The following is a 139,778-nucleotide window of genomic DNA, read 5'->3' on the forward strand; positions in this document are numbered from 1 at the left end:
TTTACAACACCTGCGGGTGAGGTGGCGCAGTGGCTCCTCAGTCTTACTTGTGGCTGAAGCACCAAAATTGTGGATGTCACCTGTCAACGTGACCCTCAGGCAGAGTACGCAAAAACAAGGCTTTGAGAAGCTGAAGCCTCAACCCCCAGTGAGGGAGGCAAGGGCGCCAGCAGGGGAATGAAAGAAAAAGATGGTGTTTGCAGACAGCTGGCCAGGAGTTGAGCTGCTCCCCCTCCTGCGAGGGTGTGTGTGTGTGTGTGTGTGTGTGTGTGTGTGCTGGGGGGGGGGCTACCTAATTGTCACCTTAAACCTAGGGAGAGGGGCTTGAAAGGGACCTGTTAGAGAGGCTGGGGATCACAGTAGACTCCTGCCTGAGTGATCAAAAAAGTGTGGCGGCCCTGGCGGGTTGGCTCAGTGGTAGAGCGTCGGCCTGGCGTGCAGGAGACCCGGGTTCGATTTCCGGCCAGGGCACACAGGAGAAGCGCCCATTTGCTTCTCCACCCCTCCCCCTCTCCTTCCTCTCTGTCTCTCTCTTCCCCTCCCGCAGCCGAGGCTCCATTGGAGCAAAGATGGCCCAGGCGCTGGGGATGGCTCCTTGGCCTCTGCCCCAGGCGCTAGAGTGGCTCTGGTCGCAACAGAGCAACACCCCAGATGGGCAGAGCATCGCCCCCTGGTGGGCGTGCCGGGTGGATCCCGGTCGGGCGCATGCGGGAGTCTGTCTGACTGTCTCTCCCCGTTTCCAGCTTCAGAAAAAAAAAAAAAAAAAAGAATTGATGCTTCTCATCTCCCTTCCTATCTGTCTGGCCCTATCTATCCCTTAGAAAAAAAGTGTGGCACTGCGGCTGACTAGCTGTTCTGACTGAGGAGCAAACCGACATCACCACACCGAGGCAGTCTTGTCCCCATGGCTTGTGAGGACAAAGCATGGTTTGCATCTCCAGGGGACAAGATGTGGATCACCTGCCGGAGAGAACTGGGGTCCGCCTGTCTCAGGGCCTGTCCCAGGAGGCCTCCGGGCGGGACAAGGAGACCTCAGCAGGAAGAATAACAACGTCAGGGTTTAGTCCTTCCTACCTGCCTGCCTGCCGGGGGCCCCTCCGCTCCCACCTCCTGGTACCCACTGCCCCAAAGTGGGTTTAAAGAACAGGGCAGCAGGAAATAGGGGGGAAGTATTTTCTCATCCAGTTGTTTTCAACTGAGGGCAATTTTGTTCCCTAGGGACATCGCGCAACATCTGGAGATGTTTTTGGTTGTCACAACTGGGGGCTGGGGTGTGGCACAGGCACCTAGCGGGATGCAGGCCAGGGGTACCGCTCATGGCGCCCAGGACTGCCGCCTGCAGCACCTAGGCCAGCAGTGCCGAGCTGGAGGAGCCCTGGCCTCGACACTGCCCCACAGGTGCGCCCAAGCGCCTCTAAAGTGCCCGCGCGGGGACAGCCCCAAGGGCACATCAGGGCCTGAAGACCCGGAGCCTTCCAAAGGAGGGGACGTGTCCGTCATTTTCTGGGTAGCGTGCCTGTCACAGGGACACAGAAAAGGGCATTTCCACCGGGGGCTTTAAAACCTGGAATGTCAGAAGCGAGAACAGTGCCGTTTAGCAAGCACACTCTATGGGCAGAGCACTGGGCTGAGACACTGTGTCAGATTGTTTGCATTGGACTCTCCTGCAACCCTGAGAGGTAGATATTATTGTCCCCATTGTAGGCTCAGAGAGGTGAAGTAATTTGCCAAAAGCCAGAGGGAGGGAATCGGTATGTAAACCCAGACACCTGCCAGACTCCGAAATGATTGCTTCTACCATCAAATCATACACCGACTTGTCATCAAATTCCCCCCACCCCCAAACGCAATGATGACCTGGCTAAAGCAGAGATCCACTTTATTATTTATTTATTTGTATTTTTCTGAAGTTAGAAGCAGGGAGGCAGTCAGAAGGACTCCCGCATGCACCCGACCAGAATCTACCCAGCATGTCCACCAGGGGGCAATGCTCTGGGGTGTTGCTCTATTGCAACCAGAGCCATTCTAGAGCCTGAGGCGAAGGCCATGGAGCCGTGTTCAGCTCCTGGGGCCAATTTTGCTCCAATGGAGCCTTGGCTGCGGGAGGGGAAGAGAGAGAGACAGAGAGGAAGGAGAGGGGGAAACGTGGAGAAGCAGATGGGCGCTTCTCCTGTGTGCCCTGGCCTGGAATCGAACCCGGGACTTCCATACTCCAGGTTGACGCTCTACTGCTGAGCCAACCGGCCAGGGCCCCACTTTATTTTCTTAAATGTTTATTTTATTGATTTTAGAAAGAGAGGAAAAGAGAGAGAGAGAGAGAGAGGAACATTGATCTGTTCCTGTATGTGCTCTGACTAGGAATTGAACCAGCAACCTCTGTGCTTCAGGATGATGCTCTAACCAACTGAGCTATCTGGCCAGGGTCAAAGATCCACTTTAAAAATAATGCTTGGCCCTGGCCAGTTTGCTCAGTGGATAGATCATCGGCCTGGTGTATGGATATCCTGGGTTTGATCCTCAGTCAGAGCATACAGGAGAAGTGACCATCTGTTTCTCCACCCCTTCCCCTACTCTCTCTTACTCTCTCTCTTCCCCTCTCACAACCACCTCTCAAGCAAAGTTGGTCCCAGGCATTGAGGAGGGCTCCATAGCCTTGGCCTCAGGTGCTAAAATAGTTTGGTTGCCGAGCAACGAAGCAGTAGCCCAAACGTTCAGAGCATCACCTGGTAGGAGGCTTGCTGGGTGGATCCCAGTCGGGGCGCATGTGGGAATCTGTCTTTCTGCCTCCCCACTTCTCACTTAATTAAAAAAAGAAGAAGAAGAAGAGAGAGACTGGTTGTCTTATACAATTGAAAAATTCAGAATAACAGCTCCAGGACTGGCTGAAGCAGGGTGTGACAACAAACACAAAAATCCTTCAGACCAGCGGTTCTCACTGTGTTTTGGTCGGTCAACCCCCGCCGGGGTCGTGACCCACAGGTTGAGAACCGCTGGTTCAGACCCTTTTCTCCTCTGTCAAATGCTCATGCAGATGTTACTGAGTTCCACTGTTGACTCTTTTTTTTTTTTTAGTTTTCTGTGCCATTTGTTTCTTTTAAATATTTAAAATCCTAGCGTGCGGAGGACCCGGGTTCGATTCCCGGCCAGGGCACACAGGAGAAGCGCCCATCTGCTTCTCCACCCCTCCGCCGCGCTTTCCTCTCTGTCTCTCTCTTCCCCTCCCGCAGCCAAGGCTCATTGGAGCAAAGATGGCCCGGGCGCTGGGGATGGCTCTGTGGCCTCTGCCTCAGGCGCTAGAGTGGCTCTGGTCGCAACATGGCGACACCCAGGATGGGCAGAGCATCGCCCCCTGGTGGGCAGAGCGTCGCCCCTGGTGGGCGTGCCGGGTGGATCCCGGTCGGGCGCATGCAGGAGTCTGTCTGACTGTCTTTCCCTGTTTCCAGCTTCAGAAAAATGAAAGGAAAAAAATATATATATATTTAAAATCATGGAAGATCAAAGTTGAAAAAGTTATCTCTGGGATGAATAGTCAGAGCACAGGAGATTTTTAGGGTGTGCTGTATGCCCCACTCAGTAGGAGACAGCAGGGGTGCATCCATGACAACATGCATTCGTCAAAACCCAGAGAACACACAACCCCAAGATCAAAGCCTAATGTAAATTATGAACTTCAGTTAATCATAACATAGTAATATTGGTTGATGAATTGTAACAAAGGAAAGAAATGTAATTAGCAAACCTTTGAAGGAGGAAGAAGGTTATGGGAACTCTCTGTCCTATCTGCTCAACGTACTGTGAACCTGAAACCCCCCTCTATAGAAATAAAGGCTATTTTGAAATACAGAATTATTTCCTTTCCCACACTGGAATCTGTCCCTGAATGTTTCAGTCAGGCCGCTATGAAATCATAAGGTTTCAGATAGGAGAGGTTCTTGAATTTTATCTTATCCCAACCCTGTACTTTATAGATAAGGACACTGAAGTCCAGGGAGCAGAAGTGGTTTCCCAAAGAAAAGCACGCAGCGATTTCATTGCTGACCGGGGATGGGAAGGTTTCTCTTCCCAGCATGGGGTTCCTGGAGCCACTCCACGCTGCCAGGAATATTTATTTTCAATCTTAAAATTTTCTTCTATTTCTTAAAACTTCCTTAAAATTTCTCAATGTTTTTCTTAAGAAGAGGCTGACCAAACTCAGTGTTAGAATACAGGGGCGTGTTTCGCCTTAAAAAAACTCCCTGACTGGCTTCTGCCCTTTCCCCAGACACTCTCCTTTTAAAAGTCGGAGCCAGCCTATGCCCCTTGCTGATTGGGGCAGGCTGTCTGTTTGACCTGGAGTGACCTGCGTGGCTAATGAAAAATTCTGGCTCGGTAACTGATTTGGCCAAACTGCAGCCGTGACCTGTGGAGAAAGCCCAGGCGCTGTCATCCTAAGATGCTATGAGGCTGATAATCAGGCCAGTGGGAACATATGGAATGTGTCACGCCCATTTTTCTTCCTTGTCCAAAACGATTATCCCATTAGACAAGGGCGAAGCTAACAAAACAGATGCCTAAGAGATGAGATTTCAGGGTTCCCATACTGACCAACCCGTTTATTCAAATGACTTTATTGCTTTACGTAGAATTGTCCCCTGTCCTTAAAGGAGCCTGACCTGTGGTGGCCTGACCTGTGGTGGCGCAATGGATCAAGTGTTGACCTGGAATGCTGAGGATGCCCAGACTTGCCAGATCAAGGCGCATACTAGAAGCAACTGCGAGTTGAAGCTTCCCACTCCTTCCCCTGCCCCGCCCCACCCCCTGACTTTCTTTCCCTCTCTCCTTGCTCTAAAATCAATAAATAAAATCTTTTAAAAAGATTACAATTTAAAATCAGGTTCCTAACTATGATACTTACTTTTGTATTGATACATATGTGAAAACTCCCTACCCCAATTATGAAGACAAGTGTATTTTGATCACAAAAGAGTAAACTACTAAACTGGGTTACTTCAGAGGTGAGGATTGCTGGTGCCAAGAGACCTTGTCCTTGTCACACTTCGGTACTATTTGTATTTTTACAAACTGGGCTTTTATGGTAAAGACACAGTTTATAAAGTGTTTTAAGTGGGAAACTAGAATCTGGAGGTGAGAAGTGACCTTCCTGCTAAGTAATGATTTTAGAGGTGAAGGGAATTATGATCATTATAAAGGCTGAGGACTATTCAATTTCTTGTTTTGCAGTTAACTTATTTCTTGTTTACCTGATAATCGTCTGTCTTTCCCATAAGAGTGGAAGCTCTGTGACAGCGGACACCTAAGTGCCTACAGGGTCACGGTCCCAGCCTCCGTCCTCACTCCCTTAAACTAACATAGCAGCCTCCTGGGGCCTCTGCTACTCCCTCTGCGTTGTTTGCAGGAGCCACTGTAACCGAAGACCGCAAACTGGGTGGCTTAACATCACACAGATTTGTGGTCTCGGAGTCCTGGAGGCTGGACATCCACAGTCAAGGTGTTGGCGAGGTTGATTCTGGCTGAGGCTGTGAGAGTCTGTCCCACGCCTCTGCCCCAGCTCCCCCCCCCCCCCATGGTTTGCTGCCAAATCCTTGGAGTTCAGGATGGCAAGTGCTACACTCCCCACTCTGTCTCTGAGGTCACATGGCACTTTCCCCTGCGGTGTCTGTCTCTCTTCTCTTCTTATAAGGACACCAATCACTTTGGATCGAGGACCCCACTGTACTCTGGTGATTATATCTGCAATGGCCCTATTTCCAAACGAGGTCACATTCTGAGGTGCTGGGGTTCAGGACTACAACATTTCTTTTGGAGGGGGACACAATCCAACCCACAAAGGCTTCCTACAGTAAGGTGACCAACTTTTTTACAATGAAAAGGAGGACAAAAATAAATGGAAGAAAAAATATTGTAAATAAAAGAAATAGGCCCTGGCCGGTTGGCTCAGTGGTAGAGCATTGGCCTGGCATGCTGAAGTCCCGGGTTTGATTCCCGGCCAGGGCACACAGGAGAAGCGCCCATCTGCTTCTCCACCCCTCCCCCTCTCCTTCCTCTCTGTCTCTCTCTTCCCCTCCCGCAGCCGAGGCTCCATTGGAGCAAAGATGGCCCCGGGCGCTGGGGATGGCTCCTTGGCCTCTGCCCCAGGCGCTAGAGTGGCTCTGGTCGCAACAGAGCGACGCCCCAGAGGGGCAGAGCATCACCCCCTGGTGGGCGTGCCGGGTGGATCCCGGTCGGGCGCATGCAGGAGTCTGTCTGGCTGTCTCTCCCCGTTTCCAGCTTCAGAAAAATACAAAAAAATAATAATAATAACAAGAATAATAAAAGAAATATTTTATTCGTTGCAACAATAATACACTATAATATGATAAATGCATAATAAAAGCATTTGCAATATTTTATGTTGTAATTATGCTTACATGCCTATTAATTTTTAATAATTTTAAGAAAAAAGTACTCATTTAGATACGAATACGTCACATCACACGCAATGGATCGACTCTGCATCGATCAAATATGGACATTTACAGATTAGTCTTCTGATATCAAAAAGGAGGACCTGTAGGAGGACACTTTTTGAGGGAGGACGGAACTTACAAAAGAAGGACTGTTCTCCCTAAAGGAGGATGATTGGTCATCTTACTACAGCCAATTCTTCACAGAGCTACCAGAGTACACTTTTAAAATATGTAAATTGTTTCACTCTCCTGGCTCCCTGTGACAGCAAGAATAGAATCAAACCAGAGCCATGTGACTTCCTCTTTGCTCCATCCTCATCCCTTCCCACGTTGCCTTATTCCTCCGAGGGAGGCCCATTGGCCACTCCCATCCCTAGGGCGCTCCAATGCTCGGTTCCCCTTGGGGTCTTTGCTCTTCCTCCTGTCTGGGAGGCGCTCCCTCTAGATGCGTGCCTGGCTCTCCTTGCTTCTTCCCAAACCAGGGCCACTTGACGAAGAGGTCTAACTAGAACAGTGACCACTCCTGTCTCCTGTCGCTCAGTTTTCTTTATAAAGCTCAGTGCTACCTGGCAGTCTAGCTGACATTTATTCGTTTATTATATTACATGTCTCCTCATTAGAATGTAGGCTCCATGAGGGCAGGAATTTTTTTTTTTTTAATGTGAGAGCCTTGCAGGTATTTTTATTGATTTTTAAATTCAGTTAAACTTTTGAACGGGCAATCATTTACATGGTTCAAAGTCAAAATGATATTAGAGAAAGGTATCTAGAGACGGCTCATTCCCATTCCTGCCTCCGGCCATCCAGTTTTCCCCATCCCGTAAGAAACCATTGCTATTAGTCTCCCAGTGTTTCTTGATGTTTGCATCTGTTTACACATACTGTATATTCTTATTTTCCCCGCTTACACCAAAAAGATCATTTTATACATAGGTTGCACCTTGCATCTATTCCTTGCAAATATTTCCTGGACATCATTCCCTGTGAGTTTATTTATTTATTTATCTATTTTGGTATTTTTCTGAAGTTGGAAACGGGAAGGCAGTCAGACAGACTCCTGCATGCGCCGACCAGGATCCACCCGGCATGCCCACCAGGGGGCGTCGCTCTGTTGCAACCAGAGCCATCCTAGCACCTGGGGCAGAGGCCATTCAGCCATCCTCAGCGCCCGGGCCATCTCCGCTCCAATGGAGCCTGGGCTGCGGAAGAGGAAGAGAGAGACAGAGAGGAAGGAAGGGGGAGGGGTGGAGAAGCAGATGGGCTCTTCTCCTGTGTGCCCTGGCCAGGAATCGAACCCAGGACTTCCGCACGCCAGGCCAACCGGCCAGGGCCCATTCCCTGTGAGTTTATAGAGAACGTCCTCATCTTTTTTTACAGCTGCGTCATGTTCCCTTTCTGAGACACACCACAGTTGATTTAATCAGTTCCCTGCTGACAAACACTTGTGGCTTGCGTCTTTCTCTATTACCACACATGCAGGACCGGGGTTTTTATGCTGAGCCCCCGCCCCCCAGTCTTGAAGTCCTTCTGCACGGAGTAGACTGTCATTAAGCAATGCTGGAAAGAATGAATTAACCGAGATAAGGAGCAAAGGAGGGCATGGTAGAAAGGAGCAGAGGGGTGGCCCCCACCTCCCCAGCACGCGGTTCCGCACGGAGGCGCCACCAGGTGGCGCTGCAGGCGGCGGATGCGCCTGGCCGGCTGGGGCCTGGCCGCTCTTGCCGTGCGCGCCGACGCCGGTGCGGAGACAAGCGTGGGGGGGAGGACGAGTCATATGACCCGCGGGGCTTCCTGGCTCCAGCCGCCGCCGCCGCAGCCGCCGCCACCGCCCGAGCCCGCGGGAGTCGCGCCGGGCTCGAGGAGCCGTTGGGGGGTTCCGGGCCGAGGCCCGCTCGCGTGGAAGCCGCCGCCGCCCGCCCGCGCGTCCGCCCGCGCCCCGTGCCCCGCGCCCGGCCGCCATCATGCTGGCGCTCATCTCCCGCCTGCTGGACTGGTTCCGCTCGCTCTTCTGGAAGGAGGAGATGGAGCTGACGCTCGTGGGGCTGCAGTACTCGGGCAAGACCACCTTCGTCAATGTCATCGCGGTGAGCGGGCCGGGCGGCGGCGGGGTCACGTCCCCCGGGCCGGCGGGGACGCGGCCGGGGCCCGGGGAGGGCGAGCCTGGGCTGGCTGCGTAGCGCCGGGGGCCGCCGGGGGGCTGCGGGGTGTCCTGGGGCTCGCTCCGCGGGGGGCCGCCGAGGGCCACCTCCGGCCTGTCCCTCTCCCGGACGGTGGGACTTGGGCCAGCAGCCCGTGCGTGGGTCCTGCGAGAAAGGAGAATGAAGAGGGACCCCGAGTCCCCCGTGCGGGCTCCTTCCTCAAGGGTGCGCGCAGCGTGTCCCCTGGGGCTCAGGTGCAGGTGTCGCTCGTGCCCCGGGGACCGCGATGAGTTGGTGGCTGCCGCGCTGCCCGGTGGCAGCTGGGGACGGAGGTCCAGCACTGCCCCGCGTCTGTTAAGCTAGGCAGGGAGGGAAGGTCTGCTCCAACCCGATCGGCTCGTGTCCCGATCGGGGGGACAGGACGCAGGACGGATCTGCAGTCCGCGGGAAGTTCGCTGCCTGGACAGACAGGGTTGGGGGGGAGGTCTTACCAGGGGAGGGAAGGGAAGGGACTGAGTAGGGACACGGCTTGTTGCAGACCCAGGACGTGGGTGACTGGGAGGGAGATCGCCCCGGCACCCGTGAACAGCGCGGTGTTTATGCAGCCGTGGCTGAGCGCGAGGACGGTTATTAAATTATGGCTGTTCGGTCGGTTGTGGAACAAACAGGGATTCTCATCCGTCTCTGCTTAGAGCCCAGGAGTTGCCGTGACTCAGTCTTAGCTGGTAGAGGCTCGTCCTTCTCAGGATGAGTTTGAAACTATTTTATAGGTAGGTAGCAGCAACTATTTTATAGGGAGGTGGCAGCGCTTCTTCCACCTTGGAGGCCAAGGCTGGAATCCTTATGTAGCAAGAGGCTAGCTGTCCAACTGGTTTGGTTGCAGAACGATTCAAACCCAGCTCCTGTATTGGAGAAAACAGGCGTCATGTGACTCTTCGCCCTGCACTCATGGAGCAGCAGGAGTGAGTAAGACTTGGAAAAAAAGAGCAGCAGACCTCCAAACTTCCTTTGAAGAATGTTGTTATGTATAAGTAGAAACAGATTTACCTGTTTGTTTGGCTCTTTTTGTAATAGGATCTTTTTTTTTTTTCTTGAAATGACTGTTTCAACAGGTATAGTAGGGTGGAATGTGTATCTAATACCACTAAAATTAATGAAGGAAAAACTTTGGACTAATTATCCATGTTAGAACTTTAATATCATGAGGCAAAAGACTGTCTGGGTGTCTGAGCTCAGTTTAACTATATTTTCTGGTATTCCCCTTGGTTGAAGACTTGGAGTCGCCTTGTAAGGCAATCTTAACCTTTAGGTAAGACTGAGTTAATATCTAGTGTAGATAGGTATATTACTACAATCAGTCGTATCCGTTGTAGAGTAGTTATGCTTGGGACACCTGAACAAAACTTGGGTAAATCTTTGAGAAACTCAAAACAGTGTAGCTTAATAGAATGAGCATGAACTTTGACGTCAGGCAACCATGGGTTTACCCTCTGCCTCGGCCACCTTGCATCCTTGTGTCCTCATTCACTGTTTGCTTTCTCATGAGTTAAGTGGAGATAATATGTTTCTCGCAGAGTTGCTCTGAGAAGTGAAATGACATGTGTGAAGTGAGTAGCATTGTGCCTGCCCATAGCAGGGGCTAGGTAAGTGGTAGCTGTTGGTATTATACGTAGTGGGTACCAGCCTTTCATGCAGAAACGCTGAGAAGGGAATTAATTAACTGGGGTCCTTTTTTTTCTTTGAACCGAGTCTGTAATGTATCTTAACTGTGAGCTGCAGTAGTGGATTTATGGATTGAGGCAAGTAATCACATTACATCACACATACAGACCCATTTTAAGAATTTAGATTATTTTTAACAACAAAACTTCTGGAAAGCTGTTGAACTCAAAAGTGAACCAGTGGTTCCACTATTTTTTTTTTATTATTATTACTATTGATTTTAGTGAGAGAGGAAGAGAGACAGAGAAAGACAGAAACATCAATCTGTTTTTGTAGGTGCCCTGACCAGGTACTAAACTGGTTACCTCTGTGGTTTGGAATATGCTGTAACCAACCAAGCTATCCAGCCAGGGCATCCACTGTTATTTTAACATTAGACTGTTCTGTTTGAATTATAATGATATGCATAGGTTCCATTAAGAAAAAGATCTGGGCTGTAATTGATGATGTATTAAGGTGCAGAAAATAAGGCCCTAGCCTGTTGGCTCAATGGTAGAGCGTCGGCCTGGCGTGCAGGAGTCCCGGGTTCGATTCCCAGCCAGGGCACACAGGAGAGGCTCCCATCTGCTTCTCCACCCCTCCCCCTCTCCTTCTTCTCTGTCTCTCTCTTCCCCTCCCACAGCCAAGGCTCCATTGGAGCAAAGTTGGCCCCGGGAGCTGAGGATGGCTCTGTGGCCTCTGCCTCAGGCACTAGAATGGCTCTGGTTGCAACAGAGCAACACCCCAGATGGGCAGAGCATCGCCCCCTGGTGGGTGTGCCGGGTGGATCCCGGTCAGGCGCATGCGGGAGTCTGTCTGACTGCCTCCCCATTTCTGGCTTCGGAAAAATACCAAAAAAAAAAGGTGCAGAAAATAAGATACCTCAGTAAATCTCATTCTTTTTTCTTTTGAAACCTCAGGCTCTAAGTCTAATCAGTGATTCTCATAGACTATATTGAGGGTGAGGAAGAGTTTAGTAATTAAAGGTGATTTTACAGAGTTTTAGATAGAAACAGTGTGTACAAAATAGTAAATTTAGCATTATCTTTTTTAGAAATCAACTGTACTGGTCTCTGTCTTTTGTATAAAGTGTTTGTTTTATAAGTGTGTTGAGCACCAGGAGTCACTTTTCTCAGATTCAACAAGTAACTTCCCAAGTATGAAAGGCTTCAGATGAAGCCAGTTGTTTGGGGTTTTTTTTTAGTAAAAATCAACTTTTTTTTTGTAAATATCAAATTAAAATGTGGCTATATCTTCTTCCTGAAAAGTTTAAAAGTAGGCAGTAGATGTTATTCAACTTACTCAAGTGGTTTCTGAAGCTGAAGTACTCATTTGTAGGGTTTGGTCCATTCTGAAATTAGGCAGTTTACTGACAGTTTCCCTCCTAAAATTCCTATTCTTATGGTTTTAAAACTGAAATGATGCTTCATTTTACCTAATACTTTTTGTAGGGACCCTTGATGTGAATAGTGTTCTCTTTGTTTTAGACATTAAGAAGAGTAACACCTCTCGTTCCATAGCGTGGTGAGTCAGGGTCAGGAGGGGTGTTGTGCCGTTGCTAAGTATCCGGGCAGTTGTTGCACAACGAATCATGTGCCCTATATGTGTAATGTATGTTGAGCAATCATTTATTTTTAACTGAGGCTTTAGATGGGCTATAGGATAGTTACTAAGAAATGTTTAGCCCCGGCTGATTGGCTCAGTGATAGAGCGTCAGCCGGGCGTGTGAATGTCCCGGGTTCGATTCCCCATCAGGGCACACAGGAGGTGCACCTGTCAGCTTCTCCACCGCTCCCCTTTATCCCTTTCTTTCTCTTTCTTCCCCTCCCACAGCCATGGCTCAGTTGGTTCAAGTGAGTTGGCCTAAGGCGCTAAAAAAAAAAATACATACATATATGTACGGCTCCATTGCTGAGCAACGGAGCAGCGGCCTCAGATGGTCAGAGCGTCGCCCCCTAGTGGGCTTGCCTGGTGGATCGTGGGGGTGCACGCGGGAGTCTGTCTCTCTGCCTCCCCTCCTCTCACTAAAGGAAAAGAAAATGTATAATAGAATCTACTAAAATGTTACAGGATAAGTTTTACAGACAGCGTGTATTTTCTAAAGGAGTGGTAGTATAAATGTTTGTTTACATTTTTGTGAAGTGTTGATACTGTAAAGGTTAATCCAAGGAAAAGTTTATTACTGCTGAAAATTAATGAAAGGAGATATTTGGGAAGATTGTGGAAATCTGAACCTAGAATTATTTTTTTAGGAGTTTGTGGAAACCTTAATTAAATGGTAAAATTTTATCCTCATTTTATAGATGTAGCTTGGAGATCCAGAAAGGTTAAGGGAAATTCCTGCAACCACAAAGCCAATTAGTAGCAGAGAGAAAATTAGAACCTAGGTCCAGTGCACAACGTACTTTTAAGTGAAAGGAGGGGAGATAGACTCCCGCATGCACCCTGACTGGGATCCTCCCAGCAACCTCCGTCTGGGACCGATGCTTGAATCACCCAGCTATCCTCGGCACCTGAGGCCTACACTCAAACCAGTTGAGCCACTGGCTGTGGAAGATGGGGGGGGGGGGTGTGGAGAGTGAAGGGAAAAGAAGCAGATGGTCGTTTCTCATGTGTGCCCTGACCGGGGATCGAACCCATGATGTCCACATGCCAGGCCAACACTCGATCCACCGAGCCAACGGCCAGGGCCTCTTTGTGTATTTAATTTGCATTTCCTTAATGACTAGTGATGTTAAGCAGTTTTTCATGTGTCTGTTGGCCTTTCATATGTCTTCTTTGGAGAAATGCCTAGTCATGTCTTTTGCCTGTTTCTTATTGGTTTTAGAGAGAGAGAAGAGAGAGAGAGAAACATTGATTTGTTATTCCCCTTGTTTGTGGATTCATTGGTCCCTTCCCATATGTGCCCTGACCAAGGATTGAACCCACAACCTTGCTGTATTAGGGTGATGCTGTAACCAGCTGAGCTAATTGGCCAGGGTTTGCCTTTTTTTATTGTTTTTTTTTTGCTATTGAGTTGTATGGGTTCTTTTAATATTTTGGATCTCAATCCCTTATCGGATAGATGGTTTGTAAATATTTTTTGCCATTCTATAGGTTGTCTTTTCACTTTGTTGACAGTTTCTTGTGCTGTGCAGAAGCTTTTTAGATTGATTTTGCTGCCCTTTGGTAATTTTTTAGTTTGTTGCTGATACTTCAGGTATCATATCCAAAAAATTGTTACCAAGACCTATATCAATGAGCTTTTTTTTCTATGTTCTCTTATAGAAATTTTATGGTTTCAAGCTTACATATAAAGTTTTAATCCATTTTAAGTTAATTTTTGTGAGTGATATAAAATATGGGTCCAGTTTTATCCTTTTACATGTGACTATACAGTTATCCCAGCATCATTTATTGAAGAGCCTGTATTCTTGGCTCCCTTGTCAAATATTAGTTGACCATGTATACTTGGGTTTATTTCTGGGCTCTTGATTCTGTCCCATTGGTCTGTTTTTATGCCAGTTTATACTGTTTTGATGACTAAAGCTTCATAATATAGTTTGAAATCAGGAAATGTGGTGCCTTCTTTGTTCTTTTTATTCAGAATTTCCTTGACTATTTGGGTCTTTTGTAGTTCCCTATTAATTTTAGGAGAGAGTAAAACAGTTTTTAATGCCTTCATAATTTATTCTGTTACGGCATGTCTTGTGGGTATGTTTGTATACTTGGTCACTTCCTCATTGTTGGACATTGAATGATATCCAGGGTTTTGCTGTTGTACGTCAGTTTGATCCACATTTCCTGAGGATTGGCTCCAGAGTGGACATACTGCGGTCAAAGGATGTGAATGCATTTTCTATCAGATGGTCAAATTATTTTCCAGAAAATGTGTATTTCCACTGAGAAGTTCTTCTGAACAGATTTTATATATAAAGTTGGACATGAGTTAAACACTTTGTCCTTTGATATTTTTAGGATAAAATATTTTTAGTTTTGTTGATAAGGTAAAATACAGCAGCAGTATCTTCAAACCGTCTTACTAGATAATTGCTCTGTTTCTGTGTTTAATGTTTTAAGAAGTTCCCATTCATGTGTCAGCAGCTGCTAAGACTGAGACTATAGAGAACAGAATTTCTTTTTAGTTCTTTTTTATGCAACTTTGCAGGCAAGCTGTATAAATACAGCTCATTTCCTTTAGCTATCACAGTCTAGTTGGTTTTAAACTTATTGGTGTATTGTGTTATTATGTATTCCAGAATTCTGGCGTATTTCCACGTGGTCTTTACCATGTGGAATGCTGCTTTATTCTTTTCTAAATCAGAGACTATAAGAAAATCTGCCAAGAGACCATTTTTGAGGCTATAGCATATGAATTTTTAAAATTTTATAATTTTTCTTATTTTAAGTGAGAGGAGGAGAGATAGATTCCCGCATGTGCCCCTACTGGGATCCACCAGGCACCCCCGTCTGGGGCCAATGCTCAGACTAACTGAGCTATCCTCAGTGCCTGAAGCCAACGCTGGAACCAATCTAGCCACCGGCTGTGAGGGGAAAAGAGAGAAAAGGGGAGAGGGGAAGGGAATAGAAACAGAATATTGCTTCTCATGTGTGCCCCGACCAGGGATCGAACTCATGATGATGATGTCCATATGCCAGGCTAACGCTTTATCTGCAGAGCCAACCAGCCAGGGCCTTAAAATTTTATAACTTGTTCATATTTATAAAAGTTGACTCATGTCCTTTGAGCTCATATGTGAGAAAAACATATTAACCTATTTGTTGAATAGGTCAAGATTAAATGATAATTTGAGGCATTTAGTTTTTTTAAGATGTAACAAACCAAAAATGAAATCTCTAATAGAGTCATTTGAGTTAATTTTTTTCCTCAAAGTTAAAAGCACAGACTGGACATTCTGTTGTGCATTTCTTCTAGGTTGTGCTGTTTCTTAGGCAGCTGATCTTTATCGGGGTCTGCTCTTAGTTTGCCCAGTTCTGTTCACTAGAATAACATTCTTATTTCATTTCCTGAAAGGAACTTGTCTTTTTTAGTTTAAAAAGTCTGTAGTGCTTTTTAAACTAGTCTATAGTGAGGGTTCATTTAATAATCATCTCTAAGAATTCTGTATTTTTTTAAAATTACATTACTGGCAAAATAATTATAGATTGCAGGTATCTAAATAGTGATATTTCTTCTTGAAAATTGAGGCGTTTCCTTCTAAACTGGATTAGAAAAGTAACTGTTGTATAAAAAAGAAAGAATTTAGATGATAATTGGGAAAATGATGCTAAAAATGTCTTGTGTGTACTGACTTAATAACAGTTACTTTAGTATCTACCAGAGTAGTAGTAGTATAAGAAAAAATAATCTTTAATAGCATTAAGATTTAATCACTTAATGTTATGCTATATGTCCTTTCAATCTTTTCTTGTCCCTTTGTGTATACAAATATACACTTTTTATTGAGATATCATTGACGTAGAACGTTATGTTGATTTCAGATGTACAGCATAATGATCCAGTATTTGTATACATTGCTGAAACATCACTGCAATAAGTCTACTTACCGTTGTCACCACACAGATTATTTTCTCATGATAAGAACTTTTAAATCTCTCTTAGCAATGTTTAAATACACAATATAATAGTATTAACTATTTGCAATGTAATTATTAATATCACCATACTATACATTGTATTCCATGACTTACTCATTTTATAATTGGAAGTTTGTATTTTTTGACGCCTTCACCTGTTTTTCCCAATCCTCACTTCTGGCAGTTGCCAGCTCTTTTCTTTTTTTTTCTTTTCTTTTTTGTATTTCTCTGAAGTGAGAAGTGGAGACAGACAGACTCCCACATGCGCCTGACCGGAATCCACCAGACATGCCCACCAGGGTTCAATGCTCTGCCCATCTTGGAGCTTCGCTCTGCCGCAATCAGAGCCATTCTAGCGTCTGAGGCAGAGGCCATGGAGCCATCCTCAGCACCGGGCCATCTCTGCTCCAATAGAGCCTTGGCTGCGGGAGGGGAAGAGAGAGACAGAGAGGAAGGAGAGGGGGAGGGGTGGAGAAGCAGATTGGCGCTTCTCCTGTGTGCCCTGGCCGGGAATCGAACCCGGGACTCCTGCACGCCAGGCCGAAGCTCTACCACTGAGCCAACCGGCCAGGGCTGCCAGCTCTTTTCTTGTCTGTTAGTTTGGAGATATTTTGGTTTTGGTTTTTAGTGTTTGTTGTCGTTTTTAGATTCTATGTGTCAATCAGTTTTGACTATGAACTGCAAGGCAGATAGAATCTTTATTTGGGGTCTTTTAAGGAATCGCAAAGCTGAGAGACAGACTTGGGTAGAAACTTCAATTATGTTCTGACAGGGCAAGAAAAAGACAGAGTTTATAAAGACAAAAAGGGGGGCTTCCAAAGGGATCACACAAGTTGCTTTGAAAGAGCTGTGATGGATGCTGGCGAGCCAATTTCTATTAACGCTATGTATCATGGGTTGTTTATGTATTTTGTTCGGTGAAAATTTCATTGTTTTAATGGAGAGTTCAGTGATGCGGACCCCGTTCTAGAAGCTGTATCAGATGTAGCCATTTCAAAAGTTCAAAAAGTTTGGTTTCAGATAGATGGACGGGAGGTTGTATTAGCTCAGCTCCCAGGAGACTTTCAGCTCCGTTTTAGATGGTGGTCCTGGTGACACCAGCTCCATCATGCGGCTCTTCCCCCCCCTCTCTCTTTTTCTCTCTCTTTCTCTCTCTCTCTCTTTCTCTCTCTCTCTCTCTCTCTCTCTCTCTCTCACACACACACACACACACACACACACACACGTAGGTGAGGACATAAAGTATTTGTCTTTCTCTGCCTGAGTTACAGCACTTACCAGTGTAGTTTCTTGGTATCAGTGAGAGGGTCGTGCTGCATGGACCGAGTGGTCCGTGTGATCGACTCAGTTTACCTGCTTTGATCAGCGCAAGTGCAGACGGTGGGAGATGGAACTCTTGATCCCTTCCTCCCTCCATCCAAAGAACCAGCATCTGACCGTTTGTAAAACTATTCAACCAGATGGCTGTTACAGACTTGAAATGACCCCGTGTATATTTTGGTTACAGGCATCATTTTTCACTGCTGAATGATTGAAATGTTTGTTCCTAAAACTTTGGATTTTATAGTTTTCTTTAGAGTTCCAGAAGCTGGGCCAAAGAGTTGGACCGGTTTTCACCTTCAGTTTCCTCTCGCCCTCGCTGGGGTGGGCGTCCTCCGCGTCAGGGTTCCGGTGTCTCCTCCACCGTTGTTTTCACCTCACTCACCGCCGTCAGCAGTCACGCCATTTACTGTCTTGGTCTCTATGAATTCTGTTGGGGCAGGGCTTTGCCCTTTCTTTTTCAGTGCTGTGTTCCAGTGGAAAGAACAGGGCTTGGCACGTAATAAGCTTTCTAAACACTAAATGAATATGACGGCGAGGTATATCAATTCTTTGTATATTTAAACTGTGTGCAAGGCATTGTGATAGGAGGTGATTCACAAATGCAGCAAACGAGGTTATTTGTGGTAAAGTGTGTGCCTCATAGTAACCGTGTGTCGGATAGTAACCATGTGTGTTAAGATTGGCACAGAATGCTTTAGAACCTCTCCACCTCCCCGCACTAGGATGTCAGGAGTTTTAGAAAGGCGCTATGCTGACTTTTGGTGGGACCGTGGTGGGAATGACCGTTGAGCTGGTTGTTTTGCCAGTGTTTTGTACACGAGGACCAGGCAGAGTGTTCTCCACCCCCCGGAACTTTGGCTGTGCTCTCCTGATCTGTGAATCTGTGCGGGCCGCAGACTGCCCTGCTGGGGCAGCCCGTAGCGCAGGCCCCTCGGGAGCTGGCTGGAGGGGCGGCTCCGTGTTTGCAGGGGCTCAGACTCTCGCAGCCTTGGAAGCCTTTGCTCTCTAATTTGAAGGAGAATGTTTCTGTTTAAAGTGGTTCAGGTTTGGCCAGACCTGTGGTGGCGCAGTGGATAAAGCGTCAACCCGGAATGCTGAGGTTGCCGGTTCAGAACCCTGCACTTGCCTGGTCAAGGCACATATGGGAGTTGATGCTTCCTGCTCCTCCCCCCTTCTCTCTCTCTCTCTCTCTCTCTCTCTCCTCTCTATAATGAATAAATAAAAAAATAATAATAATAAAAACATAAAGTGGTTCAGGTTTGTATTGTGTGTTTTTACTGAAGGTAAAAGTTGGTGCGTGTTTTAAAACTTGTGTGTTTAGGCCTGACCTGTGGTGGCGCAGTGGATAAAGCGTCAACCTGAAACACTGAGGTTGCTGGTTCAAAACCCTGGGCTTGCCTGGTCAAGGCACATATGGGAGTTGATGCTTCCTGCTCCTCCCTCCTTCTCTCTCTCTCTCTCCCTTCTCTATAATGAATAAATAAAATCTTTAAAAATAATTTAAAAAAAAACTTGTGTGTTTAAACACAAAGGATATCTGATCCCTTGGGATTTAAGTCCACAATTTTCTGAGGTGCTGGGTAGACTTGTAGATAGTATTAGGCTCAGAATATCATTTTTCTTTCATGTCAGGGTACATTACTGATAATTTTACTGTGTGGTTGAAAAGACAGAGTGATTCTCAGCCCTCAGATTCCAGTTAGGCTGTTTGATACTTGCTTAGAGACCCACTAAGTGCGGTCTGTTGTGGATTTATAGTGCTCAGAGACACCAGTTCATCTTTCTTTCTATCTATCTATTTATTTATTTATTTATTTATTTATTTTGAGAGAGAGAAATGAGAAGCTTCAACTTGTAGTTACATCAATTTAGTTGTTCATTGATTTTTTTTTTTTTTTTTTTTTTGTATTTTTCTGAAGCTAGAAATGGGGAGAGACAGTCAGACAGACTCCCGCATGCGCCCGACCGGGATCCACCCAGCACGCCCACCAGGGGGCGACGCTCTGCCGCGACCAGAGCCACTCTAGCGCCTGGGGCAGAGGCCAAGGAGCCATCCCCAGCGCCTGGGCCATCTTCTGCTCCAATGGAGCCTCGGATGCGGGAGGGGAAGAGAGAGACAGAGAGGAAGGGGGGGTGGAGAAGCAGATGGGCACTTCTCCTGTGTGCCCTGGCCGGGAATCAAACCCAGGACTTCTGCACGCCAGGCCGACGCTCTACCACTGAGCCAACCGGCCAGGGCCTGTTCATTGATTCTTAAATGTGCCTTGACGTGCTGGGTAGGGGACACTTAAGTGGATCCAGTGACCCCATGCTTAAGCCAGCGACCATGGGGTCGTGTTGATGGCCCCGTGCTCAAGCTGGTGACCTCATGCTCAAGTCAGCAGCAACCTTGGGGTTTTGAACCTGGGACCTCTGTGTCCAGGTCGACACTGTCCACTGCACCACCACGGGTCAGGCAAAGACACCAGTAAATCTTAGAATATGTGGATGTTAACACTGAAACAAGACCATAAATAGCGGTAACACCTACACTGTTGTAGTTAAGAATAGTGAACGCGAAGATCATTTCTAGACATCCTCCTATTTCTTTTCCTTTTTTTAGCGTGAGGAAGGGACAGAGACAGGAAGGGAGAGAGATGAGGTGCATCAACTTCTGGTTGCAGCGCTTTCGTTCATTGCTGCTCATACATGCTGTGGTTGGGGCAGAGGGTGGGGCTCCAGCTGAGCTAGTGACCCCTTGTTCAAGCCAGTGACCTTTGGGCTTAAGCCAGTGACCATGAGATCATGTTGATGATCTTGTACTCAAGCCAGCAAGCCTACATTCAAGCTGGATGAGCCCATGCTCTAGTAGTGACCTTGGGGTTTCAAACATGGGACCTCTGTGTCCCAGGTCAGTGCTCTGTCCACTGTGCCACCCCCGGTCAGGCATCTACAAGACATTTTTTTATCTCCTGGTGTTTCTCTTCCCTTAGCTGACACTGTCACACATTGTTTAGGTTCCAGATCTGTGGAATCTTGTCCCAGCTCTTCCATGCAAAGCTAGTTGTCCCTTGCTGTGTTTATATAGCATTTTGTTTAAAAATTGTATTTATTTGTTTCATTTATTTATCATTATTTATCTGTCTCTACTTCTTGACTGCAAACATCCTTATTATTTATGCCCCTGAGTGTAGCTCTGGGCCGGACTCCGCCGGTGCTCTGGAAATGTGGCTGGTAGAGTAAGGCAGTGCAGGGTTTGACTTCAGTATGTTGGGTCAGACAGGCCTGAAGGTGAATGTTAGATGGCCAGAGCTCTGTGACCGTCAGAGCCTCAGTCTTCATTGGCGACGTGGGGATGAGAAGATTGCCCGGAGGCTGGTAGTGTGAGGTGAGGTGGTGAGCACCGTGCGGGCGCCCAGTGAGTGGTCCGTAGTTGGTGGTTACTATGGTGGTTGCTGTGATATTTGGGGATTAGGGCAGGAGAGTGTGCACCAGTTAGATGGTCCATGAAATGGACCCTACTCACCCTCAAGTGAGCCCCATGTAGGGATTCGATTTCAGAGGGAGATGGAAGGTTCCTGAGGTGTGCGGGCACTAAGGACCAGTTTCTGATTCTTGATGAAGTGTTTCTGTCATGAGAAAGAAACTAAATAACAGTCCTTTGCCGTAATCCTGCAGATGTGCTAGGATGTATGGGCAGCTTACTGAAAAATACGCCAGTTTGGTGTGTTTTCCTGGAGGTAGATTGGTTGTAGTTGCTAGTTTGGGCTTGAATAAACGAGACTGTGAATGCTCTAAGTTGGCATTTTACTACATATACTAGTAGAATGCCAGCCTGGTATTATGTGCGACCACTCGTTGACCATTGAGTTGGTATTTTGTTGCTGCTGTTGAGCAGCCTAACATTCACTTCAAGCTTCTGTACAAATAAAGATCTTTGCTATCACCAAATAATCTTTAAGTGCCTGAAGCATTATACTTGAGAAGAAAGTAACATTAGGACTTTGAAGTTCAGGCCTGGGTTCAGATCCCAATTTGTCCGCTGTTTAGCTGTGGTTGTGACTTTGTGACCTTGACTTCAAGCTTTCTTTTCTGTAAAATGAGGCCAGCGAAGTAAATGGTGTCATGCAGCTATCGTCATCACCATTATTATTAATGGTGTAAGTCAGCGACATGTATCCCAGCTAATAACAATGACATCTTCTTGATGCTCTAATTGCATGTAACTGGAAAACACTCTTGTCGCTCCAACCTCTTCCTGGACTCCTAATTCTCTGCCAAGCCTCCCGCCAGGGTGGTAATGAGTGGGGTTGTAGACAGTATTGAATAAATAATGATATTAACATCTAGAAGGCCCTGTAATTTGGAACCTGAGCAGCGTACAGTGACTCAGGATTTATGACTGCCCGTCATTGAAGAGCTGAGTTTCAGTGTGAAGCAGTGCTGATAACACTGAGTAGAGTGTGGAGTGTTCCTTCCCAGACACCCAGAGAAAGCCAAACAGTGGGCAGTGGCCACTGAAAGAGAATGAGTCAGACCACAGCGTTTTCTGCACCCAGCTCTCTACTCCCAGAGACACTGTTAAGCGTAGAAGCAGGGATGTCTCTACTGTTATATAAATAGATAGCTAAAAGATTGGATAAAAATGGCCCTGGCCAGTTGGCTCAGCGGTAGAGCATTGGCCCGGCATGTGCAAGTCCCGGGTTTGATTCCCAGCCAGGGCACACAGGAGAAGCGCCCATCTGCTTCTCCACCCCTCCCCCTCTCCTTCCTCTCTGTCTCTCTCTTCGCCTCCCACAGCCACGGCTCCACTGGAACAGAGTTGGCCCAGGCGCTGAGGATGGCTCCATGGCCTCCACCTCAGGTGCTAGAATGGCTCAGGTTGCAGCGGAGCAACACCCCACACAGGCAGAGCATCGCCCCCTGGTGGGCATGCTGGGTGGATTCCAGTCGGGCACATGCGGGGGTCTGTCTAACTGCCTCCCTGTTTCTCATTTTATAAAAATACAAAAAATAAAAAAGATTGGATAAATTCTAGTTTTAAATGTATTTAGGGAATTAGTAACTTTAATATTTTAAAAGTAAACAATGTTACTAAACATTTCACAATGTGGGGGGACACAGAGCAATCCACATGATGTCATCAGTGGAGTAGATAAGGTTGCAAATCAGACAGAAAAATGTTCCAAGTAGACAGTGAAGGACTATAAATGACACGCAGGTGTCAGTGTACCCTGATGCCAGGTCCCGCAGTTTGCTTCCTCCAGTCTGGCATCCAAATTGTGTCTATAAACCTTTTTTTTTTCTCTCACGCCTGCTTTCAAGGATTCCTGGATTAGTCTCTAAAAGTAAGGAAGGGAGGGTTGCCTGTCTGTTTCATGGCAAAGCTGTGGAACAGGGTTTTAGGAACTTCACTTGTCCTCCAGATAGAAAAGAAAACTGACGCGATCATGCACGTGCTGTCATCTGACATAATATGCTGTCATCCTTGGTTTCTTTGGAGGATTTTTCACTTCTGACATTTATGGGTTCTGATTAGCAGTAGGAGTCAAGGGTTAAATTCTAACTAGGAGACAGTTTCTGGGTAACTTCTCAGTAATGTCTCTGACATTTTAATTGCAGCTCTAAATAGCTCCTAATGGATGTTACAGTTTCAGGGAGCAGGAAGTTTATTTCCCTGGAAGTAGGTGAGGCAGACTCAGAAAATTGTGTAAGATGTTCATCACCAGTTAGATTTCTTCATAGCCCAGAAAAACCTGTATAACTTCCCGTAAAGAAAGAAGCTGAACGAGAAGCAGTAGTTAACAGATCAAATTGGACCTGGGAACTCTGAATGAGTCAGTTCAGTTCCTACAGGGTGTCCTGTCTCCTAGAAATTAGGGCAAGCATGTGGTACCAAGCTCACAGGACTCCCACTGGGCTTCCTGGTCATGTTCTTTCAGAGGTAGCAGTGGTCATGGCATTGTGGCATCTTCTTTCTTTTTTTAAAAATAAATTTTTATTTTAATGGGGTGACATCAATAAATCAGGGTACATATATTCAAAGAAAACATGTCCAGGTTATCTTTTCATTCAATTCTATTGCATACCCATCACCCAAAGAGAGATTATCCTCCGTCACCTTCTATCTAGTTTTCTTTGTAACCCTCCCCCTCCCCTTCCCCCTCTCCCTCCTTCCCTCCCCCTGCCCCCCATAACCACCACACTCTTGTCCATGTCTCTTAGTCTCGTTTTTATGTCCCCCCAATGTATGGAATCCTGCAGTTCTTGTTTTTTTCTGATTTACTTATTTCACTCCGTATAATGTTATCAAGATCCCACCATTTTGTTGTAAGTGATCCGATGTCATCATTTCTTATGGCTGAATAGTATACCATGGTGTATATGTGCCACATCTTCTTTATCTAGTCTTCTATTTTTTTTTTTTTACAGTGATTAAAGCCTTTAAGCAAACTCTTGGCCAATACAGCAAGAATCTATAAAAGAGTAGTGTCCTTAACATGTTTACCAAGTCCAAGTTGGCCCCAACACCATGCCAAATCCCTGGAAAATGCCACCCAACCCCAGTTCAGTCTGTTAGGAGCAGTCACAAGGGGCATCTTTTTTCTATGCAAGGTGCAGTGAGCTTGTGTTCTTCACTTTGGGGACCATACATGATGGTTTTCAAAATAATGCTGTCCTGATGGTTCATCAGGAATGAAGCCTCCTGGCTAAATTCCAACAGATTATTCTTGCCTTTTATTCTGTATCTGGTGGATGTTGGTCAGTTTTCCAGGCTACTTAGAATTGAATCAGAGCACAACTAGAAGAGAAAAGACACCCTGCAGGAAGCAGCTGTATGTGTGGAACTGTGATTTATTATAGTCTGAAATTTTAGACTACAATAAATGGTCCTAGGACACCAGGAAACATTGATGGGTTACCACCAGGAGTAACCTGATGGGAGGTTGGTATACCTTGACACCTCTACCCTGCACTCATCAGCATTTCGTTGAACAAAAGTAACAGTCTATTCTAGACCAGTGGTTTTCAACCTTTTTACACTTGGGGACAAGTGAAAATAGAATATTTTTGGGGATTGCTAAGGCAGAAGTCATCCTGAGTGTAAGTGAATTTGAGATCATGGGGTCTGTAATCTTCATACATCAGGTGGTTAACTCTTTCACAGACTGGCACGGAATTTCTGGCAGACCATTGGTTGAAAAACACTGTTCTAGATCAGTGGTCCCCAACCTTTTCTGGGCCACAGACCGGTTTAATGTCAGAAAATATTTTCACGGACCGGCCTTTAGGGTGGGACAGATAAATGTATCATGTGACCGAGACAAGCGTCAAGAGTGAGTCTTAGACAATGTAACAGGAATTTGGCCATTTTTAAAAAATAAAACATCGTTCAGACTTAAATATAAATAAAACGGAAATAATGTAAATTATTTATTCTTTCTCTGCGGGCCAGTACCAAATGGCCCACGGACCGGTACCGGTCCGCGGCCTGGGGTTTGGGGACCACTGTTCTAGATGATTCAACAAATGATAGATGTTCCTTAGGCAGGGACTATTGTTCCCACATCACAGACACACACATAAAAAAATCCACTGGTTTATAGAACTTTACTGTAGATTAGCTTCCATTTTCTACCCAGTGATTTATTCCTCTTCCTTCCTATAGCTGTCTCCTATCATTCTACTTGTTTTATGATAGTGTCAACCTTTTGAATATTGTAAACTATTTTTTGGTACCAAAATGTACTGGACTCATAAAACAATTTGAGAAGTGTTTCTGTTTGGGGGAAGAGATCTATAGAATTGTTGTTAATTTTTTAACTATCTGGACCTAGAGTTTTCTTCTTAAGATTTAAAATTACTGATTCCATTTTTCCCTAGTCTTTTTATTAAATTGTGGTTTAATTGACATATAACATTATCTTAGTTTCAGGTGTACAACCTAATGATTTTATATTTGTATATATTGTAAAATGATCATAGTAAGTCTAGTTATTATTTGTCACCACATGTAGTTACAATTTTTTTTTCTGTGATGAGAACTTTTAAAATATACTTTCTTGACAACTTTCAAGTATGCAACACAATATTTGTAATGGGAAGTTTGTACCTCCTCACCCCTTTTACCCATTTCTCCAACCCCTTACCCCTCACTTCTGGCAACAGCCAATCTGTTCTCTGTAGTTATGAGTTCAGTGTTTAATTTTTAAAACAGAGCCCACATATGAGTGACATCATACAGTATTTGTCTTTTTGTGACTCATTTCATTCAGCACGAGGCCCTCAAGGTCCATCCATATTGACCCAAATAACAAGATTTCGTGCATTTTTATGGCTGAATGGTATTCTGTGTGTGTTTGCGTGTGTCTGGGTGTACGTGTCCCATTCTTCTTTATCCATCCATCCATCAGTGAACACTTAGCTTGGGTTCCATCTTGCCTGTCGAAAATGATTCTGCAATGAACCGAGGGGTGCATATACCTTTTTGCATTAATGTTTTGGATTTCTTCCTATAAATACCCAGAAGTGGAATTGCAGGATCACACGATAGTTCCATTTTTAAGTTTTTGAGGAACTTCCGTACTGTTTCCCATAGTGGCTGTACCAGTCTACATCCCCACCAACAGTGCACAAAGGTTCTCTTTTCTCCACGTCTCCACCAACACTTGTTATTTCTTTTCTTTTTGACAATAGCCATTTTAACAGGTGTGGGGTGATATTTCACTGTGGTTTGATTTTCATTTCCGGAGTAACTAGTGAAGTTGAGCATGTTTTCGTGTACCTGTTGGCCATCTATCTGTATGTCTTCTTTGGGAAAATATCTATTTAGATCCTCTGACCTTTTCTTAATTAGATTTTATTTGCTATTGAACTATTAGGTTGTATGAGTTCTTTGTATATTTTGGATACTGGCCCCATATCAGATACAGTAGTACCTTGACACACGAGCTCTTGAAATCACGAGCAATTTGAGAGACGAGCAGTCACTGGTGGGATTTTTTGCTCTAAGTCACAAGTGGATATTTGAATCACGAGCTTCCGCCACCCTCCACTAGATGGCCTGCAGAACGTTCTGAAAGGGAGGAAGAAACAGTTCCACGGAAAGGTTTTTGTTGAAACAGCCTCTAAGTGAAAACCAAAAGTCAGTGAAGAAAATGATGATTGTTGGGCAAATGAGTTTGTAAAGTTTATATTTTCTGAGTTTGCTCACTTTTATTGTTAAAAATAGTGCTGGGCAGCTGTCTATGAAATTGCTAATTACCTTCCTACTTGGGAAGGGCCATGGTTATATATACTAATATTGCTGGAGGAGGGGTTTTTGTGCCAAAAAGTTTTGAAAAGCAGAGAAAGAGAAAGGGAAGGAGAAGGAAGCCATACAATGATGATTAAGAAAAGCAAAAAAACTGCCTGACCTGTGATGGCGCAGTGGATAAAGCGTCGACCTGGAAATGCTGAGGTTGCCAGTTCAAAACCCTGGGCTTGCCTGGTCAAGGCACATATGGGAGTTGATGCTTCCTGCTCCTCCCCCTTCTCTCTCTCTGCCTCTCTCTTCTCTCCCTCTCTCTCTCCTTTCTAAAATGAATAAATAAATAAAATTATAAAAAAAAAAAAGAAAAGCAAAAAAATAACAATTAAGCCTGACCAGGTGGTGGCGCAGTGGATAGAGTGTCGGACTGGGATGCAGAGGACCCAGGTTCAAGACCCCAAGGTCACCAACTTGAGCGCAGGCTCATCTGGTTTGAGCAAAAGCTCACCAGCTTCAACCCAAAGTTGCTGGCTCGAGCAAGGGGTTACTCGGTCTGCTGAAGGCCCGCGGTCAAGGCACATATGAGAAAGCAATCAATGAACAACTAAGATGTTGCAACACGCAACAAAAAGCTAATGATTGATGCTTCTCATTTCTCCATTCCTGTCTGTCTGTCCCTGTCTATCCCTCTCTCTTGACTCTCTCTGTCTCTGTAAAAAAAAAAAAAAAATAGCAATTAACTTTAGCGATCAAGTTACATATCATACATAGTGTGTAAGTTTAATTTTGCAATTAAATGTAGCATTAAGTGTATAGAGAGTAAGTTATGCTTAAGTGATAGGGCACGAAATAAAAACCTCCTCTGCCATCTCCTCCCCCTCCACCAGCATCTTCACCTGACCCTGAAGGTAAATACACTTCATAAACCAGTTTACTTCTTTACATTCTCTCTTATTATGTATATATGTGTGAGTATTTGTTATTTATAAAGTATATTTTCTTATTTAAAAGCATATAAGGCCCTGGCCAGTTGGCTCAGTGGTAGAGCGTCGGCCTGGCGTGCGGAGGACCCGGGTTCGATTCCCAGCCAGGGCACACAGGAGAAGCGCCCATTTGCTTCTCCACCCCCCCCCTCCTTCCTCTCTGTCTCTCTCTTCCCCTCCCGCAGCGAAGCTCCATTGGAGCAACGATGGCCCGGATGCTGGGGATGGCTCCTTGGCCTCTGCCCCAGGCGCTGGAGTGGCTCTGGTCACGGCAGGGCGACTCCCTGGAGGGGCAGAGCTTCGCCCCTGGTGGGCGTGCCGGGTGGATCCCGGTCGGGTGCATGCGGGAGTCTGTCTGACTGTCTCTCCCCGTTTCCAGCTTCAGAAAAATACAATAAATAAATAAATAAATAAATATAAATAAATAAATTTTTAAAAGCATATACAACAAAAATTTCATGTGGTTTTTGGGGGCCGGAACAGATTAATTGCATTCCCATTAATTTAAATGGAGAAATTCGATTTGATACACGAGTAAATTGAGTCACGAGCTCAGCCATGAAACAAATTAAACTCGTGTGTCAAGGTGCCGCTGTATATGATTTCAAGTATTTTCTGCCATTTTTAGAGACAGAGAGAGGGATAGACAGACAGGAATGGAGAAATGAGAAGCATCAATCATTAATTTTTTGTTGCGCTTTGTGACACCTTAATTGTTCATTGATTGCTTTCTTTTTTTTGTTTGTTTTTTTTGATTTTGGGGTTTTTTCTGTTTTTTATAGGGACAGAGAGAGAGTCAGAGAGAGGGATAGATAGGGACAGACAGACAGGAATGGAGAAAGATGAGAAGCATCAATCATCAGTTTTTCGTTGCGACACCTTAGTTGTTCATTGATTGCTTTCTCATATGTGCCGTGACCGGGGGCTTTCAGCAGACTGAATAACTCCTTGCTGGAGCCAGCGACCTTGGGTCCAAGCTGGTGAGCTTTTTGCTCAAGCCAGATGAGCCCGCGCTCAAGCTGGCGACCTCAAGGTCTCGAACCTGGGTCCTTCCACATCCCAGTTCGATGCTCTATCCACTGCGCCACCACCTAGTCAGGCCCAACACCTTTATTAAAGAGTCTGTCCTTTCCCCCATTTTATATTCTTGGATCTTTGTCCTAAAGTCATTGACCATATGGGTGGGGCAAAGGTAGGTTTACAGTTGTGAGTATGCAAAATAGTTTATTCTTATAATTTTTTTTTTTTTTTTTTACAGAGAGAGAGAGAGAGAGGGATAGATAGGGACAGACAGACAGGAACACAGAGAGATGAGAAGCATCAATCATCAGCTTTTCGTTGCAACACCTTAGTTGTTTATTGATTGCTTTCTGATATGTGCCTTGACCACAGACCTTCAGCAGACCGAGTAACCCCTTGCTCAAGCCAGCGACCTTGGGTCCAAGCTGGTGAGTTTTGCTCAAACCAGATGAGCCCACACCAAGCTGGCAACCTCGGAATCTCGAACCTGGGTCCTTCGCATCCCAAGGTAGCACGGGCGCATTTGCTGGGGCTCCAGCATGGATGTGGGAGGCTCATCTTTACGTTGCTCTTGCCTCCTCTCAAGTTCTGAATATCGGCAAAGGTGCTGCCCCGTGTGTGATATGCAGCCCCTGAGCCGTTGACTAGGGTGCGCACTAGCACTTGGTTTCCCGGACAAGCAAGCTGAATTTTCCCTCAGATTCTTTGGTTGTAGAATTAGTAAAATCATTAATGAGAGTTGGTAATGAAAGGTGTAGCGAGCACAGAACAGTCATTAGAGACTGCTTGAAGTGAATTTTCTTCAGGAATAGAGGTTAGCGGGAGTGAGAGTTTTTGGTCCTAATTGGAATTGTGGGCTTGAGAATATTTAATCCTCAGGAGCTGTCTCTGCAAAGGAGGTGGCTGCAAAGCAACCCTGGGTATTAGCAGGCAGTTGGGATTCATTAGTTGCTACAAATGAATTGAATTATATAGAATGACAGTCAAGCATTTAATTAGTAAAGAGTTACCTTTGCCATTATGCTTTATATTCTATAAAAAGTTCTATCTAGAGAATTTTTTCGGTTACATTCAGTTTTCATAGCCTAATGTCAAAGAAAACATAATGAGTCTTTCACTATTAATGTTGCCAACCCAAAAATAACTATTAAAGTCCATGTTTCTACTACTGCTTGGGGTGTTGTATATCCTGACAGTATAAATAAAACCAGCAGCTTGAAAAGGAAACTGTCTACTGCCCACTCCCCCAAAATAAACCTGATTCCTTGTCAAATTACTATAAATTTAAGACAACAAAAAAGACAAAACAAAAAAACCCTAGCAGTTTTAACACTAGAACCTAGAGAATTGCTTTGTTGGACCGTGACGTTCAGGAGTGTTCGTCAGCCCTGAGGTATATTAACCCTCTGAGCAGTACGAACGTTCATGTACGTCCTCGTGCCTCCTGCCCGTCCAGAGTACGATCTGGATGTGCGTGTACGCCTTTAAACTTTGACCTGGAACGGAACTTTGAAAGGAACTATTTTTAATTGTTTTCTTCTTGTTTCCATAAATTATCAAACATCATTTTAAGTTAATAAAATTGTAACTGGAACTAATTTCATTTAAAAAAACAACTCACTTCCAGGGGTCAGCAAGCATGAAAAACACTCACTACTCAAAGGGTTAAGAGCCTCTGAGAGCAGGGCGGCCATGCTTGAGGGCCTTTTGAGGACCAGGCCGCAATTAAAAGAGTTAAATAGTCCAGCTTAGGTGTTGGAGTGGGTCTTTTTCCTCCTAGATGAAAGGAGTGCCGTGTTTACTAAAGGCCTGCTGTGCGGGAACAGAAACTCCTGTGGGCAGTAGCATTTGAGGCTCAAGAAGGAAGAGAAGCAGAGGGCGGGTGGCAAACACTCCAGGCGATGGAGAAAGTGAACTCAGGCACTTGGGAGAAGCAGCTGCAAGGAGGCAGGAGCGGGGAACCTGAAATTAGACACTTTTTCATGTTACTTACTTCTGTATAGTAAGTACTGAGGAGAATCACTTCCTCCCCATACAAACCACTGGACTTTTGAGAGATGTTTTCTTTGATTAATAAGATTTCATTGCCCAAATGAATCTTTTAACATTTGCTTTTAAACTGACTTTTTGTGGGAAGGAATTTTGTCTGTAGTTAAAAGTCCAGATTTGAACATAAAATTAAACAAATCATTTTCTTTTGAGAATTATTTAAGGAAAGATTGTTCAAAGTGTTCTAAAATTGGCAGAAAATGAACATTATATGATCCTTGAAATACTAATGGCCTTGGCCGGTGGCTTAGTGGATAGAGCGTCACCCCAGCATATGGAAGCCCCGGGTTCGATTCCTGGTCAGGGCACACACAGGAGAAGCAACTATCTTTCTCTCTCCTTCCCTCTCTCTTTTCTCTCCCTCTTCCCCTCCCGCAGCCAGTGGCTTGATTCCGGCATGGCCCTGGGCACTGAGGATAGCTAGGTTGGTCTGAGCTGTGGCCTCAGACACTGAAAATGGCTCGGTACTCAAGCATTACCCCAAGTGGATCCCGGTTGGTGCACATGCAGGAGTCTGCCTCACTATCTCCCTTTCTCTCACATAAAAAAAAATTTATTTTATATTTTTAAAAAAGGAAATAGTTGCCTGACCTGTGGTGGCGCAGTGGATAAAGCGTTGACCTGGAAATGCTGAGGTCGCCGGTTCAAAACCCTGGGCTTGCCTGGTCAGGGCACATATGGGAGTTGATGCTTCCAGCTCCTCCCCTCTTCTCTCTCTCTCTCTCTCTCTGTCTCTCCCTCTCCTCTCTAAAATGAATAAATAAAAAATAAAAAGTATAAAAAGGAAATAGTACTCTAGTTTTTACTGGACTGAGGGGGTTCATTTTCCTGCACACATTAAAGCCCAATAAGACATGAACAGCAGTTTGCAGCAAAGAAAGTAAGGGTTTATTACTTGAGCAAATGGCCCACACCCAGAGTCACAGGTGAACTAATGCTTAAAGACCCAGTTCCCGATGGCTTCCAGGGGGTGAGTTATACAGGGGAAAATCACTATTCGTGGTGACTAAGGGAGTCAGGGTCATGGTCCCCACTGAGACCACTCTAGGGTGAGGGGCCGTCTGATCAGCGAGTCTGGTCCTGATGTGGGCCTTGGTATCGCCTCATCTGGTGTTCTCTGCTTTTCTGGGCCTGGAGCTGAGACGGCTGAGGCCTGATGCCAGACTCTGTCTCTGGAGTCAGCAGACCCGGGGCTTCTTTCCTGAGATGACAGTATTTGATCCTGACCAGAACCTCATTGTCCTGAGGGCCTAATGATGTAAGGGAGTGGTCGTGCGAGGGAAAGGGAGGCTTTCTTCCTATGCCCAAACTACAAAACGCATATTTCTATTAGGAGACATTTGAAATTTAGCATTTTTTTTCCAGATTTTACTTACTGATTTTGGAGAGAGGAGAGAGAGAGAGAGAGAGAGGGTGGGGAGGTGCAGGAAGCATCAACTCGTAGTAGCTGTTTTTCATATGTGCCTCGACTGCGCAAGCTTGGCGTCCCGAGCTGGGAGCCTCAGCATTTCAGGTCAACACTTTATCCACTGCACCACCAGAGGTCAGGCTGAAAGTTAGTACGGGGGTCCTCGGGTTACAACACAGTTCCCTCCGTTCCTACAGAAGTGACGTAACCTGAATTTTGCTGTAAGTCAAAACACACCCTAGCCTAAGTCACTTACCTATCCTAACACAGCTCTAAAATCATAGTCTAGAACATAGAAACACAACTAAGCCACAGGAAAAGGACCCTGTACTGTACACAGTACTGCGTTTTCTTCCGCCTCTGCAGCCAAACTAGTTTGCCACGCAGTCCATAAGTACAGTGATGGTGTAAGGCGAAACACATCTCAAGTTTTTAAAGTTTTTATGGGAGTGAGAGTCATAAACTCAAAACGTTGTATGTTGAAATTGTCGGCCCTGGTCGGTTGGCTCAGTGGTAGAGCGTCGGCCTGGCGTGCAGGAGTCCCAGGTTCGATTCCCAGCCAGGGCACACAGGAGAAGCACCCATCTGCTTCTCCACCCCCACCCCTCTCCTTCCTCTCTGTCTCTCTCTTCCCCTCCCGCAGCCGAGGCTCCATTGGAGCAAAAAGATGGCCTGGGCACTGGGGATGGCTCCTTAGCCTCTGCCCCAGGCGCTAGAGTGGCTCTGGTCACGACAGAGCGACGCCCCGGATGGGCAGAGCATCCCCCCCGGTGGACGTGCCGGGTGGATCCCGGTCGGGCACATGCGGGAGTCTGACTGCCTCCCCGTTTCCAGCTTCAGAAAAATAAAAAAATAATAATTTAAAAAAAAAAGAAAGAAATTGTCACAACCCAAGGACCCCTGTATTCTTTTAGAATATTAATTGTTGACCACTCATGAGTTACCGCGTTTTCATGCCCCAGCGATGTTGACCGCTCACGAGTTAACTCTTGTTTGCCACTTGCATTAGCTATTTCAGTTTCTGAAACTCAGGGTAACATAGGATTATTGTATTTGTGACTCTTAGCCCTCAGGGTCGAAGTTCGAAAGACAGCACACTGTTTCATATTCTCATGCGGACTCCCTTTCTTCCCACTCCTCCAGGCGTGAGACCACACATTGAAGGTGCGGGTAAGCAAACACAATCACAGTGCCGCCGTCTAACCTGGAGTCTAACCTAGAGCTCGCAGCGTGAACACACATATCAAGGATATTGTGAGATCTTTCTTCGTTGTGTTCAGTCATGTTCACTTTATTATTAAAAAAAAGTGGCTTTTCTTGATATTTAGGTTTTTATCACAGTTATAGCATTATAAAAGTTTCAACCACGATGGATCGTGAAGGTGAAGAACTTTTCAATGAATTATGTGCAGACACTATCTGATGGCCCGAGTGATTTTGAAATATATATAAAATATAATATGTAGCAGATATGTACAAAGTTTCATTTAAATTCATTATGTATAAATAAAGTATACTGAAGTTTATTTAGATTGTTTCACTTTCATGCTCAGTTACAAAAAATAGCCGGTGACATGAGACAACCTCTGTGTAAAATCGCCGGCCAACGATGCGTCAGGGGCAGAACAGGATTAGCAAGGACTTGTTCTTGGACTGTTGGGATTCCTTGTGATTGTTTGTACGCATGAGTTTCACTGTTATGATGGTAACAGGTGGTGGCGCTGGCCTGGCTGGTGTATTTAATTCTGCATGCCTTCTGTGTAGTACAGGCCAGCACTTTCTAACCGCCGGCCCACCAGAAACTTGGTGCTGGTCCATGAAAGAGTTAACCACCTGATATTATGTGAAGATGACTGGTACCAATCCATGGACTGGCAGTTGAAAACCACTGATATCGGCTAAGGTGATGTTGGATTATGGCTCCTTTAAAAAGTCATCATTTAAAAATGACATATTAGAAATGATTTAAAATTTATAGAAGAGTCGCAGGATTAAAAGCATTGCAAAGAACATCATATACCCTTTACCGGGATCACACTTGTGCTAACATTTTATTTACCCTGTTTGCTTTGTCGTTCACATACCTCGTGTGTGACCTTACACAGGATGGGTGCACCATGACCCTTTATTCCCAGACACTTAAACTGGTATTTTCTGTAGGGATATCTTTTTGCTTGACTGGTATAGTGACTGACTGTATAACATTAGAAAATGGTAATAATATCAGATTTTATCTATTCCTTTGTTGTCAGTTCACCCAATAATGGCATGTGTAGCATTGTTAGTTATCACGTCTTTTTAGCCCCCTCTGGTCTAAACCATATCTGTACCCTTTCTTTGTTTTTTTGGAAAATACCCCCCCTTTTTGTGACAGAGATGGAGGGGGGTCAGATAGGGACAGACAGACAGGAAGGGAAAGAGATGAGAATCATCAGTTCTTTGTTGCGACACCTTAGTTGTTCATTGATTGCTTTCTCGTGTGCCTTGACCCGGGGTGGGGAGGGGCGCTGCAGAGCGAGTGACCCGTTGCCAGCGACCTTGGGCTCAAGCCAACGACCTCGGGGTTTCGAACCTGGGTCCTTTGCATCCCAGTCTGACACTCTATCCACTGTACCACCTCCTGGTCAGGCTACTCCCCCCCCCCCTTTTTTTTAATAGAATGATCCTCGTTTTGGGTTTATCTGATGTTTCCTCATGATTAGATTCAATTTATGCATTTTCAGTGACATACTGTCTGTACATGTCCATATGGTATCACTTCTGTAGGCTGTAACGTCCCCTGAGCCTCCTGCTGGTGTGCATTTGATACTGGGGTGCTGTAGGGGTCACTGTTGGCACCTGCCAGCAGTGAGGACTGGGGAAGAGGAGAGTGGACATGTAAGGAAGGAGATGTCCCCAGTGACCTGCAGCTCCCGGCGGCATCGTACCAGGAAGCGTTTCTCCTCCCCTACCGGGTGGTTTGTGGGGAGACACTGGAACGCCTGGAAATACCCTCTCCTCAGCATTTCCCCCGAGATCTAGCACCGGCTTACCTTTTGTTTAAGTGCTTCACCAGCAAAAACATAACTGGTCGTTGTGTTTTTTTCTTACTAATGTATCTGGAATATAAAAGTAATATTACCAGGGCGATAGTAATTTCACATTTCGGCCATGTCTTTTCACTTGTTAAATGTGTGAAGTTTGGCAGTGAAACAGTTGAGTCCTAGTTTGGGTTGTTTTTTAAAAAACAAAAAACACTTTGCTTAGCATGTGAAAGGAGTTTCTTTTGGCCAAACAGAGAAATTAGTCTGAGCCTTTTGTTGTGCTGTCTTTCATTGTCTTTCTAAAGTAGCTTGATAACCAAAGCCTTAAAAACAATTCTTGGAGGAAGAGCTGACCCGTTGGTCAAAGCGGGCATTTTCCACTTTTCAATTGGATTGGATTGGATGAGACTTACTGCAAATGGACAGATGAAGCAAAGTGAAGTTTCTTTTCCCATGTTGTTAACAGCTTGCTTTCTGCACTTGTCCATTTAAAAGAGCAGTGGTGCAACTCGGATCCGTTTGGACTCTTACGTCAAGGCGCTGGGACGCCTGCCTGTGCGTTGCCTGTTCAGGCTGTCAGCCGGGCGCGGTTCATTGCTTGCTGGGTCTGCCTGCTTACAGAGTGGGCGCCGCCCTTGGCCTCACCGCTCTGGTCCTCTCGTGATCCTGGCTCGCTGCCTCCTGCCTTCCTGGGGTTCCTTTACCTGGGCTCCTCCTCAGCTCCCTCCCCTGATCTGTTTGCCTGGTTTCTGAGCTCTGCAGTGCTGAACTCGGCACTGTGGAGTTGAGACAACTTTTTGGGACAAGGTCTGCTTGTAGCCTTTGGGACACTAATGAATTTTGGGAAAAGAGGCACATTTTTTCCCTGTTCTAGACATTCGTCTTATCAAATGTTAGAGCTAGGAGTGCCTTGGAAGAGAGTCTTCCAGTTCCCTCTTCTAGATAAGGCAGCCTAATTCCAAAGGTGAAATGACTTGCATGTTGTTAGGAAGTAGCATAACCTCCATCCCCTGACTTCCAGGTAATGTATTCTTTACCATCTTACTTTGCTTCAAATTTATTTTACCCAGTCAAAGAAGTTCCAGGGCTACTGCGCTGCGACTTTGGCTTATTGGGTAAGGAGACAGACATAAAAGCATGTTTTATTTCTCTATGCAGTTCTTTAAAATAATGTGACCTTATTAAGTGCTTAAAACACTGCTTGGTGTTAAGTGCTTGTTAAATTTAGTCAAATACATATAGTGATGCACAGTTAACTACTATTTTTACCCATCTGTTTCTTTCCAAATTGCTAATCTTACTTCAGTGGCATTTTGACAGCCACTGAAATAAATTCTCCGTTATCTGCTGAGTAGTTTGGTCATTTAACACAAGCTTTGAAAAGTGACTATTAAGAGTTGACACTAGGCCCTGGCCGGTTGGCTCAGCGGTAGAGCGTCGCTAGCGTGCGGAGGACCCGGGTTCGATTCCGGCCAGGGCACACAGGAGAAGCGCCCATTTGCTTCTCCACCCCTCCGCCGCGCTTTCCTCTCTGTCTCTCTCCTCCCCTCCCGCAGCCGAGGCTCCATTGGAGCAAAGATGGCCCGGGCGCTGGGGATGGCTCTGTGGCCTCTGCCTCAGGCGCTAGAGTGGCTCTGGTCGCAACATGGCGACGCCCAGGATGGGCAGAGCATCGCCCCCTGGTGGGCAGAGCATCGCCCCTGGTGGGCGTGCCGGGTGGATCCCGGTCGGGCGCATGCGGGAGTCTGTCTGACTGTCTCTCCCTGTTTCCAGCTTCAGAAAAATGGAAAAAAAAAAAAAAAAAAAGAGTTGACACTAAGAAAGAAATAGGCCCCTAAGACTTTAAAGTAGTTATACCACAAAATCTGTGCATCAAAGTTAACAAATATTTATTGAACATTTTGCTCTACTCGACATTTTGGGATTAAAAACCAAGGATTCGATTACCTAGTGGTTAGCCAGTGCAGATGAGCAGTTGCAGTAGGGGTCACTGTTGGCGCCTGCCAGCAGCGAGAAGGGCTGGAGAAGAGAGGAAGGAGAGTGGACATGGAAGGAAACCAGGGCACCCAGTGCCTGCACTCCCGGCACCGTGCTCGTGTGGGTGCTGCTCTGGGTGACACTCACTTCCTAGGCATAACATTTTGCTGCCAGGAGGACCCTTAAAGGTTTCTTGTTTTACAATTGATAAAATAACTGAAACACTGAGAACACATTATGTTTCACGGATTATGTATGAGAAAGTGGCCAACTATGCACTGCATTTTATTTTTGTTATTTTTTTTCATTTTTTAGAAAGGAGAGAGAGGGGGAGAGAGAGAGAAGGGGGGAGGAGCAGGAAGCATCAACTCCCATATGTGCCTTGACCAGGCAAGCCCGGGGTTTCGAACCGGCGACCTCAGCATTTCCAGGTCAACGCTTTATCCACTGCGCCACCACAGGTCAGGCCTATGCACTGCATTTTAGAAAGCTTTCAGTGCAAGCTGGTTTAAAAGTTTTGGTACCTAAAAACTTTAGCTGCCATTTCTGGCTGCATCACTATGTAAAATACACATTTCCTAATGATAAGAAGTAAATGAGGCATTATTTCACAGAGAGCTCTCCTCAGAGATTAATTAAAGCCTGTACTTACAATTCCAGTGGAAATCTTCAAGAAAAATATTATCAACCACCATTGAGCTTTGTGATCTTGGGAATTTATTTCCTGATCTATAAAATGATCATTGCGGCTCTGGCTGGTTAACTCAGTCGGTTAAGAGTGTCATCCCAAAGTGACAAGTTTGCAGGTTCGATTCCTGGTCAGGGCACACACGGGAAGCAGCCAGTGAATGCACGACTGAGTGGAACAATGAGTGCCTCCTTCCCCCTCCCCTCTCTCTCCCTTCCTCTCTGTCTCTAAAAAAAATAAAATAAAAAAGCCCTGGCCCATAGCTCCATAGGCTGAGTGTCATCCTGGAGTGCAGAGGCTGCCGATTCGATGTCCCGGTCAGGGCACATGCTGGAGCAGCCCAGTTCCTGCTCTCTCCCTGCCTTTCTCAAAAAAAAAAAAAAAAAAAAAAAATTGCCTCTCCTTTTATCATGCTCATTTTTTTCTTATTGTGGTAAAGTATACAAAATGTATAAAATTTCCCATCTTAACTATTTTTAATTGTTTGGTTCAGTAGTGGTGAGGACATTCACATTGCTGTGTAATCGTCACCACTCTTCATCCAGAGAGCTTTCTCTTCCCGAACAGAAATGCTCTACCCGCCACGCAGTAACTTTCTGTTCCCCACTCTCCCTGGCTTTTGGCGGCCACCATTCTATTCCTATGAATGTATCTAGCCTGACCGGGCGGTGGCGCAGTGGATAGAGCCTCGGACTGGGATACAGATGAATGTATCTACTCAAGGTCCCTCCTATAAGTCAGATCACACAGTGCTTACACTTTTGTTACTGGTTGCTTTCACTCAGCATGATGTCTTCCAGGTTCAGTTCATCCATGTCGTAGCATAAATGAGGGGGGTTTTATATTATTTTTTTAACTTTTACTTTATTTTTATTTATTTATTTTTTTACAGAGACAGAGAGTCAGAGAAAGGCATAGATAGGGACAGACAGACAGGAACTCAGAGAGATGAGAAGCATCAATCATCAGTTTTTTGTTGCGACACCATTGATTGCTTTCTCATATGAGCCTTGACCGCGGGCCTTCAGCAGACAGAGTAACTAACCCCTTGCTCGAGCCAGCGACCTTGGGTCCAAGCTGGTGAGCTTTGCCCAAACCAGATGAGCCCACGCTCAAGCTGGCGACCTCAGGGTCTCGAACCTGGGTCTTCCGCATCCCAGTCCAATGCTCTATTCACTGTGCCACCACTATATTATTTTCTTTTTATTTATTTTTAGTGAGAGGAGGAGAGGCAGAGACAGACTCCCGCATGTGCCCCAACCGGGATCCACCCGGCAAGCCCACTAGTGGGCGATGCTCTGCCTATCTGAGGCATTGCTCCATTGTTCAGCAACCAAGCTGTTCTTAGTGCCTGAGGCAGAGGCTATGGAACCATCCTCAGCATCTGGGGCCAACTTGCTCCAATCAAGCCATGGCTGCAGGAGGGAAGGTGAAGAGAGAGAAAGAGAAGCAGTGGGGGGTTATAGAAGCAGATAGGTGCTTCTCTGTGCCCTGACAGGGAACCAAACCCAGGACATCCACATGCCAGGCCAACGCTCTACCACTGAACCAACCGGCCAGGGCCTGAATGAGGTTTTTAAGGCTCTGTAACACTACATTGTAGGAACAGACCATGTTCTGTTTATCTGTCCGTCTGCCAGTGGACACTTGGGTTGCAGCTCAGTAACCCTGCTGTGACATGGGTGAACAGATACCCCTCTGAGTCCTTGCTTCCAGTCTTTTTGGGGACACACCTTGAAGTGGAATTGAAGAACCGCCATTCTGTTTTCCTCGCCAACAGTGCACCAGGGTTCCAGTTTCTCCACAGCCTCATTATTTCTTATTTTGTTTTGGGGTTTTTTTGAGGGACTTCTTTATATGCATATAATAGCCATTCTAATGGGTATGAGGTAGTAGCTCTTTGGTTTTGATTTGCACTTCTCTAATGATTAGTAATGGTGTCTTTTCATACGCTTATATTTCCTTTAGAAAATGTCTATTCAAGTCCTTTGCCCATTTTTGTTTTTATTTTGTTAAGGCATTTAGAACAGTTTTAGGTTTGCAGCATAATTAAGGGGAGGGTACAGAGGTTTCCTGCACACGCACAGCCCCTGCACGGAGCCCCCATTATCAGCGTCCCACACCAGAGCAGTACGCTGACCCAGCACTGTCACCCCGAGTTCATAGGCTTCACTGTTGGGGCTGTACGTTCTGTGGGTTTGGGCAGATGAATGTCTAATGACTTGTATCCATCGCTCTGGTCTCGTGCAGAGTGATACTGCCTAAAACTCCCCTCTGCTCTGCCCATTCACCCCTCCTGCCCCTCCAAACCCCTGGCGCTCAGTGATCTTCTTACTGTTTCCAGAGCTTTGCCTTTTTCAGAATGACAAATTGTTGGAATCATACACACGCTGTCTTGCCAGATTGGATCTTTTTTTTTTTTTTTTTTTTTTTTTTACAGAGGCAGAGATAGACAGGGACAGACAGACAGGAACAGAGAGAGATGAGAAGCATCAATCATCAGTTTCTCGTTGCGCGTTGCGACTTCTTAGTTGTTCATTGATTGCTTTCTCACATGTGCCTTGACCGTGGGCCTTCAGCAGACGGAGTAACCCCTTGCTGGAGCCAGCGACCTTGGGTCCAAGCTGGCGAGCTCTTTGCTCAAGCCAGATGAGCCCGCGGGCGACCTCGGAGTCTCGAACCTGGGTACTTCCGCATCCCAGTCCGACGCTCTATCCACTGCGCCACCGCCTGGTCAGGCCAGATTGGATCTTTTATTTAGATATGCATCTGAGTTTCCTCCCTGTCTCTCCATAGCTTGGTAGCTCATTTCTTTTCAGTACTGAATAAAATAGTCCGTTGTCTCACTGTCCGCACTTGACCCGTTCACTTACTGGAGGACATCTTGGCTGCCTGCAGTTTGGGCAGCCGTGACGAAGGCTGCTCTGAACAGCCACGTGCAGGTTTTGTGTGGACTGCAGTGTTCGGCTCCCTCGGGTAAACACGGGGGCACGGTGGCTGGATTGCACAGTGCAAGTGTGTTTGGTTTTGTAAGAAACCACTAGACGTCCAACCAGCACGTGGGTCCGTGAACTGGACTTGGGGGCCCCTGCTGGGTGTGTATTGCTGCCTCCTTGTCATTGCCGTTCCCCTGGCCGTGTGGGATGTGGAGGAGCCTCTCGTGGGCTTGTTTGCTGTCTGTGTGTCCTCTGCTGAGTTCTCTGGGAAGGTCTTTGGCTCCTTTGTTTACTTGGTTGCTTTCTTACTGTCGAGTTTACTTTGTGTACTTTGGTAACACGCCCTTTTTTTTTTTTTTTTTTTTTTTTTTTTTTCATTTTTCTGAAGCTGGAAACAGGGAGAGACAGTCAGACAGACTCCCGCATGCGCCCGACCGGGATCCACCCGGCACGCCCACCAGGGGCGACGCTCTGCCCACCAGGGGGCGATGCTCTGCCCATCCTGGGCGTCGCCATGTTGCGACCAGAGCCACTCTAGCGCCTGAGGCAGAGGCCACAGAGCCATCCCCAGCGCCCGGGCCATCTTTGCTCCAATGGAGCCTCGGCTGCGGGAGGGGAGGAGAGAGACAGAGAGGAAAGCGCGGCGGAGGGGTGGAGAAGCAAATGGGCGCTTCTCCTGTGTGCCCTGGCCGGAATCGAACCCGGGTCCTCCGCACGCTAGGCCGACGCTCTACCGCTGAGCCAACCGGCCAGGGCTGTAACACGCCTTTTTAGATGTGTCCTTTGTAGAGCAGAAGTTTTTATTTTAATGAAGTCCAGCTTTCTAACTATTCCCTATGTGGGTCATGCCTTTGATGTTGCTTTTCTCGATTTTTTAATCATGGTTATATTTTTTTGTTGTTATATCGTGACTAATTTTTTATGTAGTTTTCATATGACTAGGTTTTCACATATAAATCGTATGTGAAATTCTGAGAATTATAATGTCTGATATAAATGAAAGTAGTGATTATAGTGGTGTTAAAAAAAATTTTAATTAGCCAAAATTCTACTGAATGGTGGGTAGGGGGAAAGGTAGAACTTTTGGAGTTATATAGAGGAAATTAATTTGTGAAATTGGAATTCAGTGCTCAGGACTTTAAGAGTTTGAAAATGCATGGATGCCTAGCCTGGGGTCACAGAAGATCCATCAACCACTCTTAGGGCCTCGAAAATAATCCTGTTCATTTAGTCAGTGCCTACGTGAGATATTTCATCCACACTTTACCTAAAAAGTTAAGAGGTTGACTTAATTAATATTCGGTAAATAAAATACAGAAATATATAAAATCAGTATTAACTGTGTCTAACTGGGTGTACTTCACAATTGCAATCAAAATAAGGAATATGACAAGAAATATGGAAGGTCTGTTACAAGAATTACGATACTTCACTGGAAGATATAAAAGATGAAAATGTTTGAGTGGACAAACCATGTGCCTGGATAGAGAGACCTGATGGTGCTTAAATGTCATCTCTAGAGTTTATTTGGACAATGAGAGATGAACCAAGACAACTCCACAAACATTCCAAATTCCTGTTCTGCTACGTAGACTGATACAGTGTAAGCTGTGGTAGTTCATGGAGGGTTGATCTAGGAATAAACGCACAATTGAAAAGAATTGAGAACTCAGATATAGAACTACCTCTGTGGAATTTGGTGTGTCGCTTCAAACTGGTTGGGAAAGTATGGGTTTTTAAATGAGGAGATATGATGATTGGTGATTCATTTGAAAAAAAAAATTCTTACTCTATTATAAAATTTGAGGTAGACGGACAGTTTAAATTTGAAAAAGTTGCCTGACCTGTGGTGGCGCAGTGAGTGGATAAAGCATCGACCTGGAATGCTGAAGTCACTGGTTCGATCCCTGGGCTTGCCTGGTCAAGGCACATATGGGAGTTGATGCTTCCTGCTCCTCCCCCCTTCTCTCTCTCTCTCTCCCCTCTGTCTAAAATGAATAAATAAAATCTTAAAAATTAATAAATAAATAAATTTGAAAAAGTCATACAAATACTATTAGAAAATACTTCATTTTACTCTTATGACAGGAAGGTAGTGGACTAACAGGAGAACAAAACTTGTTACATAAAGGGATGACATTTATGACAAAACATTTTATGTCTTATTAAAAGACAAAGTCATGGTCCTGCCGGTTTGCCCAGTGGATAGAGTGTTGGCCCAGCATTTGGATGTCCCCAGTTCAATTCCCTCTGCTTCTCTCCCCCTCCTCCCCCTCTACACCCCCACCTCTATCCCCCCCCACCCCGCTCCCCCTTCTCTCCCTCTTCCCTCCCGCAGCCAGTAGCTTGATTGGTTCAGGCATTGGCCCCAGATAGGGATTTTCGGGTGGATCCCAGTTGGGGCGCATGGGGGAGTCTGTCTCACTATCTCCCTTCTTCTCACTTAAAAAAAAAAAGGCAAACTCAAACTATTCAGCAGAGAATCGTAACAGTGATTGTCGAAATAATTTAAATGCTAATAATGGAAAGCTTTGGAGTTTTCCTTCCAATTTTCTTCTGCTTTGTGAAAATGTATGTGTAGGTGGGGGGATTAATTTTTATATGATATATAGTTATGATGTACATATATCCTTTTTATACTTAAGGTAATGTGTAAAAGATTTCCTTAGTTTCAGAAATTTTTTTTTTTTAATTTTTTTTTTTTATTTATTTATTCTTTAAAGAGACAGAGTGGGTCAGAGAGAGGGATAGACAGGGACAGACAGACAAGAATGGAGAGAGATGAGAAGCATCAATCATTAGTTTTTCATTGCGCGTTGCAACACCTTAGTTGTTCATTGATTGCTTTCTCATATGTGCCTTGACCACGGGCCTTCAGCAGACCGAGTAACCCCTTGCTGGAGCCAGTGACCTTGGGTTCAAGCTGGTGGGCTTTTCCTCAAACCAGATGAGCCAACATTTAAGCTGGCGACCTCGGGGTCTCGAACCTGGGTCCTCTGCATCCCAGTCTGATGCTCTATCCACTGTGCCACCGCCTGGACAGGCAGAAATATCTTTCTTTAATGGGAAAATATGTCTTCCTGTGAACAGAATCCGACCTCTTCAAGAGCTGTGGCTTCAGGACTGTTTTCTGAAGGCGGGTGGTCGCCACCATACAGAACGGGCTGTTCACTGCGAGGGCACAGAGTGGGGTGGGCGCTCGGCAGGTGCTGATGATCCTCACTTCCTATGTTCTCTTCCCTCCAGTCAGGCCAGTTCAGTGAGGACATGATCCCCACCGTGGGCTTCAACATGAGGAAAGTGACCAAAGGGAACGTCACAATAAAGGTACGTCGTCATCTCACCACACTCGATTTAAAAGGCTAGCGCACACAGCTACGAGCTTTTCTGTGTGCTGGATTTTTACATGAGTATCTGCAGTTCTTAACTAACGGATGGCCTGTTCCAAAAGAGTGTAAACACTTGTGTTTCTTCTTCCTCCAGTTATGAGAGTTGAATGGTAAGTCCCCATAGAAAACTTAGCATATGGGTTGGCGTAGGTAATTATTTGAGATTCAGATGGTCCTAGGAATAAAAACCTCATCTTCAGAGTATTTGAAATGTGGTATTACATTATTTCATGAATAAATTTTATATTGAAAAATGATTCATTGTTTATAATAGCGGTTCACTATATTTGTGGAACGAATGTGGTAGTAAGCCAGTTTTCCCTTTCTTTACCACTGAGCCTTAAAATTTAAACTACAAAGCGGGGGCTACTAATAATGTAATTTCGTTTTTAGAATGAGTTTGAATCGTCACCTGTTGGACTGTTTATTAGGGGCTGTATTTTGGGTTTGTTTTTGGGGCTCGGTTCAGTTCGGTAGTCGTGGGAGTTGACTTCAGTGGCCGGAGCCTTACAGCCATGTCACCCAATTCTTAGGGCTCACAGACACTGGTGACTAGATTCTTCATGTAGTCCGTCTAATGAAGCGCCTAACTTCTCATGTGTATGTCTCTTTATACATGTTACCAGTGCCTGTGTGTATCTAAATTGGAAGCGTTTTGAAGATAAATACCATGACTTAGAATTTATGTGGCCCATCATCTGGAATAGTAGGCGTAATAATGAAATTATAGGCTTTCGTATGAGTAAAACAATTTTACATACCTACACATAGGTAGGAATGTTGGCTGTGTTGTTACAGAATAATTTAAAATGATTAGGCATTAATGTAGATATTTAGTCAGACAATTTTAATAAATTCTAAATGACCCGTTTTCTGACCTGGCATTCCAGTCTGATGCTGCCAGCTTCTGGACAGTCCATGTGTTATGTTAAAGGTACAGAGCGTAGACGCCCTTATCTGCTGTCTCACTCCCCCTCAGTCACCCGCAGTCCAAAAATAGTAAATGGAGAATACCGGAAGTAAACAGTCGTAAGCTCTAGGTTGTGCGCTAGCTGATAAAGTCTTGTGCCCCCTCCCACTCTGTCCCACCGGGCGTGAATTATCCCTTTGTCTGGCATATCCATGCTGTATCCGCCACCCACCCTTTGGTCACTTAGAATTGTTATAATTTTTTTTTTTTGTTACCAGTTATTCTTGTTTATCTCTTACTGTGCCTAACTTATAAGTTACATTTTATCATAAGTACGTACATTCGGTGTGTAGGGTTCAGCACTGTCCGCATCTCCAGGCATCCACTCCGAGGGGCTTGGAACGTATTCCCTGCTGGTGTGAGAGGACGGACTGTGTTTTCAATATTGGAGATGTACTGGTAAACAGACAAAGAATAGTATTACACAGAAACTGAATCGAATCTTCACTCAAGCGGAACTTACTCGATTTAGTATAACCATATTAAATATTAACTTAAAGTTTAGAAGTGGCCTCAGGAACTTCCAGATTAAGAGCTTGTTTGAGCTTAAGTTTTTCAGGAGCAGTTTGGCTCATTGTGAAAATGGTCCTATCTACCTGATCTTTCTCCTTATGCATGTTATTTTAACTGGCTGCTGAGAGGGTCTGTCTTGATTGCAGATCTGGGACATAGGAGGGCAGCCCCGGTTCCGGAGCATGTGGGAGCGGTACTGCAGAGGTGTCAATGCCATCGTGTAAGTGCTTTCTTAAAATGTCACTTTAGCCTGACCTGTGGTGTGGCACAGTGGATAAAGTGTCAATCTGGAACACTGAGGTCACCGGTTCAAACCCCTGGGCTTGCCTGGTCAAGACACATAGGGGGCCTGACCAGGTGGTGGCGCAGTGGATAGAGTGTTGGACTGGGATGCAGAGGACCCAGGTTCGAGACCCTGAGGTCACCAACTTGGCGCGGGCTCATCTGGCTTGAGCAAAGCTCACCAGCTTGGACCCAAGGTCACTGGCTTGAGCAAGGGGTTACTCAGTCTGCTGTAGCCCCACGGTCAAGGCACATATGAGAAAGCAATCAGTGAACAACTAAGGTGTCCCAACAAAAAACTGATGATCAATGCTTCTCATCTCTCTGCGTTCCTGTCTGTCTTTCTGTCCCTATCTATCCCTCTCTCTGACTCTCTCTCAGTCTTTGTGGGGGGAAAAAAAAAGACACATATGGGAGTTGATGCTTTCTGCTCCTCCCCCCCTTTCTCTCTCTCTCCTCTCTCTAAAATGAATAAATAAAATCTAAAAAAAAAAAAAATCAATTTAGCATGACCAGGCAGATAGAGCATTTGCCTGGGTTGCTGAGGACCCAGGTTTGAAACCCCGAGGTCATGGTCACCAGCTTGAGCATAGGATCATAGACATGACCCCTTGGACACTTGCTTAAAACTGAAAGTCACTGGGTTGAGCAAGGGGAGTCACTGGCTTGGCTGGAGCCCCCCCGTTAAAGCATATTTGAGAAGAAATCAATGAACAACTAAGGAGCCACAACAAAGAATTGATGCTTCTCATTTCTCTCCCTTCCGGTCTGTCCCTGTCTCTTTCTCTCACTAAAAAAATTTTTTAAAATAAAAAAATACTAATAAGTAAAAAGTCAATTTAAGTTTCAAAGAAAAGAGTTGTTTTACTGCCAAAGGCTCATTTTTTATTTTTGGCAGTAAGTCTTAGATGTTGTCTTAGTGAAATTCGTTAACATGAAACTTTATATTTAATCATAGAATGAGAGTTTTATTTATGTTTTTTGTTTATGCAGCTCTGAGCTAAGTGATATAAATGTGTTATTATTGTGTATTAGCTCCTAAGAATGGTCTATTTAAAAGTATTTTGGGGTGCCAAGCTTTTCTTTATCTAGGGCATCATTTTGATGAACAGTTTCAGTAGTGTAAATCAATTTTTTTTTTTTTGTATTTTTCTGAAGCTGGAAACAGGCAGAGAGACAGGCTCCCCACATGCGCTGACGGGGATCCACCCGGCATGCCCACCAGGGGGCGATGCTCTGCCCCTCTGGGGCGTTGCTCCGTTGTGGCCGTAGCCATTCTAGCACCTGAGGCAGAGGCCACAGAGCCATCCTCAGTGCCCCGGGCCAACTTTGCTCCAATGGAGCCTTGGCTGCAGGAGAGGAAGAGCTAGATAGAGAGAAAGGAGAGAGAGAAGGATGGAGAAGCAGATGGGCGCTTCTGTGTGCCCTGGCCAAGAATCAAACCTGGGACTTTCACACACCGAGCCAACTTTCTACCACTGAGCCAACCAACCAGGGCAATCAAATTTTTATTTATTGATTGTTTTGAGAGAGAGACATCGATTTGTTGTTCCACTTATTTATGCATTTATTGGTTGTTTCTTGTACGTGCCCTGACTGGGGATTGAACCCACAACCTTGGCATATTGGGAAAACTTTCTTAACCAACTGAGCCACCTGGCCACAGAGTATGTAGTGTCAATTTAAAAATGCGTTGTGTTGGCTCAGCGGTAGAGCGTCAGCCTAGCGTGCGGAGGACCCGGGTTCGATTCCCGGCCAGGGCACATAGGAGAAGTGCCCATTTGCTTCTCCACCCCTCCGCCGCGCCTTCCTCTCTGTCTCTCTCTTTTCCTCCCGCAGCCAAGGCTCCATTGGAGCAAAGATGGCCCGGGCGCTGGGGATGGCTCTGTGGCCTCTGCCCCAGGCGCTAGAGTGGCTCTGGTCGCAACATGGCGACGCCCAGGATGGGCAGAGCGTCGCCCCCTGGTGGGCGTGCCGGGTGGATCCCGGTCGGGCGCATGCGGGAGTCTGTCTGACTGTCTCTCCCTGTTTCTAGCTTCAGAAAAATGCAAAAAAATAAAAAATAAAAAAAAAAAAAAAAAATGCGTTGTGATCAGCAAAGAACATGACATACTGAGATCACTTTCTTTTTAAGTTACATGATAGATGCTGCGGACCGTGATAAGATAGAAGCTTCACGAAACGAACTACATAATCTTCTAGATAAACCACAGTTACAGGGAATTCCAGTAAGTATGGAGTCCTTGTTATTTTGCATTATATATAATAGCTATAGTTACTATATTATTAAAGCTACACATTATACAATTGTGTAATTATGTTTGATACCAGTCTGGAAGGCTCGCACTTGCCGAGCACCTGCTGTGTCCTGGGCACTGCGCTGTTTCCTCTCCTGAGCAGCCGCATCCCAGACCACCTGCAGCAGGAGCGTGCTCCACGCTGGGCAGTGATGGACACAGCATGTAGGGGGGCTCACCTGCCATCGTGGAGCCTGTGGTCTGGTAGGAAAGGTAGATGCCATGAAGTCACAAAATGACGGCTCGGATAAGTGCCGCCGGGAGAGGTGCCTGGGCCGTGAGTGTGACTTGAGGAGATTAGATCCGGTTTGAGGGAAGAACCGTCTCCCTGGGGAGGCAGTGCTCAAGCTGAGGGGTGAGGGTGTGACACTCGGAGGCCCTTTGGTGGGAGGACGCAGGGCCCACAGAGGAGGCCAGTCTCTGGAGCACAGAGCAGAGCGGGCGCAGGGCAGCGGGCATGCTGGAGGAGGCCGTGGGAGCTAGGCCGGCTGGGGAGCCATTGCAGTATTTAAGCGACCTGACTTATTACTTAAATCCTTGTGATTGCAACTTAAGAACGGACTGAAGGCCCTGGCCGGTTGGCTCAGCGGTAGAGTGTCGGCCTGGCGTGCAGGGGACCTGGGTTCGATTCCCGGCCAGGGCACATAGGAGAAGCACCCATTTGCTTCTCCACCCCCCCTCTTTCCTCTCTGTCTCTCTCTTCCCCTCCTGCAGCCAAGGCTCCATTGGAGCAAAGATGGCCCGGGCGCTGGGGATGGCTCCTTGGCCTCTGCCCCAGGCGCTAGAGTGGCTCTGGTCGCGGCAGAGCGATGCCCTGGAGGGGCAGAGCATCGCCCCCTGGTGGGCAGTGTCGCCCCTGGTGGGCGTGCCAGGTGGATCCCGGTCGGGCGCATGCGGGAGTCTGTCTGACTGTCTCTCCACGTTTCCAGCTTCAGAAAAATATAAATAAATAAATAAATAAATAAATAAATAAATAAGAACGGACTGAAGTGGCAAGAAGGACTCCAAGGACAGTTCTAGGAAGCTGGTGAAGATGTCCTGACAGATCGCAGCCCATAGAGTAAGGTGGTGGCCAAGGTGGTGAGACAGGAGCAGATGTCGTGCCTTGGATCGACTGGAAGGGAAGTTGTAGGGAGGAACAGTCCCTCAGCCTTGGACCGACTGGAAGGGAAGTTGTAGGGAGGAATCCCTAGTTCCTGGCGTATTTAGTCAGGTGGCAGGTGGTACCACTCGTGAGAAGTTCATGGGTGGCAGATGCTCGGGGTGTGTTGGCTCAGTTGACCCTCACAGCATGCTGAGGTCGGGGGGTTGCCCCTGCTTTCTGACAGCTGCCACTCAGGGCCACCTGGCCGCTGGTACGCTGCACAACCAGATTTGGGATCTGTCATTTTCTTCTCTGTTACAAACTATCTCACAGACCAGGAGTAATCTCGGTCTCGTCTCGGCACTGGGAGGGTTCTTGGTGACCAGTCCTGGGAAGGTGGTGCCCGTCCGTTTCCTGCAGCGCTGGCTCTGCAGTCAGTTTGGGTTGCCTCTGGATCGTGTCCCCATGCTCCAGCCAAAAAGAAAGCTGGGAAAGCGATTTATCTACAGAAGCAAGTAGCTTTACTGGGAGTCAGGTTCATAAGGTGGAGCTTTCCTAAATGTAGGAAGAAGGCTGAGATGCCAGGCAGCCCCATAACCAACAGCTCGTCACACGTGCCCACGATGCCGTGTTAGGAACTCAAGGCACATCAGCTTGAGAACCGCAGTGACTTCAGTAGGAGTGGGGGAAGGGAAGGCAAGCTGACCAGACAGACCGAGCCTGGGCTCTGGCTCCCTGTAGTTTAACATCCCTTGAGAGCTCCATTGCCCCGCTCTCTGGGCCTCCGTCCTGGTTTCTCTGTCCTTTGTGTGGGTGAGAATCTAGGACCTGTGAGTAGAATCGGCGAGGTCCAGAGTCAGGGTGGAGTTGGGGGGAGGGCAGTAAGAGAGAGGATAGGTATGACAGCAGAAGGGGCGTGTACTTTGCTGGACGTCGCAGACACCAGTTCTTAGCGTGGCTGTTACCAGAGACGTTACAGGTACTCGTTCTCTTTGCTTTCTGCGAGGCAGGACGGGTCCACCTGGGACAGGCAGGGAGGTGGCTGGAAAGCACGTCTCTGCTTCCCTCTCTTCAGAGCACGCCTGGCGATCAGATGACAGCGTTTGTTCCCAGGGCTGATGGCAATGCTGTTCGTTCTGAGCGCCAGACTTGCCCACTGCCCTGGCAGATTGACACGTTATGTTCTGTGGGACGGACCCAGAATTATAAAAGCTTGTTTACACACATGATTAGCAGCTTACAGTTAAAAAAAAGGTTAAAACTGTTCCCCACCATTGTTATTAGATCATATTCACATTTTGGTAGAGCTCTTCTAAGACATGGCAGAATGCACACCGCAGGCTGAGGCATTCAAGTCGAAGTTGGCAGCCACATCCTGAGTAAAGGCATCTGCACGTGGAAGTCAGAATGAGTGCTGCTGTAAGTGGTGGGCTGAGTGAGGTGGCCACCAGTTACACAAAATGCTTTATGTCATGGCATGTGGTAACATTCTCATTTTTGTATTTACACAGATGAATATGATTTGCTTCTTTGACATTTCTTATGTTAACTCTTTATATCTTCTTTTTAAAGGTGCTAGTCCTTGGAAACAAGAGAGATCTTCCTAATGCCTTGGATGAGAAACAGCTCATTGAAAAAATGTACGTCTTAAGAATGAATGATGGCTTTTTATTTTAATTGGTTCTAAATTGTGCTGTTTTCCCCACTACTTTGTTTAGCATCGTTGCATTTTCAGTGATGATCTAGCTATGTTTTTAGGCAGATAAACCTGGCCTGCAGAGAAGCAAACCCCTAACGTTTTAGTAAAATAATTTATTTACCTTAGTAATAAAAAAATAAAATAGCCTGACCTGTGGTGGCGCAGTGGATAAAGCGTCGACCTGGAAATGCTGAGGTCGCCAGTTCAAAACCCTGGGCTTGCCTGGTCAAGGCACATATGGGAGTTGATGCTTCCAGCTCCTCCCCCCTTCCTCTCTCTCTCTCTTTCTCTCTGTCTCACTCTCCTCTCTAAAATGAATTAATAAATAAAAAATTTAAAAAAAATAAAATAAAATTGAGCTAATTTAAGCCCAGACTGATTCTCTCAATTCTGCTTCTTATAGGAACCTGTCTGCTATTCAGGATAGAGAAATTTGCTGCTATTCAATTTCTTGCAAAGAAAAGGATAATATAGGTAAGAAATGACGGGTTTTTGGAAGAACAGGTTATGATTGGAAGGGGTGTCTGATGATATTTCCCTTTATTACCCCCCATTTCTGTTTGACTTCTTTCATGGAGTGCTGTTGTTTTGCTTCAGAAGAAGAGTAGATGTCATACCTTTGACACAGGTTTCACATCCGGACTCTGCTCTGCACTATTTGAAGACGCAGACGCAATAGAGACACGAAGTGAAGCAGATGGGGCTTCAATTCATTGTGTCAATTTTCACAGAACTAGTATCCAGCTGTGACAGTCTTGAAATAACATTTTACAAAAATTGGCCCATAGGCACAATACCCATTTTTCCTTTATGGGACCAGCGTTTTACTGCAATATTTTACCCCTCTGTTAGAGGTATAAACCCAGAATACCCTTATCTGCTTAATGTCTGTATTGATTTCCTAGGACTGCCGTAGCAAAGTGCCGCAGACTGAGTGGCTTAGTACATACCTGTTCCTTTCAGTTCAGGAGGCCGGACGTGTGAGGTCGGGGTGTGGGCAGAGCCTGCTCTCCGAAGGCTCTGGGGGGGCCTTGCCTCTCCGCGCTGTGGGGACGGCCAGCGGTCCTTGGCATTCCGGGGCTTGGAGCTGCATCACCAGTTTCTGCCCCCGGCCTCGTGTGGCCTTCTCTGTGTGTGCCCTGTGTGTCTGTTTTCTCTTCCAATAAGGACACTTGTCATGGATTAGGGCCCCCATAACCAGTATGATCTCATTTTAACTAACTCATTTAACTCCATCTGCAAAGACCCTATTTCCAAATAAATTCTGAGGTTCCTGGTGGATGTGAATTTTTAGGGGACACGGTTCAGTCTAGAGTTCTTAAGAGTAAGTATGTGGTGGCTCAGCTGTGGTCTCAGGTAAAACTCGCTGAGGAATTATTACAAAAGTGTGCAGAAATAAGTGCAATGAATAGTGCCAAAACAGGGTGTTCAAGGTACTCTGGGTGCTCTCCCTCCCGGAGCACACCCTGCCTTTCTGCCCCACAGGCGTGCGTCTCCCACACTCTGAGGGGCCCCGAGACCTGCAGCCGGGCGGGCGGGGCGGGCGGCAGCTCATCCCAGGCCACCCCCTGAACCTGCCCCAAGGCCCCTCTTCTCCCGCCTGGGCTCTCCCTGCTGCTGCTTCCTAAATCCTTCATGTTTCACTGTCCCCAGCGTTAGTAAACATACTCTCAAAATAATAATAAGTGTTGGCCCTGGCCGGTTGGCTCAGTGGTAGAGCATCGACTTGCGTGCAGGAGTCCTGGGTTTGATTCCCGGCCAGGGCACACAGGAGAAGCGCCCATCTGCTTCTCCACCCCTCCCCCCTCCATCTCTCTCTTCCCCTCCCGCAGCCGAGGCTCCATTGGAGCAAAGTTTGCCTGGGCGCTGAGGATGGCTCTGTGGCCTCTGCCTCAGGCGCTGGAATGGCTCTGGTTGCAACAGAGCAACGCCCCAGATGGGCAGAGCATCGCCCCCGGTGGGCGTACCGGGTAGATCCTGGTCGGGCGCATGCGGGAGTCTGTCTGACTGCCTCCCCGTTTCCAGCTTCAGGAAAAATAATAAGTGTTAAAGGCATTTTAATATTTTCCCTTTAGCCTTTGTTCAGCATTGGCTCTCATCATACTTAACCCTTTCCCACATCAATTCCAGTCTCTGCCACGCTCCTTCCCCACCCCCTCAAACATGAGCTCAAAGTGTTGAAACTAGTTTTCTGGCTGATTCGGGCTTTCTTTCAGACCACTCAAAGCAATCTGAGCCCATTACTTTGCTGGCAGACACAAATTCTCTATTAAATGGATAGAGTAAGTGACTTGTTACATTGGAATATTCAGTTAATTTGAGAACATACAATTCACGCATTTAAGCTGACTTCAAGCTTGTTTAAAATGTCTTTTCCTTTGTTGGCGGTAACTCTTGTTAAATTTTAAGTTGAGACAGAATTTACGTGCATACCAGTGGTTCTCAGTAAGGGTTTTCTCTAGGAGACTGTTGGCAATGTCTGGAAGGATTTATGGGCTGTCGTCACGAGGAAGGTGATTCTGGTGTCTAGTTGTAGAGAACAAGGATGTGATACTCTACACCCCCTACACACCTACGCCGGAAACTGTCCAGCCTAGAGCGCCAGGCCTGCGGTGGGGGGCTGAGCAGTTCCGTCCTGTACTAACCACAGCTGTTAGGGCACTGTGCTGTTCCTAAATCCATCATCCCTTGGATTTACTAGTTCCGAAAATGGGGCGGGGGTTGAATTGAGAGTAAAATCCTTGTTTTACCAACCATGACAGACTAGCCAGATTCTTTCCTGAGGGAAGTTCCCGTGGGGTTGGTTAGGAAGCGGAGGCAGGAGAGCTGTTGAGAACACCAGGGTTTGCTGTGGGGCTCCCGGTCAGCGGGTGGCTCGCAGACCAGCTCCTGGTTCACATGGGGCTCCCAGTCAGCGGATGGCTCGCAGACCAGCTCCTGGTTCACATGGGGCTCCCGGTCAGCGGGTGGCTCGCAGACCAGCTCCTGGTTCACATGGGGCTCCCGGTCAGCGGGTGGCTCGCAGACCAGCTCCTGGTTCACGTGGGCGTAGCAAGCCCCGGGAAGACTGGTCCACTTTAACTAGATTCAAAGTGAGTAGCTTATAAATCAGAATGCCTGTTTATTTGAAGCAAGAAATACAACTAACAGCCAAGTATTCAAGTCAAAACGTCCTTGTTAATTTCAGCTTTTATAGCATATTTTAGTGTCAGATTTATCAATTTACTAATAAATTGCTCCAACAAGTACACATGGGTCATATATTATACATTCAGCTCCCTAATGTGGCGCAGGAAACACTTTCGTTTCCCTGGTCATGTGGCCTCAAACCACACACAGAACAGATGAATCTGGGAGGGTGATCTTTGCAATGACGGCTCACAACTGCAGCCTTTTTGTCGTGGAAGTTGACAGTTTTATTTCTTGTCTGCTTTTTTATCTAGTCTTAAGGATCCCTCTCCTCTGTCCAGTGTCCATAAGATTATTTTATTTTGGGTAAATTTCTGCAATACTTGAACCTTGTCATTTCCCTTCCGGGCCTGCCTTTCCCTGGTGCAGTCCAGATGGGCATGGCTTCGTGGCGACCCGTCTCTGGCCTCCCCTTGAGGGGCAGACCGCCTGCTTCAGCAGATGGGCTCCATTCGTCAGTTTGTTTCCACGACAGCGACAGCGAGTGGTCGTGTGGGTTCAGCTCCCCTCTGTTGTGTGTCGTGTGGGTGTCACCGCCCCTGAGCTGTGGGAGCTGGGGCGCCGGGAGCGCACGGCAGACACACTGGGAGGCGCTGGAGGGCAGGGAGGCAGTGTGCTGACTTTGCTGACTTCGCTGACTTCTTGTCTCGGTCTGAATGCTTTTCTTGGCTGTTCTCAGCTGCTACCGTTCGGGTGGCATCTTGCCAGTCTCCACCTCCTTCTCTTGTCTGTACAGCGCCCCCTCTCTGTGGGGCGCCTGTGTTACTGTTACCTTCTGCACATGCCACAAACTCTTGCCTGTGTCTGAGTTCTTCGCCTTTCTTCTCAAGGCTGTTCTTCCCTTCCTCCCCACGTCACTCAGCAGCTCGGTGACACACACTCCTTCAGGCCAGGCGAGCCCTCTCACCCTCAGCATGTAGTCGGTCGCCAAGGCCTGCGCCCCCCTGTGGTCGTGCAGCTCGTTTGCGCCCTCTCCCGCCCCATCCTCGGCGCCCGGCTGGCTGTGGGCCTCCATCCTGTCCTGGTACCAGGGATTGTGTCTGTGCTGGCAGTGCGCCAGGCTGGCCTGATGTCGCCACTGTTGATCTTACTGATACAATTTCCCTGCTAAAAATTAATTCCCCAATAACTTTCCATTGACTTGAGAATAAAGTCTAAATTTCTTAGCGTCTCAGAGTGGCATACAAGGTTATCTGGCTCCCTGTACCATGTGGTTCTCAACTGAGGACAAGTTTGCTCACCAGGGGACACTTGGCAATGTCTGGAGATGTTCCTGGTTGTCAGAACTGAGGGGGATGATGATAATGGCATCGGGTGGTGAAGGTCATGGATGTGGCAGAACATTCTACCATGCACAGGAAGGGGCCTCCGCCCTTCCCAGCAGAGAGTTAATCAGCCCCACATGTCAAGGCTGGGGTCAGGAACCTCTGCTCCAGCCTTAGCAGTGAGTGTCTGCCCCGCCACTCCCGGGCCTCGGCCACTCTTGTCACTGATGATCCACCCGGAGTGCCACACTGTTCCCTTTGCCTGGCGTCTGTGGGACAGCCCCCAGCCCCCGATGATCACTGGTATGTTTTCCAACTGCGATGCTTGAAGCTCCTTGAGGGTGGGGAGGGCTCCCCCCACATCCGCGTGCCCGGCACTCACGGTGCCCGGCCCGGCTCCTCCCACGTCCACGTGCCCGGCACTCACGGTGCTCGGCCCGGCTCCTCCCACGCCTGCGTGCCCGGCACTCAACGGTACCCAGCCTGCTCTCCCCACATCTGCGTGCCCGGCACTCATGGTACCTGGCCTGCTCCTCCCACATACACATGCCCGGCACTCATGGTGCCCAGCACTCACGGTACCCGGCCTGCTCCTCCCACATCCACATACCCAACACTCACGGTGCCCAGCACTCACGGTACCCGGCCTGCTCTTCCCACGTTCACATGCCCGGCACTCACGGTACCCGGCCTGCTCCTCCCACGTTCACGTGCCCGGCACTCACGGTACCCGGCCTGCTCCTCCCACGTTCACGTGCCCGGCACTCACGGTACCCGGCCTGCTCCTCCCACGTTCACGTGCCCGGCACTCACGGTACCCGGCCTGCTCCTCCCACGTCCACGTGCCCGGCACTCACGGTACCCGGCCTGCTCCCCCCACATCCACATGCCCGACACTCACGGTGCCCGGCACTCACGGTACCCGGCCTGCTCCTCCCAAGTCCACGTGCCTGGCACTCACGGTGTCTGGCCTTACAGGCGGGCAGCAGATTTTTGAGTGAATGAAAGATGGCACAAGCGGCCTTTACACACTTTCACTTTTTTTTTTTTTTTTTTTTTTTTTTTTTTTTTTTTATTCATTTTAGAGAGGAGAGGGAGAGACAGAGAGAGAGAGAGAGAGAGAGGAGAGACAGAGAGAGAGAAGGGGGGGAGGAGCTGGAAGCATCAACTCCCATATGTGCCTTGACCAGGCAAGCCCAGGGTTTCGAACCGGCGACCTCAGCATTTCCAGGTCGACGCTTTATCCACTGCGCCACCACAGGTCAGGCACACTTTCACTTTTAAACCAGACTCTTCGGTCTCGTCCTTCCTCGATGGTCCCCAGGGCGTCAGGTAGTGGAACCGGAGGACAGGTCCAGAAAGCAGAAGAGGGCTGGCCCAGCGTGTGCTTTGAATTAGCTGTGTTTTAAATATTCTCTCTGGTGTTCCATTTCTTAATTTTAGTATTTTAACGCCTTTTTTCTCTCCATCTTTTAGATATCACACTTCAGTGGCTTATTCAACATTCAAAATCTAGAAGAAGCTGAAAAGCACTTCCTGGAGTCTTCCAGTCCTTCCTGGCTATAATCCTAGAACTACTGCCCGTTCCGCTGAAGTACTTCCCAGAATACGGTCCTTCCTAAACCCAAGAAATTGCCTTTTCAGAGTTTATTTCTCATGTGCACTGCTGACGATGTGTGTCCCTAACCCTTCATACCGAATCAGCTAGAGTTGTCATGATAAAGTCAGCACACACAAAGGCTTCTTATACGTACTGTCTTAAACAGTGTGTAGAGATTTTTTTTAAAAAAACAAAACAAAAAACATACTTTTGACCATCTTAAATCAAGAAAATTGCATATTTCTGTTCTGGTCTTTGTGGGCCAGATTTTTATATTGGTTTTTGGTAAACGTCTATCTGATACTTCATTGTAGAGTCTAGTAGCTTCCCACTGACACTGACCTGGTACAGCATGGAGTTTCTAGTGCCGCGCGCAGTACTTAGAGAACCTTTAGCCTGACTCACGTGGGATGTGAACACAATGTTGACGTCTCCCACAAATGCATGTGAAATGTATACTTACACCTTAGGAATTTTAAAAATGGCCCGCCAAGAGTGAACAGAGGCACCAGATCAATGTTGTCATTGGTCCTTCACACTGGTGAGACCTTACGTGATGAATTTTTAAAAGATTCTGCTTTCTGAGAATTGTCACCAGATGCCGCTGGGGACATGGGAGGAACTAAGGCATGCTGTTCTGTATCTGTCCAGATCGTTACTTCTCTATTTTTTCCTTTTTTTTTTTTTTGCTGGTTCAACACACTTTTTTAAGGGGTTGGGAATTGAAGATTTTCTCCAAAGCTTTCATGAATTTAGAGCATTCCGGCCAATGTAATAAAGCGTGTGAAGAGTGTCAGACTCCGTCCTCTCTCTCTGCAGTCCTCCTGTCGGGCAGTGGCCTGGCGGCACTCCTGACCCCTGACTCTTCATATCCAGGCAGACAGTGGACTCTCAGCACACTAGATCCGTGCACACACAGAGTTCTTGCCTTTCTCTCTTACTGATGTAAGCGTGGGCACTTGTTTGCCTGGTGCCGTTAGACATCTCAGTTATCGTGACAACTCTAGAGCTGCCGCCCCGTCTAAAGGGATCGTGCGGAACGGCTGCAGGCTGGTGGGTGACGGGTCAGACTCGGAACTGAGGGCCTGAGGCTGCTTGCTGTCGGCTTCTGGGAGGCGGGGTGTGGGAGTCTAAAGCTGGTCTGTCGTGTGCGCTCTCCACATCCACGCGGGGACACGGTGCTATGGTTCGCGCACAGACTGCTTCCCACGACCGCTGCGGTAGGTGCGGCTGTGGTGGCCACGCGGCCTGTCCCTGTGCGACTTTGTTTCTTTTGTTAAGCAGCCCCCACATGGCCAGCACGTTCCAGACACGCTGGGCACTCAGAGTGCAGTCGCCGTGAGGCCCCTGACTGGCCCCAGTTTGCATCTGGAGACGCTGTGGCCGTAGCAGTGTCTGTACAGAACGCTGCGCTGCACAAACACTACTTAATTTGCTCCAGCCACATTTTCATGCGTAGAATCTCGGCTTTTAAAATTCTGTTATTATCTGAAGCATGTTGCCTACTCCCTGGGGGGGCGGATGGTTCTGTCATCAAAGGTTAGTTACATTCGCTACTGCAGTTCAACGCCATGAATGGTTGGTCACTGTGAACCGTTACAGAGAATGTGGCGATTTGCTCGTGCCTAAAAGGAGGAATGGGAACTAGAATGTGTGACTCGGGACCGCATGGGTCCAGAATTGACCTACAGCTAACACCTTGGTGTGTTTGTGTGTCTGTTCATTGCTTTCAGCATTTCAAGACACCCAGACACTACTGTCGACATTTTCCTGTGCATTATTAACCTCTGCATGTGAAAACATAACAGTACTGAACTTTGTAAATACGTGAATTTTTTATTTAGGTGGATGCATTTTTTGTCTGTTTACTGCTCTTCTCAGCTTTATTCAATAAACTTGCATTTTGAGGGTTGTATTGACAATTTTAACTTAAAATGAGCATCATTAATGGGAGATGCTGACTTTTTGGGATGGGATGAAGGGTTAGACCCAGTGAGGAGGGTGTGTGAATGTGTGCAAGAAAGAAACCAGCTCAGCTCTCAAAGAACTGAGTCTGTAGGCTAAAGGTGAAATAAACTTTTAAAATATCCACGTGACTGATTCTGTCATTTTTATTTTGACGGTGGATGCAGGAGATGCTAACCATCATGATATATCAAATTTAGGGCTTTTATTTATTGTTTGTTTTAGTTATCGCTTATAGAGAGAGGAACGGAGAAAGAGAAACGACTTCGTGCTCCAGTTGTTGATGCATTCATTGTTGGCTCTTGAAACATGGACCCTGACCAGGGATCAGTATCTGTATGACCTTTCAATTGAGCTACCCGCCAGGGCCCAGATTGAGGACTTTTAAAGTGGCAAGCACTCATTAACTATTTTATAATCCTTTTTTTAAAAAAAACAAACAAAAACAACCTAACCTGTGGTAGCGCAGTGGGTAAAGCGTGGACCTGGAATGCGGAGGTCCCCAGTTCAAAACCCCAGACTTGCCCAGTCAGGGCACATATGAGAAACAATATGCTTTGATGCTTCCCATTGCTCCCCCCTTCTCTCTCTCTCTCTCCTCTCTCTAAAGTCAATAAATAAAATTTTTTTTAAATGATAAGGTGCCTTGTTAGCACCGGTAGGTAGCACATCAGTCTCATAAAAATAACAGATCTCTACTAGTGGCCAATTGGTTGTATAATTTACTATCTTTAGGGCAGAAGTGCCTTGAATATCAGGTGAAAATTGTTTTATTGAATTGGTGGAGTCAAGCGATCAATTTGTTCCTCTTCTGACCACCCTCTTGTCCAAGTGGTTTTATTTATTTATTTATTTATTTATTTATTTATTTTTTACAGAGAGTGAGTCAGAGAGAGGGATAGACAGGGACAGACAGGAATGGAGAGAGATGAGAAGCATCAATCATTAGTTTTTCATTGCACGTTGCAACACCTTAGTTGTTCATTGATTGCTTTCTCATATGTGCCTTGACCGCGGGCCTTCAGCAGACCGAGTAACCCCTTGCTCAAGCCAGCGACCTTGGGTCCAAGCTGGTGAGCTTTGCTCAAACCAGATGAGTCTGCACTCAAGCTGGCAACCTCAGGGTCTTGAACCTGGGTCCTTCCGCATCCCAGTCTGACGCTCTATCCACTGCGCCACCTCCTGGTTAGGCTGTCCAAGTGGTTTTTGAATGGGGGGGGTATAGTTAGCTTACTTTACCTTTGATTGTAAGTTTATATACTGCTCACAAAAATTAGGGGGTATTTCTTTTTTTTTTTTTTTTTTTTCAAAGTTAGAAGCAGGGAGGCAGACTCCTGCATGCGCCTGACCGGGATCCACCCTGCATGCCCACCAGGGGCGATGCTCTGCCCATCTGGGGCATTGCTTCGCTGCAGCCAGAGCCATTCTAGCGCCTGAGGCAGAGGCCATGGTGCCATCCTCAGTGCCCTGGCCAACTTTGCTCCCATAGAGCTTTGGCTGCGGGTCGGGAAGATAGAGACAGAGAGGGAGAAAAGGGGGAAGGGTAGAGAAGCAGATGGTGCTTCTCCTGTGTGCCCTGACTGGGAATTGAACCTGGGACTTCACACGCCAGGCAGAAACTCTACCACTGAGCCAACCGGCCAGGGCCAGAGATATTTTATAATGAATATGAAGCAGTAAAATAATCCCCTACTTTTTATGAGCAGTGTATCTGCTTTCAAAAACTGAGACTTCTAAAATCAACCCCTTTGATTCCATCAGGTAAATTGACTAGATTAGACTGGACTGGGTCATTGTCATACTTATTGTTTTGACTGAGGAACTAATTGCCTTGTGCCTTCTGTCCACATAGATTTAGTTACACTGAACCCCTGTTGATTTGGTCATTCTGACCCCTCTGGGTCTGGCAAATTGTGCCTGGCCTGGAAGAACAATTTAAATTCATGGTAGGCAGCACCATAACTGTCACATTCAGCTGGCCACATGATTTACTTGAAATTGGCTGTTAAGGGGAAACCATGTTTAGAATTTGAAATGTTTTCATTTAGTTACAAACTTTGAAGGTGGTGCCCTGAACGTGTGTCAGTGAAGACCCTTGAGAAGGAAGACAGCAAAGTGAACACCCGTCTTACTGACTTCCCTTAAACGTGCAGTTCCACAAGCACGCGGGCGTCCACTGCAGGTGTTTCCTGTTGATGAGTAAATAGCCTCCACACAGTTTTTTTTAAGATTTTTATTTATTGGTTTTTTTAGAGAGAGGAAAGAGAGAAAGGGGGAAGGAGCAGGAAGCATCAACAAATAGCACTATGTGCCTTGATCGAGCAAGCACAGGGTTTCAAACCAGGGACCTCGGCATTCCAGGTCCACACTTGATCCTCTGCACCACTGCAGGTCAGGCACAATTTCTGTTTAAAATTTGGTGTTAATTAAAATGGCTACCGTCATGACGGCTGCCTCCTGAATGATCTTGGGGAAGCAGAAGCAGGTCGAAAGTGCGAGGCAAAGCCACAGAGGTTCTGGAGTCCGAGCCCCAGCCGTCACTCATTCCATCCCTGTCTTCACTAAGGCAGTTCTGTTTGAAAATCTCAAGGCAGTGGTGATGTCATTCCAGTTCCCAGCAGGAATGGGAGCAGGGGAAGATGCCTTAGCTTCATTCTTTCCTGGGATGTTCGTTAAAGGAAGGAATGTAGCAGGAAAAGAATTGTGATTTGAGAATGTTAACGTAGCTTGGTTCTGTCGGCGGTGAGCATGGCAAGGTCGGGTTCTCTTTGCCTTTGACAGATCATGTGACAAGTGAATGGCTGAAGCCCCGGTCCCTACTGTACTGGCTCCCTAGTACCTTATCTCCGATACAATTTCTTCCACTCAAGGGCTCTGGGCTCTAGCAGCCTGAGATTTGGACAGGGGTGTAACAAAGGAGAGGTGGGAACACCCACTTACCCTTGTAAATATGTTATTGTTCTTCCACTTGAAAATAATCCAAAACACAAATGTTTACACTTTATAACTTTGCATTTTAACATAGTTACGGGTTAGAGATCACAGACATTCTGCAAAATGATACACTAACTTAACATTTGGTGTGAAGAAAATGCTATGAACACAGGGGTTTATACTTTGAAAGCCACTTAAAAATTTTAAAGCATTTCTTCCAGACTGCAGAACCTGTATATTGGTATACAATGTGGAAATATATATACCAATTTGGGGGTAAATGGTTTAGAGGTAACGTTTAACACTTTATAGCTACTCTGTTTCTAGTTTCTGCTAGAATTTATTTGGAGTTTGGAGAAACCTGGAGTCGTTTTTTGGAAGACACTTCCTTTCAAAGTAGTGAGGGTGGGGGTGGGGGTGGGAGCAACAAAACTAACGTGTTCCCTTTTGAACACGGGAAGTAGAACGTGTAGGATTGCTCATCGTAGTATCTCCTCAGCCAGCTCAGGCCCACCCGGCAGCTTTGTCAATCTGTCTCTATACCCTTTTTTGTGGCTACATTTTAAGGTTCTATGGTTTCTAGTTACCCGGTATATGAATTAGATATCTCCTTTTCTGTCTGTATCATTCTCTAAAGAGAAAGAAATTGCTATTATTTTTCATAGCTCTCACCAGTTAATGAAAGCACTAGCTCTTCTCACCCTTCAAAGAAAGGTTAGACTGTAGAATTCCTCCTCTCCAGGAATATCCCTGCCACTTGCTTGGGTGGTAAGTGTCAGTTCCTGCTGGGGTAGTGGCCGCATTTGATTGATTTAGTAGTGGGAAAGAAAGCACACCGCTTTTATTTTGTGTAAAAGGCGAAAGATTGATGCAATCTGAAGAGAACCCAGAGTATCCCACCACTTGTATTTTTTGGACAAGTTTATTTTTAATAGGTAAGTCACATAATTCAAAAATTGAAAAGACATGAACCCAATCCCACCCATGGCTGAGGAACCAACCTTCCATCACTACCCTGGCCCTGCAGGTAACCCTTACATCAGTTTATCTTTCCAACATATTTATACAAAACACGAAAAGTAAACAAAAATGTGTGCTTGGTTCTTTTCTTCTTTTCAAAGTGAGAGGAGGAGAGATAGACTCCCACATGCGCCCCAACAAGGATCCACCCAGCAACCCCCATCGGGGCCGGTGCTCTGCCCATCCGGGGTCATGCTCGCAACCGAGCTATTTTTTAGCACTTGCGGCAGAGGCTCCACAGAGCCATCCTCAGTGCCTAGGCCAGTGCGCTTGAACCAATCAAGCCATGGCTGTGGGAGGAGGGAGAGGTGGAGAAGCAGATTGTTGCTTCTCCCCTGTGCTGGGACAGGAAATCGAACTCGGACACGCGCACACCGGGCTGACACTCTACCACTGAGCCAACCTGCCAGGGCCTGGTTCTTTGTTTAAAATCACTTTCTTACACAGAAGGTAGTATACTGATTTACACATGGCTTTTTTTCAATTACTGTGTCCTGGTGACCTCTTCATATCAGAAAGTCAATTTTCAGGTTGGGTTTTCTGATTAGATACAGGTGTTTTCCCAGTCATGTCACACATTTACCTTGAGGGGGGAGTCCCAATCTAATCTAAAGGACTAGCACAAGATATTCCATTTTCTTTTGGTTCAGTTTAATTCGAGCAGGGAACATTTTTCTGAACCTGAGCCCTAAGCCCTGGTCTGTGCCTTGCAGGGCACTGAAGTCCACATTGTTGCCTGGGCTGTGGGTTGGGGATAGCAGAAGGACCGGGCTGTCTGCATCCAGGGCCAGCTAGTGGTAGTAAATTTCCCTGGGACTAATGTGGGAGACCTAGGCAGTAGCGCTTTTTTTTTTTTTTCTCCCAGAGAGAGGGAGGGATAGACAGGGACAGACAGACAGGAACGGAGAGAGATGAGAAGCATCAGTCAATAGTTTTTCATTGCGCCTTGCAACACCTTAGTTGTTCATTGATTGCTTTCTCACATGTGCCTTGACTGCAGGCCTTCAGCAGACCGAGTAACCCCTTGCTTGAGCCAGCAACCTTGGGTTCAAGCTGGTGGGCTTTTTGCTCAAACCAGATGAGCCCGCGCTCAATCTGGCGACCTCGGGGTCTCGAACCTGGATCCTCTGCATCCCAGTCCAATGCTCTATCCACTGCGCCACCGCCTGGTCAGGTGGCAGTAGCTCTTTTTCTGTGAGCAGCCAACCAGCTCTGAGAACTTGAACCCACAACCTGATTTCTTCCCTCATGGCTTGTGGAGTATATAGCAGCCCTTACAAGGTTTTTTGTGAAGAGTAAATGAGAACAGGAAATTTTTTTTTTCTATTTTTTTTTCCTGAAGCTGGAAACGGGGAGAGACAGTCAGACAGACTCCCGCATGCGCCCGACCAGGATCCACCCGGCACGCCCACCAGGGGCGATGCTCTGCCCACCATGGGGCGTCGCTCTGCCGTGACCAGAGCCACTCTAGCGCCTGGGGCAGAGGCCAAGGAGCCATCCCCAGCGCCCGGGCCATCTTTGCTCCAATGGAGCCTTGGCTGCGGGAGGGGAAGAGAGAGACAGAGAGGAAGGAGGGGGTGGGGGTGGAGAAGCAAATGGGCGCTTCTCCTATGTACCCTGGCCGGGAATCGAACCCGGGTCCCCCGTACGCCAGGCCAATGCTCTACCGCTGAGCCAACCGGCCAGGGCCGAGAACGTGAAATATTTTGAAAACCGCAAGATGTATACCACCGGCAGCTGTTGCCAGTTTTATCATTAAAAAAAGCATCTTTCAGAATTTGGATAGTTTTCTCTGATTATGAAAGAGGTTTGTTTTTTATTAGAGCTTGTTTCTAATGCGAGGACAGGAGCGGTCGCTGATGTGGTCCATAGTTGACCTGGGTAAAGATCGAACTTAAATCTTTTAAGTTAAAAATTGCAATGAAATAGCTTAGGAAGGAAATGTGCAACACAGCTTCATACTCACATTCAGTCTGCGAGCTTCCAGCAAGACAGACCTGAAGTTCAGGATCAAGCTCTGAGGTTGACCTTGAGCCAGGTGCCGATGTGCCTTTCCCAGAGAAGAAAAGGCAGAATCTGTGTAGGCAGAACGTCAGGGCTCCGTACATTCTTTTTAATGCTCGGGCAGGGCTTTCTCAGGATTTCAGGGAGGAATACGGCTCAGCCAACAAAAAGGGCTTTACTGTGTGCAAGCTACCTTGTGTTCTAGTGAAATGTCTCTTTTGGGATCCTTTTCAGTCTCCATTCCATCTCCTCTATATTATTGCAGAAAGTCCCCTGACCCGGAGAATGTGATGAGTGTGCCACATGACTTGATCACCCTGTGAATCACTCCTTTGGTCACTCAGCCAAGGTCTGATTTGGGCCTCCCATCAGGACTTGCTTCCCAAGCTTTTCAGGAACCCCGACATAACCGGCACATGGTCTAAACTTATGGAAGGCAAACCTTAGCAGATGTTTCCAAATGCAGCCAACAAAAGAAAACAAAAACCCCTGTTGCATCATTACCTGAAAGCTACAATCCTTCAGAGCCCACATGTGCAACCTGCTTCATTAGAGGAAGTAGACTCAGGGCAGTCAAGTGATCTGATCGGGAATCTAGCCCCCACCTCAAAGCTGCCGTCACTGCTGCGGTGCACAGGGGATATGGTGGGAGTGGAGGAGCAGGAGGGGACATGGTTAAATAGATCTGGTGAAAACAATTTGGTGGAGGCAGCAGTCTTGACTCCTCCCGCAGCCTTCCCCCGACCTTGTTAAAGGTCGTATTTCCGAGACAAAGACAATACAATCTTAATAATTCCTGAAATTGCCAGGTGCTGAAATCTCCCAAGAGCACTTGTTAACATACATTCCGGGAGCCTCTGTTGGAGTTCTAGAGGTCCAGGACAGCATCTGGGAATGTGTGTTTTACAATGTGTGGGCAGTTCCTACAAATTAGGGTGTTCTAATAAAAACAATTCAAGATAGAGTTTTGTGCAGACAAGCTAAAAGGTAATATCCTACTCTCACCATAAACAAACACGTTAAAAATCCTGACCTTCTGCCTGACCTGTGGTGGCGCAGTGGATAAAGCGTCAACCTGGAATGCTGAGGTTGCCAATTCAAAACCCTGGGCTTGCCTGGTCAAGGCACATATGGGAGTTGATGCTTCCTGCTCCTCCCTTCTCTCTCTCTCTATCTATCTATCTATCTCTCCTGACTAAAATGAATAAATAAAGTCTTTTTTTTTTTTAACTTTTAATGGCCCTGGCCGGTTGGCTCAGCGGTAGAGCGTCAGCCTGGCGTGCGGGGGACCCGAGTTCGATTCCCAGCCAGGGCACATAGGAGAAGCGCCCATTCTCCACCCCCCCCTCCTTCCTCCCCGTCTCTCTCTTCCCCTCCCGCAGCCAGGGCTCCATTGGAGCAGAGATGGGCCGGGCGCTGGGGATAGCTCCTTGGCCTCTGCCCCAGGCGCTAGAGTGGCTCTGGTAGGGGCAGAGTGACGCCCTGGAGGGGCAGAGCATCGCCCCCTGGTGGGCAGAACGTCGCCCCTGGTGGGCGTGCCGGGTGGATCCTGGTCGGGCGCATGCGGGATTCTGTCTGACTGTCTCTCCCCGTTTCCAGCTTCAAAAAAAAAAATTAAATTAAAAAAAAATCCTGACCTTCTGTTGGGGAAAGGTGACCAGATTAAGAACTATAAACTGATACAGAAAATATGGGGATGTAAAGTACAGCACAGAGAATATGGTCAATAATATTGTAATAAATATGTATGATGTCAGGTGGGTACTGGAAATATCAGGGGGAATACTCTGTGAATTACATGACTTCTAACCACTATTCTGATGTTGTTCACCTGAAAATAATAGAATGTTGAAAGTCAACTGTCATTGAAAAATATTTTTAAAAACTTGGCCTTGCTATTGTAAAGTAGGTCCTTTTATAAAGAAATGTCCCTGTCCCTCTTCGTTCCTAACCTCTTCTGTCACCATCCCTAATCTATACAGCTGCAGCGGCTTTCTCCGGTCTCAGCTCCGCTGGGCGGGTCCCGGCCACGTCTCTGTCCCACGTCCGGAGGGCGCTCCCGTGCCAAGCTGCGATTGGCTGGAAGTTCGGTCGCCCGGCGTCCGAGCGGCCGCTACTCGCCACGCCAGCCCGTCGGGACTCGGGCCCGCCCAGGGGTGGGGCCTAGCACACGGGGCGTGGTCAGCCCGGGAGGGGCGTGGCCGGAGCGGGGAGGGCGGGGCTCGCGGAAGTGCCGGCGGCCTATGGCACGGGAGGCAGCGCGCCGCGCCCCTCGAGGCCGAGCCCGGCCAGGCCAATCCTCGGCGACCAGGCGGGCGAAGGCGAGGCCTGGCGGGCCGGACCGGAGGGGTTGGGGGCGGGAGACAATGGGTCGGTTCTCGGTGCGTCACCCCGGAGTTCCTTAAAGGGGCAGCGCGCGGGGCGCCGGGCAGCGCGGGTGCGGCGGCCGGCGGCAGGCCCCGCGCTCTGGGAGGATGCCCGCGGCGCCCGAGCGACCATGCAATGGCGAGCGCTCGTCCTGGGGCTGCTGCTCCTGCGGCTGGGCCTCCACGGCGCGCTCTGGCTCGTCTTCGGGCTGGGGCCCAGCATGGGCTTCTACCAGCGCTTCCCGCTCAGCTTCGGCTTCCAGCGCCTGAGGGCCCCCGACGGCCCCGCGGTCCGGCTCGGGACGCCCGGGGAGCCGGCCGGGCCGTCGTGGCTGCGGCCGCCGGGGCCGGGGCCGGGGCCCGGGCCCGGGCCCGGGGCGACGGCGGGGCGGCGGCGGGCTCCGCGGCGGCCCCGACCGGGCGTGTGCGGCCCGGCGCACTGGGGCGACGTGCTGGGCGGCCGGGGCCGCGGCCGGGACGAGTACGAGCGGCGCTACAGCGGCGCCTTCCCTCCGCAGCTGCGTGCCCAGATGCGCGACCTGGCGCGGGGCATGTTCGTCTTCGGCTACGACAACTACATGGCGCACGCCTTTCCGCAGGACGAGCTCAACCCCATCCACTGCCGCGGCCGAGGGCCTGACCGCGGGGACCCGTGAGTAGCCGCTGCGCCCTCGCGCCGGGGGCCGCCCCGCCGTCCGTCCCCCGGGGGCCCCGGGGATGCCAGGGCGCTTAGGGTCCTGGGCCAGCGCCCCTGCCGCTTTGGCCGGTGCTCCCGGAGGTCCCCCTGCGCTTGCGGTGCGCGAATGGGCCAGGGACTCTTCTCCTTCTTGACTCTCCCGGAATCAAGAACTGCGGAACAGCTGTCCAGCTGTCCAGCGCACTCGCTTTCACAGACGGGGAAACCGAAGCCCAGGGCCCGGAAGGGACAGTGGCAGTGCCAAGAGGTGACGTGGGGGCCTTTAGACTCCCACCTCCAGCCCCTTGTTCCGATGAACGTACAGTAACGCGAAATCCTCGTAAACGTAGCTTCAGAACCAGCCTCTCTCTCCCTGGGCTTCTCTATCTAAAGGGAGTTGGCCCCGGGAAAAGGACATCTCCGAAGCCACCCAGTGAGTTTGAGGAAGAAACAACAGCCTTGTTTCTTCATCACGAGGCGGCTGCTTAAGGCGGCAGATACTTAGGTGGAGCAAGAGGGGAGGCTGTCTGGGCCAGACTTGGGGTCCTAGTACTCAGGGTGAGATTCCCTGGCCGCTGAGTGGACTGTCAGCGTATCGCCCTGTAAGTCTGTCCCTTAAATTCCCCCGCTCTGGTGTCAGGGCTGTCGGGGAAGTCGCCATTCCTGCCCTTCCACCAGCCTTGTTTGTGTGAAGGCTATAAGCTTCAAGGGTCACTGCTGTTGACCTCGGAGTCCAAGAGGACAGCACGCCCAGCTAAGGACCTCCTAGCTGGAGGGAAGAGTGTGCTTTGTCACCGACCCGGTCGGGACAGATGGATGACTGCCACCCGGGGTTCCCCCCCCCCCCGGGAGGCGGGAGTGCAGGACAGGGGCCGCTCAGTCCCCTGGGGACACGCTTCATGGGTGCCTTTAGCCGTTTGGGGCTCAGGTGAAAAGCGAGTCCAACCTTTGGGTTCTAGAAAGGAAACCCAACAAAACACTGAAGGGGCTTGAAGAGTTATAAAAATGGTTTGTTTACCTACAAATTCATGTCACAAGATGCAGTTTGAGACCAGGATTTTCTATCTCTCTTTTTTTTTTTCTTTTTTTTTTTTTTAGGAAAGGTTATATTAAATTTTGAAAATAAAATTACTGGGTCTTTCAGATTGTGGGAATTAAGGAGTCATTTGTTTTTGCTTAACTATACTAGACTTTATACCTGTGTGTTTTCTTTTGATCTTAATTTTTTTGAGAAGAATTAAAATTTGAAAAAAGCCTAAAATCCCGCTACCCGGTTATTTTTCATTGATCTTTCTGGCCAGCTCCTGCCCGTCTGCCCACGCGGTTTTACAGAGTTCAAATCAAAGTATGTGCATGTACCTGTTCTGGGTTGTAATGTTTTCTCACTGATGCTCATAGAGTTACAGGAGGGATGAGAGCACGGCCAAGGAGTGCCCTGCGGTCTCTCAGTCTCTCCCGGACTTCCTTTTATGGGGTGAACCTGGGGAAACAGTTTAATGAGGACACATGATAGAGAACACTCCCAGTTGGGACTCTGATGGTCTGGAGACTGAGTTCGTGACATTTTGTGTTTCTTAAGGAACTTAGGAACCCTCTGGAGACCCACTCCAGCGAGGTGAGGCGGCAGGTGGTCCCCGTGGGCATTCTGGGTGGCACAGCCCTTTGCTTCCGGGTGAAGTGCTGCTGACGAGTGTTTTGGTTTGATTGCACCGTGACAGGCTGGGTAGGTGAGGTCCGGTTGCTTTGAGACACGTCTGCAGTTGGAGAGCTGGCGTTGGAAATATCGAAGGGTTGTAGTTGGTGAAGCCTCGGTGTCTTTTGGAGGTGGAGGAGCCTGGGTCCTGGTGGCCTGGAGCGGACCCTCACGCTGGACCCCCACACAGAGTGGAAAGATTAATTCTGCTTACTCCCTTCCTTTAACCTGACTCTGCCCAGACTTGAGTCTTGTGAAGGAGAGTTTAAAATCTGAGTTCCCTCTGGCTCTGAAACAATAGAGCACATTCACATTTACAAGATTAATAACCTGTAATAAAAATCTTCCAGATATTTCAAAAATCAAATGTATGCCAGTGATTGTTGTCAAATATGCTCTTAGGATTAATTTTAAAACAATAGAATGACACACAAAAAAAGGAAAAAGAAAGAAAAGCTATCGAGTGGTATAGCTATTGGGAAATTATGTAAAAAGTCCAGAAACAAAATATGAGGATTAAATATTTGCATCTCTCTCTCTCTTTTAGTTACATTTTCTAGAGGCTTATCTCGTGGTCTTGTTTGACAAGTGGTAGGGTGAGCTGTTAACATGAAGTAAATAGAACCTGAACCCTTTAAAAATAGCAAGTCTTTCTGTCCAGCTACAGACTACTATGCAAAGTCAGTTCTTCTCACATCCCCATTTTGGGTTGGATGGTCCAAATTCAAAGTTTCTTCAAGTAAATTGGATGTTCTATTTTTGCAATCCCATGAATAATGAACGATAGCTCAGGTCTTGAGCACATGACCCTTCTCTGCTTTCTCCCAACCTTACTGCTATTCACACAAATAAGCAAATCTCAAATTAACAAACCCCCTAAACCAACTCATTCCTAGGCACCCCTGGCTCGGGATGGCCGCGTCCACGCTTTTCACTCTCCCTCGGACCCTGTCCTCCCTCAGGGCCAGGCCCCCGTCTTTTCCTGTGATGCTGTTGACCTGTTTGAATGTGATTTTCCTTGATTGACTCCTTTCCTTTGAGCTGCTCTCCGAGCTTTTAACATCATTTGAGACTTGAGTTCTTTGGGGGTCCACCTTCCTTTCCCTTTGTCTGTCTCCCCAGCTCTCTAATCCCTTGAACACAGGAGCTGTTTCCTGGGTTCCCTCTGGGCCTCCCCAGCACCAGGTAGATTTTGGAACAGGTGGCACAGGTTAGGTATATTGTGGGCAAACTTTTTACCTATATGTTTGGTTTTGTTAACTCTATGATCCAAAGTTTCCTTTCAAATGCCCTAGTCTTTTCCATCTTCTCTGGGGGTTTAATAAGAACCTTCAAAATTCACAGTGGGGACAATGTCAATGCAAGTGGAGAGTTCACCTCTGGGCCACCGTGGTTCAGCCAGCTGGTTTCATGGAAAGACGAGGACTTCTGAGTGCGGCCTAGCACTGGACTGAGTTCTTGGCCTGAGGCACTGAGACAGAATCAAGTCAGGCCATCAACCAGGAGTATCTACAGAGAACAAGGCCGCAGTCCGACCAACATCGTGGTTTCACATAAATGGACTCACCAAACTTGGTGGTTTAGGCCAAGGGTTTATGAAGCCCACCTTTTTCTTCGTTTCCTTTCCCATTGTTCCTTTTTCTGTTCCACCTTGTTTTGAAAGCACGTATAGCAATTACTTGATAGAAGAGAATGGAAAATGTTTTTGTGAACACCTTAGATCTCAGAGTGGATTTGTCTGACTGCGTGGAGGGAAGGGACCACCCCAGTCACAGGGAGTACATTTTTACTGTGGCAACTTGTGTACTTGTTGTCATTGTTTGGGACTGCTTGGGCATCATATAGAAAAGCAGTTTAACTCCAGGTCTCCTTTAGTAATAGTCTGAAAGGAAAGCACAGTAAAAATTGGGAAGGTGTGCAGTGGTGACAATTAGTGACGCCTTCCACGGCTGTGCAGGTGGAGCAGGTGGGGTTTGTGGTTCACACACCATCCGCTCGGATGCCAACGGTGGGGAACCGTTTTCTGAGGCGGTGGGTGGTAGGAGCTCTCTGGGCTCCTGAGCAGCCGCCGCAGGGTTAGAGATCGGTGCCCAGCAGACGGGAGTTGGCAGGACTCCGCACAAGGATGTCCTGCCTGCGTCACCTTTTCCCACTGTCCACGTTTCCTGCATGCCTGTCAGCAGCAGTGCCCTTGAAACTTGTTTTAACCACGGTTCTCGTCTGCAGAGGACCTTCTGCGATTCTGTAAATTTTTGTAGAAAGAAAGGACGAAGGTGTGGTTTTTCAGCCACGTGGCATGCTGGCTTCGTGGCTTGTGAGAGACAAGATAGCCCAGTTCCTAGAGAGCCTGATACACAAGCTTGTTTTTAAAATTGTACCTAAAATGTTGCCATGCAGTCTCTGTCCTAGATTAAGTGTCCTAACAGCACAAAACAAAGCAGCAGGGAGGCTCAGGAAGAGAAGAGGTGTCTGCTGTTTCCTCTAAGGCCCTTCTGAGCCGGCTGAGGCAGTGGGGCCTGCCGGAGTGTCCCGAGGATTACAGAGTGGTCTGGCATTCACGGAAAACGCCAGAATACCGGCGACAATAAAACTGGGGCTTTGTCACTTTGGTCTCTTAGCAGTCGTCGTATTTCTCCCCTGGCTTTCATCTTTCTGAGCTTGTGCGGTTACTCTCGGGGTGGGAATGGGAGGGAAGAATCCCTGACCCTCCCAGAACTTGTCGAGCTGCCTTGATGCTGCCCACTATTTCTCCCTCCCTGCCCTTTCGGGTGAGTGAGCTGTTGTCATTGTCATGGTCAGTGTTGTGGAGAACTATCAGAGTGCCCGAGGGGCCTCTGACCCTCAGTGCTGTCCCGATGCCAGGTCTCACTGTGGTTTCAGAAAGGGGAGCAGCGTCAATGGGGGGTGTCGCAGAAGTGACACAGCTCCTGTCTCAGCCCATCTCAGAATCCACGAGATGGTGGGATCCTTTGGGTGAGATGTTCGGGAAACACAGTATGAAGAAGTTAATTTAGCCATGGCCGGCTAGCTCAGTTGGTTAGAACATCATCCCAATAGGCCAAGGTTATGGGTTTGATTCCTAGTCAGGACATGTGCAAGAATCAACCAATGAATGCACAAATGAGTGGAACAACAAATCGATGTCTCTCTCTCTCCCTCTCCCTCCTCCTCCCCCTCCTCCTCCCCCTCCCCCTCCCCCTCCTTCTCCTTCTTCCTCTCCTTCACTCCCCTTTCCTCCCTTTCTGGAATCAATAAATAAATTTTAAAAAGAAGAAAAGAAGTTAATTTATTCCCCCGCCCGGAGGACAGATGGGTAGTGCTGAGGCTGCACTGGAGGAATTTGCTCCTTGGGGTGTGTGACTGGCCGGAGGGACTGCCTTCCTCAGCCAGGTGTTTGGGACAGGCCATACAGGGGCTCTCCCTTCTGTTCCTAAACAGAGAGGTCATTTATGGTGATAAAACTGCCTCCCAGAGATGGCAGATGACTCTTGTCACCATCTGCTGACCTCTGGTTGGGTCCCCTTTTCTCTGTAGTGGCGACTTGTGTTCTGTGACTTGATTCAAACACTAAAAAAACTGTGACTTGTGGCCCTGGCCAGTTAGCTCAGTAGATATAGTGTTGGCCTGGCATGCAGACACCTCAGATTTGGTCTCCAGTCAAGGCACACATGAGAAGCAACCATCTGCTTCTCTCCCTCTTCCTCTCTTGCAGCCAGTGGCTCAATTGGATCGAGCGTCAGCCCCGGGCTTAGAGGATAGCCCGGTTGGTCCAATCATCAGCCCCAGATGGGGGTTGCTGGGTGGATCCCGGTCAGGGTGCATGTGGGAGTCGATCTCCCTTCCTCTCACTTAAAAACAAAAACAAAACAAAGAAAGAACTGACTTGGGAGATAGAAGGACCTTTGCCACACTGACCCACCCTGAATACATGCGCAGGGCCAGCGGTTTTAGTTTCTGACGGGGGTTGAGTTTTACTGTCTTACTTCTCCTGTAACATAAAGTGCCTTTGTTTAAGTCTAATTTGTGTCGTTCACAGTTCCAACCTGAACATCAATGACGTGCTGGGGAATTACTCACTGACGCTCGTCGACGCGCTGGATACACTTGCAGTAAGTCTTCAGCCTCGTTATTATTTTTTTTAATTACTTAAAGTCTTTTGGAGCTTGTTACCCCTGTTTCCCCCCTAGGATGGGAATTCTGGGAAATGTGATGCTCAAAATATATCCCTTGCTTTTGTAAGTGTTGTTTCTTTTAACGACCTTTCCCAACATGAGTGCCGACATGAGTGTCTCCAGGGGCAAAAGCAGCGAAGGGGAAAGGAGGGGAGATGTGATTCCCTCAGAAGTGGGGAGGAGCGTGTGGGAATTTGGGGAAGCCTGTTTTTCTCCCAGTGTCCCACTATTTTATTCCCTCGAAGAATCAAAGAGCATTCGTGGAAGTTTACAGTGACCATGAATGTTCCAGGTAGTAGTAAGGTTTCAGATGTTAAAGACCAGAACTCAGGGCCGGTAAGTCCCCGGACATATCTCCCAGCGGCCAGCCCCGGCCCCAGGAGCGTGCGGCCCTGTCCGGCCAGCCTGTGCAGAGGCCTCAATACTTCCCTCCCTCGCTGGCCCTGGGGAACCGCAGACCTTTGACCGGAGTTGCAGAGCGGGTGGGAAGCAGTGAGCACTGTGGCAGGTGTGCTCCGCCTTCTTCCTGACCTCTGCTTCCGAATACAGCTCCCAGGGGCTGCATCCCAGCCCAGCAGGGCTTTAAAACCTCTCCCGCTCGTTGTCCAGCAAGCCTTTGCCACTAGAACATTCTTTCTGTAGTCTCGGCCCCAGTCCTGCATGTAATAACTCACCCTGCCTTTTAGCTTCCCTGGCAAGGGGCTGAAGCGGCAGGAGAGGAGTTGCGTAACGCTGGCGCAGTTTCCCTCCGCGCCGGCCGGTGCGTTCCTGGTGGTAGAATTACAGAATCACCAGAACTCAGGAGCTGGCGAGGCGTGTGGCACTCCGCTGGGCCTGATGGGAACCCGGGGCGTGGCTCCGCCGGGCGGGGCGGCCAGGCAGTGTCTCCTCTCCGCCATCCGCCCTCGGCGACCAGATGTGCCCAGACCAGTACGTCTGGCCCACCTAGAGCTGCCTTGTCGGAGATAAGAGGCTGACTCAGCCACAGGTGTTGCTTAACAAAGCCCCAAGACTCGGGCCCAGCTGCGGGAGCCTCGGCCCGGCCCCCCCGCCACGCTCACGACACCAGGACCTGCTCTCTGTTGTTCACCGCACTCCCCCTCTCCTGCCACGTGTTCAGAAATGAATTTCTCCTGATTCGGCTTTCCCAGCACAGAGTCCAAGGGTGTCCTCCCTAAACGCAGAATTCTGCCCCCAGAGGAACGTGCGCAGGTTGGCATGTCTGTCCCACTACTGAGGAGCCACTGTGCACAGCCGCCTCTCAGAGGCCCTGAGAGGTCCCGGAGTCCCTCCTCTGGTCAGTCCTGCTTTCCTTGCGTCCGGTCGGGGGCTCGGACCGGCTGTCCATCCTGACTACCGCGGTACCTACAGCACGGAGCTGCAGTCGCCGGCTTCCTTCCCGCCTTCCACCTGAGCTGAGCTCAGACAGCGCTGCAGCTGCCGGCAGACATTGGTGCTGGTGAACATCTGGAAGGAAGCGGACTGTCTCTGTGGTTTTCATTGTGCCAATATCCGGCTCTTGCTGCGTTCACACTGCAGGCTTGGTTTTTAGCTGTTACTTCTGTTGAGGTTTTCCTTCTCTTTGGTAACATCTCAGACCGGCTCTGACAGAGGTGCTGCAGAACCCCTCGGGGACAGCGCTCTCCCGGCCCTGGGGTGCAGCCTGATGCCCGGTTGCATAATCTTTATAAAAAAAAGCTTTCAGGTCAGAAAGAGATGTCTGCACTTGTTTTCTGTGGCACAGGGAAGTAAAAGAGATGGGGGAAGATGCCCCAGACCAATAAATACTAGGAAATAAGACGCACCTGAAAGAGTGTTGATGAAATGAATTGTTTTCCTTGTTTCTCATGTGTGTCCTTATGATTTCATTCTAGTTCCAGGATTGACATAAACTTCTGAACAGTATGAAAGCATTTCAGTTCAGGTTAATCGGTACAATTTTGTGCCTAGTTTGCACTCACATAGGAGAACCAGCTTGGTATGACGTCATGTCCAGGCACCAAAATAGGACTCTGTAGTTCCGGGCACATTTTTAAAAGGACAGAGCTGTTTGCTTTGTTTTGTTTGATTTGAATGTCACTGGTTTCATGCTGTGCTCCGAAAGATAATACTTCTGTTTCTCAGAGTGTCTGTGGATGAGTCACAAGCAGCAGTCATCTCCTAACTGTCTGGGTCTCCTGGGAGCCCAGCACCCATCCGAGGAGCAGAGGGAGGTCGTGATTTTGCTTCAGCAGTTTGGGGGTTTCCAGAATTTGAGGAATGCCGGTGGCCCTGTGTGAGGGCGAGTGGTTGGGGAAGGTGAGGGGACTGATGACTTCATGAAGAGTGTGTTCACAGGTCTGCCCTTCGCAGGGGTGGCTGTTGAGTTGGAGGCAGTGGCTTGCCACGTGTCCCCAGGCACATTCTGAGAGCTCCCTGGGCCTGTCTGCCGCACGCAGCCGTTAGGTGACGTGGCTCGGCCCTGCGGTCGGCCCGCCTCGGTGTCGTTTCAGGCTGTGGTGATGGTTTGTGTTCCTCTTTTTAAAGATAATGGGAAATTCATCTGAGTTCCAGAAGGCCGTCAAGTTAGTGATCGACACAGTATCATTCGACAGAGATTCCACCGTCCAAGTCTTTGAGGCCACCATAAGGTAAAATAAAGCAGTACATAAAACGACAGCAGGCTTCCCGTGTGTGTGTGCACATGTGCGTGCGTGTGTGTGTGTGTGTGTGTGTGTCTGTCTAGGTTGCCAGCACAGGGCCCAAGCAGAGTCTGTGCAGACCGAGCGGGCGCACCGCCATGTCCTCCTCACTCTTGGATTTGTGTAAACCAGACCAAGTGGCATTCCAGAGGAACTACATCTTGGACAGAACAGAGATGCACGCTTTGACCAATGTGTTAGATAGGTGTCCCCCTAACGTGTGGCGTGTGTGGTCGCACTTCCTCCCTTCGCCGTGTCCTAGGAAAACCCCTACGCGCTTCTGGGGGAAATGAAAGTCCCTGTCTCAGCTGCCTCCCTCAGGTTACCATCTGGGTGGGTTTCCTCCACCTCGTGTCTCTCTCTGGCTAGTGGGCACCGGGCACGTGTTCTGTGCCTGGTTTTGTATCTTGCCTTTTAGCTTGATACAGTGTGACTATTTTTGTTTCATTTAAACTTTTGGGACATTGTATTACTGCGTAATATTCCAGAGGCAATATTTATTTGAAATTGAAATTATGAAAGCCTTCATTCTAAACAAAAGGTCACAGTCCCGTCAGACCACGGGAGGGGACGTCGACCTCAGCCGGCAGCCTCTGTCCTCCCCCGTCCCCCTCACCTGGCCTCTGGACCAGCGGGTGGAGAATTTAGCCGTTGCTTGGCAGTGAAAACAACCCAAATTTCTGAGTATTTGTTGTCTTGCCCTGACCTGGTTCTCATAAGGCTAAGCGTCTTCCCCGAGCGAGAGAATCCAGTGATTTTTTTGGTACTAAAAGGCAATATTTATTCTGAGCGATGGGCGCACTCTGTCTGGGGGAGGTGGTTGAGATTCCACATCTCAGCTGTTCCTTCATGTGGGACGTTCTTGGGACCCTCAGGTGGCTGGCTCCCCCTGACTTCCGTTCAGTGATGCGGTGAACGGAGAATGGATCCGTACCGTCAGGGCTGGAAAGAACTTCAGGGAACACTAAGTCTGGTCCCCCTGAGTCCACCCAGCACGGAGGCCACTTCTGTGCCTGAACCGGGTTGTGTGCCTTGACACCAACGTGACTTTATTGTTGCTCTGTTCCTCCTGTCATTAGGGTCCTGGGAAGCCTCCTTTCTGCCCACAGAATAATAACTGACTCCAAGCAGCCCTTTGGTGACATGACAATTAAGGACTATGATAATGAATTGTTGCACATGGCCCACGACCTGGCCGTGCGGCTCCTCCCCGCCTTTGAAAACACCAAGACAGGAATTCCCTATCCTCGGGTAAGCGGACCGTCCCACAGGTCACCGTCTCACTGACTGCACATCGTGGGTGGTGACCGTGTTGGGGAGGAGAGGGGCTGCTATGCAGGAGGAGGGCTGTGTCTCTGAGAGGATCTGGCCCTAACCTGTGCTGTGAGTGCTTTTCTGCACTTTTGGCCTTCCCTGAGCACCTACTGCATGCTGGGCACACGGCAGCGTGTCTGATGCCACCTCTCCCCAAGGAGGGAGGTCTGCTCCCATGCCCAGCGCTGTCCTTCCACGTGTGGGATGTATGTTCCTGCTGCGGGGCAGCGCGCGAGCTTGTCTTCCTCACTGACGTGGGCACACTTCCCCAAAGGCCCCGTGTGGCTGGGATAGGAGCTCAGTGACCGTGCATTTGAGAGGACCCCGTGGGCCTTCAGTGATGCCTGCACGGACAGGCAAGCTGGCTGCCGGTGCAAGCGCAGGACCCGGAATAAAATTCCGTCCTTGTGGCGTCTGACCGGCCAGGCCCAGAACTCTGGGAACTGAGTTAACCTCGTGGGGGACCAGCAGAGAACGCCAGGTCACGCGCCCCCGTGAGGACACAGTCTGTCGCGTCCCGCTGTGTCTCCTCTCTCTGCCCGTCTGAACTCGTTTACGTTCACGGAGCAGGGGTGAGTCCACAGGAGCTCTCCGCAAGTGTGGAGGTGATTCCACGACTGGCCGGTTTCCAGTGTCCATGGGGCTGTGTGGCCGCGGGCAGAACCTGCCGGAAGAGATAGGCTAGAACAGCCCTGTGACGAGCCCTCAGACTGGCCCTTACTGTGAAGCGAGGCTCCGATGTTCTCATTGGCTTGTTTGTGCCTCTGAAACCCCATACTCTTCCCAGATGTGACGTGGGGGGCGGCGGGCTGGCCCACGCTGCCGTGAGTTCAGTGTGGTGGCTGTGGCCTTGCCTTCTGGCCCTGCAGGTTCCTGGAGAGTTTCCCTGAACCCTTTGTCTCTCCCTGTCCCCAGGTGAATCTAAAGACAGGCGTCCCTCCCGACAGCAATAACGAGACGTGCACGGCGGGCGCGGGTTCCCTCCTCGTGGAGTTTGGGATCCTGAGCCGGCTGCTGGGCGACTCCACGTTTGAGTGGGTGGCCAGGCGTGCGGTGAAAGCCCTTTGGAGCCTCCGCAGCAATGACACAGGACTGTTAGGTGCGGCAGCTCCTTCCCTAGCCATGGGGACTGCGTACATGGGGCCCCTGTCCTTCCTCTTCTCTGCGGTGCCCCTTCCACCCCACGCCTTCTGTCCTGTCTCCACAGAACGGGGAGAGCTCAGACTTCGGCCCTCGGGCCTCCCCCCAGTCTCCTTCCGTGACTTCTGCTTAGAGGGAGGTGGCTCGGGTGCTGGGAAGAGAAGGTTCTGGTCTTCCTGGTCTGAGGGTTCTTCTGATCAGCGTCCCTTGGCCAGTCCCACCCCAAAATAATTTCTAATGAAGATGCAATAGAAAGAGCTGCCTCTGAGGCAGAGTCTCCTGCTCCAGGGTCAGATTTCAGCAGAACACTTTAGAGTTGCTGGGAGACTGGCTCCCTCTTTTACTAAATCTAGGCATGTGGTAGTACTGTCAACCCTCAGTCAACACGGACTTGAACTGTGCAGGTAGATTCAGATGTGGATTTTTTGCATTGAATAATGCAAACCTATTTTCTCTTCCTTGTGATTTTTTTTCTGTTATTTTTTTTTCTTATTTTTTTTTGTATTTTTCTGAAGTTGTAAACGGGGAGGCAGTCAGACAGACTCCCGCATGTGCCCGACCAGGATCCACCCAGCACACCCACCAGGGGGCGATGCTCTGCCCATCTGGGGCGTCGCTCTGCTGCAATCAGAGCCATTCTAGTGCCTGAGGCAGAGGCCACAGAGCCATCCTCAGTGCCGGGCCAACTTTTGCTCCAATGGAGCCTTGGCTGCAGGAGGGGAAGAGAGAGACAGAGAGGAAGGAGAGGGGAGGGGTGGAGAAGCAGATGGGTGCTTCTCCTGTGTGCCCTGGCCGGGAATCAAACCTGGGACTCTTGCACGCCAGGCCGATGCTCTACCACTGAGCCAACCGGCCAGGGCCTTTTCTGTTATTTTTATATTATTTTTTTCAGTGAGAGGAGGGGAGGCAGAGAGACAGACTCCCGAATGCACCCGGACTGGGATCCACCTGGCATGCCCACTAGGGAGCACTGCTCTGCCCATTTAGTGTGTTGCTTCGTTGCTCAGCAATCGAGCTCTTCTTAGTGCCTGAGGCAGAGGCCATGGAGCCATCTTCAATGCTGGGGCCAACTTGTTCCAATCAAGCCATGGCTGCAGGAGGAGAAGAGAGAGAGAGAGAAGCAAGAGGGGGAGGGGTGGAGAAGCATATGGTTGCTTTTCCTATGTGCCCTGACCAGGAATTGAACCTGAGACGTCCATACACTAGGCTGGCTGACACTCTATCACTGAGCCAACCGGCCGCCTTTTTTTTTTTTTTTAAGATTTTTTATTGCCCTGGCCGGTTGGCTCAGCGGTAGAGCATCGGCCTAGCGTGCGAAGGACCCGGGTTCGATTCCCGGCCAGGGCACACAGGAGAAGCGCCCATTTGCTTCTCCACCCCTCCGCCGCACTTTCCTCTCTGTCTCTCTCTTCCCCTCCCGCAGCCAAGGCTCCATTGGAGCAGAGATGGCCCGGGCGCTGGGGATGGCTCTGTGGCCTCTGCCTCAGGTGCTGGAGTGGCTCTGGTCGCAATATGGCGACGCCCAGGATGGGCAGAGCATCGCCCCCTGGGGGGCAGAGCATCGCCCCTGGTGGGCGTGCCGGGTGGATCCCGGTCGGGCGCATGCGGGAGTCTGTCTGACTGTCTCTCCCTGTTTCCAGCTTCAGAAAAATGAAAAAAAAAAAAAAAAAGTAAAAGATTTTTTATTTATTGATTTTAGAGAAAGAGAAGGGAGGAGGGACAGGAAGCATCAGCTCTTAGTAGTTACTTCTCATATGTGCCTTGACCAGGCAAGCCTGGGGTTTTAAACCAGTGACCTCAGCGTTCCAGGTCAGTGCTCTATCTAGTGCACCACCACAGGTCAGACTCTTTCTTATGATTGTCTTTTTTTTTTCTAACTTTATTATGAGAATATAGTATATAATACACGTAACATACAAAGTATGTGTTAATTGACCATTTATGTTACCACTAAGGCTTCTGCTCAACAATAGGATATCAGTAGTTAAAATTTGGGGGCATCCAGGCCTGGCCGGATAGCCCCACTGGTTAAAGCATCCAAAGCACAGAACTTGCTGGTTCAGTCCCTGGTCAGGCCACATACAGGAACAGAACAATGTTCCTGTCTGTCTCTCTGTCTCTCTCCATTCCTCTCTCACTAAAGTCAGTTTAAAATAATTTTTTTTTTAATTAAAAATAAGGTTTGGGGGAATCCAGAGTTATATGTGGATTTTCAACTGCATGGTGGGGTCTGCCCCCTAAAACTCCTGGTTGTTCAGGATCAACTATAGAGTGAAAGCTCCGATTAAACCTATATTAGGTGGGTTGATTTTTCCCTTGAGGTGTTTGGTCAAGATATTACTTTTAAAATTATGAAAATTGTCAATTGTATAAAGTAGGAAGAAAGTGTAATGAATAAGGAACCCCTGTGTAGTCATCCTTCAACCAGTGATTTTCAGTGTTTTGCTAACTCAAAATGTTATTTTAAAATGGGTTTCTACCTCCCATAACTGTCTGACATTGAGGAATATTTTTTTGTCATTGGGAGGAGACTTAATTGGCTTTCCTAGAACCATACAAGACTGCTTTTTAAAGGTGATTTTTACTTTGATGAGTCCTTAACTTCTAACACTTTGATGGTTCCTTAAGTTCTAAAACTTCCTTACAGTTGTATTTAACAACAGCAGAAATGACAAGTCACCCAGCTGGTCACCCCGTCATCACTAAACGGTTAACTAGCGTCACTCCAAGTTGTCAGCTTCTATGTTTTCCACAGGCTCTCTCAGTCTGCCATGTGCAACCTTTTATTTTGTTTTGTTTTGTATTGTTTTATTTTATTTTAGTGAGAGAGAAAGAGGGACAGACAAGGATGGACAGACAGGAAGGGAGAGAGGTGAGAAATTGTTAGTTGTTCATTGATTACTTTCTCATATGTGCCTTGACCGGAGGGCTACAGCTGAGCCAGTGACCCCTTGCTCCAGCCAGCGACCTTGGGCTCAAGCCAGCGACCATGGGGTCATGCCTATGATCCTATGCTTAAACTGGCAACCCTGCGCTCAAGCTGGTGAGCCCACGCTCAAGCCGGTGACCTTGGGGTTTCAAACCTGGGTCCTCAGTGTCCCAGGCCATCACTCCATCCACTGCGCCGCTGCCTGGTCAGGCGCAACTTTTATATACTTTCAAGTTATAGTAGAACCATTTTTATTCTGCCTTACCTTTGGCAAGTCATTAGTATCTTGTTTTCAAAGTTACTGTGTTTGAAATCGACACAATAGTCCATTAGCTCTTCTTCTGATATTGGACATTTGGATTATTTGGTTTTTTCTTTTTTTCCAGATAATATAAATTACATAATTTATGTATCTCTGATGAGCAACAATATTTTTTCTTAAAAACATTTTTTTAGGATAAACTCCCAGGAATTTCTGTGAGTCAAAAGCTGCGAAAACTCTCTTTGTTGTTGAAATGCTTCAAGTGTCCTCCCGGGGCGGGGGCGGGGGGGGGGGGGTGTCAGTCGTTAGGCCCTCAATTCTCCATTCGAGTCTCGAGTCTCGGAAGGGGCTCCTGGCTGTCTGTGCCACTGTGAAGACCGACAGGGCTTCGGGGACCGGCTGCCGTTCCTTGCCGTCCTGCCAAGGACAGAGGTGTCCAGACGCCGGGCCCTGTAGGAGGCCTGCCCCCTCCGCCCCCCAGACAGCCGGGACCTGACATGCTCTGTCTTTCTTGCAGGCAATGTTGTCAACATCCAAACGGGCCACTGGGTTGGGAAGCAGAGCGGCTTGGGTGCTGGCTTGGACTCCTTCTATGAATACCTCTTGAAGTCTTACATTCTCTTTGGAGAGAAAGAGGATCTGGACATGTTCGACGCTGCCTACCGGAGCATTCAGAACTACTTGCGGAGAGGGTACGCCGCCCCAACTTCTTCCCTGCGGCCCTGTGAGGCAGGCAGGGGGCCTCCATGTTCTCCTCACCGTGAACTCACGGGGTCTCGGCCCTCATCCGCTGTTTGTCAGCCATTTGGGGGTGAGGAGGTATAGTTGCTGTCTACTGCCACATAACAGCTCACCCCAAAACTTGGTGCTTAGAACAGCAGGCAGTATGTCACCCGGGGCCTGAGGGTCAGGAGCCAGCAGTGGCCCAGCTGAGCAGGGGTCTCACGAGGTTGTCCCCAAGCTGGGGGTCCACTTCCAGGCTCAGCCACGTGGCAAAGGCCCCACCCATCTGCTGGGGGGGGTCTCGGTTCCTTGGGCCTCTCTGTGGGCAGCTTCCCACTGAGGGCGACCCAAATGGAAGCCACATGCTTTCGTGACCCAACCTCAGAGTGACAAAGCCACACTGCCTGACCTTGGTCACTCAGAGTGACAAAGCCACACCGCCCGACCTTGGTCACGCAGTGGGCCTGAGTTAGTGCAGGAGGGGACTGCACAAGGGCGTGACTGCAGGGAGACAGGTATCCTGGGGACTGGCTTCCTCAAGGGGTGACACGTCCCTGTGTGTGACTGGGCTTTAACTGCAGGTAGAACTGTAATGCAGGACAATTACGGGTCTTTTTGGTTCTTGTACTTTACAAAGAGCTGTTAGGATTGGTCTTGATTCCTAGTGGGAGCAAGGACAGCAGCCACAATCCTCCCTCTGCATTTGTCTAAAATAGCAGTGTTTCTGCTTCTCGGCTGTGCATTCAGGATGGCGGCTGCAGTGGCTTTCACCCTGATGTCACCTGTCCCCCAGGCCTTCCTCTTCTAGCTCCTGAACTTCCTGCGTGGCAGGCTCGGTCCTGGACCCACTTCCCCACCTGCTGTCGTAGGAACCACTCTGCGAGCACTGCGTTCCACTCACAGGCTGTTTGGCCAGAGTTCAGCCATTTTTACTTTTTTTTTTTTTTTTTTTTTTTTTTTTTTTTTGTTTTTTTTTGTTTTATTTTTTCTGAAGCTGGAAACGGGGAGAGACAGACAGACTCCCGCATGCGCCGGACCGGGATCCACCCGGCACGCCCACCGGGGGCTACGCTTTGCCCACCAGGGGGCGATGCTCTGCCCCTCCGGGGCGTCGCTCTGCCGCGACCAGAGCCACTCTAGCGCCTGGGGCAGAGGCCAAGGAGCCATCCCCAGCGCCCGGGCCATCTTTGCTCCAATGGAGCCCCGGCTGCGGGAGGGGAAGAGAGAGACAGAGAGGAAGGAGGGGGGTGGAGAAGCAAATGGGCGCCTCTCCTATGTGCCCTGGCCGGGAATCGAACCCGGGTCCCCCGCACGCCAGGCCGACGCTCTACCGCTGAGCCAACCGGCCAGGGCCCATTTTTACTTTTTAAAGCCTCAGACTAAACTGAGTGGCGACCCCCTGAGCGTCTTGCTCTGACGTGTTCCTCCAGGCCCCGTCGTGGAGGGTCTTATTAGAGAAGAGACTCGTTAGAGAAATAGCTGGGCTTCCCCACCCAGGTCAAATCCCACGCAGATCCGTGCTGCGCACCACGTCCCGTTCCGTGGCCCTGTTCGCAAACCTGAACGTCACCGTGCTCTGCGGAGGACAGTGAGGTCCGACCTGTGCCGGTGCTGAGTCACCACCTCTGTGCATCTGTCTCTGTGGGCTTAAAGCGGGACATAGGAGGGGGCTGATGTTGACGCCACTGAAGTTAAACTACCAGGAGGGGCTGCTGGTGGGCAGAGTCTGGGCCCTGGCGGGGACCCCTCCTCTCATCCTGCCCGTTCTGCTCGCGCCCTCAGTCGGGAAGCCTGCAATGAAGGGGAAGGGGACCCCCCGCTGTACGTCAACGTGAACATGTTCAGTGGGCAGCTGATGAACACGTGGATCGACTCCCTGCAGGCCTTCTTCCCCGGGCTGCAGGTACGCCGCCATCCCCGCGGGGGCGGGGCCTGCTTCCGCTCTCCCTCCGCGGTACCCGTGCATCCCCCGGCTCCTCCGGACGTGGGAGGCCAGTAGCAGAGTCTGTCACGGTCATTCTGCTCGTGCACCCAATGCCCGAATGCTGAACAGAACCCGGAAGAGTGTGAAGCCGTGCCCAGAAAGTGACTGTGTGTCATTCTTGGGTGCCCCTGTCGGCTGCCACTTCCTGCTCATGGGCGCAGTGAACCCCGGTCATGTGCCGGTCCCACCCACCTGGCATTGATGGCCCCACAGGCAGGGTGTCTCTTGCTCTGGGTTGCTACGTTGGGGTTGGTCTTGTCTCCAACCCAGCGTGCGTGGTGGGTGGGTGGAGGCAGAGCCCAGGGCCTTCGTGTCACCTCTTGCCACCGTGGGAGAGGCGTCTCAGCCCGGCGACCTGTCTCGCCGCAGGTCCTGATAGGAGACGTGGAGGATGCCATCTGCCTGCATGCCTTTTACTATGCCATCTGGAAGCGGTACGGGGCCCTCCCGGAGAGGTACAACTGGCAACTGCAGGCGCCCGATGTGCTCTTCTACCCGCTGCGGCCGGAGCTGGTGGAATCCACGTACCTCCTCTACCAGGTGCGCGTCTGCCACACGCTGCCGTGGGTTTCGCTGCGGGGACGGCCTGGGGCTGCGGGTTCTCAGCGAGCGTCTGCTGGCTGTGGGGCTGCGCTCTCTTGTGACTCTGATAGTGACCGCCTGTGCAGTCTTGCTGGGAGTGTCACTCGCGGTTCCACAGGACAGAGAGCATCTGCGGGCACGTATTTAAACCTAACATTCTGCAAAGCCGAATCGTGTCTTTACTCACGTCTCCCAGCCTCAGATAATCAAAGTTGACTTGGCGCTCAGTCTTTTCCCAAATTTATTTGACCAAACAACTCTTTCCGGGGACGTGGTTGAAGTACTGTGGAGCTCAGTCTATGTAACAATTATTCAGACAAAAGAGTTCTTTTTTATTGGTTGTAAGGGAAAGTTTGGGAGTCATTGAAATGCCTGTTTTTGTTTAATGCTAAAAACAGAGCGTTCATCTTTTGTGCAATGACTCTCGTGCCGAAGGGGGTGTCACTACCGGTGAAGTCTTCTCCCCCGTGGTTTCAGGCAGGTGTTCATACTCTGCCTGCCATCCATACATTCCCGCTGAGCGTCCTCGGTGGTCACTGCCCGAGACACTGGCCAGTGTGAGGCTGGCAGACCAGGACTGGCAGCTGCGAGGGCAGGCCCCCCGGGACGTCCCAACCTGTGAGCGCTGCAGGAGGGCTGGCAGTGGTTAAACTTCAGTCACTAGTTTTCTGGTACGGAATCCTTGTCCTCTGCTCCTGGAGGAAAAGGGAGGAGTCCAGTGACACTGGGAGGAGCCCTCTGCCTCGGGGGTTTTGGTTAGCCTCTCTGGACAGGGACGGGACGGGGTGCCCTCTGCGTGCCTCCCTGAGCCCAGGGCGGAGGCCGCGCGCTCTGGGTCCGACGGGCTTGGTGCTGCCCGAGTTCTCGGCAGCTTGGTCTGCGGCCCTCAGGTTTCTCTGGACTCCTGTGTGTGCCTCTTCCCGTTCTCAGCGTCTTCCTGTGGGGGGGGGGGGGGCTCTTTGCTCCGAGTCCAGAGACCCCTCCTCCTGCGAGCCTCACCTCACCTCGGGAGCCCCTCCGTCTTCTCCCAACCCAGCGACAGCCACCCTTCAGCTCTATGCTTTTGCGCTGATGTTGGCACTGGGCATGAACTAAAGATGGCCCCAAACTTTTAGGCCATTTGTGGGGTGAAGTCTCACCTTCCCAGAGAAGTTTTTGTAACAAAACCGTCTCTGGGTTGTGACAACTCAGTGTGCGCCCCCAGGGCTGAGCTCCAGGGTGATCGGAGAGGCCAGTGAGCCTCCCTCAGGGACCAAGTCAGCTCCCTCGGCCTCTGCCTCTGCCTCTGCTCCCGAGGCCCCGAGGCCCAGGGCGAGTCCTGCCTCTCTGCGCCCGCAGCTTGTGTTTCTGGAGAGTTCCGAGGCCAGGCAGAGGCTGGGTCTGCCCTCCACGGGCCCCGCAGCGAGGCCGGGCTTGTGCCTGGTCGCAGGGGCTCAGGAACAAAGTCGGGTCTGCTTCTGCCCAGGAGCAGCTGCCTCGACCCCGCGTAACCTCAAACAGGCGTCGCTGGCTCTGACGTGCCTCAGACACCTTGTCCTGTAGCTCTCGGAGCCCTTCCGGATGAAGTGGGCCGCGCCACGGCCTCTGCCCCAGACTCGCCCGCTCAGAAATTCCTCCGCCCCACGGTGTGCTGCGGGCGTGTCCGTGTCCGCCGCCCTGCGGGCGTGTCCGTGTCCGCCGCCCTGCGGGTCACACGCTGCTGTGCTCTCTCTAGGCCACCAAGAACCCCTTCTACCTCCACGTGGGCATGGACATTCTGCAGAGCCTGGAGAAGTACACGAAAGTCAAGTGGGTCTTATGAGTTCCTTCCCTTTTCTGTGGCCACGGGCGATTTATTTTGAGCTGTTCTGGGGAAACATTATTCTCTCTTGCATTTTAATGTAAAGGACGGGTCATTAATTTAATTTTGTAGGAAATTGCTTCCTTCTTGTGTGATAGACCCTGTCCGTTATAGTGGGAATGGCTCTTTATTTTTTTGCCCTGTTTGTCTGTAAGGTTCTGGCAGACTGTGTATTCTTTTTAAGTAATTAATTTTCCTTAGTTTTATAAATACTACACACACTAAAAGCTCGGGGAGTACCACAGAAACATAGACAGTGTTGTCACTGTACTGCCCACGTGCAGCGGGGAGCAGCCAGCCTTTACGTCTCTGCTGATGATCGTTTTTATGTTTGTATAGATGTTTGCGTGTGTGCGTGCGTGGGGGGTATGTGTGCATATGTGTGTGGATATGTTGGGTATGTGTGTATGTGTGTATATATGTGGGTATGTGTATGTGTGTATATGTTTATATGTGAATATGTGTGTATATGTTTACATGTGTGTATATGTGTGTGCATATATGTGGGTATGTGTGTATGTGTGTACAAGTGTATGTGGATATGTTTATATGTGTGTATATAGGTATGTATATGTGTATATGTGCATATATATGGGTATATGTTTGTGTATATGTATGTATGTGGGTATGTGTGTGTATATGTGGGTATATGTGTGTGTTTGTGTGTGTTTATATGTGAGTATGTGTATATGTTTATATGTGTGTGTATATATGTGTATATGTGTATGTATATGTGTATATGTGCATATATGTGGGTATGGTGTATGTGGGTATATGGGTATGTGTGTGTATATGTGGGTATACGTGTGTGTTTATATGTGAGTATGTGTATATGTTTATATGTGTATGTATTTGTGTATATGTGTATGTATATGTGTATATGTGCATATATGTGGGTATGTGTGTGTATATGGGTATTTGTGTGTATGTTTATATGTGGGTATATATGTGTGTATGTGTGTGGGTGTTTATGTGAGTATATGTGGGTATATGTGTGTTTATATGTGTGTATGTGTATATATGTGTGTATATATGTGTCTGTAAGTATATAAAAAGCTCTGCTTCAGCTCTGTGACCTACTTTTCTCACCTAGCGGTGTATCATAAGTATTTTCTTATACTGTTTTAGACTCTAAATGATACATCAGTTCTATAAACATTAGTACAAAAGAGTAAACCAGTCCTTCTGCATGTGTCGCCAGGCTTTTCCTTGGTGTCCTGTTATGCTTTTGACAAACACCTGCCAGCACCCCCGCCTCCCGCCCCCCTGCAGCTAACCTGGTGATTTGGCTGCCAAACCCATCTTTAAATGAATCCGCAGATGAGGCTGAAAACAGGCAACCTTTAAGCCTAGCATAATTTGCCTGTCGCATGACGTGTGACTGTGTGCTGGAACACTGTTAGGAGACCGCTCCTGCTGCGTGAAGGGGTGCGGGCGCTGGGTGGCGCAGGGCTGACCGGGAGTCGCTTTGCAGGTGCGGGTACGCCACGCTGCACCACGTCATCCACAAGTCCAAGGAGGACCGCATGGAGAGCTTCTTCCTCAGCGAGACCTGCAAGTACCTCTACCTGGTACGTGTGCCGAGCTCCCCAGGGCACGCCCGCCACGCTCCCGCTGGGCGGTGTGCTGGCCCAGGACACGGGGCCCAGAAGCGTGTCAGTCCCCTCCGCGGTCTCTAACCCGGGTGTGGGGGCGGCACTGTCAGGTAAACAAGATGCGAGCAGGTGCTGACTGTGCGAAGTGTAAGAGGTCCGTGGAGCACCCACGGCAGTGTGCTGGTCGGGGGCCTCCTGGGGCAGGGGGCCGGGTCTGAGGGCTCACTTCTCTGGGGGGGGGTGAGCTTGGCTGAGAGCCATGGCCAGGCCGGCTCTCTGACGACACCCAACTTCTCGTGTGTGTGGGGACAGAACTGCCCTGGAAGGGACCTCAGGGATCAGTCAGGGTTCATCGTGCAGTCGCATAGACAGCTCAGGCGAGTCGCCCAGGGTTCTCGGGTGACTCTGGCAGAGCTGGGGCTCGAACCCCTGTTCTGACTCCTTCAGTGTTGTTCCTGCTTAGCACACACTGCACGAAGCGCTGTGCTCAGCATGGCTACATGCAAAGGACACTTCCCCAAAGGCCAGAGGGGCGGGACTTCCTGGTGGTGGCAGCATGGTGACTGAGAGCTTGGGCTGTTATCTAGATTAGCGGCTCCCAGGCTGGGACTGAGTTTCTGGGTCTTTTGTTAATTGCAGCCCCTGTTGAATCCAATCCTTTTTTTTTTTCTTCTGAAGTTAGAAGCGGGGAGGCAGACAGACAAACTCCTGCATGCACCCTGACCGAGATCCACCCGGCATGCCCACCAGGGGGCGATGCCCTGCCCATCTGGGGCATTGCTCTGTTGCAACCAGAGCCATTCTAGCACCTGAGGTGGAGGCCATGGAGCCATCCTCAGTGCCCAGGCCAACTTTGCTCCAATGGAGCCCTGGCTGCAGGAGGGGAAGAGAGAGACAGAGAGGAAGGAGAGGGGGCAGGGTGGAGAAGCAGATGGGCACTTCTGTGTGCCCTGGCCGGGTATCAAAACCAGGACTTCCACACCCTGGGCCGACTCTCTACCACTGAGTCAACTAGCCAAGGCCTGAATCAGATTCTTTAGAAATGGGCACAGGAGTCTGTAGTTTCAACAGGTGGCTCATGACAGTACAAAGCCAGTTTATGGAAGTGCTGGTCCCATGCTTGGCTTCTGGCATGACTTTCCACAGGAGACCACAGAGGAGGCGTGTCCCCCGCCGCCGCATGGTCCGGCCAGTGGGAGACAGCTGTCCTGCTCCCAGACCCCACATGCCAGGCCCCTCCCACAGCACAGCAGGGTGGTGACACAGGCTGGCCGGGGCCTGGCTGCAACCCGTGCAGCCACCACACTGTGGGGATGTCCTCGGGGTGGGTGTGCAGTGAGGGAGGGAGACCCCGAGGGTCAGGGGAGGACGCTGGGCCCGCCCTGGCCGCTGGCCGCTGTGTGGGTACGGGCAGCGCGGGGCCTCGTTCTCCCTCGTTGGTTCAGTACCTGAGGTGACTGTAAGGTGTCTTCCATCTAAGATTCTTTTTTTTTTGTTTTGTTTTGTTTTTTGTATTTTTCTGAAGCTGGAAATGGGGAGAGACAGTCAGACAGAATCCCGCATGCACCCGACCGGGATCCACCCGGCACGCCCACCAGGGGCGACGCTCTGCCCACCAGGGGGCGATGCTCTGCCCTTCCGGGACATCGCTCTGTTGCGACCAGAGCCACTCCAGCACCTGGGGCAGAGGCCAAGGAGCCATCCCCAGCGCCCGGGCCATCTTTGCTCCAATGGAGCCTCGCTGCGGGAGGGGAAGAGAGAGACAGAGAGGAAGGAGAGGGGGAGGGGTGGAGAAGCAGATGGGCGCTTCTCCTGTGTGCCCTGGCTGGGAATCGAACCTGGGACCTCTGCACGCCAGGCCAACGCTCTACCACTGAGCCAACCAGCCAGGGCCCCATCTGAGATTCTAAATGTCCACTTGCTCAGCATCTACTGCACACCTGCCCTCCCCCACCAGCCCGGCCCGTCCTGGGCGAGGTGTTCTCCCTGCTACCCCCTGCGCCCACCCTTGAAGGAAGGACTGCCTGTGTGCCCTGTGTCCTCAGGGCCCAGCCTGTGTCCTGACAGGAATGATCTGGATGGTGGCCCATGTGCTGGGGACACCAAGAGGGATAAAACACCTACAGTGTGCAAGGTGCAGATAGCTCCAGGACTCCAGCATGAGAACTGTTGGGGAGCAGTGGGGGTCGTCCAGAGGGCTTCTGTAGACTGCCAAAGGTGGTCCTAGCCCTGGGCCTTGTGACTCTCTAGGTCAGGGGTGGGGTCATCTGAGTTTAAGCGGAATTGGTGACTGAGACTCGTAGCCAGGTTGGGAACCAGGTTAATTGACGCCTTTCCGCCCATGGCCGCTAGAAGCCTGCGGGCCAAGCCCACTTTCCTTCCTGCCCAGTCGGAGTTGGGACACACCCCTCGGATTGGGGCCCTTCCTGCTACAGTTACCAACTGTTTCTTTTCTCGTGTTCTTTCCCACCAGCTGTTTGATGAGGAGAATCCAGTGCATAAGTCTGGGACCAGATACATGTTTACAACTGAGGGACACATTGTGTCTGTGGACAAGCACCTTCGGGAGTCCCCGTGGAAGGAGTTCTTTCCTGCAGAGGGAGGGCGGGACCCAGAGGGGAAGGCGGTGCACAGGCCTAAGTCTCACGTCCTAAGAGTCATCAACTCCAGCTCCAACGTAAGTCAAGTCCTAAGTCGCTGCTTCCAGGTGTGCGTGCGTTCGGGAGAGGTGCACACACAGCACTAGCTGGCGCACTCCGATTGGGTGATCTGAAAGGAGTCTCTCAAACGCCATGTGTGTAGGTGTCGTCGGGGTGTGGGAAACCCCAGGAGTGGCCGCACACCGTCACCCCCAGCCGCAGGGGCCGGTGGGAGAGGCGTGAGGGAGGGTCGGCCTCCGGGCAGTGACCTGCAGGAATGAGCCCACCGAGGGGGCACTTGACCCTCCTTCCTTCTGTCTCTGGAAGCCAGCAGGCCGGGGGACCTGCTGTTTAACCCCTCAGGGCCAGAGCAGGGTGGGTCCAGGGGCAGGTGGAGGAGCTGCAGCGAACCCCTCCCAGGACAGAAGCAGCGGTCATTGGTCACCAACTTTAGGAAGGTGCTCTTGAAGGACAGTGCAGGGCGGTTCCAGTCGGCAGGTAGAGCACCAGGTGAGCCGCGGGAAGCCGTGGGGCGTCCAAGCCTCAGTGCTTCGAGTCAACAGGAAGGTTTGGCGTGAGGCTGAGGAAGCGGCCCGCGCGTTAGCTGAAACATCAGACCCCTGGATGCCATCTCCTCGGAAAGAGTCTCGGTGGCAGAGGGTCCCGCCCCAGCCCCCCAGGCTGGCAGCCTTTCACCCAGACTCCGCGTCAGGCCTCCCATCAGTCTCCCATGGAAGGTCTCGAGTCGCCCAGATTTCCAAGCTCGGGTCACAGTCGTATGGCAGAGCCAGGGCTGGGCCGGAAGGTGATGACCATGTGATAAACTCGATCACGTCACCGGGGTTGGGGCCGATCCGAGGGGCCCTGGTTCTGCATGGGTCCTGCCCAGCGGGGAGCCCAGTCCTGGCCCGGGTTTTTGAGGAGGGGACGGCGCAGTGCTATTGAGACAGGACAGAGGAACCGCCTGCCGGGGAAGGTCAGGAGGGCCCCCCCAGGGGATGGCCCTTCAGTGGGTCCTGGGGGAGAGGAGGCCCTCCCAGGACCGGCCGCTGAGGCGGAACAGAGTGCGGGTGGGACACAGGACAGCTGGCAGGCCCCGTCGGGCCGGACCTCTCGAGCACGAGGCCTGGGCAGGGTGAGCTCTGGTTCAGAGCAGCAGGAAAATGTTCCTTTGGGGAAGAGCCTGTGACGGGTGAGGGGTGGAAACTTTCCAGATAACATGTTTGGTTTTCAAACTCCCTCTTCTCTGACGGGAGACAAAAGGCCTTCATGACAAAAAGGAAAAAAAAAAGTGGCACTCTTCAGCATTTAGGTGTGGCTGTGTATGAAAAGAACCGCAAACTCAGAAAACCAAAGGGTTTCCAAAGAGCTAAAGAGTGTCTGCAGTTCTGGGCGGATCAGGGACCCGAGGTGCAGCGGGGGTTCTGGGCGGATCAGGGACCCGCGGTGCAGCGGGGGTCCTGGGCGGATCAGGGACCCACGGGAAGTCAGCAGGGGGCCGTCTCCTCCAGGAGGCGAGGGTATCACGGTCCATCGGGGGGCTCTCAGCTGGATGCTTCTGCTCCTGCTCCTTAAGGGACATCAGGTGATGACTGGGGACAATCTCAGTTGTCACATCTTGGGTGTCAAGGCGTCAGGGGTTGTCTAGTGGCTGGGGACAGGGTGCTGCTGACCCCCATGCAGCACACAGGACAGCCCGGTGTCTGCCCAGCCGGGAGGAGGCCCTCCAACCACAGTTCCCGATGAACACATGGATTTTTTTTTTTTTTATAGAGACAGAGAGAGAGTCAGCGAGAGGGACAGACAGGGACAGACAGACAGGAATGGAGAGAGATGAGAAGCATCAATCATCAGTTTTTCATTGCGACACCTTAGTTGTTCATTGATTGCTCTCTCATATGTGCCTTGACCGCGGGCCTTCAGCAGACCGAGTAACCCCTTGCTCAAGCCAGCGACCTTGTCCGACGCTCTATCCACTGCGCCACCGCCTGGTCAGGCGAACACATGGATTTTGAATTTGAAATCCCCACTGTCCCTCCCCTTTTCTTTCCAGTGCAATCGTGTTCCTGATGAGAGGAGGTACTCCCTGCCCTTAAAGAGTGTCTACATGCGGCAGATTGACCAGATGGTTGGCCTGATCTGAGCTGCGCCCTTGTGGGGCCCATCTGAGCTGGGACCAATCCTCCGGGCCGGGCCCAGGCCCGTCTCAGAGGGAGGAGCGCGAGTCTGGCCCTTCACGGTGCCGTAGGAAGCCCGTCCAGCCCTCAGCTACATGTAGTAGAGTCCTGCTTACTTTAGTGTTTTTCTTCCGTTCAATAAAACGCCCAGTTTTTCTTAAGGATATAAAGTGAGAAGGTCCATAGCAGTTGGCTTCTTATGACACGCTGGCGTCACTCAGCGCAGCGGACAGCTCTTCGTACTTTCTTCACCCTGTGGGATTCCGCAATCTCCTCTCTCCGCCAGCGCTCGCCGCCTCTCTGTTGGCTGACAGAGAACAGAACTGCTGTGCAAAGGGCCTGAGGCTCACTTGGCATCCCTGTTTATCGCCTTTGTCATCCTTTTTCTCTTCCATTGGATAATTGGGCTCTCCCCCAGATGTCCACCCATGATTTTGGATCACATGGACCAAAAAAAAAATCACCCAGTAATTCATTTGCACCCCAAGTAACCTTCGCAGTATTACCAGTTACTTGCTTACAAATAGTGGTGTTGACTGAACGCTGACAGGCGGTCTGTGACGTCATCAGACTGTAGAAGCTGACCGGGCAGACCTCGATGTATCTTACATGGACTCTGAACTTAACCTGAGGAGCTCTCGTAGTTCCGGAACCAGCTGCCTTGGAGGGAGGGCCAAGTACCCATGAGTGTCTGAGCTCCCATCGTCTCCTCTTTACCAGCCAAGGACGCTCCGTTCTGACCGCGCTTGGGGTGGGTGTTCGTTCTGCTGCTGTTTCCTGTGTCTAGTGCCAATTACCTAAGTCAGGGAGGAGGAAGTGATCAGCTGGGTGACCTTCTAGCACCCTGGAGCCGGGTCTCTGTGTGAGGCAGGCGGTAGATTAGTGCCTTACATGACGGATGTCACAGCTGCAGGGACGGTTTTAACAGGCTGGTTTGTATTGCCACTGTGGGGCGGGACCACAGTGAAAGGTGGTGGGGTGGGGATTAGTTAGGAAGGGTCTGGAATGTCTTGGCCAGTCGTTGCCTTTCAGCCTGATATTTTGAGCAAGTGTTTATAAGGAGGAAGTTGTGCCAAAATGCCCTCTTTCCTTGTCCCTTATTTCCTTCGCCAGAACGGAAGTGTCTCTCTCTGAACCTGTGCTGAGTGCTCACACAGAGATGGCCTCGAGCCCGTGCCACCGCGGGGGCCGAGAGGAATCCCAGCGGAAAGGGCAGGAGGCCTCTGAACTTCCGACCTCTTCTTTCCTGTCGCTCACCTGTCACTGCCCACACACCTCAAATTATTTCATTTGAGTCTTTTGAAAATGTTTCCATTGATACGAGGGAGAGAGAGAAGCATCCACTCGTGTCACAGAGCGGCTCCATTTCAGCTGAGCGCGCACTGGCTGCTTCTCTCACGTGCCCTGATGGGGGGCGGGGTCAGACCCACAGCCTCTGGGTCACCAGGTCAACACCTCGTCCACTGAGCCCCCTGCCCCCAGCCAGGGCTCCTTTTATTCTTTTTAAAACTAGAAGTGTAAGCCATTGTGTCATCAGTCAAAAGGCAGACATTTTATTCTTTCCTGGAAATTTGTGTTCTTGTTTTTTAAAAGACGTATAATTGAGTTCTTCAAGATTTTTAAAAGGGGGGTTTTCAGTAATAAAGGTGTCGCATCCATCTTTTAAACATTTACTATGCAAATTGTTCTAAAGTAGAGGAATCCAGTGCTTCTGTTTTACTGTTTGTTCTTCATTTCAGAAGCATTCTGTTCATCAACATTGTCTCCTCTGCTAAATAGAAAATTTTCTTGGAGGAGTGGATACATTTTAGATGTGTTCATTAACTCGGTAAAACCAGGATGTCTCGTTTTCGATACACGCAAGCAGGAGCGTCCCCTTTCTCTCCCGGGATGAGCCGAGGCAGGGCCTCCCTGGCCCACGTGGGAGAACCAGCGGGTCACTTTCGGCATGAAAGTGGGTCCCTCGAGCACCTGCTTCCTCTCCTGGTGCCGTCGGGCTTCCCTCCTGGCTCCTGTGACCACACGCAGCACTCCACACCCCTCGACCCCTCTGTCCGGGCCTCCGCCCCCGCCCCCGCCAGGCCCTTCTTCCGCTTCGGGCTCCGGAGTGGGACCCTTGCCCGCGCACCGGGGGCCCCAGGGCCTCCAGGGTGACGCGAGACGTGTCTGTGTTGTCTCTCTCGCTCTCCAGGCACTGGACTGCCCCAGAGTGAGAGGTCACTGCGCACTTGTTCTGGGGCGGCCCTTCGAGCCAAGTGCAAAGCTTGCTGGTTTTCTTTCTGGAAACCGGGTCGCCGCAGACCTGGCTGTTCCTGCTGTTCCGCGCTGGGGGCCGCCGGTGGGGCCGGGGAGGCTGAGCAGGAAGCCCCCGGTCCCCTCGCTGGACTCTGCCCCGAGCGCCCTGACACCACGTCACCTCTGGAGCAGCAGTGCGCCTGCGCCATCCTCGGGGTCCGTCCGGGCGGGGGGCCACTCTGCTCTGGTCACGGTGAATGGGGTCTGGGAGAACCTTCATGCAAGCTGCCTTCCAGGTAGGCGTGCTGGAGAACGAGGTGACAGAAGTGTGGGCCAGCTCTCCAACTGTGCTGGCCTGGCCGTCTCCACCTGGTCCAGTCCGGCCCTCACACCTTCCCTGCAGGTGGCCCTGCTCTCCCTGTGGGGGACCCGCCCTGCACAGAGGCTGGCCTGGGCCGTGGGGTAGGCACGCCTCACTTCTGTCGTCTCCTGCGGGTTGATATGCAGGGTGCTGGTGACTTTAGAGGACAGTCCTCAGGCCCTGGCTGGGCAAGCGCAGTGGTGCCGTCAGGGGGCCTGGACCTGACCCCCCGAGCCCCACCCTGCCCCAGATCTTTCCTTAGCTCAGTTCACTGAAGGACCGCGGGCTGGGCACCTGACCTTCCTTTCTCTCCGGGGCGGGGCTCCAGAGTCTCTCTCTGATGCTTTCCAGGGTTGCGCTGGCCACTGGCAGGGCTGGCGCCCACCCTCACCCTCGCCAGAGTGGCCGAGCGGGTCCTTTCGGAAACAGACCTCCATCTTTCCTCTCCCATCAGCACCCAGCTTCCGCCCTATGGATGTGGCGGGCTGGGCTGGGCTGGGCGGGGCTGGTGTCCCCAGGGCTCAGGGCGAGGTCCCGGCCTGAATGTGGACGGCAGCCTAGTGACAATGGTCAGTACCTGTGGACCTTCCTGATTCGTTACCCCCTCCCCCCTCTTCCCGAGAGGCAGAGAAATATTTTTCAAGGTATTTTGTTGTAGTTTTAAATAGCAAAACACAAGCTGCGTTTTTATTTATTGTGCACAAGGAAGGTAAATCTGTTTTTTAAATATCTAGAGTCGGAAGCTCTGGAAAAACCTACAGAAATATACAAATGCTTCTCTCCGTAATGTGCAATATGCTTTGCAACTAGAGATGATATTTTATGTCTAATCTGTAAATAAGAAATGTATTTAAATTAAAAGGGAGCTTTTTTTGTAAAAGGACCAAATGTTCTTTTATAAATGTACTAAGAAATATCTTGCTCTTTGAAATTTATTAGGATTTCTATGAACAATTTTTATTAAAGTATTCTTTGTTTTTTGAGTTGTCACTTGATTCGTCCTTCCTCTACTCACATGGGCACAGGACATGCAGAATATGGGTGGGGGGACTATAAAACGAGAAGAATAAAAATAATCTGTTTTTTTACAGCTAAGCCCTGAGTACTCCCCCCAGATTTACCTGTCACCTTCAGTAACTGTCCTACACATCTGGTGACAGTCCCTCTGAACGACCTGTGTCCTGCCCTGCCCTCCTCTCCACACCAGCCTTCCTTCTCCCCGGGCAGACTCCACTCAGTTCCTGTTGCCAGTCTGTCCCGTGGTCGGGGGACGGTCCTGTCTCCTGCCCTCCCACAGGGAAGGTGGTCATGGCTCCTGCACTCGATGTGGGGGCACTGCCCAGGGGAAACGCAGGCCGGGGGCGTTCCAGGGGGACGGGACGGAATCTTGAAGACGATTCTGCCCCTGTGACATCCTGGTGCCCCAGTGTTGTCTTATAGGCAATCCTCATGAGGCTTTTTAAAAAATCTGAGTTACAAGATGTCTTAATTCTTTGAACTTCTGAGCAATATGCCAAAAATTACACAATAATTTATCAACAGAGTTTCTTTTTTTTTCTGAAGCTGGAAACAGGGAGGCAGTCAGACAGACTCCCGCATCCACCCGGCACGCCCACCAGAGGGCGATGCTCTGCCCATCCGGGGCGTCTCTCTATCGCGACCAGAGCCACTCTAGAGCCTGAGGCAGAGGCCAAGGAGCCATCCCCAGCGCCCGGGCCATCTTTTGCTCCAATGGAACCTCGGCTGCGGGAGGGGAAGAGAGAGACAGAGAGGAAGGAGAGGGGGAGGGGTGGAGAAGCAGATGGGCGCCTCTCCTGTGTGCCCTGGCCGGGAATTGAACCCGGGATTTCCGCACGCCAGGCCGACGCTCTACCACTGAGCCAACCGGCCAGGGCAACAGTTTATTTCTAAGAACCGATTTGCTAACAGATTATTAGTCCCTCTTTCAATTTTATTGCAAGCAAAGAATTGAAAACTATACTGATTTGAGGAAAAAATTATTTAGTTATCACAGTTATTTAGGTTTGTAATTTCTGGAATGTATTTCAGAAAGGCCTTCCAAGATTTATCAAATGAATTATTCACCATACCTGTCGCAATTGCATTTGGTATAATCTGAAATACTCGAAAGTGATGGGAATTTTAAAAATATTCACTGCACTAGAGCTCAGTGACACATTTTTACGAGTGCCTTCATCCCTTGGATAGATCATTATCCAAACCTGGGAGCCGTGGACCGACCTCATTCATCCTAGAGGACAGAGGCCCGGTGTAACCCAACTGGCTCAGCCGGTCCTTGTTTTCAAGTTATTCGGCCCTACCAGCCTCATTGCTGATGAAAGAAGTCTGGCCCTGGCCGGTTGGCTCAGCGGTAGAGCGTCGGCCTAGCGTGCGGAGGACCCGGGTTCGATTCCCGGCCAGGGCACACAGGAGAAGCGCACATTTGCTTCTCCACCCCTCCGCCGCACTTTCCTCTCTGTCTCTCTCTTCCCCTCCCGCAGCCAAGGCTCCATTGGAGCAAACATGGCCCGGGCGCTGGGGATGGCTCTGTGGCCTCTGCCTCAGGCGCTAGAGTGGCTCTGGTCGCAACATGGCGACGCCCAGGATGGGCAGAGCATCGCCCCCTGGTGGGCAGAGCCTCGCCCCATGGTGGGCGTGCCGGGTGGATCCCGGTCGGGCGCATGCGGGAGTCTGTCTGACTGTCTCTCCCTGTTTCCAGCTTCAGAAAAATACAAAAAAAAAAAAAAAAAAGAAAGAAGTCTGACTTCCCGTCGCAGCCCGAATCACTGTGTTAGCACCTGTCCAGTGACCCCAGTCCCAGCCGGCAGGCAGACAGCCATAGGAAGAGAGGAGGCTTCCCCCCCTCCCTGCCGCCCGAGTCCTTGCGGGGCTCCGCCCACCTGCCAGGAAGGGGAGGCAGGCTGTTCCGTGGAAAATACTTCATCCCGCGCCAGGGCTGTGCACCCGATTAGAGGGGTTCTGGGTTTGTGAGAGGCGTGCCCTCAGATAAAGTGACAGAGAGGTGTGGGGTGGCACCTGGCAGATGATCCCAAGTCAGGTGGCATTTCAAGTGAAAGTACAAAATTTCAATGTGCCGCTTGGGCCGTCTTTAGTATGAAGGACACTTTCAGCTTGTCCGTGTCTGGCAGAAATCAATCCGGGTTTTGGAGGGACCTCGTTAGGGAAAATAATTTAAAACTATGAATGCAGTTTTAGCAATGCAAAAGTGGATGCAGGTCCTCGGGTTACGACAGCCTTGACACGCAACGTTTCAGGTTTACGACGCTCACGCCCATAAAAACTTTAAAAAAAAAATTGAGATGTGAGCATTTCCACTTACGCCCTCAGCGCCCTACGTGGGCGAACTAGTTTGGCTGCGCGCAGCGGAAGAATACACAGTATTCTTTTCACAGGCACGAAACCGGAGGACCCCCGTATATACAGTATTTAGGATAAGAAATCACAGCAAATCACAGATACTAAAAAGCTAACGAGTCCCCAAGCCGGCCTGCCACCTGTTTCTCCTTTGTTTTGTTAAATAAAGTTTGGTTTGTTGAAATATAGTCATGCTCTTTTTTTTTTTTTTTTTTTTTTTTTTTTTACATTTGGTTGTGGTGCTTTTGGATGCAAAGGCCGAATTGAGCAGTTGTAAGAAAAAACATCTGGTCCCTAAGCCCCAAATATTCACCAGCTGGCTATTCACGGAAAGCACTTGCCGGCCTCTGCCCAGGAAACACGTTGCACGTGGGATTAGTTGACATAGGAGGCTGCTCAGAGCTGCACTGTTTGCCAAAGTGAAAAGTTGGAAAACGACACAAACGTCCCTCAAAAGGAGTCAGTTTGTACAATGGAATATTACCGAGAGAAGTGAGTCACAAGGGGTCCGTTTACACACAGTTTCACAGCAACCTAAACTAAATGTATAGCTCAGGTGGAAACCCACATAGGAAAAGGAGGATGTGATTGTCATAAAAGCTGGCTCGGAGTCATCGTTGGACGCGACGGTGGAGGGGGGCCACAGACCTGCCCTGCCCACACTTAGCCTGGTTCACTCGAGTGGCGGGCCTTTCTTTATTTTTGCTCTACACTCCGCGTGCGCTAGGATTCTCTTCCGTGGGTTATGTCCCATTTCATTGTAAATGAATTTTAACCTTGTATCAATATGTGAAATCCGTTTCCCAAACATGAAATGTAAGTCATAATTCAGTTTGTTCTGGTCCGGGGTGAAAAAATAGCAAAATAGTCATCAACATAGGAGACTATGAAATTGTGCACACCTGAAGAGAAGTCTCCCCAGTGGTTCGGGTCCTCCCGGGTGTTCTTGTGTCTGCCACACCTCTGCCAACCTGGTCTTCCTTGGCCTCACCTGGACGCAGACTTAGACGAGGGGTGTGAGTGCTGGGCGGCTCTTTTGTGCGTGTGTGTGTGTGTGTGTGTGTGAGAGAGAGAGAGACAGAGAGAGGAACAATTAGGGACAGACTAACAGGAAGGGAAAGAGATGAGAAGCATCAATTCTTCGTTGCAGCTCCTTGGTTGTTCATTGATTGCTTTCTCATATGTGCCTTGACGGGCGGGGGGGAGGGGCAGAGGCTATAGCAGAGTGAGTGACCCCTTGCTCAAGCCAGCGACCTTGAACTTCAAGCCAATGAGTGACCTTTGGGCTCAAGATCGCGACCATGGGGTCATGTCTATGATCCCATGCTCAAGCCAGCGACCTAAGGGTTTCTTTTGTTTCTTTTTTTTTTTTTTTTTAATTTTATTTATTCATTTTAGAGAGGAGAGAGAGAGGGAGAGAGAGAGGAGAGAGAGAGACAGGGGGGAGGAGCTGGAAGCATCAACTCCCATATGTGCCTTGACCAGGCAAGCGCAGGGTTTCGAACCGGCGACCTCAGCATTTCCAGGTTGACGCTTTATCCACTGCGCCACCACAGGTCAGGCCGACCTAAGGGTTTCAAACCTGGGTCCTCTGCATCCCAATCCAACTCTCTTGCCACTGCGCCACCACCTGGTCAGGCTGTTTTCTGGGGGGGTTTTTTATTTATTAATTTTTTTTAATGAGAGAGGAAGGAAGAGAGAGAGAGAGAGAGAGAGAGAGAGAGAGAGAGAGAGAGAGAGAGAGAGACAGGAACATCAATCTGTTCCTGTATGTGTCCTGACCAGGGATGGAACCCAGCAACCTCTGTACTTCTGGATGACACTCTAACCAACCGAGCTATCAGGCCAGGGCTGAGCAGCTCACTCTGAATGGGTAGCCCCACTCTGAAGGTGGCCTGTCCCACCCCAATGCCAGGAAAACTCACACACACTGAATCTCTGAGTGACTCCTGGTCTCCCGTTCAGACTTAACCTGGGTGACTGAGGAGCACAGAGGAGGAAGTCTGGCGACCGACAGGGGGAATAAAACTGTTCGTGGCCCCAGGGAATGCTCCCCAATAACGTTTCAGGTTTTAGATGCACTTTCAGGAAGCATCCACGGGCTGTTTTCCACGAGGAGCTGGCTTCAAAAGCTCCTGTGCCATCAGGAGCCGTAAACGGTTGTACATACTGTTCGCGTCCACCAGAGGGCACTGCCGCCCTTCTTTTTCTAATATAGTAGCACCTTTGATAAAACTGCAGCTCTAGCCCGGCCGTTGGTTAGTCGGTTGTTGCCGATCACCTCACCCCACCCCTGCCACCGATAGACCAGGGTTGTAGGTTCGATCCCCGGTCAGGGCACATACAGGAACAGATTGATCTCTCTTTCTCTCTCTCTCTCTCCCTCTCCCCCTTCCTCCTTCTCTAAAATCAATAATTTTTTTTTTCTTTTAAATACAGCTCTGACAATAGTAGTACAAAAAAAAAAGGGACGGTGACAATAATGACATTATTGGGTGTCTCAGTAGGGACTCCCCTGTCCCAAGATCCAGCTCTTTGACATTTACTTCTCCGTTAAGACCCACCATGTGTCTTGGGGTGCTTGCTTTCCAGAGAGTGGATCTAGGGCGCCGCCAGGGGTTTGTACAACTGGGGGGGTGACATTTCTGAACGGGGTGGGTCAGCAAGGGGAGAGTAGTCCGTGCAGTCCTTGGGAAGCACACCAAGCCTGCCGCGGGGCTGCCAGTTTCACCTGCACCTCGTGAGGTGGCTGTTGGCACGGTGTGACAGAGGCAGATAAGGGGGTTGTAGCTCTCCGTCCTCACAGCCTCTCTCACCGTGGGCTTCTGCTCTGGATGGGAGAAGCCTCCACTCCCCAGGGAGCCCCCCTGCCCCCTGTCCCTGTCCCCTCCCCCCACCCCGAGTCACCGCCCTGCCTGCAGTTTTCAGTATCCGAGTTGGCAGGAGAAGGCAGGCAGTGGTATTGGGAGTCGACACTGTGGGTGTGCATCTGGGTTCAGCTTCTTATTAGCTGGTTGAGTGAGTAAACCTCTGAGTCTGTTTCCTCACCTGTAAGACAGGACTAGTTACACCCGCCTCCGAGGGTGTTGTGGGGGTGCGAGCAATGGCTCATAAAGGCCCTGTGTGCAGGGTATGGGCTGCTCAGCGAACCCTCCTCCCCTTCCTCCCTCCCCCCCACCCTCACATCAGCTGCCTCTGGGGTTGTGGGCCCGGTTCTGGGAGTTCGCAGACTTAATTGCCTTGTGGTGGCACCACCTGTGGTCCTTGGGCCAGCGGTTCAACGCCCCTATCCATTCCCAAGCCTCCAGCTCACAGTCAGCTGATCATGGGACTCCTAGCCCCTGTGATCAGGTGATTCCCATCCCCCACAATAAACCTCTTTCTGTATATCTTTTTTTTGTTTGTTTGTTTGTTTGTTTGTATTTTTCTGAAGTTGGAAACAGGGAGGCAGTCAGACTCCCGCATGCGCCCGACCGGGATCCACCTGGCATGCCCACCAGGGGGCGATGCTCTGCCCATCTTGGGGTGTCGCTCTGCCACAACCAGAGCCATTCTAGTGCCTGAGGCAGAGGCCATGGAGCCATCCTCAGCACCCGGGCCAACTTTGCTCCAATGGAGCCTCGGCTGCGGGAGGGGAAGAGAGAGACAGAGAGGAAGGAGAGGGGGAGGGGTGGAGAAGCAGATGGGCGCTTCTCCTGTGTGCCCTGGCCGGGAATCGAACCCGGGACTCCTGCACGCCAGGCCGACACTCTACCACTGAGCCAACCAGCCCTGGCTCTTTCTGTATATCTTTAAAACAAAAATAAAAAGACTCCCCTGGCGTGGTTGCAAACCAATTCCTGGATGGCTTCAGTCAGCCTCTCCAGGGGGTTGTGAGGCAGTGGCCAGAGGACCGAGGTTCGAGGACCGTGTTTTGGGGAGTTTACTGCACCTCGAGGCTTACCTCCAGGGGTAGTTTTAGTCAAATGTGAAAGTCAGGCCCGTGGGGGCAGCTTTCCGCAGGACCCTCCAGGACCCCCAGCACTGAGAGGCTGCCCGCCAGCTTTGGGCATGCTTGGGAAATGCTGCCCTTGGCGACAGGAAAGCTCTGTATCAAACGTGGTTCCCAGAGCAGCACCAGCGCCAGCACCCCCCTCCCCCGACTTGTTCCAAACGCACATGTACGGGCCCACCAGGAGTTAGTGACCGGGGACACCCGCAGCTGGCCGCGGATTCCGCAGCTGAGAGGCAGTCGGGGGTGGGGGGTCTTCCTCACACAGGTGGGCCAGGTTCCTGCCAGCCTTGGGCCGGGAGGGGCGGGAGGTGGCCTTGCTGTCCCCCACCTGAGCGGGCAGGCGTTGAGCACGCAGCCGGCTCTTTCCTCTCCCCTGCAACACGCCCGTCACCTAACCCGTGTGCTGTTTACCGCGGAGGGGCAGGCTTGGTGTCACTCGCTGCCTGCCGGGCACAGCTGGGTACCCCCTGGGGACGCAGCATTGAGACAGCGCCTTCGCAAATGCACACGTTTGTGCCGCCACATCAGCACGTGCATGACAAGAGCGAGGGGGACAAGCAGAGGGACAGAGGGGAGCATGTTGTTGGGGGGGGGGAGGGCACGGGGAGGGGGCTATCTGTGTCTTTCTTGGATGACAGCAAGGACACGTCTGGGTGTCTGTATCTCACCCTTTAATCCTCGTTCGGGGAGAGCTCCTTGACCTCCCCCACCGCACCCAGTTCCGCGGGCCCCTCCCCTTCCCCACAGTTGGAGGAAAGGCAGACGACCGACCTGGTCAGAGGGGCAGTTAGGCCTGGCCTTTCTGTGGGCTGCCACGAGGGACAAGCTTTCCTGAGGAACAAAGCCCACCCGGGGGAGGGGAGCTGGGAGAGGAGACAGTCCTGGGCACACCGTTTGAGCCCCTAGAGCGCCCGGAGCATTTACCCCTGGACTTTTTTATGTGGTGAGCCAATACTTGACCTTTCCGGTCAGAACCTGTTCCGGTCCCTGGAAACTCAAAGGGTCATGATATTAAAGCTCAGAGAACACGGGTTCGACGCCAGGCTCTGCTATGTGCAGGCGGAGTCATCACCGCTTCCGCTCAAAGGGCTCGCTGACAGGGTTCAGCAAGAGGAGGATCTCCGAGGCAATGCCGGGGCGGAACAGGTCCTCAGGGAGGGGCGACGGGTTTACGGAGAGGAACAGCTCCTTACCGTAGCTCAGCTGTGTCCGGATTCTGCGTCTCAGACGCATGTGACCGAGTCCCCAGTGCGGGAGGCGAGCGGCCGTTCTATTTTCCATCTCTGCTCTGACAGTCCAGATGGTCCGGTGCCTCCCTCCCTCTCCCTCCCTCCCCCACCCTCCCCCAGGCCCCCAGCGAAGCCCGAGTGTCCAGGAGAAACATTTTCCCTCTTCTCAACAACATGCAGTGAGACTGGATTCAGAGCGCCGCGGATGCGCACTGTCTCCGGCTATCCTGGCGGCTGCTGCCCGGCGGGGAGCACTACAACCAGGTGCTGCTGTGGCTTTCCTCCCGGGCAACACCTTCTCGTCTCACGGGCAGAGCCGCCCGGCGCTCTGCAGCTGGCTCACATCACATGCGGTTTCCACACGTTCAGAGTAGATCTCAATGAGGAGAAGAGCGAAGTTCTCTCAGCCCAGACAGCCAAATAGTTTGGGGTTTTTTGTTTTGTGTTTTTTTTTGTATTTTTCTGAAGCTGGAAACGGGGAGAGACAGTCAGACAGACTCCCGCATGCGCCCGACCGGGATCCACCCGGCACGCCCACCAGGGGCGATGCTCTGCCCACCAGGGGGCGTCGCTCTGCCGTGACCAGAGCCACTCTAGCGCCTGGGGCAGAGGCCAAGGAGCCATCCCCAGCGCCCGGGCCATCTTTGCTCCAATGGAGCCTTGGCTGCGGGAGGGGAAGAGAGAGACAGAGAGGAAGGAGGGGGGGTATGGAGAAGCAAATGGGCGCTTCTCCTATGTGCCCTGGCCGGGAATCGAACCCAGGTCCCCCACACGCCAGGCCGACGCTCTACCGCTGAACCAACCGGCCAGGGCCAATAGTTTGGTTTTAATGATATGCAAAACAGGGGTGGAGGTGAGAAGGAACCGCGTGCGCACGCGCGCCTGTGTGTGTGTGTGTGTGTGTGTGCGCGTGCATTCACACTGCCAGCTTGGGGTGTAGTGGGGGGCTGCAGGGAGCAGTTCTTCCAGCCGAGAGCCATCCCCCTGGGCACCTGTCCAAGTAACAGGAAGAGCCCACTTCTGGATTTTAGCCATCTGGAGCAGTTTGGGCGTCCGTTCCTGCCATCACAGAGTTAGCATCCATCTAGGATTGTGGGTCTCAACCTTTTTTCCCACTCCTGCCGTCCTCAGGAGCCCTACAGACCTTTCTCTAACCCCACTCAATCCCTTGCCATGAAATGTTACTACCATGGACATACTATACCTACCTGCTTATGAGCTGTGTGTGTATCTGTATGCGCTGTGTACATAAAAATAATATGATTTTTTCCCCTTCATCTCAAGAGCCATTTTGGCCCTATTGGAGAAATCAGCCCGTTAACTACCCGTGACCTCACACTTACTGTGTACACACCCGCACTAGCCCCTCTTCTGAGTGCCGGTCCTATGAACGCATGTAATCCCCACAGTGACCCTCTCAGGTACCCCGTTTCAGAGCTGAGCACCCAGGCCCAGAGCATGCCTTGTCCAAGGTCACAGAGCTGGTAGGTGCTGGTCTCGGGGGAAATGAACGGACATTTGTCCTCTATGTGGCATGTATATGCACGACGCGGTATTGTTCGGCCACACAAAGGCGTGAAGCGCCGATACACGGGACAACGCGGTGGGGCTGAGACTTAACGATATGATTCCACCCCGCGGGGAGGAGAAGGCAGCAGCTCCCAGCGCCGAGAGCAGATGGGCCTCTTCCCACAGCACAGGGGGGTAAACTGGGTGCAAACAAAGCGTGCTGCGGAGTGGAAGAAGCCAGACACGACAGGTCGCATGTGCTCTGCTCCCGTTCACACGAAATATCCAGAACAGGAAAATTCACAGAAACAGAAAGCAGAGTGAAGGCCGCCAGGGGCTGGGGGCGCGAGGGGGGCGTGGGAAGTAACTGCTTCACGAGGACAGCCTTCTGTGGGGGGCTGACATGCTTTGGAGCTACATAGAGGTGGTGGCTGCACAACACAGCGACTGTCCTGATGTCTTCGCTTTAAACTGGCTAATTTCATCTCAGTTTGTTTTTGTTTGTTTTTTACAGAGAGAGTCAGAGAGAGGGATAGACAGGGACAGACAAACAGGAACGGAGAGAGATGAGAAGCATCAATCAACAGTTTTTCGTTGCAACACCTTAGTTGTTCATTGACTGCTTTCTCATATGTGCCTTGACCGCGGGCCTTCAGCAGACCGGGTGACCCCTTGCTGGAGCCAGCGACCCTGGGTCCAAGCTGGTGAGCTTTGCTCAAACCAGATGAGCCTGTGCTCAAACTGGCGACCTCGGGGTCTTCCGCATCCCAGTCCAACACTCTATCTATTGCGCCACTGCCCGGTTAGGCTCACCTCAGTTGTTTTTTTGTTTTTTTTTTACAGAGGCAGAGATAGACAGGGACAGACAGACAGGAACGGAGAGAGATGAGAAGCATCAATCATCAGTTTTTCGTTGCGCGTTGGGACTTCTTAGTTGTTCATTGATTGCTTTCTCATATGTGCCTTGACCACGGGCCTTCAGCAGACCGAGTAACCCCTTGCTCGAGCCAGCGACCTTGGGTCCAAGCTGGTGAGCTCTTTTTTTTTTTTTCCTCAAGCCAGATGAGCCCACGCTCAAGCTGGCGACCTCGGGTTCTCGAACCTGGGTCCTTCTGCATCCCAGTCCGATGCTCCATCCACTGCGCCACCACCTGGTCAGGCTCACCTCAGTTTTTTAAAAGTGTGTTTGGAGGGGATATACACTCATACTTTCACAGATAATGTCCTACATGCAGGTGGCACCAATGTCCTCTCCCGCCAGCCTACCTCCCCATCCCTTGACATTCATACTGTTTTCTTTTGTTTTTTCATTTTTCCGAAGCTGGAAACGGGGAGGCAGTCAGACAGACTCCCGCAGGCGCCCGACCCGGATCCACCCGGCATACCCACCAGGGGGCGATGTTCTGCCCCTCTGGGGCTTGCTCTGTTGCATCCAAAGTCATTCTATTCTAGCGCCTGAGGCAGAGGCCACAGAGCCATCCCCAGCGCTGGCCATCTTTGCTCCAATGGAGCCTTGGCTGCAGGAGGGGAAGAGAGAGACAGAGAGGAAGGAGAGGGGAAGGGGTGGAGAAGCAGATGGGTGCTTCTCCTGAGTGCCCTGGCCGGGAATCGAACCCAGGACTCCTGCACGCCAGGCCAACGCTCTACCGCTGAGCCAACCGGCCAGGGCCATACTGTTTTGTTTTTTTTTAATTTAAGTTCTTAATCTTTACCTACAGGCAAAAACTCTGCAAGCCTAATTTGATTCCCATTTATCTTAGTAAGAAAAGAGAATACCTTTCCATAGGTTTAAGAAACATTTGTGTTTCCTGTTCTTCAGATGTAGTTTGTATCCTTAGCCCAGTTTACTACTCGGCTGTTGGGTCTTTTTTTTTTCTTTTTTCTTTCTTTCTTTTTTTTTTTTTTGATCTGTGAGAACTCTTTATATACAAAGGAAATCAGCTCTTATATTGAGATGAGTTACAAGTATATTATTTGTAGCCAGTTAGTTTTTTTGTGTTTTGGCTTTGATGGTGGGTTTTGCAATATGGACTTTTTGTTTTGAATGTGAAAGAATTTTTCTTATTCATTTTAGAGAGGAGAGAAAGAGAGAGTGAGAAGGGAGGAGCAGGAAGCGTCAACTCCCCTATGTGCTTTGACCAGACAAGCCCAGGGTTTCGAACTGGCAACCTCATTGCTACAGGTTGACATTTTATCCACTGTGCCACCACAGGTCAGGCTGCAAGTGAAATAACTTATCAATTTTCCCCTTTATGGTTTCTGGGTTTGGTGACATACTCAGAAGTCCTCCTCTGCTCCAAGCTCCTACAAGCTCCTCCCTATTTCTCCAGTGTGGGGGTGTGTGTGTGTATATATATATATATATATATATATATTTTTTTTTTTTTTTTTTTTTTTTTACAGAGACAGAGAGAGGGATAGATAGGGACAGACAGACAGGAACTCAGAGAGATGAGAAGCATCAATCATTAGTTTTTCATTGCGACACCTTAGTTGTTCATTGATTGCTTTCTCATATGCGCCTTGACTGTGGGGCTGCAGCAGACTGAGTAACCCCTTGCTCAAGCCAGCGACCTTGGGCCCAAGTTGGTGAGCTTTTTGCTCAAACCAGATGAGCCCGCACTCAAGCTGGCGACCTCGGGGTCTCGAACCTGGGTCCTCTGCATCCCAGTCCGACGGTCTGTCCACTGCGCCACCGTCTGGTCAGGCTTCTCCAGTATTTTTATAGTTCATATTTTTAAACATTTAATTCTTTGAACCACCTGAAAAAAAAAAAAGTACATTCTAATCATTTCAATGGCTGGCTTTGTTTTGAGAAACATCAGGGAAAAAAAGGAGCAACCCACGTGCTCCTGGACACTCCGCTCATCCCCGGACCCGCTGGGGAGCTATGTGCAGCCTTCTCATCTTTCTGCCTGAAATGAGACCTCGGCCAGAGATGGGTCCACTTGGGGACCTGGCTGGCCGTAGGCTCCTCGCCCACATCCCAGGCTTTGAAGGGAGCACTGGGCTGATACCCATCTCCCAGGAGGTTCCCTGCTCTGGTTAAACCCTCACCAGTGAGGTGTGAGATGCCAACGGAGGGGACCATGGCCATCGCCCATCGGGACTTCTTATCCTCTGACAGTTGCAATATCTAAGGACTGAAGGAAACTAAGGCTATTGGGGACACTCACTACCATGTGGCCTTGATCAAATCACTTCAGCTTTCCGAACCTCAGATGCTTTATCTGTAAGATGGGGACAATAATACCTCCCTGGCAGGGCCACCGTGAGGATTAAATAAATGCTCCCCACACAAAGTAAGTATGCAACACAGATGCTAAGGGTTCATTCATACATCTGTTTATTTGGCAAATACTACTGAACACCTGCCAATGCTGGCCATTGTTCTAGGTGTTGGGGACACAGCAGGGGCAAAAACCTACCTCCTGGCCCTGGCCGGTTGGCTCAGCGGTAGAGCGTCGGCCTAGCGTGCGGAGGACCCGGGTTCGATTCCCGGCCAGGGCACACAGGAGAAGCGCCCATTTGCTTCTCCACCCCTCCGCCACGCTTTCCTCTCTGTCTCTCTCTTCCCCTCCCGCAGCCAAGGCTCCATTGGAGCAAAGATGGCCCGGGCGCTGGGGATGGCTCTGTGGCCTCTGCCTCAGGCGCTAGAGTGGCTCTGGTCGCAACATGGCGACGCCCAGGATGGGCAGAGCATCGCCTCCTGGTGGGCAGAGCGTCGCCCCTGGTGGGCGTGCCGGGTGGATCCCGGTCGGGCGCATGCGGGAGTCTGTCTGACTGTCTCTCCCTGTTTCCAGCTTCAGAAAAATGAAAAAAAAAAAAAAAAAACCTACCTCCTGGTGGAATACAATGAACAAAAAAGCAGGTAAATATATATGTCAGGTAGCAATAGAAACAAAGTAACGAAGGGGGGAGGGGAGGCCTGGCAGGTAAGGCAGTCTCAGTGCACCCAGCGACCGACCTTTTTACAGGGAACATAACCTTATTAATTTTCATTCATTTGTTTTCTTGGAATAATTCCTGTTTCCAAGAGGTCGAGGCTCTTATGGTTCTGTGGAGCTGCCAAGTGCCTGTGGAGGTGGCCTAGTCTGAGCAGAAGGGACCAGCGGCTCTGTTTTGCTGGCCCCATCTGGGTTGTGGCAGGGCTCCGAGTTAGGGGGCGGGGGGCCTTGGCTATGAGCTGTTCCAAGGTCAAGCTGCAGGGCCACACAGTTTTTATGTTCCATCGTGAGCGCTGGGGTCGACGTGGTAAGCACACGACACAGGAAAATGAACAAGAAACCCTTCCATCCCTTCCATTCTGTGTGTGCTGGACACTCGGGGAACGGAAGAACTCAGGGCCTGGGGCTGGCAGAGGAGGGTTCACTGCGGCCTGATCAGGGTGGAGCACCGGAGGAAGTGAGCAGGGAGCTCAACCCAGGGCCAGACACCAGCCAGGCCGTGCTGCATCACAAACTTTCAGCAACCTCAGACCCAAAGGCGCCCTCCTTCCCAATCTTCCCAGCCAAAGTCCTGGGTCAGGCCCGATAGAACCCATGAGGGTTCTGTACTCTTCCCTGACTCAATCAAGTGGCCTGGAAGATCCATTATGTGGATTGGCAGAGAGCAGCAGGCAGGGGCTGATGTCAGACGAGGCCAGGCTGGCTGCAAGTTGGGGAACCAGTTCATTTAGGAGCTGGGAGCTCCTCCGACTCACCAAGCTCCGGCGCTCCTGCAACCTCTGGGCCTTTGCACACGCAGTTCCCCCCGAAGGGGAAAAGTCCGCTCTGCCAAGCTGACCTCCAGGTCTCCACTCAAATTCCGCCTCCTCCTCGAGGTCCCTCACACTGCTGGCTGGCTGCCTTGTAGGTCAGTGTGGGCTCCCAGCGTTAGGGCAGGGCCGCCTCTAAGGTGCCCGGTGCCGTGCAGGAGGCGCTCAGGAAAGGTCTGTCTCGGGGCAAAGAATGTTGCACAAACACACGCACGCCTATCCACACGCGAACCCCCTTTCCGGCCACAAACGATAGGGGTAGGCGCCGACCCCACGCTGCTCGCAAACCTACTGAGCCCGGGGCGCACTGACTCGCGCGCGCACACGCACGTGCACAGGACAGGACCCCTTCTCCGCCGCACACCGAGGCACGCGCAGGCGCGCTGACACGCGCGCGAGCTCCCAACCAGGCGCCCACCCGGAACAAGGAGCGCCCTGCGCGCACGCGCGGCCCCCAGTCCCCGCCTCCCCCTGGCCGCGCCCATGGGGGCGGGGCGCGCTGGGGGCGGGTCCTGCGACACCGCCCGGGAAGCTGCGCGAGCCTGGGCGGCCCCCGCCACATCCTCCTCCTCCTCCGGGTCCAAGCCAGCGGAGCCAAGCCAGGGCTGAGCCGAGGGCTCCGAGAGCGCGGGCGGAGCGGGGCACGGAGCCATGGCGCATCAGACGGGCATCCACGGTGAGGGCGGGTGGAGGGCGGGCCGGGGGCAGAGGGTCTCCACCCGCGGCTGCGCCCCTTCTCCGGCTCTCGGCTCCTGTCTCCTTCTCGGCACCAGCCTGGGGAAGCTTCCTGTTCTATTTTGCAGCCGCGGGTCGCCTGGGGTGGGCACATCTCGGGGAGTGGGGGCGCGGAGGAGGGGGACTTACTGTGCATAGTTGGGAGTGGGTGTACATCTACGGACAGGGCTGGAGCGGAAGTCTCTGTGTTCTGTGTGCCCATCCTGGGGTGGCTGTGCCTATGTGCCCATGTATGGCTTTTTGTTCCTTGCCGGGGGTGGGTGCCCCCGGATGCGCACATCTGGGGAAGTGTGCACGCATGTGCACTTGCCTTGGGTGCACAGACCTGTGTGTGCTCAGCCGGGGACACATGCACTCATGACTGACTGAATGGACACACTGACATAGAACCATCTATAGACATCTGTGTTTCGTGACTGCGCACACGTCTGTGGGTGTCTGTGTGTGTGCACAGTTTGGGTGCAGCTCTGCATTGTTGCCATGTATGCGTGTACCGGCTGTGTCTGTGCGTGGTTGTGTGGGTTTGTGTCTGTTGGAGGAGGAGGCCTGGCCCTTTGGCTCCTCCTGGGACCCTCACACACTCCTGCAAGTGGGGCTGGGCCCTCAGAGTGGGATGGAGAGAGTGGTGAGTCTAGCCTTGACCTTAGGTCTCCCTCCTACACACACCCCATTTTCCGCTCTGGTCTTGAGTCTACCCCAGCCAGAGTTGGATAGTTCCTGTACCAGGTTTGCAACACAGAAGAGGGTCCAAATATGGGGTGTGTAGGGGAGGGTTCTGGTCCTCGAGACTCTCAGCCAGCTCCTTTCAATCCCAAGCTTCTCCAAACCAGAACATCGCCCCCTTCCCCAAGGGCTTTGGTTTCTTCCTTAGACAGGTTGAGAGAGAAGGGGTGGCCAGGAACCAGATGCCCTGACCCTACCTGGGCCTCAGTGTCCCCCTCCACTGGCCCTGGAAGGCTGCCTGGCCTCTACAGAAGGTGGTTTGGCCATCAGCCACTCTTCCAGGATATCCCCACTGGGGGCCACCATCGACCAGCCTGACCACCTGGATCTGTTTGTGGTTGTGGCCACTTGGTGGCCAGACAGCCTTGAGAGGGTTTCCCTGGCCTGGACCCACAGGACCAGAGAAGGCAGGAGCCTGGGTTGGGGCCAGCATCACCCCAGGTGGGCTGGCCTTTCTCCAGGAGGAGCTGGAGCGCCTGCTTCATGACTCAGCCCCATGGGAGGAAACAGTCTCTCGCTATCTCTTTCTTCCCTTTTGTCTGGTCATTGCTGCGGCCTCCAGCTGGGAGGGGATCAGAAGTTAGGGTTCCTCCTCTGTGCTCCAGATGGACAGACAAGTCATGTGGTCTGGTCACTCACTTCCCAAACGGTGAGGCAGGCCTGCTGGGGCATCAGCGAGGGACTGGGCTATCCCAGCGCTCCTCCTGCCTGGGGAGGTGGGGAGAGAGCCTGCCCTGGACACTCAGGTGCCAGCCCTGTCCTGGCCATAGGTGTGAATCTACTGACCTCAGAGCAGGGCAGGGGAGGGGCCTGTAACCTGAGGCTCCCTGGGGGAGGGGGGGCAAGGCGGGGGGGGGGCATGAATCTTTGATGATGGAGGCTCAAGTGTCCCAGGTCTGGTCTCTGGATTATTGATGGTGCGGAGGAGGCATGGGGGTGGGGGTGGTTGTCTCTTCCTCTTCTGGGGTGTCACTGCCCTGTAATACTAGAAGGGGCGTGTCAGCCTCTCCTTTGGGAGAGTTTCTTGACTTTCCCTTCTCCCAGAGGTCTGAGCAGGGAGAAGGAGGCCGCCCGGCTGTCACTACAGAAATAAATAAATGTGTTCTTAGTGGAGGCCCCGTTACCAAGCGCTTTCTCCCATTGACCCCTCCCCCCAGCCCTCTGTGTTTGGCGACTAGGAACTCCACATCATAGATGAGCTGGAGGTTCAGTGAGGTCAGGGGTCACACACAGCTATGGGAAAGGTGGTACCCCAGAGGCCAGGTCTTAATCAGGGACCTGCTTAGGCTCTGCAGGTGGCTAGTTCCACCCTGGCCCAATGGGGCTGCACTGTGTCTCTATGCCAGGCTGCTGTGAGCACCAAGGACCTGTGAGCTCAGCTGGGACCCTGCCCACCCAGCAGCCCTGGAGGGTGGGACCCAGCCAGAGGTCTCAGGATCGGGGTCAGCCTACATGAGGGACATCTGAGGACATGACCAGAGTGTGTTTCCTAAAGCCCCCCCTTCCCTGCCCTGGAGCTGCAAGCCCTATAAATACTCTCTGACCTCAGCCCTCCAGCTGTGTTCCTACAGAATTCTCCTGACCCCTGGGAAGCCTCAAGGTCATGCTGGCTGGCCCTGTTTATGCAGAGACCAAGTCGGGCCAGCCCTTCCCCATTTACACCTTGATTTCTCCATCTGAACCACAGGAGTCTGTGACTTCCCATGGCTCCTCACCTCTGCACTTGAGTGTGCAGTCATTGGCTGTCCAGCTTTGTGGCCTGAGGGCCGAGGCTGGGTCTTTTTCGGAGAGTTCCTGAGAGTCGCTCTTCCTTCATGAAGCCTTCCTGATTGCTTGTAGTTGGGAGTTTGTCGCCCCTGGCATGGCTGTGTCTGTGTGTGCTTGTGCTTACGTGTTTCTTTGTATGCTTTGTACATCCTTTGCCTGCAAACATGTCTTCACCAGGCCGTGTGTGTGTGTGTGTGAACACCCTGACTATGGCTGGGTGTGTGTGCGTGTGTGAACACCCTGACTATGGCCAGGTGTGTGGGTGTGTGTGTGTGTGAACACCCTGACTATGGCCGTGTGTATGTGTGTGTGAACACCCTGACTATGGCCAGGTGTGTGGGTGTGTGTGTGTGTGAACACCCTGACTATGGCCGTGTGTGTGTGTGTGAACACCCAGACTATGGCCGTGTGTGTGTGTGTGTGTGTGTGTGTGAGAGAACACCCTGACTATGGCCGGGTATGTGTGTGTGTGTGTGTGTGAACACCCTGACTATAGCCGGGTGTGTGTATGTGTGTGTGTGTGTGAACACCCTGACTGTGGCCAGGTGTGTGTGTGTGTGTGTGTGAACACCCAGACTATGGCCGGGTATGTGTGTGTGTGTGTGTGAACACCCTGACTATGGCCAGGTGTGTGTGTGTGTGTGTGTGTGTGAACACCCTGACTATGGCCGGGTATGTGTGTGTGTGTGTGTGAACACCCTGACTAAGGCCGTGTGTGTGTGTGTGTGTGTGAACACCCTGACTATGGCCAGGTGTGTGTGTGTGTGTGTGTGTGTGAACACCCTGACTATGGCCGGGTGTGTGTGCGCATGTCTACATGTGTGTGTCTGTTTATGGTAGACCAGCTGAGTGTGCTCTCGTGGACGAGGGTGTTTGCGTTCATACTCCTCTGTCAAGTGCACATGTCGGTGTGTTACATTCACACATGCTGGGCCGAGTATGTACCTGTTTGTTGGCACATGGAACGTGCATGTGTGTGCACATGTACACATGTGTGAGTTAATGGGCATAGTGGCCACAGCACATGAGAGGCATCTGTTCATATGTTTCTGTCTGTGGTCATGACAGTACTGAGTGTAACCCAGTCTAGCTCGGCACGGGGCCTCCCCTGGCCGGCCTGGCCTGTCCCAGAACCCGCCCCATCCTCCAATGGGCTGTCCTATCCCGTCTGCCCTGTCACCAGAGCCACCCCAGCCACTCGCCTCCCACCTCTGCTGGCTAAATTTGGGAGCTTCTCTTCAGCGGGTGTCTCAGGTTCCCAGTCACATGGGGGGCTGTATTTAACCCGGCCCCCAGCTCGGCCGCCAGACCCCACAGAACGGAGGAGGCCCCGGACACGTCCCTGCCCACCCTGCTCCCTCCGCCCGCTCACCCCCCACCATGTTTCTGGTTCTTATAGCCACCAAGGAGCTGAAGGAGTTCTTTGCCAAGGCGCGGGCTGGCTCTGTCCGCCTCATCAAAGTCGTCATTGAGGACGGTGAGTGCCCCTAGGAACGCGGATGTGGGCTGGGTGCCGGACCCAGCTGCTTCTCTGCGAAGTCAGGGGACATTGGGCTTCAGCCCCCTCAGGACCTCAGTGTCCCCATGTGAGGACGGGAGGTGCCCTGGAAGAGAGCAGTGGAGGTGGCGTGATCATTACCCCTGTTAAACAGCAGGAAACTGAAGCTGGGGGAGTAGCAGGGAGGGCCTGGCCCTGGGGTCCTGTCCTGCCCCCCAAGGCTGTGTGGGGGTGGGCTGGGATGGATGGGGGGCAGGGAGGAAGTTAAGCCAGGCACTGCCCCATGTGGCTAGTGCCATTCAACTCTGTCTGTGGCCGGCTGGCTTAGGCTGGCGTGGGGAGTCCTCAGGAGAAGCCGTGGCCCTACCCTCGGGAAGGGCCTCCATAGTGCGGCCTCGGGTCCAGTTCTTGTTGAGAGCAAGATGGATGAATTCTGGGCTTGGCTGGGCCTTAGCCAAGCCTGTGGGGATGTGGGGCTTCTGCAGGGGGAGGACCAGGGGGTAAGGTCTGGGAGAGTGTGAGCTGAGGCCTGGAGCGGGGAGGGTTTGGGAGGCAGAAGATTACATTAGCCTTGGGCGGGGCTGGAGTAGAGGATTCCTCCCCCATTGCTCAGCACAGAGGGGCTAGCCCCAGAGATGAGGGGTACAGACCATGGGGCTGCGAGTGGGCTTCCATGGAGCCGGGCAGCAGTGGGCCTCAGGGGGCTCCCCAAGTGGGCCTGGTGCCAGGTGGCTTTTCCTACATTGAGTCGGCTCCCAGCAGGGTCTGCCCAGACCAGACGCCCTGGGAACTTAGAGCAGCAGGACTCTCTGGTGGGCTTTTAGCTGTCTCAGCTCTGAGGGACAGCTGGGGATGCCCAGGAGGACCCAGGCCCCCTGTCGGGAAGCTGCTGCCCATCTCCAGCTGAGCGTGGCCCAGCTCCTGGTTTCTCTAGAGAAGCTGTGAATTCCACGCCTTAGGTAAAACTTTCCAGTTTGGACATGTAGGCAACAAGTTAAACAACTTCGACAGTGCTGTTGGGGCCAACGCAGCCCGTGATGGCTGGGGTTCGACCCTGATCCCGTCTGAGTTGTGGGAGGGCAGGTGAGGAGGCTGCGGCTTCCAGAGGGGCAGCTGGGCTGCTGGGCTGGCATGTCGGGGCCCCTTGTCCCCATCAGCAGCACCTGGCGGTCTGGTGCCTGTGCCTGGACCCCTGGCCAGGGGGTGATGTCACCTTTCCCCAGTTCTTCCTCCCGCCTGGGCCTGTGCCTGCCAGGCTGCTGATTGGCACCCAGCTGAGGCTAATTGGTCCAGTGCCGCTGCTGTGCACCAGCCCTAGAGGTGGCAGGCCTGTCACCCCAGGCATTCGGCAGTGGCTGCTTCTGACTTGTTACTCTCGGGGAGGGGACTACAGCCGGTGGGTGGCAGCAGGGTCTCCATTTATACGGTGTTCGGTAGGTGCCCTGTTCTCCTTCCCACACACTTTTCTCCTGCAGGGCCGTGTGGTCTGTGGTTGTGAGCCCACCTCCCTGAGCACGTTTGTTCCGAGGGCTGTGTGTGTGTGTGTGTGTGTGTGTGGTGGGGGGGTTGTGCAAGAGCCCCAGGCTGAGGCCGGTGGGGCTGCACACGGAGCAGTGAGCGGGCGGGTGGGCATCCGGGAGGGGCTGCATTGGCGGCAGCTGTGACATGCGTCTGTGTGGCTGTCTGTGTCGGTCCATCCGTGGGCTTAGTCAGGTAGGCGTCCGGGAGGGGCTGCGGCACACGCCTGTGTGTCTGCGTGTGGCTGTCTGTGTCGGGCCATCTGTGGGCTCAGTCGGTGGCCGTCTCTAGCCGGCAGCTTCATCATTCATTCAGACTCCCTGATTGAGTCACACAGCCTCGTCCCTCAGAGGAGGGTGGGCGTGGGACAGGGATACACCTTGGCTCACCCGGCCTCTGCCCCCAGAGCAGCTCGTGCTGGGTGCGTCCCGGGAGCCGGCGGGCAGCTGGGACCAGGACTACGACAGGGCCGTGCTGCCGCTGCTGGACGCCCAGGAGCCCTGCTACTTGCTGTACCGCCTGGACTCGAAGAACGCCCAGGGCTTCGAGTGGCTGTTCCTCGCCTGGTCGCCTGATAGCTCCCCTGTGAGAACTAGGACCCCTGTCCAGTCCTAAGATGGGGGGGAGGGGAAACCTCTCGCTCAGAGGGGTCTGAGCGAGACAGCAAGGCCCTGCTGGGGAGTCCAGGGGAGGGCATCAGGTCCTGCTCCAGGCAGTCTGAGGGGACAGGCCCTGGGCCGTAGGCAACCCTCCTGGCTGCGTCAGCCTGGCTGTGGGAGGCAGAGGTATGGCTGGGCGAGGGCTCCCCCTGCTGGCAGCTGTCTCGTGCCTTTTCACTTTCTTACTTCTCCCTCCGTGGGGTGTGCGTGGGCACAGTGAGGTGACCGGCCCCCACCCAGGGGCACCTGCCGGCTAGAGAGACAGCCCTCCCTGGGGGGGTCTCACGGCTTGGCCCCTGCCATTCAGGTGCGGCTGAAGATGCTGTACGCAGCCACGCGGGCCACGGTGAAGAAGGAGTTTGGGGGCGGCCACGTCAAGGACGAGCTCTTCGGGACTGTGAAGGTAGTCTCCGGGCCAGGACCCTCCAGGCCAGGGCCACAGGCCCACAGAGGGTGGGATGTGATACCAGGTCACTGAGCAAGTGGGCGCCAGGCGTGGGGATGAGTGGGGAGGGCTGAGAGCGCCCAGAGGCTGCAGGCGTGGGTGCCCAGTGGGCTTCTGGCCGCCCGCCCTGAGGTGCCCATTCATGCCTCTGCGACCCCCGGCCAGGACGACCTCTCCTTCGCTGGGTACCAGAAGCACCTGTCGTCCTGTGCGGCGCCCGCCCCACTGACCTCAGCCGAGAGAGAGCTTCAGCAGATCCGTATCAACGAGGTGGGTGCGCCGGACGGGTGGGCCGAAGCCCCCACCCAGGGCCCTCCAGGTGCTGCCCGGGGGAGGGGGGTCTGTCTGGCTTGGGCAGGGAAGGACCTCGCTCACTGCTCACCGGCCTGCAGGTGAAGACGGAGATCAGCGTAGAGAGCAAGCACCAGACCCTGCAGGGCCTCGCCTTCCCCCTGCAGCCGGAGGCCCAGCGGGCGCTGCAGCAGCTCAAGCAGGGGACGGTCAACTACATCCAGCTGGTGGGTGCACTCCCTGCCTAGGCACACGTGGCGCTGTGCCCCCCACCTGCTCACACGCGTGTGTAAACCTGCACACACACACCCAGCCTGTGCACTGCAGCTCACCTGTGTGCTGGTGGGAACACCTCTCCACCCTCCCACCCACCATCCCCTACCTGTCCCTCCCTGTTTCCGTTGTGGGTGCACTCTGTCCCCTGTCCTGTCCCTGCTCAGGTTCAGGGACACCTGTCACATACTGTTCCTCATTCTGCCCTCCACACAGTGCGCACATACTCACCCTTACTGTCCCAGACTCCCTCTGCAGCCCCCTGACTACCGCTGTCCCCAGGCAGGGCCCTCTGGTCCAGCGGGCCCGGGTGCCCCCTCTCAAGCAGTATGGCTCCTCCTCTCCAAGACACATGCCCCCCAGAGGTCTTGACGTGTCTGAGGGTGGGGTGGCCCAGTGGAGCTGCCTCCTTGAGGTTGAGGCCCTTCCTACTGCCCTGTCCTTGGCCCTTGGTGGGACCTCCTCCAGCAGGGCTTTCAAAGGGGCAATTAGGGCTGGGACCTCCATGGCAAGTGACTGCCGGGGAGGGGTGTCCTGGCAGAGGGAGGTCCTGCCTGCCAGCGCCCCCACCACGGGAACCTTGTTTGGTGGGTGGGCCTGGGCACTGCCTCCCTCTTCCGGTGTTCTCACATCCCCGCCCCTCGGCAGAAGCTGGACCTGGAGCGGGAGACGATTGAGCTGGTGCACACGGAGCCCACGGACGTGGCCCAGCTGCCCTCTCGGGTGCCGCGAGACGCCGCCCGCTACCACTTCTTCCTGTACAAGCACACGCATGAGGGTGACCCGCTCGAGTCTGTGGGTGAGTGAGCGCAGCAGGGCCCCATGCTGGGCATGGCAGGAGCCTGCGCAGTGGGCCCGCCCCGCCTACTGCCCCCTCACCCCCCACCCCTCCCCACTTACTGTCCCTGCCCCTGTCCTGTCACCGCCCCCACCCCATCCCTTCCCAGCCTTGCAAACTGTTCCTACCCCCCCTCCACCGCCCCCTCCCCATCCCACTCACTGTCTCCGCCCCCTGTCCCGCCCCGCCCACTGTCCCCGCCCCACCCCACTCACTACCCCGCCCCCATCTCCACCTGCAGTGTTCATCTACTCCATGCCGGGGTACAAGTGCACCATCAAGGAGCGCATGCTCTACTCCAGCTGCAAGAGCCGCCTCCTTGACTCCGTGGAACAGGACTTCCAGCTGGAGGTCGCCAAGAAGGTGGGCGCCCATCCCGCAGGGCCCTGCCACCCAAGACTGGCAGAGCAGGGCTCACTGCTGCTCATCGGATGGAGGGGGAAACTGAGACCCCAGGGTTCCATGCATTGTTCAAGGCTGTCCCGCTGATTGGTGGCCTGGACAAGCCCTAGCCCTGGCACCCATGTCTCCTGCCCCCGGTCTAGAAGGCAGGGGTGACCAAAGCATGCAGGGCAGCAGGCCGCAGGCTCTGTGTTCCTGGAGGTGGCATTCCAGGTAGGGATCTGGGAGGAGACCACAGGCTGGGGTGTGAGAGATTGAGAGTGTGCCCCAGGAGTCGGGGTGACAAAGGTGGTGTGAGTGTGGGCCCGCAGCTGTAGAGTGACCCTGCCCTGCCCCACACAGATTGAGATCGGCGACGGGGCCGAGCTGACAGCTGAGTTCCTGTACGACGAGGTGCACCCCAAGCAGCATGCCTTCAAGCAGGCCTTCGCCAAGCCCAAGGGCCCCGGCGGAAAGCGGGGCCACAAGCGCCTCATCCGGGGCCCGGGCGAGAACGGGGACGACAGCTAGGAGGCGGGACTGAGCCTCCCTGGCCTGCGGACTGTGGGGCCGCCCACCTCACCACTCTCCGTCACCTCCCTCCTTCCCAGCCTGGGCAGGTCGCCTCTTGTGGGGCAGGAGGGCTGGTGACTGCTCACTGTTGCAGCTTCAGAGGGCCACTGGGCTGGCATTTGTGACCCTCCCCCCTTGCTCTCCCTGCCTCTCCTCTGTGTGTCCAGGCTGTCTGGGGACCCTGCTTGGCTGTCTCTAGGGCCTGGCATGAACCTGGCTCCCACAGGAACTGAGACTAGGGTCCTAGCACAGCCCAGAAGCCTTTGGCCACAAGGGGTGGGGTCAGTCAGGGCTGGGGCCGGGGGTCATTGCAGGACGAGATGGTTGAATGCTGTATTTTTTAAAGAATAAAATATTTTTAAATCAACATCTGAGCCTGGCCCCAAGGGACCGACCACCTCTGGTACTGGGCATTGGGAGGCCCTGTGCACACACCTGCCCCTTCCTGACTCAGAAGGTGTTGGGGAGGGTCTGTGCCTGTGTGTGCGAGGGCACAGCCTCAGACAGGTCCCCTGTTGACGGGAGCTCAGCCCTGGGGGCAGCCACCTCCGCCACTAGTTTCCTATGGCTGCTCTAAGTTCCCTAAACGGACTGGCTTTCAACAACACAAATGTATCCTCTTGCACTTCTGGTGAGTCTGGGATGAGTGTCACTGGGCTAAAGGCAAGGCGTTGGCAGGCTGGTTCCTGGAGGCCTCGGGGAAGAGTCCGTTTCCTCACTGTGCCCAGCGGCTAGCAGCCCTTTCCTCGGCCTGCAGAGCCTGCGGCCCAGGTCTTCTGATTCCGCTTCTCCTTCCTCTGCTCCTGGGCTCACAGCTTCCTCTGACTGCAGTCACTGCCCCTCCCTGGTGCGGCGGGGTACTCTCCCCTTTCAATCCCTGACGCCACCTGCGAAGTCCCTCTTATCGTGGAAAGGAACAAATTCACAGGTCTTTGGCCTGCCACACTGGGGGTGCTCTGCCCACTAGGTTTCCCAGCCTCTGTGGGGCTGAGGTGTGGCAGGTGTGTCTGGACATCTGAAATCTTGGGGTATCGAGTCCGTGTGTGTTTGTGTGCAGACTTCCCTTGTCAGCTCGCAGACCCTCTTGGGGACTGAGATATCTGCCCCCAAGGCACACGGGGTGACTGCTGGAGGGCGGGGAGCCCGGGTCTTTGGTCCCAGGGACTGAGCAGGATGTGTGCGGGGTCAGTGACTGGGGTTCAGATGCTGGCCAGGCATTGTTCTGTCTCCTGTGAGCACATGCTGGGCTAGGGTCGGGTCAGTGTCCCACCCCTGGGGTCTCTCTCAGGTCCTACTAAAGACCCCAGGATTGGAAGGGGGAGAGCTGGCCTCAGGGAAGTCCTGGCCCACCACAAACACTCGTCCTGGGGAGGGCAGAAAGACTGCCATCACCTCCACGCGGCCCGACCCCAGGCCTGTGAGCCGCTGGCTGCCCGGCAGCTTAGGGCCGGCCAGCGGGGACACCCACCAAGCCCACTGAGCCCCGCCTCCCCCGGCAGGACCCTTTGTGTCTGTCATTCTCTGCCGCTCAGAGACACTCTGCCTGCCCGGAGCTGGCGCTGGAGAGCCATGAATTCAATAGATAACTGAGCACTACTGCTCTGGTAAGACTTCAGATGTCCAGACACACCTGCCACACCTCAGGAGCTGAAGCCAGGGCAGCGCCCTCTGCTGGGCCCTGGGGATATAGACAGACCCTGGCCCTCAGGAAGCAGATACTCCAGCAGGGCAGTGACGCAGTCTACACTAGACCACGGGGTCAGGAGGATGTGCCAAGTTAGTAAAAACTGTTATGACAGAAACAGCCAGAAAGGGAGTGCAAGGGTGTGAGGCCTGGGTTGGGAGGTTTGCAGAAAAGTCAAGGAAGGCCTCATTGAGAGGGTGGCGGTTGAACAGAGACGTGAAGGAGTATCTAACCGGAGAGCTTCCAGGCAGAGGGAGCTGTATGTTCAAAGGCCCTGGGGTGGAAGAGAGCAACCCCAAGCTCCAGGAGGCCAGTGCAGCTGGAGACTGGTCAGGGAGATAATGGGAGGGCAGAGCCTATGGACCTTGTTGGCCACTGTGTGGACTGTGGCTTTGACTCTGGAAAGGGCCATGGAGGGAGAGGTCTGAGCAGAAGAGGGACCCAATATAAGTTAGGGACCCAATGTGAACAGACTGTGGGCATGAGAGCAGAAGCAGGCCAGCTGTGATGGTTGCGTTGGTCTAGGCAAGAGATAATGGTGGCTCAGACCAACTGGTGGACGTGCAGACGGTGGGCAACGGGCAGGTGCTGGGCAGACCTGAAAGGAGAGCCCGAGGGACTTGCAGAGGGGCTTGGAGTCATCCTGAGGCTGTGGGGTGAGGGGCATGGGAAGAGCCGACGGGGGAGGTCCCGGCTGGCCCAGCCGTGGGGTCTGTGCTCCGATGGGGCATCGGGGTATTGGGGCATTGGGGAGACCTGGCTCCTGGAGGAAGCAGCAGGCTGTGGCGCAGACAGGTGCACCCTGGCTGAGGCCAGTGCACGCCCTCCCTGGCTCTGCCAGCCCCTGAAGAACTCTGGGGACAGAGCCACCAGTCCAGGAAAGGGCAGGTGCAGGAAGGAGTCACCGGTCTGAGAGTGCTGCAGGGGGCGGGGGCGTGAGGGTGAAAGTGGGGCCCGGCGTGGACGTCAGCCTGCCCACTGAGGCCTGGCACTGCCTCTAAGTTCTTGGTGAGCTTAGAATGGTCTCTGGGCCTTGATGTCTCCCCAAATTCCCGGAGGACGGGGGACAAGGGGGGAGTAGTGAAAGAGGAAGGAGCCGAGGGGCTGTCCTATCTGCTGATTGACTATGCAAATGGCCTCTGACTCATTGCGTGCCCCCCATCCCAGCCATTAGCAGGGAGAGAGCTACGAGGTTGTGAGAGGTTGTGAAATTTTCACTTCCTCTGTTGTCTGAGCCGTCGCAGCGGGAAAGGACTGCGCTCTGAGCAAGACCCTCTGGAGAAGCCCCCACCCCTTGTCATGGTAGGACCGTAGGCTTCAGCCCCCCAGGGTTGGGGACAACTTGGGGAGCAGTGCAGAGAAAGGTGGGCTTGGTGGTTGCAGACCATACTGCAAGGGGCGGTCACCCACATGGCCCTGGGGACTCCCTGAACTCAGAAGACATCAGAGCAGAAGCCCTGATGTGAGCAGGAGGCCCCAACCCATCACGTGGATGAGGAGGCTGAGGCTCAGGGGGGCCCTGCGACTAAAGCAAGGCTGGGCTCCCAGTCTGGGCTCTCTTGGACCCTGTGCTGCCCAGCCCACCCTGCGACCCACTGGGTCCTGTGGGCCCATTCTGACCCACAGAAGGTCCAACGTTCTTAGGCAGAGGGGGAAAGAGCTGAGCAATGCCCAGTCTCACTGGGGTCCTGGGTGCTACCCAGCCTACAGGCCAGCAGGAGACCCTCCTTCCTGCCTGGGTCTCGGCCAGAGGGAGAGGTAGGGGTTGGGGAGCAGCTGGTAGAGGACAGAGGGGGAGAGGCGGGGAGGGGGGAGGGGGAGGGGGAGGGAGAGTGGGAGGGCCTGTGGACCACCTGCCTGGCTCTCTTGTCCAGCTGGGCTTTGGTTATGAGTGAAAGCTCTAGGTCAGGGGTCCCCAAACTACGGCTCACGGGCCGCATGCGGCCCCCACCGCACTTCTGGAAGGGGCGCACCTTTTTCATTGGTGGTCAGTGAGAGGAGCACTGTATGTGGCGGCGCTGCAAAGCGCGGCGTCACTCACGTACAGTACTACTTCCAGTGACACGGGACGCACGCTCTGGAAGCACGTCATATCACTTGTTACGGCTAGCAGTGACAAATATGGAACCGGACATTGACCATCTCATTAGCCAAAAGCAGGCCCATAGTTCCCATTGAAATATTGGTCAGTTTGTTGATTTAAATTTACTTGTTCTTTATTTTAAATATTGTATTTGTTCCCGCTTTGTTTTTTTTACTTTAAAATAAGATATGTGCAGTGTGCAGGGACTTGTTCATAGTTTTTTTTTTCTGTTTTTTTTTTTTAAAAATTTTTTTTCTTTATTAATTTTTAGAGAGGAGAGAGAGTGAGAGAGAGAGAGAGAAAGAGAGAGAGAGAAGAGGGAGGGAGGAGCAGGAAGCATCAACTCCCATATGTGCCTTGACCAGGCAAGCCCAGGGTTTTGAACTGGCAACCTCAGCATTCCAGGTCGATGCTTTATCCACTGCGCCACCACAGGTCAGGCCATAGTTTTTTTTATAGTCTGGCCCTCCAACGGTCTGAGGGACAGTGAACTAGCCCCTGTGTAAAAAGTTTGGGGACCCCTGCTCTAGATCATGAGTCTGGGTTCCAGGTTTCAGAAGCAGTTCTGAATCAAGGCTGGATCTGAGACTCAGATCCAGGTTCCCCACGAGCCCTGGAGGTGGGGTGGGGGCTGGGCAGAGAGAGGCAGGAACCTCCTGGGGAGGGCCGGGAAGGGGACGCCATGACGTGGGCATGGGGGGAGGTGGAGCTGGGGCTCCATGCTCACGACCCCCACTCCGCAGGGCCCCGGCTGTGGCGCCCAGCTCCCTCTGTCTCTCCTGGTTCAGGCCGCAGTGCTGGCTGTGGCCCTGGCCGAGGGCGCCTTGCCTGCCTTCCTGCCCTGTGAGTTAAACGCCCCTGGCCAAGTCAACTGCGAATGGCTGTTCCTGACATCTGTGCCCGTCTTCCCGGCATCCGCGCCCCTTGGCAACGTCACCAGCCTTTCCTTGCGCTGCAACCGCATCCGCCACCTGCACCTCCGCGACTTTGAACAGCTGTCCAGCCTGCGGCAGCTTGACCTCAAGTGGAACTGCCCGCCAAGCAGCCTCAGCATCATGCAGTGGAGCTGCCACATGACCATCGAGCACGGCACCTTCCTGGCCATGCCCATCCTGGAGGTGCTGAACCTTAGCTACAACAACATCACCACCATGCCTGCCCTGCCCAGCACCCTCACACACCTGATCCTGAGCCGCACCAACATCCTGGCTATCGGGCCCACCACCTTTGCGGGCCTGCATGCCCTGAGCCACCTGTACATGGACGGCAACTGCTACTACAAGAACCCCTGCGGCCGGGCTGTGCAGGTGGCCCCGGGCGCCCTCCTCGGCCTGGGCAACCTCACCTACCTGTCGCTCAAGTACAACAACCTCACGGTGGTGCCCCGCCGCCTGCCCCCCAGCCTGCAGAGCCTGCTGCTGTCCTACAACCGCATTGTCTCCCTGGGGCCCGACGACCTGGCCAACCTCACTGCCCTGCGTGTCCTGGACGTGGGCGGGAACTGCCGCCGATGTGACCATGCCCGCAACCCATGCGTGGAGTGCCCCAAGGGCTTCCCCAACCTGCACCCTGACACCTTCAGCCACCTGAGTCACCTGGAAGGCCTGGTGCTGAGTGACAGTTCTCTCTACAACCTGAGCACCAGTTGGTTCCGCGGCCTGGGCAACCTCTCCGTGCTGGACCTGAGTGAGAACTTCCTGTATGAATGCATCACCCACACCAGGGCTTTCCAGGGCCTGAGGAAGCTGCGTAAACTCAACCTGTCCTTCAACTACCACAAGGGGGTGTCCTATGCCCACCTGCGGCTGTCGCCCTCCTTTGGGAGCCTGCTGTCCTTGCGGCAGCTGGACATGACCGGCATCTTCTTCCGCTCGCTCGACAAGGACACGCTCAGGCCGCTGACCCACCTGCCGGAACTGCAGAACCTGACTCTCCAGATGAACTTCATCAACAAGGCCGAGCTCAGCCTCTTCCGGGAGTTTCCCAGCCTGCGCCACGTGGACCTGTCCAACAACCGCATCAGCGGGGCCTCGGGGCCTCCGATGGCCTCCACGGCGGGGGCAGACGCTGGGGAGGAGGTCTGGCAGCCGCCCGGGCGCCTCGCTCCGAGGCCCCAGGATGCCCCCAGCTCTGGGGACTTCAAGTTAAGCTGCGAGAACTTCAGCTTCTCCTTGGACTTGTCCCGGAACAACCTGATGACAGTGCAGTCAAAGATGTTCACCGGGCTGTCGCGCCTCCAGTGCCTGCAGTTGAGCCACAACAGCATCTCCCAGGCGGTCAACGGCTCCCAGTTCGTGCCGCTGACCAGCCTGCAGGTGCTGGACCTGTCCTACAACAAGCTGGACTTGTACCACGGGAGCTCGTTCACGGAGCTGCCGCGGCTGCGGGCCCTGGACCTCAGCTACAACAGCCAGCCCTTCAGCATGCAGGGCGTGGGCCACAACCTCAGCTTCGTGGCCCAGCTGCCCGCCCTGCGCGTCCTCAGCCTGGCGCACAACGGCATCCACAGCCGCGTGTCCCCGGAGCTCTGCAGCGCCTCGCTGCAGGCCCTGGACTTCAGTGGCAATGTCCTGAACCTCATGTGGAAGGAGGGAGACATGTACCTCCACTTCTTCCGCGGCCTGAGACAGCTGACGAAGCTGGACCTGTCCCAGAATCACCTGCACGCCGTCCTGCCACACATCTTGGACAACTTCCCCAAGAGCTTGCGGGTGCTGCGTCTCCGTGACAATTATCTGGCCTTCTTTAACTGGAGCAGCCTGACCCTCCTGCCCAAGCTGGAAGAATTGGACCTGGCTGGGAACCAGCTGAAGGCCCTGACCAACGGCAGCCTCCCTGCCGGCACCAGGCTCCAGAGGCTGGACTTCAGCCGCAACATCATCAGCTTCGTCGCCCGGGGTTTCTTTGCTCCGGCCATGAGGCTACGAGAGCTCAACCTCAGTGCCAACGCCCTGAAGACGGTGGAGCCCTCTTGGTTTGGCTCCCTAGTGGCCAACCTGAGCGTCCTGGACGTGAGCGCTAACCCTCTGCACTGTGCCTGTGGGGCGAGCTTTGTGGACTTCCTGCTGGAGGTGCAGGCGGCCGTGCCGGGGCTGTCCAGCCGAGTCAAGTGCGGCAGCCCGGGCCAGCTGCAGGGCCGCAGCATCTTTGCGCAGGACCTGCGTCTGTGTCTGGACGAGGCGCTGTCCTGGGGCTGCTTTGGCCTGTCACTGCTGGCGGTGGCCCTGGGCCTGGCCGTGCCCCTGCTGCAGCAGCTGTGCGGCTGGGACCTCTGGTACTGCTTCCACCTGGGCCTGGCCTGGCTGCCCCGGCCGGGGCGCCGGCGGGGTGCGGACGCCCCGTCCTATGACGCCTTCGTGGTCTTCGACAAGTCTCAGGGCGCCGTGGCCGACTGGGTGTACAACGAGCTGCGTGTGCGGCTGGAGGAGCGCCGCGGGCGCCGGGCGCTCCGCCTGTGTCTGGAGGAGCGGGACTGGCTCCCGGGCAAGACGCTCTTCGAGAACCTGTGGACTTCCGTCTACAGCAGCCGCAAGACGCTGTTCGTGCTGGCGCGCACGGACCGGGTCAGCGGCTTCCTGCGAGCCAGCTTCCTGCTCGCGCAACAGCGCCTGCTGGAGGACCGCAAGGATGTGGTGGTGCTGGTGATCCTGAGCCCCGACGCCCGGCGCTCCCGCTACGTGCGGCTCCGCCAGCGCCTGTGCCGCCGCAGCGTCCTCCACTGGCCCCACCAGCCCAGAGGCCAGGGCAGCTTCTGGGCCCAGCTGGGCGTGGCCCTGACCAGGGACAACCACCACTTCTATAACCGGAACTTCTGTCGGGGCCCCACCACGGCCGAGTAGCCCGGCGGAACCATCCCTTCGGCCTGGGATGCTCCGACCTGTCTCCCTCTGCAGAGACCCCGCCCGGCCCTCCCACCCCACCCCTGGCATACAGCAGGCACTCAATAAATGCTACCCCCAAGGTCAGGTGTGAGTGGGAGGAAAGACGGGAGCATTCTCCAGGCTTCTGAAAATAAAGAGGGACGAGAGGCATTTGGGGGTCTGCCGGGGTGGGGAGTGGGGGTGGAGCTGCCCAGGGCAGTTGTGTTCTCAGCAGGGTCTGCGGATGGGCCATGGAATGGGTTGTTGGTCTTCCCAGAGAGCTGTCCGGGGGTCCTGTCCTTCCAGCCCCTCCCTCACACCCCGCCCTGCGTGTCCCAGGCTGCCTTCTGTCGTTTATCAGTCTGAGGGGCTGTCTCCCTCGCCTGCTAGACAGAAAATGTCTTCAGGGCGGAGAAGCTGCAGGCTGCTTCGTTTCTGGCCCCCAGCACTGTCCTGAGAGGCTGCGGCCCCGCCCAAGTGCAGGGGTAAAGCTTTGTGGTGAGTTCAGAGTGGTGACTGCTCCCCTCTGGTGGCCGTGCCTGTGCTGTGCCCCGTGGGCGTCTCAGGTTGGAGAGAGGAAGGAAGGCCTGTGGGGATATCCCTGCAGCAGGGAGCAGGGAGCCAATGAAGATTCTAGAGTGAGCTCGCAATCCATCCCTTTCTGCTTCACCTCGAGGACATGCTGGGTCTCTGTTCTGACATCAAAGGGACACCTAGGTGAGCCTCTACCCGGTGACAAAACCCGAATCCCCTGCCCTGACTCTACCTACCCTCTCACAACTGGAGAGATGCAGCTAGATGGGACCAGGATAGAGTATTTGTGTGTTTTTGAATTTTGGGACACTGCTGGAGGTCCCGACAGCCAGTGTTTAACAGCAGACTGTTTAGGGTCTCACCGGACCAGGCAGTGGCGCAGCGGATAGAGCGTTGGAATGGGAGGTGGAGGACCCAGGTTCGAAACCCCAGGTCGCCGGCTTGAGCGTGGGCTCACCAGTTTGAGTGCAGGGTCGCTGGCTTGAGCGTGGGATCATTGACATGACCCCATGGTCTCTGGCTTGAGCCCAAGGTCTCTAGTTTGAGCAAGGGGGTCACTTGCTTTGCTGTAACCTCCCGGTCAAGGCACGTATAAGAAAGCAATCCATGAACAACTAAGATGCCACAATGAAGAATTGATGCTTCTTGGCCCTGGCCGGTTGGCTCAGCGGTAGAGCGTCGGCCTAGCGTGCGGAGGACCCGGGTTCGATTCCCGGCCAGGGCACACAGGAGAAGCACCCATTTGCTTCTCCACCCCTCCGCCGCGCCTTCCTCTCTGTCTCTCTCTTCCCCTCCTGCAGCCAAGGCTCCATTGGAGCAAAGATGGCCCCGGGCGCTGGGGATGGCTCTGTGGCCGCTGCCTCAGGCGCTAGAGTGGCTCTGGTTGCAACATGGCGACGCCCCGGAGGGGCAGAGCACTGCCCCCTGGTGGGCAGAGCATCGCCCCTGGTGGGCGTGCCGGGTGGATCCCGGTCGGGCGCATGCGGGAGTCTGTCTGACTGTCTCTCCCTGTTTCCAGCTTCAGAAAAATGAAAAAAAAAAAAAAAAAGAAGAATTGATGCTTCTCATCTCTCCCTCTTCCTGTCTGTCTATCCCTCTCTCTGACTGTGTCCCCAAAAAATAAATAATAAAGGCAGCCTGTATTCCACAAGCATGTGGGAAGGCATGGGTCATGTCAGGCCCGCAGCCATTTTGGTGCTCTGCCCTGGGTCAGCAGCCTTGCCACCCCCACAACTAGCCCTGCCCTGGTGGAGTGGAAGAGACACATCCCACCCACCTGATGGGGAGCTGGGGCCTGGGCAGAGGATTGGAACCAGCTTGACTGGCCCAGGCCAGTTTGGGGTCCGTTCATCTGCTCAGGGCCCTTGGGGTAGAAGGTTGGAGCTCAACATTTGCTAATCTTAAATAGACTATTTTTTAAAAAATTGATTGAGTTTTAGAAAGACCGAGAGGAGAAGGAAGCATTCACGTGTTGTTCCACTTAGTTGTACATCCATCAGCCATTTACCGTATGTGTCCTGACCCAGGATCAAACTGGCAACCTTGGTTTTTCGGGACGATGCTCTAACCAACTGAGCTCGCTGGCCAGGACCAGCGTTTGCTAAGCTTGCAGCCTGACTGTGGGCAGCCCTGAGGTGGGGGGGGGGGCGAGTCTGCCCACATAGCTGGGAACGAAGTGTAGGCCATTTTCCTCATTCTGACTTGGACACAGGGGCATCGGCAGTCCTGTTACCTGCTTGCTTGAAGGAAGACAGAAGGAGGGTCTCTGACCCACCCACCAGAAGCCCCACATGGGCTCTGTCCTATCCTGAGAGGGCCCGCCTGGCTCCTGAAGGAGCAGACTGGAGGCATGGGTTGGCCCCGCGCACTTCCTTGGCCTGTGTTTGGGAGAAAAAAGAACAAGGACTGTTTTGCCCCAGGCTGGAGTCCAGGGAAAATCCCTGTTGAACAGCTAGCTCTAAGAGACTTCTGGCCACTTCCATGTTCAGAAGCAGGAATAAGGGCCCTGCATGTGGGAAGCACAATTTGCCTGTCTCTCAGAACAGCTGAGTCTGCCCTCAGGGTTCCCAGAAAGAACCTCCCCAGACCCTCACCCCACTCATGCTCAGAGTCCAGGTTCTCTGGGGGCTGCGGATTCAGAGGAACATTTTGAGAATAAAGATGGGGGCTGTAGTAGGACTGCTGGAGGCTCCTGTGTACTGGATGAGCAGGGCCAGAGCTCCCCTCTCCCAGGTCCTCCAGGAGGAGAGAGGAGGGGATCTGGGCTTGGGGAACCAGGGCATGGGCAAGCATGGTGCTCACGGTTGGCCCCAGGCCCTCTCCACACTGCCAACCAGCTCAACCACTAACCTTGCCGGCAAGACCGGTAGAGACGGACTCGGATTACCTGGGTTAATTACCAGCTCTGCCATTTGGTTTACCTTGTGCAGGTGAACTCCCACTTGGGGCCTCCGTTTGCTCATCTCGAAATGGGGCTGGCCACAGCTGTTACAAGGAGTCACAGTGACGTGTGTGAAGGTCTGATAAACCTAGCAGGTCCTCCTTGATTGTCACTATTAGGTAAGGGGCTCACGTTGAGGACGACTAGCTGATGTGGATTTGCTATTTTATTTCTCCACCCAGAGATTGATTCTCCTGAGCCAGGGACCCTGTTCAGAGCACTGAACAGGGATCAGAGACAGACACGGCTGGCTCAAGAGGCACAAGAAGCTGGAAGCAGGACCAGGCACCTGTTGATGCTGCTGTTGCCTTCTCCTCTTTGCTATTGAGGAGCAGTGGGCCTGGGTGTGAGGCTTAGGAAAACCTGAGAGGCAAAGCTACCTGCTGAGAATTGAAATTGCACCTTACCCTTTCCTCTCTAGGACACTCTATTTAATGCCCTAGGCTTCTCAACATTCTTGGAAAAACTTGCGTGACATCCTACATTTTCACATATGAGTTCTTATTAGAAGCCAAGTTTCTCATTTTCAAGCAGTTCACAAATCCCACCTGTTGGGCAAACAAATTTTTTTTTTAAGTTTGCTCGCTTGTATTGGGGCAGCACCATGTGTGTTGGGGCAGTGCCATGTATGCAGAGTCTATGGAAGGCTCGGGTGCTTGCCCTCAGGGCGGCAGATTGCAAATTGAGGACTGCCTTCCTGCTTGGGAGGGGTGATTGTTTGCTGAAGAAGGGATTTTTCCCCCCCTAGCCTGTTTTGCTGGAGAGAAGAGAGAGAGAGAGAGAGAGAGAGAGAGAGAGAGGAGAGAGGGGCTCAGTTGTAGAACTGGAGACCGAATCAGGGTTTGGGAGCCCTGATTTCCGCCTGGCCTGTTAAGCTGATGCTTGGCCTTCCTGTTTGCTCTTCCACCATTACAAGACTTTAGCAAATGGAATAGCCCACCATCCTTCAGCTCCACTGTTCCTTTACCATCTGCCCCAATCCAGTGTTAACCAGCATGGCCATGGCGATGGCCACTGGCCCTACACTGCTACTCACTACCTGCAGGCCATCTGTTATCACCCATTGTAGCCCCAAGCAGCAAAGAGGAAAATCAAGCTAACAACCTTGGGACACCCCCCTCCACCCTCTGGCTCTGAGTCTCATGACGAGGGAAAGTGGGTCTTGCTAAGCCTTCAGAGAAGCAGGGGCCCAGGCGAGAGGACACGTCCCACTGGAAGGAAAAGAGAGAGCCCCAGGGAGTTTCCAAGCATGGGACCTTACTGGACACTGGAAACTGGAGCTTCCATGAGGAAACAGAGCTGGGAACGCGGGTGAGGCGTGGCTCTGAGCAGAAAGAGATGTGCAGGGACTTCCATTATGCTGCTGGCCCATCTGGTGGGCACTGGACGCAGGGCAGGGCTGATGGGGTGCACCCGCCCACTCCCTGCCCCTCAGGCAGCGGCACCAGTGCAGCCCTGTCCAGACAGGACGGAGCACAGTAGCCTGTTTGGCCCGTTTTAGAGCTAAGAGCGGAGAGGCAGGTCCGAGAGGTTCTCCTCCTTCAGCTGCTCGGGGTTTGTTTCTCCAGTTTGCCTGCTCCTGCTGGTAAAGCAGGCTTGGACGCTATCACGGCTTCCTGCTCTGGGCTCAAAGTTGGTGTCTCCCCCTCCTCCCCCCAATATATATGTTGAAGCCGTTACCCCAACGCGATGGCATTTGGAGGTGAGGCCTTCGGAAGGTAGATTTAGATCAGGCCATAAAGCAAGACCTTGGCGAGGCCAGAAGAAAAGACTCTCCCTCCCTGGGCATGTGCCGAGGAAAGGCCGCGAGAACTGAGCGCACCACGAGAACTGAGTGCACCACGAGAACTGAACCCACCGCGAGAACGAACCCACCGCGAGAACTGAACCCACCGTGACAAGGCAGCCGTCCATACGGCGGGGGAGGGCGCTCTCGCCGGGAGCCGCCCGGCCCCTGGGTGTTGCTTGGACTTCCCAGCCTCCGGAACCGTGAGAAGTCAATGTCTGTTGGTGCGTCTGTGGTGTTCCGTTAACATGGCCCGGGCCGAGAAGGTCGCTGTCTCTTCGGTCAGTGCTTACTGCGCGTCGGGTACGGCGCTGGCCACCCCGCTGGCCACTGGGGCAGCGGAAGTGAGGAGGAGGGCAGGACAGACGGACGCAAGGAGTCACTGTGGTGGTGCCCCCTGCTTCGAAGGGCGGCGTGGATGGGGGAGGTCAGGGGGTGGTGAGAACCCCAGAAGGGCAGCCTCGGCCCGGGGCCTCGGGTCAGGCTCCGCGGGGCCCCATCCGGTGTGAAGAGGGGCAGCCTCACTGTGGCCCAGGGTAGCAGAACCCAGGCGGAGGAACACCGGCTACCAGCCAGGCCTGGGAGCCAGAGAGGCCCCCTGGGGGTTTGAGGCTCAGGTGTGCACGCCCGCCGGAAAGGAAGAGATAGGGGGTCCCCACCCAGAGACGGTCATTTAACATGAGTGCGTTTGGGATACCCAGGATTGTTTTCTGTAGGGGAGGGATGGGATGGGATTTACTTTTTTTTTTTTTAATTCAGTGAGAAGCAGGGAGGCAGAGAGACAGACTCCTGCGTGGGCCCGACCAGGACCCAACCCGGCATGCCCATTAGGGGGCGTTGCTCCATTGCTCAGTAACTGGGCTCTTCTTAGCACCTGAGATGGAGGTCATGGAGCCATCCTCAGCACCTGGGGCCAGCTCACTCCAATCGAGCCATGGCTGCAGGAGGGGAGAAGAGAGAGAACTGAGAGGAGGACGGGTGAAGCAGATGGGCACTTCTCCCCTCCTGTGTGCCCTGACTGGGAATCGAACCTGGGACATACACATGCCGGGCCAACACTCCACCACTGAGACAACCCCCTGGGCAGAATTACATTTTTATAATGTTCTCATGCTGCCGTGTGTGGTTGAGGCTGGGACAGACACCAGGATGATGGCAGTATGAGTGAAGGCAGCCGTACAGGTGATGGGAAGTGGCCTGGCCTGAGATCTCTCTGAGAGGTGGAACTTTCAGGGCTGGCGGACAGTCTCCTGTGAGAGACCAGCCGCTGATGTCCACTCAAGAGAGATGAGTGTGTGATAATGAGATTGAGGGGCAGCAGACCCAGGGGCCCTCTGGACCCATGTGGTTTGTGGTGTGGGACAGCGCTCAGTACTGTACAGTTGGACTGAAAACCTCCTATGGCCAGGGAGACCACGTGCAGGAGGGAAGGGGGAGGTGCCCTTAGAGGAGGAAAATAATCAGGAATTGTGGCCTGGAGCGTGTGGAGAAAGCTGTAAAAAGGCCAAGGACAGCCATCTCAAACACCACCAAGAGAACCCATGGCAGGCAAACAGAGCTGGCTGGCCAGCACAATGGCAGGAAAAGAGCATTTCCATAGGGGACAGGGACTGGACCACGTGGGGATGACCAGAAGAGGGACAGCAGCAGCTAGAAGGGGGCTGAGGGAGAGCTTGGGCTGTTTTCTTTTTAAACTGATCGGTGTAGCCTGACCAGGCGGTGGTACAGTGGATAGAGCGTCGGACTGGGATGCTGATGACCCAGGTTCGAGACCCTGAGGTTACCAGCTTGAGCACAGCTCATCTGGTTTGAGCAAAAGCCCACCAGCTTGGACCCAAGGTCGCTAACTTGAGCAAGGGGTTATTCGGTCTGCTGTAGCCCCACAGTCAAGGCACATATGAGAAAGCAATTAATGAACAACTAAGGTGTCGCAACGAAAAACTAATGATTGATGCTTCTCATCTCTGTTCCTGTCTGTCTGTCCCTGTCTATCCCTTTCTCTGACTCTGTAAAAAATAAATAAACTGATTGGTGTAACATAAATTTCAAGTGTACAACTTTATAGTACACTCCACTGTGTGCTCAGCACTTGAAATTGGGCTCCCGCACCCCTCTGTATGTGACCTTCTTTACCCTGTGTCCTCCTCCCTCCCCCTCCCATTAACCACCATTCTGTTGTCTTGTTTTTGTCACTTCATGTCCCCATGAATGAAATCCTACAGCTATCCTTCTCTGACTTATATCACTCAGCACAAGGTCTTGTAGCAAAAGGTAGTCTTTCATGACACAGCTGGTTGCAGGATGTGCCAGGAGCAGTGGGCCCAGGACGTGGGGGACGGAGCCAGAGGAGCACAGCCTGCCAGCCTGCCACCATGGGGTCAAGGGGCAGGCAGCCAGCCAGGCCACCTTTCCCAGGGAAGTGGAGGTGGGGGCAGCAGCTGGGAGGGAAAGGGAAACAGGCGCAGCAGGAGCTGTGGTGTGTTTAAGATTGCAGGCGAGCGGCTGGAAGGGAAAGCGGCTGGCATCGTGGTGACGCACCAAGCCGATGGGCTGTGGCCGGCGGGGAGCGAACCACAGACGCAGCGAGCACTGAGTGGTGGCGGCTCGGGAAAAGCGCAGGCCCTGCTGTCCGGGCCAGGTCTAAAGCCGTTTCCAGAGGACCAGAGTGTCTTCCTACATTTCACACAGCCTGGCAGTACAGACCAGACTTAGAGGATGAAGAAAATGATTATCTGTTTTTGGTAGCCAAAAACAGGAGAACCCATCGCTTAAACAATTTATTTTCAGGACTATACTTTTACCATAGAGTGAAACATAACTTAATTGGGGGGCAATTCTGGAGACTGGATGTGATGTGGTAAGCGGGTGGGTGACTGGGGTGACGACATAGTCAGGCTTGAGCGGAGACCAGCTTGCTCAGGCCGGAGAAGTAGGATCTCTCTCTTTCACTCATCACTTCAAAGTGAAGCGGCCGCCTGCAGAAGTTGCACTCGGCTGAGGAATGTGGCTTGAGCTCCAGCCCCACGCGCTTCCACGTGGCCAGCAGAGTCTCTGTGAGGACAAATGGTTTTATTTTAATTTTTTTTTTCTTTTCTATTTTTCTGAAGTTGTAAACGGGGAGGTAGTCAGACAGACTCCTGCATATGCCCGACCGGGATCTACTAGGCATGCCCACCAGGGGGCGATGCTCTGCCCATCTGGGCCATTGCTCTGTTGCAACCAGAGCCATTCTAGCGCCTGAGGCAGAGGCCACAGAGCCATCCTCAGTGCCTGGGCCAATCTTGCTCCAATGGAGCCTTGGCTGCAGAAGGGGAAGAGAGAGACAGAGAGGAAGGAGAAGGGGAGGGGTGGAGAAGCAGATGGGCGCTTCTCCTGTGTGCCCTGGCCGGGAATCGAACCTGGGACTCCTGCACACCAGGCCGACACTCTACCACTGAGCCAACCCGCCAGGGCCCAAATGGTTTTATTTTAAAAAGTTAAAAGGAATCTATACCCAAGAGAAATGAAAATATGCCCACCCAATAACTTGAACATGAATGTTCATAGCATCATTATTTTCCTCAGTCAAAATGTGGGAATGTAAGTGTCCATCAGTCGAAGGACAAATGTGGTTGATCCACTGTTTTTCAACCGCTGGTCTGAGGAGGAGCTAACCACCTGATATTGTGTGAGGATTACAGACCCAGTGATGAGAGATTCTGTCATGTTCACACAACATCAGGGTGGTTCGCTGTTTTGTGGACAGGCGGTTGCACACCACTAGTCTACAGGAACAGAGAAGATCACTTAATAACAAAAAGACAGGAAGCACTGACTCGTGCTGCAGCAGGGACATGGGCGACCGCTGACAGCACTGCTGGGAAGCCAGGCACAGAGACCATGTGTTGTACAAGTCCACTTCCAGCAACGTCAAGTACAGTAAACCCAGGACAGAAAGGGGGCGAGTGGCTGGCAGTGGGACAGAGAGAAGGGAAGTGGGTCTCCCCTTGTGGTGAGGAAACATTCTGAAATCGGGTGACAGTGCACACTGATGTACAGTTGGCCCCTTTATCCCCAGTTTTACTTTCTGCAGTTTTAGTTACCCGAGGTCAACTGTGGCCTGAAAATAATAAATGAGAAATTTCAGAAATAACTGATGTTTTAAATTGCACACCCTTCTGAGCAGCGGGATAAAATCCCACTCTTGACCAGCAGGCGTTAAGGGTGGGGGTGGCCAGGTGTGGGTTGGTTCAGGGACCACACCGTGGCAGGGAAGAAAGAAGCAAAGCAAACCCTGGAGGCCAGCACAGACGCAAGCCTTCAGAGGCCCCTTCCTCCTCCCCCGCCACAGCCATCACTGCTCATCCTAAGTCACCTGACAAGGGGACACTGGACAGACTGGGTGGATTAGCAGGCTCCCTTAGAGCTCCACAATGCCTGCGGTCTCCTACAGTGAACCAGACACCTAGATGCCCTCCCTTTAAAGTCCTGTACCATCTGAGAGCATTCTTGGGCCGAGAGGGCCACTGTCAGCAGCTCTGCAGGGAGGCTGTTCAGACACTCACCAAGGAAGTAGTCCATCATCTGGGGGGTGTGGTGCGGGGTAGGGGCAATCCTCAGCAGCTCCTCCCCCCGTGGCACTGTGGGGTAATTGATGGCTTGCACATAGATGTTATGTCTACTCATCAGTTCGTCACAGACTTGTGTGTTTTTAGCAGCATCTGCCACCTGAGTTTGATGACAGAAGGTAAGGTCAGGGCGGGACAAACCAGCTCCTAGCAGATTCTAATGTAGCCCATGCGTAAGGGTCAGGGCCGGCAGCACACGCAGGCTGGGCAAGGCCACACACGCACTGCCAAGCAGAGAACCCAACCCTGAGAAGTGGATTTCAGCGACCCGCACCCAGGCTCGTGTGAGGAAAGTGGCTCTGTGACCCGGCTGACGGCAGCTGGCCCAAAGCCAGGGCTGTGCACACCCTGGGGGTGAAGGCAGCTCTGGGTCCCTCAGCTGTAATAACTAGACTCATTCAACTGTGACACCAGTAGGGTTGTTTGTAGAGGGAAAGGAAACACTCAGTTCCAAATTAACTGACTAGGAACCCTTACTTCAAATCTAGGCAAGCTCTGGCTTCCAGAGTGCCCAGATACAGCGTCCTGTTTGCCCTGTAAAGGCAGTGCTCTGGAGACCCCTGCCCCAGCCCACTGGGTTCCAAGGCTCCTCTCGCACTGTGAGGTCAGCACAGGGAGGTGGAGACACAGCCAGGGACCCGCTGCAGCCCCTGCCCAGCAGCCACCCCCAGCCCAGCTTCAGGAAGGCTAGAACCAGACACCGTGGCCTGGCCACGTGTGGCACAGCGCCCACCCAGCAGGGCTGACCCCAGCAGGCCGTTACCCGAACAGGGATGATGTGGCTGGGGCAGTGGACGACGGGGAGGCCAGCGTCCATGAGCATCTGCCTCAGGAGCTTGACGTTGCGCTGGTGCTGGCGGCGTAGTGCCCGGCCCTCGGCGCTCTTGAGGATGCGTACCGACTCCAGGGCCCCGGACAGCAGCATGGGCGGCAGGGACGTGGTGAAGATGAAGCCGGCCGCGTAGGACCTCACCGTGTCAATCAGAGAGCTGGTGCTGGCCACGTAGCCTCCCACACAGCCGAAGGCTTTGCCTGAGGGGAGAGCGCCTGTCAGGGGTAGCCCCGCTGTGCACAGCACTATGCTGCTGAGCCCCAGGGTACTTACTCCTCTGCCCACAGACTGCGGGGAAGGGATGTCCACCCCGCTCTGAAAGGAGACCCGAGGGTGCTTAGGGAAAGGGACCTGCCCCGAAGTCCATGGCCAAGCTGGTGTCTGGTCCCAGGGTCCCTGTGCCCCCGGGTGCCTGTCCCCAGCTCCACCAGAGCCCGGCACTGGCTCTCTGGGACTGCCTCTCCCCGTGAGCACCCCCTGGAGGCCAGAAGGAAACCCCACTGAGACATCTAACTGTGCTGGTGGGACAGGTATTATTTCCTATTTAAGTAAACACAAAACTGGACAATTAGCACTTGCCAGGTAAATATGAAAACTCAGAACCTGTTCAGATTGACATAGGGCCAGACTCAGTTTTCAAATCTCCTTAAATCCCTTTATATAATCTGTATCTCAGATTTCACGATTAAGACTTTAGAATCCTTTCAGATCTTAGCTTTACGTCTTGTAATTAACATTCCTGCTTGAGGCCCATGCTCTGGGTGGTATGAGCTCTCAGTGGGAGATTTCCCCCCAGCGTCTGCTGCCTCACTAGCTCGTTGAGAAGACAGCTGCTGGGCTTCCTGCCAGGCGGGCTCTGAGCAGCCCGGCTCCGGGTCGCCCGAGGTCCTTGGCCCTTGACAGTGCTGAGGGATGCTCTTTCCAGCCTGCCCTTCCTTCCTTCACCAACTGCTACACGGGCCTCCAGCTGTCTTACTAACTTGCAATCCTCAAACCCGTACAGTTTACGTTTTCATCTCTAGAGTCTCAAAGGGCAAGGACAGCCTGACCAGGCAGTGGCGCAGTGGATAGAGCGTCAGACTGGGATGCGGAGGACCCAGGTTTGAGACCCCGAGGTTGCCAGTTTGAGCGTGGGCTTATCTGGCTTGAGCAAAAAGCTCGCCAGTTTGGACCCAAGGTCGCTGGCTTGAGCGAGGGGTTACTCAGTCTGCTGAAGGCCCACGGTCAAGGCACATATGAGAAAGCAATCAATGAACAACTAAGGTGTCACAATGCACAACGAAAAACTAATGATTGATACTTCTCATCTC

General features: G+C 51.7%; 4 protein-coding genes and 1 long non-coding RNA gene across 7 annotated transcripts in view; 3 read left to right on the forward strand and 2 right to left on the reverse strand.

Moving 5' to 3' along the window:
• The first annotated feature begins 8,190 nt into the window (after nucleotides 1-8,190).
• ARL8B (ADP ribosylation factor like GTPase 8B) lies at nucleotides 8,191-58,875 on the forward strand. Its single transcript, XM_066244939.1, has 7 exons — nucleotides 8,191-8,530; nucleotides 43,745-43,825; nucleotides 45,517-45,590; nucleotides 47,787-47,880; nucleotides 50,606-50,673; nucleotides 51,136-51,206; nucleotides 56,663-58,875. The coding sequence occupies exons 1-7, from the start codon at nucleotides 8,408-8,410 to the stop codon at nucleotides 56,710-56,712; spliced, it is 561 nt and encodes a 186-aa protein (XP_066101036.1). The 5' UTR covers nucleotides 8,191-8,407; the 3' UTR covers nucleotides 56,713-58,875.
• Nucleotides 58,876-67,066: 8,191 nt separating this feature from the next.
• EDEM1 (ER degradation enhancing alpha-mannosidase like protein 1) lies at nucleotides 67,067-97,059 on the forward strand. Its single transcript, XM_066245960.1, has 12 exons — nucleotides 67,067-67,727; nucleotides 73,481-73,553; nucleotides 76,143-76,246; nucleotides 77,377-77,548; nucleotides 78,527-78,710; nucleotides 82,460-82,634; nucleotides 84,448-84,568; nucleotides 85,019-85,189; nucleotides 86,946-87,019; nucleotides 88,546-88,642; nucleotides 91,140-91,343; nucleotides 93,359-97,059. The coding sequence occupies exons 1-12, from the start codon at nucleotides 67,207-67,209 to the stop codon at nucleotides 93,446-93,448; spliced, it is 1,986 nt and encodes a 661-aa protein (XP_066102057.1). The 5' UTR covers nucleotides 67,067-67,206; the 3' UTR covers nucleotides 93,449-97,059.
• A 12,455-nt stretch (nucleotides 97,060-109,514) lies between these two features.
• LOC136314187 (uncharacterized) lies at nucleotides 109,515-111,369 on the reverse strand. Its single transcript, XR_010727283.1, has 2 exons — nucleotides 110,021-111,369; nucleotides 109,515-109,609 (listed from the first exon to the last, which is right to left on the reverse strand). It is a non-coding gene; the product is annotated as an uncharacterized lncRNA (long non-coding RNA).
• A 103-nt stretch (nucleotides 111,370-111,472) lies between these two features.
• Nucleotides 111,473-129,421, forward strand: LOC136314376 (twinfilin-2). Of its 3 annotated transcripts, none has more exons than XM_066245175.1 (9): nucleotides 111,473-111,617; nucleotides 115,566-115,643; nucleotides 117,589-117,767; nucleotides 118,149-118,244; nucleotides 118,452-118,556; nucleotides 118,679-118,804; nucleotides 119,499-119,649; nucleotides 119,930-120,051; nucleotides 125,153-128,357. In XM_066245175.1, exons 1-9 carry the CDS (start codon nucleotides 111,593-111,595, stop codon nucleotides 128,246-128,248), a joined length of 3,978 nt encoding a protein of 1,325 aa, XP_066101272.1. In that variant the 5' UTR covers nucleotides 111,473-111,592; the 3' UTR covers nucleotides 128,249-128,357. The 3 variants fall into 3 exon arrangements, with proteins under 3 accessions (XP_066101272.1, XP_066101271.1, XP_066101270.1); XM_066245174.1 differs by lacking the exon at nucleotides 125,153-128,357 and adding an exon at nucleotides 120,433-121,009; XM_066245173.1 differs by lacking the exons at nucleotides 111,473-111,617; nucleotides 115,566-115,643; nucleotides 117,589-117,767; ... (3 more) ...; nucleotides 119,499-119,649; nucleotides 119,930-120,051 and adding an exon at nucleotides 123,554-123,628 and having other exon boundaries at nucleotides 125,153-129,421.
• Nucleotides 129,422-135,793: 6,372 nt separating this feature from the next.
• The window catches only part of ALAS1 (5'-aminolevulinate synthase 1), a 16,065-nt gene continuing 12,080 nt past the window's right edge, over nucleotides 135,794-139,778 (reverse strand). Inside the window, exons 9-11 of the mRNA XM_066244599.1 lie at nucleotides 138,400-138,668; nucleotides 137,574-137,736; nucleotides 135,794-136,080 (exon numbers count right to left, since the gene is read on the reverse strand). Of these exons, the coding sequence (XP_066100696.1) occupies nucleotides 135,920-136,080; nucleotides 137,574-137,736; nucleotides 138,400-138,668 (593 nt within the window). The 3' untranslated portion in view covers nucleotides 135,794-135,919. The remainder of the gene's footprint in view (nucleotides 136,081-137,573; nucleotides 137,737-138,399; nucleotides 138,669-139,778) is intronic.

Source organism: Saccopteryx bilineata, chromosome 10, assembly GCF_036850765.1.
Source record: "Saccopteryx bilineata isolate mSacBil1 chromosome 10, mSacBil1_pri_phased_curated, whole genome shotgun sequence".
Lineage (NCBI taxonomy): Eukaryota > Metazoa > Chordata > Mammalia > Chiroptera > Emballonuridae > Saccopteryx > Saccopteryx bilineata.

What these genes read in the sequence shown, in the direction of transcription:
- EDEM1 (XM_066245960.1), top strand. Translation starts at nt 67,207, where the DNA reads ATGCAATGGCGAGCGCTCGTCCTGGGGCTGCTGCTCCTGCGGCTGGGC. An exon ending in CAATGACACAGGACTGTTAG is followed by an intron (nt 78,711 to 82,459) that starts GTGCGGCAGCTC and finishes TCTTTCTTGCAG; the next exon opens with GCAATGTTGTCAACATCCAA. An exon ending in CCACGTACCTCCTCTACCAG is followed by an intron (nt 85,190 to 86,945) that starts GTGCGCGTCTGC and finishes TGCTCTCTCTAG; the next exon opens with GCCACCAAGAACCCCTTCTA.
- LOC136314376 (XM_066245175.1), top strand. Translation starts at nt 111,593, where the DNA reads ATGGCGCATCAGACGGGCATCCACG. An exon ending in GCATCAGACGGGCATCCACG is followed by an intron (nt 111,618 to 115,565) that starts GTGAGGGCGGGT and finishes TGGTTCTTATAG; the next exon opens with CCACCAAGGAGCTGAAGGAG. An exon ending in CGGTCAACTACATCCAGCTG is followed by an intron (nt 118,805 to 119,498) that starts GTGGGTGCACTC and finishes GCCCCTCGGCAG; the next exon opens with AAGCTGGACCTGGAGCGGGA.
- ARL8B (XM_066244939.1), top strand. Translation starts at nt 8,408, where the DNA reads ATGCTGGCGCTCATCTCCCGCCTGCTGGACTGGTTCCGCTCGCTCTTC. An exon ending in CCTTCGTCAATGTCATCGCG is followed by an intron (nt 8,531 to 43,744) that starts GTGAGCGGGCCG and finishes TCTTCCCTCCAG; the next exon opens with TCAGGCCAGTTCAGTGAGGA. An exon ending in AAACAGCTCATTGAAAAAAT is followed by an intron (nt 50,674 to 51,135) that starts GTACGTCTTAAG and finishes TGCTTCTTATAG; the next exon opens with GAACCTGTCTGCTATTCAGG.